The sequence below is a fragment of the Helianthus annuus genome, chromosome 9 (genome assembly GCF_002127325.2).
Source record: "Helianthus annuus cultivar XRQ/B chromosome 9, HanXRQr2.0-SUNRISE, whole genome shotgun sequence".
Classification (NCBI taxonomy): Eukaryota; Viridiplantae; Streptophyta; class Magnoliopsida; order Asterales; family Asteraceae; genus Helianthus; species Helianthus annuus.
Genome location: NC_035441.2, coordinates 150913198 through 151057376, shown reverse-complemented (window position 1 = coordinate 151057376; position 144179 = coordinate 150913198). Strand labels below are relative to the sequence as shown.

Here is a 144179-nt window from a genome sequence, read left to right as displayed (position 1 = left end):
ACCTCAAAAGTCAAATTGTACTCCATACCTGGTAAAAGTTAACAATAATATAATATGACCTGCGATTGCCTGCGGCTATCTGGCATGTGTTCAGCATGGCAATGATCAGAGCAAAGTTATCAATACACGCTCCAGTGACATTGGTATTCGTCGAAAAGTAGTTTTGAAATCAACTCATGTGGGGTTTTTTAGTGCTTAAAACAGTTTTGCAATCTATGTTGGATATTTCAGTCAAATCGGGATTGACTTAGTGACTAAAGTGGATTGTAATACACGTCAAACAAGTTAGGGGGTGTGGGGGAACACTGGTTTACGTTGTTATAATTCTAATTATTCGGGCAGAGTCCGTAATCAATGAGGGTGCCAAGGGGGTGGGGGGTTCGGGGGCAGCACTCCTTGGAGTAGGGATGGGCATGGTACCCGTTCGGTACTGTACCGAAAGTACCGGTACCGAATAACGAAGAAATTCACGCTCCAGTGACATTATTATTTTCGTCGAAAAGTAGTTTTGAAATCAACCCATGTGGGGTTTTTTAGTGCTTAAAACAGTTTTGCAATCCATGTTGGATATTTCAGTGTAATTGGGATTAACTTAGTGACTAAAGGGGATTGCAATACACATCAAACAAGTTAGGGGTGTGGTGGAACACTTGTTTACGTTGTTATAATTCTAAGTATTCGGGCAGAGCCCCTAATCAAGGAGGGTGCCAAGGGGGCAAGGGGTTCGGGGGCAGCGCTCCTTGGAGTAGGGATGAGCATGGTACCCGTTCGGTACTGTACCGAAAGTACCGGTACCGAAAAACGGAGAAATTTGGTACCGGTGTTTTACCAGTAAATACCAGTATCGTACCGGTGTTGGTACTGAAAAACGGGGAAAATAGGTACCGGTAACGAATATACCCGATACGGTTCGGTGTCGGTATCCAGTACCAAATGTTCATCCCTACTTTGGAGCGGCGTCCAAGGGGCAAAGCCCCTGAATGATCAAATGGTGGAAGACATGCATTTCTCTCGAGAGATGCAAGTTCAACTCCCACTTGGTGTAGAGTGCGGCATTGGTGGACAATGATAGGAGACCCAGGGAAACATGGGTTCGATCTTTGAGCAAAACGGGTTTTAACGGTAATTTCACCGTCGTGCCTACGGGCGAGTGGGTTACCGGGTTTTCCCCGGAATTGGTGGTGGACTCGGGTTACTCTCAGAGTACTCCGTTTGGTCCAGTGGGTGCCCCGAGAATGCTCGGGATTGATTCTGTTGGTCGTTCAAAAAAATATATGTATATTTTGGTTACACTTCCGGTTCATTAAATTACTTCATCAGGGGGGAAGGGGGCGGTCCGTTATGGACTCCCCATCACGAGTGATAGTATCACTAACATCGTCGCCTCCATGTTGGTCACGAGTGATAGGAATAACTCGTTGATTATATAACGCGTTGAACATATTGATGAATGAATGTGTATGACTTGTACATTGTGTATTAATACTTGTACATTGGAATCACATCACTAGTGATACCACCCCCACTACAATTCTATCAATAGTGATAGAATATTGGGTGATGACATGGCATGATTTGATTGGATATTGGGAGTGATAGAAATCTATCACTAGTGACCACCCCCCCCCCCTTAAAGATACCTTAGGAAAATAACTTTACGGAAATCCCTCTTATTTCGAGATGCAAAATTAAGGCAGTTTTGGCAATTTTAATTTATAAAATAATAAATGCCTAGAGGCAGTTACCGGGACTCGTCCCCAAATTCGAAATTAGTGTTTTGGTTACACTTCTGGTTCATACGCATTCCACAAAAAAATCGCATACTAGTTCTTATTCTCAATCTAAGTTGTATCCGATTAGATTTTTCGGAAGAACGACCAAAATAATTCGATCCGAAAGTGATTACACGTCCTATCATACATACTCTATTTTCCCCAACAATCTATTGGTCCGTTTATTTTTGTCTTTTTTTTTTTTGAAAAGTAAACTTCATTAGAAAACCGGGGACTCCCCCAAAACAAAACCGAAACCCAGGACAAAAATTACAACATATACATAGGATATTTACACCATTCAACCCAATCTAAACCCCTATATTTAGACCTGTTATCCAGCCATAGGAATCCTAACGACTTGATGTCTCCCATGATGTCTTCGCTTCTACCGGTGCCCTTCGAGAACACAACCGAGTTTCGGGATTTCCATACACACCAGCATCCCAACATAAACAACCCTTTGACCACTTCTCTAGCATCTTTTCTTGACTCACAGAATTTATAGTGTTCCAAAACATCCTTGACCTCAAAAGCAAAAAGTTCCGGAATCCGAGCCCATTTACAAACATTCTGCCATACTTTCTGAACTAACGGACACCCCGAGAACAAATGATCAGCATCTTCATCACTTTCCTCACAGAAAACGCAACTCAATTCGGGAATTTGAATGTTTCTTTTAGCTAACGCCTTCCTCGTCGGAATTTTATACATACCAGTTCTCCAAACGAAGATGTTTACCTTCGCCGGAAGCCATTTACACCATTCGAGCGGCTGAAGCGGACACTCCGCTCTTTCCTTGATCAAAAGCTTTCTAACCAAAGCCGCCAAGAACTTTCCGTCTTTATCCCCAAGCCACCCCCACGAATCCTCTTTGACCTCCATCTTAAGCGAAACCCCAAAATTATTACACTCCTACAGCTCAATAATCTCACTAGGCAAAGAAGGCTGATGATGCCAATTCCAATTACCGGCCAAAGAGCCATCTTGAACCACAACCCTTTCAGAAACTTTGCACTCTTTATGAATTTCCAGCTTGAAAAGCCTTGGCCATCTGAACATAAGAGGCCTGTCTCCTGTCCAAAAGTCCATCCAGAATCTAATACTGTTCCCGTTTCCCACATTTCCTTTCATAAGACAACCGGCCTTTATATCGTTAATAATAATTTTCTTTTCAGCTTTGACGATATTATTCCAGATTCCGGTAATCCTCTGATTACAAGGGATCTTCGACCATCTCTTTTTTACTACATGGCACGCCTCGATCACTATTCTCCATAAACTATTGGGTTCTGACTTGAATCTCCATATCCATTTGGAGAGGAGGGAGTCATTAATCGTTTTAAGCCTGCAAATACCCAAACCCCCCATTTTTTTAGGTAATGCCACTTTCTCCCAAGCGACCTAGTGTATTTTTTTAACCGCGTCATTACCCCCCCCCCCCCCCCCCCGCACACCCAAAGGAATTTCCTCATAAGAGCCTCCAATGTATCCACCACTTTAACAGGAACTTTAAATATGGAGAAAAAAATATATAGGAAAGCTCTCAAGAACTGCCTTTATGAGAGTCACCCTACCCCCGATCGAGAGAGTTTATTTTTGTCTAGGCTTTAAATTTTGTTCGGAAACTCTTTCTTTTGGCATGCGATATTTGAATTGAATAGACATTAAAACATGAATTTCATACTCTGAGCAACATATTTTGAAACTATGTTTTTTCTTTTCTTGATTCCGCAATGATACACTTGTGTTTAATTTCACACAAGTACGGTTTATTCAACGTACGTGGCCCTCATCAGTCATCATCCACTTGAATCAACGTATAAAGGTTTGCTTTCATTGTTCACATGGTGTGTTGTCTTGAACATAATTTGTCGTTTTAGTTTGTTTTTGTTGTCATTCTATGATAATACTACTAATTGTGGTCTATTAGTGTAATAAGATGTATGCAAGAGAGTAGAGACATCAATCTGCTATACCTATGAAACCGAGTTCTCTATTTATGTTATGTTTAAAACACAAACACAAAACAAAATCTCCAGTGGAAAACATGAATTGTTAATCTTGATGGGCTTTAAATTTTGACCCAATAAAATGTTTTGAACCTATTTGTATATAATCCCATTTTTTGGGCAAATTATATATTACTAGTATTAAGCTCCTGCGTTGCAGCGGTTGTCATAAAACTGTGTTAAATAGTAGGAATACTATATCATTGTCAGCGACTACCAACATCGGTAAAGCTCGTAAAAACAAAATAAATAAAAGCGGGAAAAAAATAACGCCGAGCGAAAAGCAGACGTAAAATCTTTGAATCACGCACGCTTGTTGCTGAGAAATTAAACCGAAACGTAAAACATATAAAAAAATAACTAAGCCCATCCAGAAACCGCGTGTTAGAAGAACTTGTGAAACACAAAAAAATAGATGTCACGCGACGGGCCAGTCAAACGGGAAAAAATATACGAAAAAATGTTGAATCCCACACGCACGTTGCGGTGCGTTAACTCACAAAATTTAGAACGAAACGAAAAACTTGGAAAATATGAAAAGTATGGTGGACCAAAATTGAAAATAAGAAAGAGTTGGGATTAAATTGTAAAAGATGAAAAACTTTGGGTTAAAAGTAAAAAAACAAAGGGTCTAAATTGCAAAATTGAAGTTATTTATTAATTTTAGATAAAGATAAGGATAAAAATAAGTGATATCTATATATTGGTTATTAATTAATATTAATATTAAAAACATTATTAAACAAATATAAATAAAATTTATGACGTTGAAGGAGAGAATGTCATGTAAGATCATTTAAAATCTTTTAGACCATGTGTAGTGGTAAGATGTTATAATGCCCCCACCATGGGGCATTATCCGACACGTGGCATCCTAGTCAGCGTTGGGCATTATAGCATAAAGTGGTGTAGTGGGGCATTATGCCAATAATGCCCATATTATTTTTAATGGAAAAAAAATTAAAAGGATGTCAGGTTGAAAAATTAAAAGGATGTCATTGGTGGAAAAAGTAATTGTCAACAAAAGTGGCATGGAAGTCAACAAAAGTGGCATGGATGTCAGAGGCCACATTGCAAATTCGGCGTTTTAATTAAAACGCGAACAACAAATTTATCCAAAAATAACGCCCTATAACGCCTACCGTAGTGGTAGGCGGGGCGTTATAGGGCGTTTTAAATGAAAAATTTTTAAAAACAACGCCCCAGTACACATGGTCTTATTATAAGTTAGATTAGATTAGATTAGATTAGATTAGATTAGATGTTTATATTTGGTCAAGGTTACATGAATGCTAAGTTTTAGATGTTTATAACGGACGTCTTAGGGGACTAGGGGTGGTTCACTAGTGATAGAATTTATCACTCACAAGCACCAATCAAGTTTCGCCATGTCATTGACCATTTTTCCATCACTCACAACCATTTTTAGTGGGGGTGGTCATCACTCACCACCACACCCAACAATTTCCCCCCAACCAACAAATACCCTCACAAAAATAAACCATAACGCGTTGAATACATCACGAAATCGGGGTTTGCGTTATAAAATAACGCGTTGAACAATATGCGGCGGCGGCCCATAACGCGTGGAAGTTTATTCCGTGATACTATCACGCATGTGCCCCGGGTCCTCTTATAGTATAGATTTTTACCTTTTATGGTTAGTGGGTTTGTTTGTAAATAATAGTATAATAAAAAGAAAAATGCCCGGATAGTCCTTGTGGTTTCGCCTTTTTTCACCTATAGTCCTCAACTTTCTAAAATTACCTGAATAGTCCCCAAGTTTTCATTTTTTGTTCCCGGATAGTCCCTGGGTCTAACTTCAGTTACTTTTCTCTGTTTAAATGATGTGAAATGACAAAAATACTCTTTCCTTAAAAGGCCAAATCATAGGGACTATCCGGGCATCTTATTCATTTTTATTTATAAAACCCCACCACCACACTTCATCTTCAACCTCCACCCACCATCACCCTCCTCCACCCTCCACTATCAACCCGAGCCGGAACCGAACCGAGTTGCACCAAGACCTAAACTGAACCGAATCACCACTCCAGCCGGAGTCACCACCACTGCAACGAATCGAACAAAAATGACTAAAATGAAACTGACCGGAGACTGAACCGAGTAAACTCAAAACTAAAACCTTAACCAAGACTAACCTGCACCGGAATCACTTGTCAGAAATTGGACCGAGACTCGAACTGGAACCGAACATTGAATCTGATCCGAGTAGAAACTGAACCTAGTATCAAACCGAGACACGAGCCGAGACTCCAAACCTGGACCGACGAGACCCTGAGTTGAGCTAGATGAAACCAAAACTTGAAGCCCGTATGAACCAAAGCCGCCGCGAGCGGCGCTGCTGTTGCCGGAACGCCACCACCGTCTACCATCATCGTCTCCATCGACCACCACTATCGACACCACCTGTAAATCACGTAAGGAACCAGAAAAGGGGTGGATCCAAAAGGATCTAATGAAAAACGAGATGAAGAAGATGACGAGTTCAGATGTTACCGGAGTGAACCTGTTGAAACGCGGCTGCCGGAGCTGAAAGTGTCATCCCCGCAACTCGAATCGGAAAACCGACGCTGGAAAAGGTCTCGGGAGGTGCGGTTTAAGGGGGGTACACCCTGGTTCCACCATGAAAAACGGCCGGAAAACCCTGGTTCCACCGTGAGTCGCCAGACTTTCGCCGGAATTGGAGAGGGAGAGAGAGAGGGTGATGGTGGAGGGTGGAGGAGGGTGATGGTGGGTGGAGGTTGAAGATGAAGCGTGGTAGTGGGGTTTTAAAAAAAAAGAGAGAAAAATGCCCGGATAGTCCTTGTGGTTTGGCCTTTTAAGAAAAGGGTATTTTTGTCATTTCACATCATTTTAACAGAGAAAAGTAACTGAAGTTAGACCCAGGGACTATCCGGGAACAAAAAATGAAAACTTGGGGACTATTCAGGTAGTTTTAGAAAGTTAGGGACTATAGGTGAAAAAAGGCGAAATAACAAAGACTATCCGGACATTTTTCTCTATAATAAAATAACAATTTTTAAGGTTTTTTTATAGATATTGTAAACACACAGAGCTCTAGCCTATAAAGAAGATATAAAATGTAGAGATGCATAGTTAGGGGACGGTGGCATGAGGGATCTGCATCGGGATTTGGTCTTCGCGTAACGAATTTAGGATTTTGATGCTCACGAATCTTCGTAACAAAAGAGAAAGATACGATATCTACTTTTTTATTCCATTCCATAGTTGAACAAAATTAAACTTATTTTTTATACAATTGAATTAATTATCTTACAAGTTTAGTAAGGGGTTGAAGAGAAACTGTATTTTCTCAAACAACTTGTTAGGAGTAATATTTGTCATTCAAAATAAATGCAAACCATCCTTCCCAACACAACTAAGACATAACAAAAATACATGGCAAATGATGTAGAATATTTTTAGTTATAGTAACGACATATGAACCATTCATGGATGAACAACTGATAAGCAAGCATATAATTTTTTTTATCTACAATATGGTTCGATTGATAAAGCGTTTAAACAACAATTGACTGAGGCATAACTGTCTTTCTTAAGTCTGCAAATTCTTGCATTTTGGCCTCGTTCGTTCTAGTCCCATCTTGGACACACGACACCCTAAAACTTACCTTGATATCACAACTTAGGCTATAGGGTGTGGTAATGACCCTTTATGACCACGAGGACCCTCCACGTTAGTGTCATGTCACCCATCTCTAATCAACAATCCAAAACCACTACCCTAAAAGTGTGATCATGACCCAAACCACTATCATCTTATTTATTTTAATTTATCTTTATCTAAAGAAAAAGGAAATGACTATTTGAAAAATAGAAAGGAGGATCATGGTTGTCATGGTTTAATCCATGCAAACCATGGAGGATTAGGGAAGGGGGTGGTATAATCTTCCATTCATGTTCCTACGTGGCGAATCATGTCCAAGCATGACCCTCACACCCTTTAACCTTATAGTCGGATATTTCTAGGAAGTATGCAAGTGTCACAAGCTCACAACTTATGGTTATTTTTAGAAATGTGCCTACATGTAAGGATGTTCAATATTTGAATCGGGTTCGGAAAACCCGAAGTTTGATTCAAACCGAAATCGAATTTGGGTTTCAAATATTCAAACCGGAATCGATGAATTTTGAACTGAACCAACCGACCCAATTATTCGAATAAATCTATTTATTTTTACCAAAAGAATACATACATTTTTATTTATTTTTTAATATATGTTATTAATTTTATTTGTTTTATATTCATAATTCAGGTTATTTGAATCAAGATTAAATCAGTTTTTCAGAGTTAAAATTCGAATTCAATTTCAAAATTTTTAAATTCAGAGAAACCAAATAAGTCGAAAGTAGACCGATGTAATCCCAAAGCAAATGATAATTAAGCATTTGTCGATTGAGTCCTTGGATACTTGTCAACCGGTTAGGATTTTCTAACTTATTAAATCAAAATAACCCAACATGAAGATGAGTACAAGAGGTGTTTTTTGGTAACCCACCCTTGAGGTTCCAAATCGACCCGTTTTGCCCCTAACATGAAAATGGTAAATCACATGAATCACAGACATATAATACGGTCTTAGGGACTGATCACTAGACCAAATCGGTTACGAGAACAATATATTGCAGTTGTAAATATTTTAAAGAAAAAAACATTTATATAATAAAAAAAAGTAAAATTTACAAGTCTAAATAATTCTAAGTTCGTTCAAACCACTCATTGTATTACCTGTCCTATTTTTATATCCATATATCGCAACATTGACCATGTCCTTTTCATAAGGTGGGGGTTCCTTTATATCATAAAAGTGGTAACACTTTTGAGAAATTTCTACATGAAATGATTAGTTTTTATTTCATTTTTAAGATAAATAAATGAAGTTATCAAAATTCCCACTACAGACTCCTGTTTGGTTTTATCTCTTATATTATATGGAGATAAAAGTTAAAAACATTTATATATGCACTTAACTTTTGCTATGTTTAGAATTACATGCATAAGTTATTAACAAACCAAACGGTACGTAGGAACATTTCATAAATTCACAAGTTTTTGGATCAAACTAACCTATCAGATTTAAATGAATATTAATATTGCGCACGAATACATGTATTGCGTCATTTTCAATCAAACGGTAAGCTAAGCAATATAATAATAATAAAAAAAATGGTCACGTCATTCCAATATAATGGTAAGTAACAATAAAATGAATGATCACGTAAATGTAAATATTTGGATAATTGATCCCGACATTTTTGTTGTTAGACACTATGACCACCATATATGCCTCAACACATTAATTAACACATATATGCATTATATGGGTGATGACGAATTCATCACTTAGGGTTGCTTCTCTAATGTTTTAAAGACAAAAGCATATGGGACATTATATTTAAAAAATAACTTGTATAAAGTCATATCTATATAATAAAAAAATAATATGAAATATATTAATTCAAAACCGTTAGAACTTTATATTTTACCTACTTTATAAATTATAAATTAGAACATGACTATAATATTCTTTCTAATTTTTACACTTCTAGTTCTAATTGTCATAACCTAAATCTCTATATAAAGGAACATATGCACACTTAAAATATGGGTTAGAATCAAATACAAAGGATAAAATAAATAAGACGGGTAAGAAAAAATTCTAGTCCATTAATCTTATATTTGAAGAGTTGAGATTAGTTGTAGGGAAAAGAATATAATAGAAGGGCATAAAGGGAATCATATATTTATGGATTTTCTCTCTCCACATGCAAGACACATGCCAATTCCCCCATCGATTTAAAACGTCCATAACTTTTTCATACGACATTTTTTTTTTTAAATTTCACCATAATAACTAGCGGTTTTTTTATCTTTAATATGAGTACCATATTATCATATAAAAATAAAATAAAAAAATTTCATTTTTACCGGGTTTTTTTTGCATTGTGTTAAAGGTTCAGGTCATTGTGTCTTTTAACTGGGTTTTGGTCAGTAGAGTTTCTATACATTGTGTTATTATCAAAACCTATAACACAATGTTAGTTTGGGTTTTATCCATTGCGTTTTTATAAGAACCTATAACACAATAAATGACACAATGAAGATGGTGTTATATCTGGGTTTTCTATAAATTGTGTTATTAGTTCAGGTCATTGTGTTTAATATGTTATTCATTGTGTTTAAATATGTTGTCCATTGTGTTTTAATAATTTGTTCAATTTTTTTATTATCTTTGTTCATTGTGTTTTAGTTTGTTGTGTATTGTGTTTTTAGTTTGTTTTCCATTGTGTCTTCATTTGCTCTCCATTGTGTCTTTTATCTGTTGTCATTAATTGTGTCTTTTATCTGTTGTCATCAATTGTGTTTTTATTTAGTCTGATACTTATTGTGTTATATGTTATCGCCATTGTGTTATACGTTATGGTCATTGTGTTTTAGTATGTTGTCCATTGTGTCTTTATCTGTTGTCATTGATTGTATTTTTGATCTACTTTACATTGTGTTTTACATCATGACCATTGTGTTATTATCAAAACCTATAACACAATGTTAATTTGGATTCTATCCATTGCGTTTTTATAAGAACCTATAACACAATAAATGACACAATGAAGATGGTGTTATATCTGGGTTTTCTATAATTTGTGTTATTAGTTCAGGTAATTGTGTTTAATATGTTATTCATTGTGCTTTAATATGTTGTCCATTGTGTTTTAATGATTTGTTCAATTTTCTTTAGTATCTTTGTTCATTGTGTATTGTATTTTTAGTTTGTTTTCCATTGTGTCTTCATCTGCTCTCCATTGTGTCTTTTATCTGCTGTCATTAATTGTGTCTTTTATCTGTTGTCATCAATTGTGTTTTTATTTAGTCTGATACTTATTGTGTTATATGTTATCGCCATTGTGTTATACGTTATGGTCATTGTGTTTTAGTATGTTGTCCATTGTGTCTTTATCCGTTGTCTTTGATTGTGTTTTTGATCTACTTTACATTGTGTTTTACATCATGTCCATTGTGTAATATGCAACTGGGTTTTGAATTTTTTTTGAAAAATATAACAATATGGTACTCATATTAAAGATAAAAAACGCTCAATTTTATGGTATAATTTTTTTTAAAAACAAATGATGTATAAAAAAGTTACGGACGCTTAAAAATTGGGGGGGGGATAACATGTGACTTGCATGTGCATATTCTCTTTCCTCTTGTAGACAAAATTATCATTTCCATTTAATTCCTTTTAGGACACTTGTCACTATCTGATGGCTTCTTACCCTTCTTATTTTTAAATATTTTGTATTATAACTCAACCCTAAAATATATATACATGCATATATATAGCACATAGTTATATATTTTTTTAAATTATAATCACAATGACAAACATAAATAGCCAATAAGGGATATAAAATGAGGGTAAGTACGATAACATGTGAAAATTAATCACCTTCTCCTAAATGATCTAAATATATGAAAATGACATGATTAATATAACCACAATGACATAATTATAAAAATTATACTTCTTCACATAATTATGGGTTGGGACAAAGTTGAACGGGACGGATTTGGGTCAGGTCTGAAATCCGAATTTTCGAACAAGCAAATTTAAACAAGAAACAATCTACTAAACAAAAATAAACTAAATTGGTAAATATAAGAGAAAACAGTTTGTCTTGGCGGAGCTAGCGGGCCACCCCTCAATATTGTCGGCGAAGTGAAAAATTAGTGCAAAAGTTTTATTTTCTTCTTCGTTTTATGTACCGTATACCACCTGAGCAAATACTTTGATACCCAAGTCTAAAAATAATTTTTATGATACCCTTGAATTTTCTTTTAGATCCGTCATTTTCATCCTATACAATAATTTAAGGGATGGGGATGATGATGGCATAGGTGTAACTATATGAGGTCGGTCGTGGTGCAAATGCAATCATACGGCATTGTTCTTGTGGTGGAGCTTCCACCATTTCTTGTTCCTTTCAATTGAACTCCACTTAATTAATTATTTATGTAGGAATAACACGTTTCTTTGTGATGTGGTAATGGTGTTATTTTTTTCGCATTAATTTCATTTCTTTGCTTAAATATGAATTACACTAACTAAAAAGATCATCAACCTTTATTAAATATTCTTTAAATATTTAGATGTGATTTTTTAAGTGGGGAGTTAATTTGTAGACCAAACTAATTAAGTTGCATGTCATGTTTAGATTATATGTGACGAAATCCATTGAAAGTACTCTCTCCACAGGCCAATTACCTTGTTTGCCACTTCCGGTCACCACCACATTTAACTCTTCTGTTTTTCCTTTCTTTTAATATCATTTAGCGGTTGTAAAACTTAATAATCATATGATTTAAAGGGTGGGAGTTTTATGATTGAAATTGTAGTGTTTTATAATTTTGTACACTTTATAAAAAGAATGGACTGTGTAGCCGAACTCATCCATGATTTAAAATATGGTTGTTTGATGAATAAAAAAATTTTGTGATTTATATGATCGTTTAAGTGGGTGTCGATTCTTTATAACTTTTGTATTTTGCCATACTTATCGTATTGTGTTTTTGAGATTTATATTTTTAAGGAAAGAGAAAGGAAAGGTAACAAAGGTATGGATTATAGGTTTTTTTCAATGAAAAAAAAAGAAAATAAATAAGAGAATTGAGTTAAAGAATTAGTGCGTTTTTCCATTATCTTTTTTTTTTTTTTTTTTTTTTTTTTTTTTTTTTTTTTTTTTGCGAAAATGGCACGAAATGAATCTAAAACTTAATTTACGAGTTGGGTTTGGGTTAGTTTTAGATCAAACCCATAATATCTAAATGGGTTAGACTTGTGTCAAGCTAATTTGTTTGTAGGATGATTGGTTTATTTTTATATTATATGACCAAACATAAACGAATTAAATATTTTATGTTAAATATTAAAAAGTTAAAAGAACGTGTGTCGTGCTTTAGGTGTAACTTTATAGACATTAATGTTTTGGTGTATACACTTAATTTTAGAGTAGCAATTAAGTAACCGAAAAAAAGAATTTAGAACGTTTCCAAGAGGTTGTGTTCATCTCAATTCGTGAATATTTAAGTTGTATTTTGATCTGCCAACCTCTGAAAACCGACATGTAGTTGAAAGAAAGTTGTGGCTATATGCAACTTGGGTTGGAGTTCTACAACAATGCTTATCTTCTAGCATAAACGTTGTCCTAGGCTTATTTACAAGCGACCAGGTTTGAAAATTGGTGTAGTGTTTTGAGAGATTGAGGAAGAAAGCAATAAACATTGAGTAACAATTGAGAACCGGATGAACTCTTACCTTTAGAAGAGATGTACTTTTTTTTATAAGGTTCGTTTAGACTGTTTTGTCACAATTGTTGTGAACGACCCATATGGTTTCCCACGATGCTAGATATGGCGCTGTCAAGCGTGACGGGATGTCCAAGGTTTATTCAACAGGCCTACATGTTAAGTGTTAGTTTTCTTTAGTTCGTGTGCTTGTATATTTCTCGACATTTAATGCTTGCTATGGGTACATCTCAATTCTCATACTCCAACCATAACGTGTTGAAGTCACAAGGCACTCACGTAGCATGCTCCAGACATTATAATGTGTCCTTTAAATGCTCCTATAGAAGATGTGGGGCAAATTTAAAAAAAAAAAGTTAAATGACATTTTAGTTCTTGTGGTTTGGGTCATTTTGCCAGTTTAGGTCAACGGTTTTATTTTTCGCCTGTGGGTCTAAAAAGGTTTCACCCTTGCCATTTTAGTCCATTGGGTTAACTTCATTTATTATTTCTTTTAACGAGAAGGGCAATTCGGTCATTTTATATAGCCGAATTATCCTTCTAGTTAACAGAATTACATATAAAATGACCGAATTGCCCTTCTCGTTAACAGAAAAATAGATGAAGTTAACCCAATGGACTAAAATGGCAACGGTGAAACCTTTTTCTGGAAACGAGTCAAGTCAAATACAATACGTTTTCGTTTAAAAATACATTTTTTATGTATGTTTCGGTATAAATTCGAGTTGGTCTATTTTTCGATATAACCTTCTTTGGAAAACGAGTCGTGTCAAATATAATATGTTTTCTTGTTGGTATAAATTCGATTAGCTCTACGTTTCGACGTAAACTTTTTCTGGAAACGAGTCAAGTCAAATATAATACGTTTTCGTTTAAAAATACATTTTTATGTACATTTCGGTATAAATTCGAGTTGGTCTATTTTTCGATGTAAACTTCTTTAGGAAACGAGTCGTGTCAAATATAATATGTTTTTTTGTTTAAATAGAAAAGGATCTAACGAAAGATATATGTTCAATAGTGGAGAGTTCAAATGAGAAGAAATTTTTTGTAAGAGAAAAAAGAAGAAAATCAACCAATAAGAATGCTTTATTTTACTTCATTTAATATAAGTATTTAATGTTACTCTAAGGGTACATTTTTAAATCTACATAGGTCACTACTTTGTAGTCTTTCTCTTTAATAGCTAACTAAATTAATTTCTTTGTAACTTATCTTCAAAATATATATTTTTCAAAAAAAACAAAATAGAATAATTTAAGGTGTATGATAAATTACGAGTTGTGTAGGATCAATTTCAACATGTAGGATGAATTTCAAAATATGTATGATAACTTTTGCTGTGTGTATGCAAAAAAAGTTAGTGTGGAGGATAATAGTCTTTATGACTAATTAATTAGTTAAAAATGATAATAAATGAGATAAGTGAAAAAACTACTTAATTTTTACAAAATTACCCTTTGTTCTTTTTATTCTCAAATGAATCTTCCTCATGTTCAATAATGTAAAGGAAACATGTAAATACTAATAATAGGTAGGGTGAGCAAATTAACCGCCATAACTGAAACCGAATCACAACCGACATGATAGGACCACTAATCGATGGTTATGATTATGAAATTTGTTTAACCGACCAATTGGTTATGGTTACGGTTATGAAGCTCTGGGTAACCGATATGACCGAAACTGAACCAAACTTGTAATGTTAAGTCTAGATTTATGTTTTGCATTAACCATATAAAGTTTTTTTTTTTTTTTTACTAAGATAGAAGTATGTTAATAACAAAATGATCTTGACGTAGATGCCCTTTATTTTGATAAAGAATTGGGGTGTTATGTTAGTAATTTTTTTTAGAATACCTTATTATACGTAATCCCACATCGGTAGTTTAACCAAAAAGTATAGTCTTGGTTATTTTATAAAAAAAAGCCCAAACTAAGTCCAAACGGTGCACGCCCTTATTTATTTCAAACTTTTCTTGGTCAATTAACCAAAATTAACCAAAACCCAGCCGTGACCGACTTCATAACTGATTAACCATAACTAAAGTTCGATTATGGTTATGGTTAATGAAATTCCATAATCGAAGCTAGTTCACTTTAATATATATCATGCGACTTCATACATATACACACATGCGATTTCCAGTTTTTTATTATATAACATGCGATTTTGCCATCGCGTACGTAATGTACGTTAAGGTCAATTGTACGATATACTTTATATAATGTACGTTAAGCTTCCTCTTCTTTAGAGATAAATCAAGGTTTTCAGGAGACGTAAATCCATGGTTATGTTGTTCTACCCATTTATATAATTCAACCTCATCTGTATCCTTCACACGTTTAAATTTTACACAGGCTTTACAGTCTGTAACTTTTATGTTTGAGCGTCTTTTAGGGGAAGTAGTATCACCCTCAGACGGTTGACCATCGGTGTCTTTAGGTTTGTTGGCTCTAGAACACAAGACATATCGCAGATTTGTTATTACTTTGTCGCCGATCTTTTCCTTCTTAGAAGTACCCAACCGTGTACAAAAACCCGCAAGTTGTGCATATTCCTCATACATTGCAATAGCAGCTTCCATCGAACTAAATCTCGCCTTGACAAAGGGTTTGAAACCAGGCGGAACAACTGGCGTCCAATACCTACTGCCGTTAGGTGTTTCGTAAACATTGCTAGCAACTGACTCTGATTATTAAGATAGAAAACAAGTATAATTAATTAAGCATCAGAAGGTGTGATATACGAATGAATATATAAAAAAAAAGCCGGCAATATCCCAGGAGTGATCAGTACATATGTGTAGAAGCAACTGTTGTTTAATCCTAAAAATATTCATTCACTCATATATATCTGTAAAGAAGTCATCCAATATCTAATGAGTGATTAGTACATATGTGTACATGCACTTTAATCTTAACAAAGTGAAAAAAATCAGTTACTACACCAAATCTGTAAACAAACATTGAAATCTGTAAAACAAATCATGCTAAAATATTCAGAGATGTTTATTACATATGTGAACATGCAACTGGGTTATTATCCTTAACTATTCAATTACTGGAATATATCTACAACAAGTCATCAACATATCTGATTCATGAATTCTATAAAAACTGAGAACACGATAACCCACAAATACAAATAAACAAAACAGAATGAGTATCATTAAAAGCCATGAAGATGAAACTGACAACAAAGAACTGGGCCAAGAAGATCACCAAACTGTAATTGACGATTCAGATGCAAAAACCGAAAAAAACATATAAAGAAACTGAACCTGGTCGATTTATGGTGGTGTAAAAAACTGGATTTAATTCATCTTGTTGGATTGGGTCTCGTCCATTGAAGCCGCTACTAGAACCACCCTCCATGATCGATGTCGTGGTTAATAAATTATCAGGGTTTGAATCGTCTAAAAAATTGGACTAGTAAATGACATAATTTGAATATGATTAAAGAAGATCACGTATAATATGCTAGAATATAGGAATTGTAACTGACATCATATTATGGAGAGGAATTTAAAAAAAAAAATAATTTATATAATTACAATCTTGCCCTATTGATCAAGGTTTGAAACCAATGGTTGAGATTAGTTCACAAGGTTCACAACCAAGGATGTTGTTCACTCATGATCCCTATCCTATGTATATATATATATATATATATATATATATATATATCCTAGTTGTAAGAATCGTGAGAACCACTTTCCACCAATCAGATAATGACAACCAAAAGGTTAATATAGTCATTTAATCAAAACCATCAAATCATTTCTCTCTCCTCGTTAAAGTCTCTATTTAATCAAAACCATCAAATCATTTCTCTCTCCTTATTAAAGTCTTTTTTTTTTTTAATATTTTCAATTTCTCTTTCTTCATATTTCTCTCCTCTTTTTGTTATTTTGTAAAAAAGTTTTTGTAAAAAAATGTAAAAAAGTTTTTGTAAAAAAAATTTAAAACCGTAAAAGATGTTTTCGTAAAAAATGAAAAAAAGTTTTTAAAATGTTTGTGTAAAGAAAGGTTTTTGTAAAAAAGGTTAAAACCGTAAAAAAGGTTTCGTATAAATTTTTGTCTTTTTTTAAAAAAAGTTTATGAAAAAAAAATTTTGTTATAAAAGTTTTTGGTAAAAAAGTTTTTTTGTAAAAAAAAGTTTAAAACTGTAAAAAATGTTTTTGTAAAAAAACGTAAAAAAGTTTAAAAAACGTGTGTGTAAAAAAAGGTTAAAACCGTAAAAAAATTTAATATAAATTTTTGTTATTTGTTAAAAAATTTTTGTAAAAAAAATTATAAAAAGGTTTTTTTTTGTAAAAAAAAAGTTTAAAAACATGTTTGTAAAAAAAGGCGCGTAAATACGGGGTGAAAAAATGGGGCGTAAACAACGGTGCGTAAAAAAACAGCACGTAAAAAACGGGGTGTAAAAAACGGCGCGTAAAAACGGTGCGTAAAAAATGGCTCGTAAAAAAACCGAGTGATAAAACGACGCGTAAATACGGGGCTTGAATACGGGGGCGTAAAACGGCGGGTAAAAAAACGGCGTGTAAAAAAAGGCGTAAAACGTTGCGTAAAAAACGGCGCGTTAAAACGGCGCATTAAAAAGCCCGGCGTAAAAACGGCACGTTAAAAACAACGCGTGAAAAAGCCGGGCGTAAAAACGGCGCGCAAAATAAAATTGCTTTGTTAAAAAGCTGAATTTAAAATGCTTTTAATAAAAGAAATTTATTTAAAAAATAAAAACTAATATAATAATAACAAAAAGTAATAAAAAATAATAATGACAAAAGACAAAAAAGAGTAATTTTACTAAAGTGCCCTTTTGCATTAAAGTATAAAAAACATAATAAAACAAAAAGTATTTAATATTAATTTTAAGAGTTAAATGCCATTTTAGTCCCTGTGGTTTGGGCCATTTTGTCACTTTAGTCCAAATGTTTCATTTTTAACCTGTGGGTCCAAAAAGGTTCCATAGTTGCCATTTTAGTCCACTGGGTTAATTTCATCCATTTTTTCTGTTAACGAGAAGGCCAATTCGGTCATTTTATATGGCTGAATTGCCCTTTTAGTTAACAGAATTACATACAAAATGACCGAATTGACCTTCTCGTTAACATAAAAAATGGATGAAGTTAACTAAGTGGACTAAAATGGCAACTGTGAAACCTTTTTGGACCCACAGGTTAAAAATGAAACCTTTGGACTAAACTGGCAAAATGACCCAAACCACAGGAACTAAAATGGCATTTAACACTAATTTTAACTACTTTTAATCTCATCCATCCATCTTGTAGATCTAGTGGCTAGAAAGTGGTTCTCTCGGTTCTTACAACAGGAGGTGGTTTTCATTTTAGCGGTCCCTTATATATATATATATATAGAGTGGGGATCCTACGGAAAGTGTGTTTTTCCTAAAAAGTGTAAAAAGTCATAAAACACAATAATTTCAGGCATAAAACACACCTAAAACTCACAAATAATAGAATGAATATTACTAAAACACCATATTCAAACTCTAATAGTCCATAAAAACTTCAAACACACCATCGTAGAACTATGAATATAAAACACACAATGCTAAACAACATAAAACACAATAATATTTGTCATTCCACAATCAGAGCTTTAACATCTAAAACACAACACAAAACCCACATACATGATGTTTTAGTAATCTTCATCATATTATTTGTGGGTTTTTGGTGTGTTTTATGGTTGACATTATGGTGTTTTATGACTTTTTACACTTTTTAGGAAATTTGGACTTTCTAGCCAACTCCTATCCTATATATATATATATATATATATATATATATATATATATATTTATATATAGGGTAGGGATATGGTAAAAAGTGTCTAAAATGTAAGAAGGGTAAGAAGTGTTTTAAACCATTGGATATTTGATCTAATGGTTGAGATCAATAGGGTATAAAAATGTAAATTGTGTTTTAATTAGAGGGACCTTATGTAAAATTCAAGGGCAATAGTGTCTTTTTCAATATTTCAAATATGGTAACCGTATTCTACACAACCAAAAACACCTACATTCACTCCTTTTTCCTTAATTATAGGAATTAATTACCAAGATCTAAATCGGAAGCCTCTTTGTTTTATATAAGATTCAATGCGTGGTGTTTTACGTTAAGAAGAACTATAATCAGATTCATGGCGTAGTGTTTTATCTGGAGACATTGTTCATGGTGTGGTGTTTTATCTGGAGACATTGTTCATGGCGTGGTGTTTTATCTGGAGACATTGTTCATGGCGTGGTGTTTTATCTGGAGACATTGTTCATGGTGTGGTGTTTTATCTAGAGACACTGTTCATGGCGTGGTGTTTTAAACATCTGGAGACATTGTTCATAGCGTGGTGTTTTATCTGGAGACATTGTTCATGGTGTGGTGTTTTATCTGGAGACATTATTCATGGCGTGGTGTTTTATCTGGAGACATTGTTCATGGCGTGGTGTTTTGTCTCCAGATAAAACACCACACCATGAACAATGTCTCCAGATAAAACACCACGCCATGATTCAAGTCATGGTGTTTTATCTGGAATCCCAAGCAACCTTCTATGAATATAACACCATACAACTTAATAGAACCCGTTTCATACCAAACATTATATAAAACAAACTTTATCAAATAACTCATGTTTTTTCATGAAAAAAAATATAGATGAAATCCATGAAAACACAGTAAGTTTTATTGTATATTTTTCCTCAACGCAATCTGTATATAAACGACACCATACAAACAATTATTTTATCCAATAAAACACCACACATGAACCTGTATCGCTTTCTTCCATTTGTGATTTTCGTAATGAAAAAATTGCTCCAAAATTGCAGAGAAAAAAAATACTTTTGAACCTGAATTAATGAACGAAGATGATATAATACTAGTTAATGATTGATTCTGATGATATAATCTCCTAAATTAACTCCAAAACAGTTACACACAATTAATTGATAAGAAAAGGTAAATTACTAATGTACCCTTTTGAATTAATTAAGAAGAGGGACACTTGTCATTCCAAGATTATTTCTTATACTTCTTACAAAAGTCCCACTTTTTACAGGATCCTCTACCTATATATATATATATATATATATATATATATATATATAAGGAACTAGGGTTTTCATGAACACATAATCAAGAATCAAGAATAAAAACAACAATCAATCATTAACAATTTACCTTGGATGATTCTAGAGAGAATGTGGAAACAAAAGTGATGAATGTCTTGCCAATGATTTGGTGATGATTGCCAGAGAATGTGAACTACGTGCTTGGATTTTTTGTGTGTGGTTTAGTGAAGGATTAGGGTTAAGTATAATTAAATTTTCACTAATTACTCTATACACCCTGAATTATTGTATTTTACACAAGCACACCATCTCACAACAATTTCACAGTTTCACCACCAAGTTCACATATTTGACAAGTCTATCACAATTAACAAACAACCATGCACAATCACACAATACGATTCATTGCATCAAAACGTATACAATTCCATAGCAATCAATTGTGCAAATAATTAACTACACAAACAATGAACGTGCAATAAATGCGAAATAGAAATCTTGGAAATTCGAGTTGTCACATTATCCCCAACTTAAAAGAAATTTCGTCCCGAAATTTGGTACGCACTCACTGAGGAAGCTAGGTAAGCTGTATTGTTCACTGGTTTTCCTGGGGTGTCACATCATCCCCCCGTTGATTTGGAATTTCGTCCCGAAATTCCGCAGTAGTAGCTTCAGTCTCAGTAGTGGTTGCATTTGTTCCGAATAACTGGGGGTACTTTTCTGTCATCTGGTCTTCGCGTTCCCAGGTGTACTCTGGGCCACGTTTGGAGTTCCAACGAACTCGAACAAGAGAGATTCTCTTGTGTTTGAGGACCTTAACATCCCGGTCCGTGATTTCTACCGGTTCCTCGACGAAGTGTAACTGCTCGTCGATAGTGAGTTCTTTCAATGGAATTAGGAGGGTCTCATCTGACAGGCACTTCTTCAGATTCGACACATGAAATACGTTGTGAACTGCACCGAGTTCAGCTGGTAGGTTTAGTCTATAGGCTACTTGGCCTATTCTTTCAGTGATTTCGAATGGTCCAACATACCGTGGATTGAGCTTGCCTCGTTTACCAAATCTAACCACACCCTTCCAGGGTGAGACTTTAAGTAAAACCCAGTCCCCGACCTGAAATTCCAATGGCTTCCTACGCTTATCCGCGTAGCTTTTCTGGCGATCACGAGCTGCCGCCATGCGTTGTCGTATCTGTGCTATTCGTTCAGTAGCGTCAACTACCATTTCTGGACCTGTAATCTGACTATCCCCCACCTCTGCCCAACAGAGAGGTGACCGGCATTTACGTCCGTACAATGCCTCGAATGGAGCGGCTTGTATGCTGGTGTGGTAACTGTTATTGTACGAAAACTCCACTAACGGGAGGTGTTTTTCCCAGCTGTTGCCGAAATCGATAACACATGCCCGAAGCATGTCTTCTAGAGTTTGCATAGTGCGCTCAGACTGCCCATCCGTCTGAGGGTGATAAGTTGTGCTCACGTCTAATCGAGTGCCAATAGCTTTGTGCATTGCTTGCCACAGTTCTGAAGTGAATCGTGCATCCCGATCCGAAATAATAGAGGTTGGCACTCCGTGCCTCGAAACAACTTCCTTCAAGTAGACGTCTGCTAACGTAGAGAACTTATCCGTTTCTTTGATAGCCAAGAAATGAGTAGACTTTGTGAGTCGATCAAAGATCACCCAAATAGTATCATTCCCGCGCTGGGATCTAGGCAGGCCTGTAACAAAATCCATGGAAATTTCTTCCCATTTCCACTGTGGTATCCTGGGTTGTTGCAGTAGGCCTGAAGGTTTCTGGTACTCTGTCTTGACTCTCGCACAAGTCAAACATTTGCCGACGTAAGTTGCAATGTGGGCCTTCATACTAGGCCACCAATATGTTGTTCTGATGTCGTGGTACATTTTATCCGACCCTGGATGTACCGAGTACCGGGACTTATGAGCTTCATCCATTACATGTTCTCGTAAACCGCCGTATAGTGGGACCCAAATGCGTCCTGTTACATAGTAGGCGTCGTTTTCCTTTTGTTCTAATCGTTGCCTTGAGCCGCGTAAGGCTTCAGCCTTTACGTTTTCTGATTTTTTAATGCTTCTACCTGAGCATCTCGTATCTGTGCAGGAAGATCAGACTGAATAGTAAGCTGCAAAGCTCGTACACGCCTAGGTAGAGTGTCTTTTCGACTGAGAGCGTCAGCCACAACATTGGCTTTACCTGGATGGTACTTGATGGCGCATTCGTAATCATTAAGTAACTCGACCCATCGTCGTTGACGCATATTCAATTCCTTCTGCTTGAAGATATGCTCGAGACTCCTGTGATCGGTGTAGATAGTGCACTTGGTACCGTACAGGTAGTGTCGCCATATCTTGAGCGCGAAAACAACAGCTCCCAGCTCTAAATCGTGCGTCGTGTAGTTCCGTTCATGAACTTTGAGTTGCCGCGAAGCGTAGGCAATGACTTTATCCCGCTGCATCAATACACAACCAAGCCCCTGTATCGATGCGTCACAATAGACCACAAAATCATCCGTGCCCTCTGGCAATGAGAGAATAGGTGCGCTGCATAGCCTATCCTTTAAGTACTGAAAAGCGGTTTCCTAAGAATCTCCCCAACGGTAGGTGACACCCTTCTGTGTCAGTAGTGTAAGCGACTGTGCGATCTTCGAGAAAATCTTTGATGAGTTGTCTGTAGTACCCCACCAAACCCAAGAATTGGCGTATTTCCGTTGGTGTACGTGGTGCAGGCCAGTTCCTGATCGAATCTACCTTGGATGGATCAACGTGAATCCCATCCCTGTTCACCACATGGCCTAAGAAGTGGACTTCACGAAGCCAGAAGTCGCATTCTGAAAATTTGGCGTACAGTTGTTCCTTTCGAAGAAGTTCCAAGATAAGACGCAAGTGCTGCTCGTATTCCTCCTGACACTTGGAGTAGATCAGAATGTCGTCGATGAAGACAATGACGAACTTGTCTAGATAGGGTTTGCACACCCTGTTCATAAGACCCATGAAAACTGCAGGCGCGTTCGTAAGCCCAAATGGCATGACTAGAAACTCGTAGTGTCCGTAGCGAGTTCTGAATGCTGTCTTGGAGACGTCCTCATTCCCGGACTCTCAGCAGGTGGTAATCCTGACCTCAGGTCTATCTTGGAGTAGTAGCTCGACCCTTGCAACTGGTCGAATAAATCATCAATTCGTGGAGGAGGATAGCGGTTCTTCACCGTCACTTTGTTGAGTTCTCGATAATCATAACATGTGCGGAAAAGCTTCTCTTCACGGTATAACGGGGGCTCCTTAAAGCGAAAACTAGATCCGACGAAACTCGAGTCCATTAATTCCTGAAGCTGCTTAGGCAGTTCCTGCGACCTTCCTGGTGTAAGGTAATAAGATGTACTAATAACAAAGGCTACTCCTAGCATGATACGGGTCTGACATCCCACTTGACAATGTGTAGATAAACCTGACAGTTCTTCTGGTAACACTTAGGGAGAAGTCACGTACAATTGAGGAATCCTCGATCCTCCTTTCCTTGGTCTTGACATCCGCGTTGAGGGTTAACATTGCAGGGTAAATCTTCCGTAGACACTCCTGGCCCTTCTTGCTGGAATGAAGTTAACCGTTGTACCACTCTGTCATGCTGCAAGAGGTAACATTTCTCGTACAAGGTTTTCTCCTCCTGAGCGTATGCATACTATATCTGGGTAGCCAGTCCACATGGCTACTGCGTCAAATCTATCAAGGGTAGCAGAAGGATGGTCGACGCTGATCACTTGTCCCACAAGGTCGAGTTTGCATTCCTACGCCCATATGAGGTTTCAATAGGCTCGCCATCTGTCGTTTCCATAGCAGGTTCGGTTTCGAGATGTACTAAAGATGAGCCGAACAGTGACGAAGTGAATTATTACTAAGAGCACGAAGACCACCATGTTGTTACAGTATTGGTGTTGTCCATACCAATCCTAATTACCCATCATGAGTACCACATCCAGTGTTGTTGCTACTGCTACTAGAGCTCCCAAAGCTGCCATTGTTCCTTGGGTTGATGATGTTTAAACTTAACCCGTACATAGGTCGGTAAGGTGCTACGCTCATCCTCCTGTCCGTCGTCGTTACGAGTGGTTCAAGTGGTTCGCTATCTGATACGAGAGTGTTGCGGAAGTGATCACACTTCGGGATTCGGAGACGTCAATCCATGAGTTTCAGAAAACGAGGAGGAGTAGGGTAAATTTCGTTCAATCATTCGACACGAGGACATCCAACTCAGGGACGTTCGTATAAGCACCTAACATTCTACACGGTTCACTAGATGTTCTAATGGGTGTTCAGGTAACACTCGACAGCATCGAGTTTCGAAAGAATCCAACGATAATGGAGAAGTTCACGTTTAAGTTTGAGTAGGGAGACAATTACTGCTATGGCCCCTATAGGTTGGTTATGTTTCATATTGATCAAATAACAGGACAGAACCCCTTTTCCACTTGTTAAGCCTTACTGGGACTCACATGCACCCCACATTATTATTATGTGTGCACCCACAATAATATTGTGATTTGCATGTTCATCTCAGCTCCTCTTAACTCATGTCAAATGGTTCCCCACACTCAAGTAGGAATCAAGAGTATCACATAGCGTAGGTTATGAAGATTTAGGGAAAGACCACCCTATCGGTCACTTATTACGTGAATGTGTTCATGAATTCATATTGGTATGCTAAACGTGCAATCCATGCAATATCGTATGTAGGTGTTCACTAGTTATGTAGTACAATGAGTATAAGAAAGACGAACCTTACAATCTGGAGCTGAGTGTCATGGTCGTATTCCCGTTTTCAGAATCTGTCTAGTTACAGTCTGGTTTTACAAAAACAATTTCCCCTTTTTAAAACCAAGTTCACTATAACCAATGGCTCTGATACCAATCTGTCACACCCCCAAAATCCACATGTGGAGTACCACCGCTTGGAGGCGTGACTGACCAGGATCTTAACCATCAATCACATTGAACTCATAAGAATAGGTGAATAATACTTTCATTTATAAACAACAAGTGTTACAATATTACAATGTATCACAGTTTACAGTGGAAGCATATTTAAATCAATGAGTGTTTATAAAACCACATGTAAGTTCTTAGTTCTTGTGTTGCGTTTCCATGTGTCTCGACCCATGACCACTCCAGCTTCCCAGATTGCAAGTTCCTTGGATATGCACCCATAAGCCTGCAAGGCATGTAATAGAGAGTCAACAACAATGTTGAGCGAGTTCACAGTTGGATGTTCGTTTTAAGTGTTTTACGAAAACATAGTTTGTCTTAAGTTGGCTTTCTTGCCGTGGGGGTTTCCCATAATTGAAAACATGATTAACCAGTTTACCCTGTTTCCCAAACATATTCATAGTTGGTGGGGGTTTCCCAAGTGAAATGTTTATTGTTTAGTTATAGTATCCGTATTGTGAGCCTTGTGTTCGTTCATTAGGTCATATATCATATTAGTTCGTATCGCAGCCCTCTAGGCATGTATGCGAAGATTAGGGAAAGTTCTCAAGTATTCTAGACTAGGTATGTTTGTATCGCGGCCACCCGGCACCTGTGCGAAGTTTTAGTGTATAGTTCGCAGCCTTCCTAGGCATGTGTGCGAAGATTAGTCATATTATCGCAGCCAACCCTGGCATGTGTGCGAAGATCAGTCATATTATCGCAGCCAACCCCGGCGTGTGTGCGAAGATCAGTTCTATAAGCATCACTAGTCTAGCAGTATCTTAACCAATCACCTTCCTCACCCGAGGATCATATCACTACGTTCCATTATCTAGAGAAGTACAAATAAATAAATCAATCCCATTCCCACCCTGGGAACCCCATGCCTTGGCTGTGTGAACTCACCTTGGTTTGCTCGGTATGCTATGCTCTAGGGTTTATCAAATGTCTAAGTCCGTTACACACGACCTAGGATATGTTGCACATGATACGATGTAAGTGTTTGCATCAAATTAGGGTTTGCGAGTCATTGGAAATCAAGCAACTGTGTTTTGTGTGCTTATTGTGTACAGGATGATATCACATTCATACACGCAAGATCATACAGTTGTATTCAATATCATACGATCATATATAGAATCATACGTCACGTAATCAGTTCATCACCAAGCATGTGATTTTGACTTGATTCTGGATAATTGTGAATATGATGATGATGATGATTAGTTGCATGCTTGATAGATTACTCTCGTGATGATTATTGTTGTTAAGCATCGATCGATGGATTATGATTCTGCCGTTTAGGTGAATGAAATTAGGGTTTTAGAAGGATGAATGAAACTGTTGATCGAAAGAAAACGTAACTGATACAATCTCATTGAACAGGAACATTCGTATGTTTAATTAGTTGTCTGAGGTTTGTGAATGAATGTAATTGTCTGAGTTTCATGAGTTGTGTTTGATCCGAGTTTCATATGATGTGTTTGTCTGAGTTTTGTACACATGAATATATTGTCTGAGTTTTAATTGTATAATGTGTCCGAGTTTTAAGCATAAGCTCTTGTCCGACCTTTTGAATGTCTAAGGGTCCGAGTTTCATAACCCTAAGTGATGTCCGAGTTTTCTACAAGGCATGGTGTCACGGCCCCCGACCCGGTTTGACCCGTTTCAGGAGCCGCGGGACAGAAATCCCATGATATTTATTTATGTGATTTTAGCAGCGGAATTCTTTAACATCAGGATCATTATAAAGCTAAAAACTTTTCCAGATTATTTTATTTCACAATTCGGGCTAAAACCCCGATAATTTACAATAATAAGATTTTTCTGATAAATCTTTATTTCAAAACATATTTCTTTATTTTATACTGAGCCACTATCTTAAGCTTGAAATGCTCCCCGACACTTTTCCTGAATTACAGTAGATCACCTGAAACATGTTTGAAAAAGGTTTTGTCAGCGGGGAAATACTGAGTGAATCATTCATTTTACTAAAACGACACAATTGTTATAATTCACAGTATTAAGATCTTTTACATATGTTTCTGATATCAACTAACTACCCACAGTATTTGTCACTCGACCGGATCTGTGACAGTGGTCATATCACCATTGGCTGCTCCAATGAATGACGTATCACTTAATTTTAGGTTCGCCCACCTAATCGTGATAAAAACAGTAGTAATGTGCACAATACCCCACATACCGGCTGTAATTTGGTGATTACATAAACTTAATCACTGTAATTATAACTCTGAAAAATAATTTGGAGTATTGTAAAACAGTTTGATAAAAAGAAGAATGACTCACATTGCAGATTTAACACGAACAGAATATGATTTAGCTTGGTTAACCTAATTTCAATAATAATGCACACAAAACTGGGTTAGTGATCAATACAGCAGTCACGATAACTCACGAAATCAAATTCTCACAATGAACGACAAAGTGCAATACTTAAACATTCATCGATTTAACGACGAACGACAAAGTATAACCCAATGTGGGCGGCACTTAAACATTCTTTGGATATATTGATCTCGGAAAATGAATCGTAATAGCGATCGAGTAATTACCCTGTTTTGCGGCAGCGATTCGAAAGCAGTGTGTGTTTAATTGTGATATTACTGATCTATCTCGACGTACACAGAGCGTATTAACGTCGTTTCAACTTCTAAAGGCTACTGCCAATGTCTGCTATTTATAGTGAAATTTGGGACTCCCTTACGGACCGTATGGCTTTTCCCTTTACGGTCCGTAAAGGGTGCAGTCTATATACCTATGCTAGTTGGTTTCGGGACTAGCTTGCATGAATCACCAAAAATTTGAATTTCAATCTGTACAACGCGATTTTAAGATAATTATCAACTAGGGTTTACCCCCCCCCCCTGAGTTTTAGGGGCCCTGATCCTGATTCCGATTGTTCCGAAAATTTTAGGGTTAGTGCGGAATTACTTGGGTGTCTCAATTAGGGTTTCCTTATTGACTAATTATTATTCTAATTATAAATTTTAATGAGAGTTGTTACATCCTCCTCACCTTAAGAAAAATCTCGTCCTCGAGATTTATTGAAATAGATGAGGGTATTTCCGCTTCATTTCTGACTCCAGTTCCCAAGTATATTCTGGTCCTCTCTTTGAATTCCATTTGACTTTCACTAGTACTAGTCGCTTGTGTTTGAGAAACTTGATTTTCTTATCTTCTATTTGTAAGGGTTTCTCTATAAATTTTAGCTTTTCATTTACCTCTATGTCTTGAAGAGGTACTACCAGGGATTCGTCTGATAGACATTTCTTAAGATTGGATACATGAAATACATCATGTACTCCAGCTAGTTCTTCTGGTAGTTGTAAGCGATAAGCAACTGGTCCGATTCGTTGAATCACTGGGAATGGTCCAACATATCTTGGACTCAGTTTTCCTTTCTTACCAAATCGTACTACTCCTTTCCAAGGAGATACTTTCAAAAGTACTTTGTCTCCTATCTGGAATTCGAGTGGCTTGCGGCGATTGTCTGCATAGCTCTTTTGGCGATCTCGAGCCGTCTTTAGTCTTTCCTTGATTTGTGTTATCTTGTCAGTGGTTTCTTGCATGATTTCTGGACCTGATAATTGACTTTCTCCTATTTCTGCCCAACATACTGGAGTTCTGCACTTGTGTCCATACAGTGCTTCGAATGGAGCGACTTCGATGCTTGAATGATAACTATTATTATAGGAGAATTCGATTAATGGTAAATGGTTATCCCAATTACCACCAAAGTCAGTTACACATGCGCGGAGCATGTCTTCTAGAGTTTGGATCGTTCTTTCACTTTGTCCGTCTGTTTGTGGATGATATGCAGTACTTAAATTGAGTCGGGTTCCCATTGATTCTTGGAAACTTGTCCAGAAACGGGAAGTGAAACGACTATCTCTATCCGATACAATGGAGAGTGGAACTCCATATAAGGATACTATTTCATCTACGTACAACTTGGCTAACCTTTCCATGCTAAAGGTTTCCTTTATTGGTAGAAAATGAGCGGATTTGGTTAATCGGTCTATGATCACCCAAATGGCATCATTACCTTTTCTGGTTTTAGGTAACTTAGTAACAAAGTCCATTGTTATGAGTTCCCATTTCCATACAGGCATTTCTAACTGTTGTAGCAGACTTGAAGGTTTCTGATGTTCGGCTTTAACTTGTGAACAAGTTAGACACTTAGATACGTATTCGGCTATATCCTTCTTCATTCCTATCCACCAGAAATTCTTTCTTAAATCTTGGTACATCTTATTGTTTCCTGGATGTACAGTATACCTAGATTTATGAGATTCGTCTAAAATCTTTGACCTTAAACTTCCCTGTTTAGGTACCCAAATTCTGCTTTTGTGGAATTCCCAAATTCCATCATTTCCTTGTTCCAATTCTTTTAGGTAACCTTTCATTCCTTCGGCATCGTTCTTGATTGCTGTTTCCTGAATTTCCTTTAATTGTTCCATTAAATCTACTTGTAGATTTATTCTAAGAGCACGGACTCGCCTTTGCTTCTCATGATACTTACGACTTAAGGCGTCTGCGACTACGTTTGCCTTTCCTTCGTGATATTGAATATCACAGTCGTAATCACTCAGGATTTCCATCCATCTTCTTTGCCTCATGTTTAACTCTTTTTGCCCAAATATATACCTTAAACTCTTATGATCTGTATAAACAGTAAACTTACTTCCATACAGATAATGTCTCCATATCTTTAGGGCAAAAACTATAGCTCCTAATTCTAAATCATGAGTTGTATAGTTTTCTTCATGCTTTTTCAATTGTCTGGAAGCATACGCAATTACCTTCTTGCGTTGCATCAACACACATCCGTATCCTAATTTTGAAGCATCACAATATACCTCAAAATCTTCTGTTCCTTCTGGTAAGGCTAAGATTGGAGCTTTGGTTAATTTCTGCTTTAAGATTCTGAAGGCTTCTTCTTGTTTAGGTCCCCACTCAAACTTAGTGGCTTTACAGGTTAGCTTAGTTAATGGTATAGCTATCTTGGAAAAATCCTTAATAAATCGTCTATAATATCCAGCTAATCCTATAAAACTTCTAATTTCCATTGCAGTTTGCGGAACCTTCCAATTGGTAATTGCTTCTATCTTAGCAGGATCTACGTGAATACCTTCGTGATTCACCATGTGTCCTAAAAATTGCACTTCTTGTAGCCAAAATTCACACTTAGAGAATTTAGCGTACAACTTTTCTTTTCTTAACAAAGTTAAGAGTGCATGCAAGTGCTGACAATGTTCGTCCTGACTTTTTGAATAAATAAGTATATCGTCTATAAAAACAATTACAAATTTATCCAAATATGGTTTACAGATCCTGTTCATCATGTCCATAAATGCTGCAGGTGCATTAGTTAATCCAAAGGGCATGACTGTAAACTCATAATGTCCATACCTAGTTCTAAAAGCAGTTTTAGGTATGTCTTCTTCTTGAACCTTTAATTGATGATATCCGGAGCGCAAGTCTATCTTAGAAAAATATTTAGCACCTTGTAATTGATCGAAAAGATCATCAATCCTAGGTAATGGGTATCGATTCTTAATTGTAACCTTATTCAGCTCTCTATAATCGATACACATTCTCATCGATCCATCTTTCTTTTTCACAAACAACACTGGTGCACCCCAAGGGGATGAACTAGGTTATATAAATCCTTTGCTTAGTAATTCATCTAATTGCTTTTTCAATTCTAGCATTTCGGTAGGAGCTAATCGATAGGGTGCCTTGGCTATCGGTGTAGTTCCTGGAATTAGATGAATCCTAAATTCTACCTCCCTGTCTGGTGGTAACCCAGGTAAATCTTCCGGAAATACATCTGGGTATTCTGAGACTACAGGAATTTCCTTAAGTTCTTTTCCTTTAGTACAAATGATTACTGAAATCATATATACTATTCCTTGTTTCCGTTCATAATTAGCAACTTTCATTACTGATATGAACTTCAGCGGCTTTCGAGGTTTATCTCCTGTAATCATGATTACTTTCCCAGTAGGTGATTGAATTTCTATAGAGTTTCTATCACAAATGATTTGAGTATGGTTGGCTATTAACCAATCCATTCCTAACACAACATCGAACTCAGCTAATTTCATAGGCAATAGGTTCGCATCAAATTTATGACCTGAGAGTTCTATTTCTACTTTTTGCAAAACCTGATTGATTTTTACTGAATTCCCATCTGCAGTTTCGACTGTAAAAGTCTGCCTAACTGTAGTTAAGGGTAACTTAAGAGCCTGACAGAATGAAGTATTTATAAAACTTTGGTTTGCACCAGAGTCAAATAATACTTTTGCATAAACGTTGTGAACTAGAAACGTACCGGCGATGACATCCGGAATGAGCTTTGCTTCTTGAGTGGTTAGCTGGAATGCTCTGGCATTCTTCTTAGTAGCTCCTTCGGTCGCTTTGGGTTTATTGTCTACTGGGTTGGCTAACTTAGGACATTCTGTTTTGAAATGTCCGGCTTCTCCACAATTGTAACAAATTATGGATTTCTTCCTGCAGTTTTCTTCACGATGTCCTATCGTTTGCAAAAATTGCAAAGTTTGTTACATTTTGCAAAATGATTCTTTTTGCAAATTTTGCAGAATGGCAAAGTTGAGGATTGCCCTGTTCCTCTTTTCTTGAAATTCCTACTATTACCCACTCTAAATCCTTGGGTAATTTTCTGAGCTAGTTCCTTCTTCCTATCTTCATCTCTTGTACGTATCAATTCATCGGTTAGGGTGTTAGCTAATTCTACTGCATCGTCAATAGTGCGAGGTCTCGCAGCCTTAACGATATTGCGAATTTCGCTAATTAATCCCCAAATATAGCGAGAAATAAGTACCGGTTCCGGCGAAGCCAGGTTAGGTACCACTCTAGCATATTCGAAGAATGTCGAAGTATAACCACGACAATCCACACCTAACATCCGATGAGTTAGGAACTTATTTGCCATTTATTCCTTTTCATGCTCAGGACAGAATTTTCTTTCTACGAGATTCTTAAATTCTTCCCAAGTCATAGCATAAGCCCTATCTCTTCCTTTAGCTTGTAACACAGTGTTCCACCATTCGAGTGCTCCTTCTTTAAACAGATTTGATGCGTACATGACCTGATCATCTTTGGCACACTTACTTATTGCAATTACTGCTTCGGTTTTCTCTAACCAACGCAGTGATGCAGTTGCCCCTTCATTGCCTGCAAATTCAGTGGGTTTACAAGCAAGGAATTCTTTGAAAGTGCAACCAGGTGTTGCAGCCTTCCGTTTCTTAGGGAGCGGCGTGTGCTGGGATTCATTATCATGATTAACATGATTATGGCCACCGTTGATACTATTACTGAAGTTATCTTCAGTAGTACGTTTACTAGGAATGATATGTTGCGGTTCGATTGGACTTTTTACAACAGCAACAAATGCTGGAATAGCATTGGCTATCCCTTGAGCAACAATATTTTCAATATCTTGTCTAGTCATATATTGATCCCCTGGATGTTGCTCCGACTGATTAACCTCATTTACTGGTTCATTACCACTATTTGCCATCTGATAATATATAATAATTTTTATTAGTATTTGATAAATAGTAATCATACATAAACAATCAGACAATTCACAATGCACGTATAGTCAAAACTATCGATTTCTCGATTCCATTTCATATCCGTTATAGTATGCATCACTACAAAACAGATATTTTACAAAGTTTTATTCGGAGTTATGTTACAGACTGATTTCACTATTTACTATACTATTACACAACTATAGTTTTACCATCCTCCTATCCCTCACCATTTTTTTTTGTTCTAAAAACGCATTTCCCTTTCATCATATTTCCAGGCAATCTGTCCCCCTATCTCCCTGATTTTATTCCCTGCATCCATCAACTCTTCACCGAAATGGCGAAGTTCAGCCATATTCTCAGTGCTCATTGGTGGATTAGGTAGGGGTTCTGGATCAAATTGCGGAAGGAAGGAATAAGGGTCGTTGACAATATTTTGAAATTGCCAATCATTCGTCCACCATTCTTCCATTTCTATAGGTTGAGCGTGGACTATTGGTTCTGGGATTGCTGGTGCAAAATTCATAGGGATTGGATTTTCACTAGGATAGGTAAAAACATTTGTATTGACAGACTGAATAGTTTCACAGTTTGCCAATAGAAAATCTATTTCATCCTGAAAAGTTATTTCCTGGTTCTGGTTTTGATTGGAGCTCTCTTCGATTTCTATCTGTGTTGGTCTAGAACCTTGTCCTACTTCCATTTCTATATCTTTAGAATATTCCTCAAACTGTATCTCCATTTGCCTAGAATCTTTCTTATCTTCAATTTCCATCGCCGGCTGTTTACCAGTTTCTTTTTCTATTTCTAAAGGATTGTTTATTTTAGGAAGTTTCGGGACTGGCTTTTTCCTACGGATACGATGTCCCCACACGTAATTCTTCTTTTTCTTTCGTTTTGGCTTTGTCAAAGGTGGAGCATGGAATTCTACAGGTTGGTCCACATCAACAAAGTATCCAGTAAATTCTTGGGAAACTTCTATATTCACCGGGTAAAGATTGAGGTTCTGAAAAGCTTCAGATATCTCGCTCATGCTGTGTAGCATATATGCAAAATGCACAGAAATGCTAAGTTAAAACTTTGGAACAAAGTTTAACAAATAAACATCGAAGTTTTATTGCACACTATTTGTACAAAATAACAGGAAAGAACACACTCAGATTTATTTATTTATTTACTGAGAAGTGTTATTACTAGACTTAGGGTATTTAAAGATTTGCATGTTCTGCTACAGTAGCTAGCATATACAAATTTGCCCATTTCTCATCTAGCTTATCTTCCCAAGGTGATTTATTGATTAACTCCTGGGTTTCCTTTTTAATCCTCTTTTCTCGGATTTGCTCTTTACTTTTCTTAATAATCATACTCCTTTTTCTAGGAGAAAGCGGTTTCTCATATTGTGCTTTTCGCACAAATATTCCTTCTTCAGGAATTGTAGGGAGCTTTGAAATTTTAGTTTTAGATGAACTTCCCTCTTCGTAGACTGACCTATCTAATTTAAGATAGATATCTTGCAACTTTTGCTTACCCATACTCTAATTAACAAATAGTCAGTTTAATAAAACACATAATCACATAATAGTAATCAGGAAAAATTAAGTATCTTTTAAATACTTAATTAGCTTAACTCAGTGGCTCTGATACCACCTTATTTCTGTCACGACCCCCGACCCGGTTTGACCCGTTTCAGGAGCCGCGGGACAGAAATCCCGTGATATTTATTTATGTGATTTTAGCAGCGGAATTCTTTAACATCAGGATCGTTACAAAGCTAAAAACTTTTCCCGATTATTTTATTTCACAATTCGGGCTAAAACCCCGATAATTTACAATAATAAGATTTTTCTGATAAATCTTTATTTCAAAACATATTTCTTTATTTTATACCGAGCCACTATCTTAAGCTTGAAATGCCCCCCGGCACTTTTCCTGAATTACAGTAGATCACCTGAAACATGTTTGAAAAAGGTTTTGTCAGCAGGGAAATACTGAGTGAATCATTCATTTTACTAAAACGACACAATTGTTATAATTCACAGTATTAAGATCTTTTACATATGTTTCTGATATCAACCAACTACCCACAGTATTTGTCACTCGACCGGATCTGTGACAGTGGTCATATCACCATTGGCTGCCCCAATGAATGACGTATCACTTAATTTTAGGTTCGCCCACCTAATCGTGATAAAAACAGTAGTAATGTGCACAATACCCCACATACCGGTTGTAATTTGGTGATTATATAAACTTAATCACTGTAATTATAACTCTGAAAAATAATTTGGAGTATTGTAAAACAGTTTGATAAAAAGAAGAATGACTCACATTGCAGATTTAACACGAACAGAATATGATTTAGCTTGGTTAACCTAATTTCAATAATAATGCACACAAAACTGGGTTAGTGATCAATACAGCAGTCACGATAACTCACGAAATCAAATTCTCACAATGAACGACAAAGTGCAATACTTAAACATTCATCGATTTAACGACGAACGACAAAGTATAACCCAATGTGGGCGGCACTTAAACATTCTTTGGATATATTGATCTCGGAAAATGAATCGTAATAGCGATCGAGTAATTACCCTGTTTTGCGGCAGCGATTCGAAAGCAGTGTGTGTTTAATTGTGATATTACTGATCTATCTCGACGTACACAGAGCGTATTAACGTCGTTTCAACTTCTAAATGCTACTGCCAATGTCTGCTATTTATAGTGAAATTTGGGACTCCCTTACGGACCGTATGGCTTTTCCCTTTACGGTCCGTAAAGGGTGCAGTCTATATACCTATGCTAGTTGGTTTCGGGACTAGCTTGCATGAATCACCAAAAATTTGAATTTCAACCTGTACAACGCGATTTTAAGATAATTATCAACTAGGGTTTACCCCCCCTGAGTTTTAGGGGCCCTGATCCTGATTCCGATTGTTCCGAAAATTTTAGGGTTAGTGCGGAATTACTTGGGTGTCTCAATTAGGGTTTCCTTATTGACTAATTATTATTCTAATTATAAATTTTAATGAGAGTTGTTACACATGGGTCTGAGTTTTGTTATCACATGTAGTCCGAATTTCTTCTAGGGATCTTGTTGTCCGATCTTTTGGTGTAGGGTGGTCCGAGTTTAGGACTTGAGGCTCTAGTCCGACTTTTTATATGGACTTGATGTCCGACCTTTGAGATAGGGAGGTAGGGTCCGAGTTTTTGGTTAAGGGGGAGGGTGGTCCAAGTTTGTGACCCCCTTGATCATGTCCGACTTTTACCCCACCCATGTGATCCTAGTTTTAATCCCTTGTTTCATGATCCGACTTTTAAACAGGGGAAGCCCCCCCAACACTTGTCCGAGCTTTTAAGAAGGGCAAGGCCCTGTCTATTTTGTGTATGATTAATATGAGGCCATTTATTGTATGTTAATTTATGATTTGATCTGCTAGATGTGTATGCTACTGTGTTTAGCCACAAACTCTGATTAAGCTTGATAACGATGTTAATATGTTAAGTATGTTAACGTTGGCAATTAGGTTAAATATCCACGATAGATTAAAACAGTGAAAATCAAAGGTGTGACGCATGAATTATGTGAATACGATGAACTGATTACGTGACGTATGATTCTATATATGATCGTATGATATTGAATACAACTGTATGATCTTGCGTGTATGAATGTGATATCATCCTGTACACAATAAGCACACAAAACACAGTTGCTTGATTTCCAATGACTCGCAAACCCTAATTTGATGCAAACACTTCGTATCATGTGCAACATACCCTAGGTCGTGTGTAACGGACTTAGACATTTGATAAACCCTAGAGCATAGCATACCGAGCAAACCAAGGTGAGTTCACACAGCCAAGGCATGGGGTTCCCAGGGTGGGAATGCGATTGATTTATTTATTTGTACTTCTCTAGATAATGGAACGTAGTGATATGATCCTCGGGTGAGGAAGGTGATTGGTTAAGATACTGCTAGACTAGTGATGCTTATAGAACTGATCTTCACACACACGCCGGGGTTGGCTGCGATAATATGACTGATCTTCGCACACATGCCAGGGTTGGCTGCGATAATATGACTAATCTTCGCACACATGCCTAGGAAGGCTGCGAACTATACACTAAAACTTCGCACAGGTGCCGGGTGGCCGCGATACAAACATACCTAGTCTAGAATACTTGAGAACTTTCCCTAATCTTCGCATACATGCCTAGAGGGCTGCGATACGAACTAATATGATATATGACCTAATGAACGAACACAAGGCTCACAATACGGATACTATAACTAAACAATAAACATTTCACTTGGGAAACCCCCCACCAACTATGAATATGTTTGGGAAACAGGGTAAACTGGTTAATCATGTTTTCAATTATGGGAAACCCCCACGGCAAGAAAGCCAACTTAAGACAAACTATGTTTTCGTAAAACACTTAAAACGAACATCCAACTGTGAACTCGCTCAACATTATTGTTGACTCTCTATTACATGCCTTGCAGGCTTATAGGTGCATATCCAAGGAACTTGCTGTCTGGGAAGCTGGAGTGGTCATGGGTCGAGACACATGGAAACGCAACACAAGAACTAAGAACTTACATGTGGTTTTATAAACACTCATTGATTTAAATATGCTTCCGCTGTAAACTGTGATACATTGTAATATTGTAACACTTGTTGTTTATAAATGAAAGTATTATTCACCTATTCTTATGAGTTCAATGTGATTGATGGTTAAGATCCTGGTCAGTCACGCCTCCAAGCGGTGGTACTCCGCATGTGGATTTTGGGGGTGTGATAGATTGGTATCAGAGCCATTGGTTATAGTGAACTTGGTTTTAAAAAGGGGAAACTGTTTTTGTAAAACCAGACTATAACCGGACAGATTCTGAAAACGGGAATACGACCATGACACTCAACTCCAGATTGTAAGGTTCGTCTTTCTTATACTCATTGTACTACATAACTAGTGAACACCTACATACGATATTGCATGGATTGCACGTTTAGCATACCAATATGAATTCATGAACACATTCACGTAATAAGTGACCGATAGGGTGGTCTTTCCCTAAATCTTCATAACCTACGCTATGTGATACTCTTGATTCCTACTTGAGTGTGGGGTACCATTTGACATGAGTTAAGAGGAGCTGAGATGAACATGCAAATCACAATATTATTGTGGGTGCACACATAATAATAATGTGGGGTGCATGTGAGTCCCAGTAAGGCTTAACAAGTGGAAAAGGGGTTCTGTCCTGTTATTTGATCAATATGAAACATAACCAACCTATAGGGGCCATAGTAGTAATTGTCTCCCTACTCAAACTTAAACGTGAACTTCTCCATTATCGTTGGATTCTTTCGAAACTCGATGCTGTCGAGTGTTACCGGAATATATATATATATATATATATATATATATATATATATATATATATATATATATATATATATATATATATATATATATATATATATATATATATATATATATATATATATATATATATATATATATTACGGGTCCTGTAAACACAAACTTGTGTTGCTCAAACCTACACCCACGACATTTTTTTTTTGAATTTTTTTTTACAAATGTTGTTTTTATACATGCATCTACGTTTCTGAAAAAAAAATTTTGGTCCGCCAAGGCCCGATCAAAAAGTTCTCGCGGTTCTTACAACTCGAGGTGGTTCTCATTTTAGCGTGATCCTATATATATATATATATATATATATATGTATATAAACACCATTTTGCATGTGAGTCCCAGTAAGGCTTAACAAGTGGAAAAGGGGTTCTGTCCTGTTATTTGATCCATATGAAACATAACCAACCTATAGGGGCCATAGTAGTAATTGTCTCCCTACTCAAACTTAAACGTGAACTTCTCCATTATCGTTGGATTCTTTCGAAACTCGATGCTGTCGAGTGTTACCGGAATATATATATATATATATATATATATATATATATATATATATATATATATATATAGGATAAGGATCATTACAGAACACTAATTATTGCGAGAACAAAAAGAACAACTCTAAATCACTAAATTTTGGGATTTAAAGTTCATATTTCTTAAATTTTATGTTTCTTACATTCATATGTGTATTATATATACAAAAAAAAAATCATATATTTTTCCCTACACATAGTCTACATACATGTAGGTAATTTAGCCTACACATAACCTACATGTGTGTAGGTTATTTAAAAACTGAAGATTTTTCATATTTTGTTTTTAAATTCTAGTGTGAGAAACAATAAATCATACATTTATAACATTTTCATTTACTTTTTAGGTTTTTAGGATTGAAAGAATGAGTGATTTATTTTGTTCTGCGTGTTCTCGCAATATTTAGTGTTCTGCATAGAACCTTCCCCTATATATATATATATATATATATATATATATATATATATATATATATATAGGGAGCCGCTAGAATGAAAACCACCTCGAGTTGTAAGAACCGCGAGAACTACACCCCACGGAGCGCCGTTCGCCATGATTTTTTATTACAAGTAGATGTGTATATTATAAACACAGCCGTAAAAAATCATGGCGAACAGCGCTCCGTGGGGTGTAGTTTTTTACACCACAAGTTTTGGTGAAAAAAAAAAGAAAAAAGAAAAAAAATTAAAAACACCAAACTTGTGGTGTAAAAAACTACACCCCACGGAGCGCCGTTCGCCATGATTTTTTACGGCTGTGTTTACAATACACACATCTACTTGTAAAAAAAAATCATGGCGAACGGCGCTCTGTGGGGTGTAGTTCTCGCGGTTCTTACAACTCGGGGTGGTTTTCATTCTATCAGCCCTCTATATATATATATATATATATATATATATATATATATATATATACTATATTATAATACATGAGGGAAGGATTCCCAAAAGTTAAGAACTTCTTCCCCCATTATTTATAATATAAATAAACCCCTAGAATGAGGGTAAAGTGGTCTTTTAAACCATAATTATTTTTTAGTCCCTCAATCTATTACATTTAAATCCTTGACATTTAACATAATTATGGGTAATTAGTTACACTTCCCCCCCCCCCCCCCCTCTTTAATTCTTTAATGTATTCCTGCGATATCTTACAACCTGTAATGTTTTAAAAAAATCCGAAGGTACCATGACGATCGGCACATTTTTTAAACGTTTCGATAGTTGTTTTTTTAGTTTCGCCGTGCGTTCATAAAGTACAAATAGCCGATGCGTAAATGTACAATTGATTAAAGCCAACATTTGTTTTTTACCCAAGCCAGCTTTGACCATTACCTAGCTACCGTACATTAACATTTGTTTTTTACCCAAGTTTTTTATTTTGAACGGCATTAATAAACTAAAATATTCCCTAATATTACTTGTACAGAGTCAGTTTGTTGTGGCATGTTTAATATAGTAAGTATAGATAAAACTCACAACAAACTTCCTATTAAACATGCCACAACAAACTAAACAGGATATGTGCATCTTATTTTAAAAACTTAAAACTCACAACAAACTTCCTAAATAAATGGATGACCAATCTAAAACTAAACCCTAATGGACTACTATAAATACATAGCAAACACTCACAATTCTACATTTCTATTGCTAAACAGATTTAAAATATGGAGCCAGTTCTGAATTCACTTGATGCGAAAAAACAAGCATGCGATATTGAAAAATCTAAGGTCGGTTCTACGATAAGTTTTGTTATATCACAATAATGAATAATTGTTTTCTTTTATTTACTTTTATGTGAATACTAACTTATTTGATTTTTCAGATTCAACACACCAATTTAAACACCTCAGTTGTCGAACAAGCTTTTGTTAGTTTTTAAGTAATATTTTCGCTTATAATCTTTCATATTAACAAGTTCGTTATGTTATTATTTGGTGTTTTATTGCAGGATGATAGTGATAATAGTGTTGAAATTATTTCTTATGGTGCAATGTTCAGTCCATACAAGTCTAAGCTTCAACGTCAATTTAGTGAAGAGGTAATTTTAAAATTTATTTAATCTTTTTTAATTTTTTTATTCAATATTTGTTCTTTTTTTAAATTTATTTAATCATTTTTTTACTTTTTTATTAAATTTTTGTTTTTTAAGGATCAGAAGTATGAGAATCAAAAGAAAAGATCTAAGAGACTCTCTGAATGGAAATGGGTCGAGGTTATAAATTTAGATGATTTTGAGGACGATGAGAAAGAAGATGAATTAGATGATACTGCTGATTCGAGCACAAACAAGGAAAACAGATCAAAAAAGTAGAGATTTTAGATGAAATATATCAAGTGTTTTTATGTTTTTTTTTTCATTTTCAGTTGTTTTTGTTTGATATAAACTATCCCATGAATAATAAAGTTTATTTTATATTTAAAGTTTATGTTTTGTGTTATTTTATTGCACTTATAATTTACATCTCGATTGAACTAATATACTTTAGTACTTAATCATGTTCGTATTATATAATTTACATGTTCGTACTTGATCATTTCCAAAGAGATAAATTCGATTACCAAGAATGGCCAAAACATGAAAACTACCTCTTGGTTTGGAGTAAATTCAAGATTGTATTTACAAAGCACACTAAACTTATTCAATTTAACAGTCATGTTTCACGAGGATTTCGTATATATCCATTAGTGCCTTCTATAAAAAAAACTGTTGGACGACACGAGATATGAAAAAATAATTATATAATATTATAGATTTTTTGAATAATTTGTATTTCTTAAATAAAAAGATAAAGTTAATAAAGATATAAACTTTTACATCCTATTTTTTTATAAAAACTGTTTTATAAAAATATGATTTTTTAAATATTTATAAAAATGAAATTTAACATTAGTTAAAGGTGTTTAAAACGTACCTACAAGTCACCTACTATTTTTTACTTTTTACTTTTTTAAAAACGAAAATTTTAAAATTAAAGTTTATTGGATGAGTATGATGTGGATATTTAAAAAAGTTATGGACTTTAAACAATAAAATTATAAACTTTATCATTTCACCAACAAAATAAACTTACTTTATAACGATAGCAATTTATTTTTTATTTTTTGTCATTTGTTTAGTATTTTTTATTAACAAACGATCTTTACATGTTTAAAACAGTTTTTCTATACTTTATTTATTATTAATTTTTATAACAAAACAAAACTTTGATATTTAGTAGATAGAAGATAAACTATGTTCCAAAATTTTAGGAATTATTTAATACTAATTTACGGATTAGTAGATAGATAGTAAACTATATCCCAAAATTTTAGGAATTATTTAATACTAATTTACGATATTTAGTAGATAAATAGTAAACTATGTCCCAAAATTTTAGGAATTATAAGTCAACTAATAAAAAAAATAATTATTGCAATTATTCTTGGATATTAATCTAATAATTTGCATTTTTTAATTAAAAAGTAATAAAGTAATAAACTTTAAAGCTAAACTAAAAAACTAAACTTACTATGATATAAAGTTAATAAAAAAATAATTATTTTATAAACATTTTTATAACAAGTAATATAAATAAAATACTCCAGAAATTTACAATCTTTACTAGATAAATTCTAAACTGGGTTCCAAACTTTTAGGAGTTATAAGTTCAACTATATTGTTATAGATAATATTAGTCAGTTCTAAAATAATTATTTACCAACTTGACTAAATACATAGTAGTAGATTGTGTTGCATATTTTTAGGAATTATTAGTTAAAAGTAGACTCATATAGATAAGATTAGTTAGGAACTAAAAATTTGAACTTACTATGATATAAAGTTAATAAAGATATAAACTCTTATCATCCTATTTTTTATAAAAACAGTTTATGAAATCTTATAAAAATATAAATTTTTTATATTTGTAAAAACCCGAAATCTAACAATTTAAGTTAAAGCTCTAAAACGTACTTACAAGTCAAATACTATTTTTTATTTTTATAAAAACAAAAATTTTAAACTTAAAGTTTATTGGATGAGTACTATGTAGATATTTATAAAAAGTTATGAACTTTAAAGAATAAAATTATACTTTATAATTTAACCAATAAAATAAACAAACTTTACAATTATAACAACTTATCTTTTATTTTTTGTCTTTTGATTATTAATTTTTATACAAAAAAAAAACAATATTTTTAGTCTTTTGGTTATTATTTTTTATAAAAGAACAAAATTTTTACATATGTGTAAACTTATGACATATATCCACCACAATAATGTTATCATAAATATTATACTGATGTGTGTAAAATGCAACATATAAAACACATCAATTAAGGCATAAAACTAACCCTTTTTAAGTACTAATGTTGGAAAAAGAGTGTTTTTGTCTTCCTTTTGTATTTTCAGGATGAAATGAGCTCAAAATCACAAAAGAAGCAAAAAGACCACTAATTCTACCATAAATACAAGAAAAGGGACAAAAGTAAACTGCCCGGACCCTCAACAGCATCTCCCAAGACAAAGAGAAGAGAACAGAAGTCTGAACACGCCCCGTGTCCAGTGAACACGGGGGCGTGCCCAGGAAGCAGCAGAAAAGACAAACCAGTAGAAGCTTCCATTGCTCACCACGGGGCCGTGCCCAGCGGACACGGGGGCGTGTTGAAAGTACAGCAGGCGCATTAATTGTAATTCGCAATTACAATTAATGAAGAGAGAGAATGTCAGACGGGCACGGGGCCGTGTCCAGCGGACACGGGGCCGTGTCCAGCGTTCTGTTCAGCCTATAAATAGAGGAGCTTGGTTCCATTCTCTCTCATCCCTTGGCACACCACCTCTCTCACACTTCATCCACCACCCATCACCACCATAACACCATCATCCACCACCATCATCCATTGTCCATCATAGAGTGTGTGAGTCGTCTCGGGATCCAAGATTGATCGTAAGAGTTCTTGACAATCAAGGCCATGTTTGCCTAAGTCTCTTACATCACTTGGTGAAGACAAGTGTTTAGTATAATACTTTTTATTTTTAATCTTTTGCACTTTTTATTTGGTTTTGTATTAATGACTTTAATAACTAGTTACTTATGTTGAAGGTGATCTTTCCTTATCGTTTGTCCGTGGTGTCTTGGCATTATTTTACTGTCTATATAAAATAAAAGATTTTCACCATTCATATCTCCACGGTCTATATGGAGGTATGTTGGCTACCCGGTCGGGGGTTAAGGGAACGGTTTGGTAAAGGTCTTGCCCTTGTTCAGCGTTTAGAGGTCCTGCTTGGGACCTGGGTCAAATTTAATAGGACCGCCTTCAATGCCCATGGGTATTGGATGGCGGGGATCCAAACTCTTTGACCCCCTCATAAGCTAACTACTATTAATACTATAACCCGGCTATTTAGGACTGTATCCCTGCTGACTCAGACTACTTAGTCGAGGGTAACGTCACCGCCGAAAACGGGGCCTACCATAATTTGCATTAATAACTTAATTCATTATCTTTCAATAATCCGACCCTTTAGGATTGTATCCTTGCTGACTCAAACTACTGGGTTGAGGGTAACGTCGCCTTCAAAAGAGGGGCCTACTACAATAACTAAGATAATCTCTTAAACAAGTGCAAAAGTGCGAAAATAATCAAAGGTTATACTAATACACGAGTCGGATCCAAGTGATTCATCTTGTCTATCTGTTTTTTTTATTTTATTTTATTTTTCAGCATTTAGTTAGTTTTTATTTTTCTTAGTTTAAAATATTTTTCTAACTTTTTGATTTGATTAGACGTTGAGGATAAACCGGTATTAAAAGCTCTTGTGTCCTTGGACGACCTCGGTATCTTACCAACACTATACTACGTCCACGATGGGTGCACTTGCCCATATGTGTGTTTAGTGTTAGTAAATATCGTGTTTTATAAATTTAAAACTTGGCTAAAAGTGTAAAAAGGGCTTAAATAAACATCTAAAAACATATACACACTTACGCACATCAAGTTTTTGGCGCCGTTGCCGGGGACACAAGGATTTTAAGAAAGTTAGGAATCAACGGCCTAATCATCTTTTTATTTTTCTTTAATTTTTAGGATTTTTTTTAGATTTTTCAGCTTCTGCAGAGCTCAGCACGGGGCCGTGCCCGCTGAACACGCCCCCGTGCCCAATCATTGGAACTGGCAATCCTGTTTTATATCAGACAGTAGGCTGAACACGGGGCCGTGTCCACTCAACACGCCCCCGTGCCCAAGATTCAGTTGCTGAAAACAGAACCGTTTGATCCCGACGGTTGGTAACTTCTGATACAAACATGAGTAATGATGATTCTTTTTACTTTCGGCACTCTTATGGTTTGTGGTGTCAAATATGTGGAGGCGAACACGAGGAATTAAAATGTTTCTTCCTCACTTATAGGCCACACTATATAGACCCACCAATTCCTTGTAGCCTTAAGAGGGGCAAAAGTAAAAATAAACATTATTTCTCCCTCGAATGCGCCCAACCGGATATTCTAGGAGATATGCTCCTTGACGAGCTATTTCAACTAGAAGAACTACTTCTAAATTGGTCAAAAGAACTTAGGAAGGATTTCTTAGATCCATCCCAAGATGATGACCATGAGGAAATGTTGGAACCGCATTCTGACAACCTCGTTGCTCCCGAAAATACCTTTCCTCCTAGACAAGACGTGGACGATAGTCGTCCCTGTGCCGATTGTGCCGTGAAGGACTCCCCATCGACCTCGTTCGGTGCATACATAGACCTGAGCGATTCGGCATACACCTTCTTTAACGAGAGCCCGGGAAAGGGTTGGACTTGTCCACCTAGAATGAAAATAGGAATTACCCTCACCGACAACCTCTTGCGTTCTCGCCTTAGTATAGGACAATTAAGGTATCTTAGGCACTTTGGGGTTGTTCCAACAAGTCAGGAGCCACCCGATATAAGTTAGCGCCTTAGAAAAGACAAAACTTCATAAGTCAGCTTTCCGACACGGGGCCGTGCTCGGCCAACACGCCCCCGTGTCCATCAAAAGATTCCCTTCTGATCATGACGTCAGAATACGGACAAACTGTGTCAGAATTTTCTCTGCACACGGGGCCGTGTCCAGCGGACACGGGGCCGTGTTCAGCGGGCTGTCATTTTCTATAAATGCAGCCAAAAATCCTGCACATTTGGACCAACTTGGGGACAGAGATTTGAAGGAATCTTCTCTCAAACAATCCTAGGTAAGTCTAAAAGAAGTTTCCAACAACTCATCTTGTCCTTTCCTCTTCTAGACATTTCCTTCTTCTTCATCTTTCTCCAAAAGCCACCATGAAAAGTTTGAATTCTCAATCTTTATGGTAGGAAACAAGGAGTTTTGGTCATGGAGTCTTGGTAAAAACATGTTATGTAACATTGTTTAGAGTTATTTACTGTCAAAAAGCTTGCATAAACTCAGAAAATAACTTAAAAAACCAAAATTCCTTGCTCCAAAATTCTGCAGAAAGATGAACACGGGGCCGTGCTCAGTGAGCACGGGGCCGTGTCCAGAAGCTGTTTCGTCTTATAAACTATTTTTGGTTTGTTTTTCGTAGAATGGCGAGTGAAAACAGCGAAACATCATCCGTTCATTCCTCAAACAGCCGAAGGGGAAGGAGGCCCTCCGTTGAAGCTACACTTGTGCACTACGTGATAGCACTAAGGGAAGCTCTCGACGAAATGACGTCCGTAGAGGAGGTCCTCATTGACCGTATCAACGATCTTACGATGGGATTGGAAAGCAGCTTCCAAGAGATTAACCTTTTGCACCAAAGGTTAAACATTTTGGTGGCACCTCCTATGGAACCAGTCCTTCCACAACAAGACTGGAACTTAGCACTCGGTATTAACAACCCTACCGGGTGGGGAGACATCCCCGCGGAACCTCCTATGGAAATCCCACAAGAAGTCCCGGCGGAAGTTGAAACTCCTCAAACAAATGCAAACGAGCCTTCCTTCCTCCTTCCAAGGGAGGTAGAGGAGTGGCTTGCCGACATATGAGGAGAAACGTGTCCGAAAGATGGAGCTCTACAAAGCCTTATCTAACCAAGATCAGTAGATTCTTGGAAATTTTGCTAACATTAAAATAAAACATAGGGCTAGAACTCCATAAGCTTACTATCTATGTAACCTTTTTATGTATTATCTCTCTATTAGCAATGTTATGATGGTTTTTATGGTTTATGGACTCATGGTGGTAATGGATGAAAAAAAGGAACGAGAAAAAAATGGAACCATGCAGAAGAACAGAACAAACCGACAAAAGTCTCCACAACAGAAGGCTCCACACGGGCCGTGCCCAACCAACACGGCCCCGTGCTGAGCCCCCTGCAGGAAATCACCCAGTTCAGGTAACTGGACACGGGCCGTGTTCAGCGAACACGCCCCCGTGTCCAGGCTTCTGTTTCACTTCTATAATTTTTGTTACTGGCACTTGACCACGGGGCCGTGCCCGGTCAACACGGGGCCGTGTCCAGAGCGCCAGTAACACAAATCTTTGTTTTAAACACACTTTTACATATTCTAATCAACCAAAAACTTTATTTTTGGACACATTGAGGACAATGTGTAATTTAAGTGTGGGGGGATGCTAAAACCTTGGAATTTTGCAAAATCCTAAAACAAGCCTTACACAAAACTCTATTGGAACCGCTAAACACCCCAAATTTTTTCAAAAACTTTTTCATTTTTATTATTTACTTGTCTTAGTTTAAGTTGGGAATAACAAGTTATAAAAGGGTTATATTTTTACAAACTTACAACCGATAGCGTCGTGATAAAAAGAACTAACATAAGAAAATTATGAACCGGTATAACAAGTCTAGCTAAAATTCGATTATATATGCTTGATCACATTAAAAAACCCATTCCCACAAAAAGTGAGTTTTGAGCCCTTATTGAGCATAAAAATACACATATTTAGATTAAATGCTCATTTTTCGTTTCTTGTGTGAATAGCCGCTCGGTCTTTACAAATCTAGAACTTGCCACGACGATACATTCCCGGTCCTTACCAACTTAAACCCAAGTAAGTAAATGATGGAGGCATTAGGACTAACTATTTTTCTTTCAAAACCATTATTTTTCAATTTTTTTTTACCTACCCAAAATCCCCCTAGAAAACCCCTTTGAGCCTAAACCTTTCATTTCATTACCCCCAAAACAATTTTTTTTTACCCACCAAAAACCTTTTTCATTTTTTTTTTTACCTTTATTTTAGTAACAAACTCGGTTTTTCATAAACATACCATTTAAGGTGATCAAAAAAAAAAAAAAAAAAATGATGAAGTCAAAAACAAACATAAGCTACAAAAAGCTTGTTTGGAGAAATACTTCAAAAATAAATGTCACCAAAAATAAGGTATTTCACGAAAACCGACACTTGTTACGATTTTCGCCCTTTTTACTAACCACTAACCAACCACCCACCTTTAAACCCAAGCCTTCACCCCAAAAGACCTCTTGATATTTACAAAGGTAAAAAGTTAAAAAGGAGGAGGATTGATCGCTTGGCAAGCATATGGAGAATGTAAATCCGTGCCGCTCTCGAGCGATTCACTTAAATATACACCTTCGGCCGAGTGATTGAGTGATCTCCCGTGAGGTATGTGAACTTGTATATAAATGGAATTTTAATAAGGCATGCTATGCCCAATTAAGTAGTTTATCTTATGAAAAGTTCAAAATAAACCATGACGAATAAGATTGTAAATAAAATAAAAATAGAACCTATACAAACCTTGGATTCCCGACACTCTAGGACAAGTTAAAAAACTTCTCTTCTACCTATTCCATTTGGGAGTGTAAAGCCACATTAAAAGAGTTTTGCTTGAGGACAAGCAAAAGTTCAAGTGTGGGGGTATTTGATGTGTGTAAAATGCAACATATAAAACACATCAATTAAGGCATAAAACTAACCCTTTTTAAGTACTAATGTTGGAAAAAGAGTGTTTTTGTCTTCCTTTTGTATTTTCAGGATGAAATGAGCTCAAAATCACAAAAGAAGCAAAAAGACCACTAATTCTACCATAAATACAAGAAAAGGGACAAAAGTAAACTGCCCGGACCCTCAACAGCATCTCCCAAGACAAAGAGAAGAGAACAGAAGTCTGAACACGCCCCGTGTCCAGTGAACACGGGGGCGTGCCCAGGAAGCAGCAGAAAAGACAAACCAGTAGAAGCTTCCATTGCTCACCACGGGGCCGTGCCCAGCGGACACGGGGGCGTGTTGAAAGTACAGCAGGCGCATTAATTGTAATTCGCAATTACAATTAATGAAGAGAGAGAATGTCAGACGGGCACGGGGCCGTGTCCAGCGGACACGGGGCCGTGTCCAGCGTTCTGTTCAGCCTATAAATAGAGGAGCTTGGTTCCATTCTCTCTCATCCCTTGGCACACCACCTCTCTCACACTTCATCCACCACCCATCACCACCATAACACCATCATCCACCACCATCATCCATTGTCCATCATAGAGTGTGTGAGTCGTCTCGGGATCCAAGATTGATCGTAAGAGTTCTTGACAATCAAGGCCATGTTTGCCTAAGTCTCTTACATCACTTGGTGAAGACAAGTGTTTAGTATAATACTTTTTATTTTTAATCTTTTGCACTTTTTATTTGGTTTTGTATTAATGACTTTAATAACTAGTTACTTATGTTGAAGGTGATCTTTCCTTATCGTTTGTCCGTGGTGTCTTGGCATTATTTTACTGTCTATATAAAATAAAAGATTTTCACCATTCATATCTCCACGGTCTATATGGAGGTATGTTGGCTACCCGGTCGGGGGTTAAGGGAACGGTTTGGTAAAGGTCTTGCCCTTGTTCAGCGTTTAGAGGTCCTGCTTGGGACCTGGGTCAAATTTAATAGGACCGCCTTCAATGCCCATGGGTATTGGATGGCGGGGATCCAAACTCTTTGACCCCCTCATAAGCTAACTACTATTAATACTATAACCCGGCTATTTAGGACTGTATCCCTGCTGACTCAGACTACTTAGTCGAGGGTAACGTCACCGCCGAAAACGGGGCCTACCATAATTTGCATTAATAACTTAATTCATTATCTTTCAATAATCCGACCCTTTAGGATTGTATCCTTGCTGACTCAAACTACTGGGTTGAGGGTAACGTCGCCTTCAAAAGAGGGGCCTACTACAATAACTAAGATAATCTCTTAAACAAGTGCAAAAGTGCGAAAATAATCAAAGGTTATACTAATACACGAGTCGGATCCAAGTGATTCATCTTGTCTATCTGTTTTTTTTATTTTATTTTATTTTTCAGCATTTAGTTAGTTTTTATTTTTCTTAGTTTAAAATATTTTTCTAACTTTTTGATTTGATTAGACGTTGAGGATAAACCGGTATTAAAAGCTCTTGTGTCCTTGGACGACCTCGGTATCTTACCAACACTATACTACGTCCACGATGGGTGCACTTGCCCATATGTGTGTTTAGTGTTAGTAAATATCGTGTTTTATAAATTTAAAACTTGGCTAAAAGTGTAAAAAGGGCTTAAATAAACATCTAAAAACATATACACACTTACGCACATCATATACGAATAAGAAAACTACCAAAAACGAGTTTTACAATGCAAAGTGTCGCCCCCGCCGCATCGCGCGGGCACCCTACTAGTATATATATATATATATATATATATATATATATATATATATATAGGGGATCGCTAAAATAAAAACCACCTCTAGTTGTAAGAACCATGGGAACCACTTTCTGGCCCTTAGATCAACTAGATTAATGGATGTGATCAGTTACAAGGGGCAAGTTATTTCTCGAAGATTGACTTAAGGTCAGGCTACCATCAACTGAAGGTCAGAGATGAAGACGTACATAAAACTGCATTTAGGACTCGTTATGGTCACTATGAGTTCCTAGTGATGCCTTTTGGGCTCACTAATGCACCGGCTGCGTTCATGGATCTCATGAATCGCGTTTGCAAGCCATACTTAGACAAATTCGTCATCGTTTTCATCGACGACATCCTTATCTACTCTAAGAACCGAGCTGACCATGAGAAATACCTTCGATGTATTCTCAAACTCCTGCATCATGAGAAACTCTATGCCAAATTCTCTAAGTGCGAATTCTGGCTTCGAGAAGTCCAATTCCTAGGACATGTTGTCAGCGAGCGTGGTATCCAAGTGGATCCCGCTAAAGTGGAAGCTGTCATGAATTGGCAAGAGCCAAAGACACCTACAGAGATTCGTAGTTTCCTGGGGTTAGCAGGATATTACAGGCGTTTCATTGAAAATTTTTCAAGGATTGTTGCGCCCCTAACTTCCTTGACCAAGAAGAAAGTAAAGTTCATTTGGGGCCCTAAGCAGCAAGAGTCCTTTGATATTCTGAAGCAAAAGTTGAGCAACGCTCCTGTACTGACATTGCCTGAAGGTACCGAAGAGTTCGTAGTTTACTGCGTTGCATCCCACACTGGCATGGGATGTGTGCTTATGCAGAAAGGCAAGGTTATTGCCTATGCTTCAAGACAGTTAAAGGTGCATGAAAAGAATTACACCACCCATGACTTGGAGTTGGGTGCCGTTGTGTTCGCACTAAAACTGTGGAGGCATTATTTTTATGGTATCAAGTTTGTGATCTATTCGGATCATAAGAGCCTTCAACATCTGTTTAATCAGAAGGAATTAAACATGAGACAGCGCCGTTGGATGGAGACTTTAAATGATTATGATTGTGAAATCAGATATCATCCCGGCAAGGCGAATGTAGTCGCTGATGCCTTAAGTCGGAAGGAAAGGGTGAAACCCATCCGAATCAATGCCAAGAGCACTGAAGTGAAGAATAATTTGATTGAAAGGTTGTTAGCTGCATAGAGGGAAGCTGTGTTGGAAGCTAACTATCCTAAAGAAAAGCTAGGAGTAACTGAGGAGCAGTTAACTCTTAGCAAGGACGGAATTTTACGATTAAATGGACGAATATGGGTTCCAATTTACGGAGGACTACGAGATGTTATCCTCCAGGAAGCCCATAGTTCCAAATATTCTGTTCATCCTGGAGCTGATAAGATGTACCAGGATCTATAGGCAAATTATTGGTGGATAGGCTTGAAAAAGTCTGTAGCCGCATATGTAGCCAAATGCTTGACTTGTGCGCAAGTCAAAGCTAAGCATCAAAAGCCGTCAGGCTTGCTACAACAGCCTGAACTTCCCGAATGGAAGTGGGAATGTGTAACTATGGATTTTATTACCAAGTTACCCAAGACGAGGAAAGGAAATGATACAATATGGGTTATAGTTGATAGACTGACTAAGTCAGCACATTTCTTACCCATCAAGGAGACTTATAGCTCCGACATGTTAGCCCAGTTATACGTTGATAAGATTGTATCCTTGCATGGCATACCTATGTCTATTATCTCTGACAGAGATACTAGATACACGTCTCATTTCTGGAAAAGCTTCCAGCAATCTTTGGGCACACGTTTGAATTTTAGTACGGCTTACCATCCTCAGACAGACGGTCAGAGTGAGCGTACTATTCAGACGTTGGAGGACATGCTACGTGCATGTGCGATCGATTTGGGTGGTAGTTGGGATAAGAACCTACCACTAATCGAATTCTCCTACAACAATAGCTACCATACCAGCATTAAGGCTGCGCCCTTTGAGGCATTATACGGTAGAAAGTGTAGATCGCCTGTGTGTTGGGCGGAAGTTGGAGATGTCCAATTATCAGGACCAGAGATAGTCTTCGAAACGACGGACAAGATTGTCCAGATTCGAGACCGTCTCAAGGCTGCCCGAGATAGGCAGAAAAGTTACGCAGATCCAAAGCGTAAAGATTTTCACTTCGAAGTAGGTGAAAAAGTGTTGCTTAAAGTATCACCCTGGAAGGGGGTGATGCGTTTCGGTAAGAAAGGCAAACTAAGCCCGAGATACATAGGACCTTTCGAGGTTATCGAACGTGTCGGGTCAGTTGCTTATAAGTTGAACTTACCGGAGGAGCTCAATGGAATTCACAATGTGTTCCACATCTGCAATCTGAAGAAGTGCTTCGCTGATGAATCACTGGTAATACCACATACAAATGTGCACATAGATGAGAGCTTAAAATTTGTGGAAAAACCTTTGTCGATTGAAGATCGACAGGTAAAGAAGCTTCGAAGGAAGCATGTACCTATTGTTAAGGTCAAATGTGATGCCCGTAGAGGTCCCGAATTCACGTGTGAGGTTGAATCCACGATGAAAGAAAAATACCCTTATTTGTTTCAGTAAATCTCGGGTCGAGATTTATTTTTAAGGGGGTGAGGATGTAACACCTAGAAATTTTGTGTCCAATAATGTGTTGACACGTGTCATGAGTTTACACGTGGTATGAAATACTAAATAAAGGACTAAAGTTAACAAACCTTGAAAGTATGTAAATTCGAGGGTTAAAAATGTCAACGAGGGGTAAATATACTGTATAGTAACCCTAAATGATGCTCGTACCTTCAAACGAATGAATCATGGATCGTACGGAGCGAAATGCAGGAGAAAGTGAGAGATTACAAGCTACAGGGGTTAATTGTGTCAACATGTTTAATTTATACCTCTGAGTGACCCTTTGACGAACCCGAGGCTTTGTAACAGTAAAATACGCTCACTAGAATATACGATATAAATTACGCTAAGTTCCGTTTTAAAATGAGAAAGTTATGATCAAATTCGTATGCGAGGGGTTAAAAGCGTCAACAATAAAAGTTAAGGCTTTTCGGATAGTAATTAAACTAACCGGGGACTTAACAATGCGGGAAAAAGTCACGAGGCCCTTAATTGTAAATAATCAAGGGCCAAATCGCAAAGTTACCCCTTCGAAACCGAAAGGTCAGGTTAATGATTACAAAAGATTTGTAAATCTTGGACATCAGACCTCAGGCGGGCCGCGTGAGTGAAACCATCAAGCTGATGCGGGCCGCGCGCCTTATGTTGATTCGTTTACTGACATGAAGATTCAGGCGGCCCGCGTCCATGTTGCCTGAATTCTAATGCGGGCCGCGTACGACATACAGATGCAGAAAGTTTGGACAGATTCAATGTTTGAGCTTGTAAACGATCATTGATGCATTAATTGAAGCATGGGCGCCCTCTACATGTCCCCTAGCACCCAGGGACACCTGCTAATCATCCATGAGCAATCCTAGAGTGAGTTGTAATGATCTTTTGCACCATAATTCACTATAAAAGGCAAGGCATTGCACCAATGTGAAACACACCTCAAACATGCCTTCTAGTTCATCTCTGGAGCTCTCAAGCATTCTTCTAACATCCCTAGTCGTGCACCAAGCTTCTGTAAGTTGCCTAACCCTTTGTGGTTTCGTTTTTCCATAGTTTTAGCTCAAAAGTCAATCCGTCGTAATTAACGATTGACTTTACGATAAATCACAAATGGTCCAGTGGTTTGTCGAATCAAAAGGTAGTTATATGTTGGTAATCATGTAGGCTCTAAACCCCTAAAAGGGCACCCTCTGATTCCCACTCTAACTAGTCCGATGTCGAGTCAAACGTGCTTAGAAAAAGTCAACAGAAATGCTATTTTGCGATTTCATGCATAATCAGTAATGTAGATGGTGTGTAACCTGTTTTAACACTCATAAAACATGATAATAAGTATATTAACTAGTCTAAGCTTGTTTGATCCGACCATTTACTGTTTTGACCTGGTTCGGAGCCGAAAGTCGCAAAACTTTGACTTTTTCTTTGACTTCAGTTCTGACCCGTTAAATTATGATATAGATATGCCTTAGGACTCTCTTAGGACCAGGTTACATGATGGTATAACCCTCTGTGACCGGTTCATTGTTTGTCCGAGTCTTTTACACCTTTCCGTTAAATGCTTAAAAGTTGACCGTAACGCCCTTTTCAATTTAAAGCGAGAATTTCGGACATGTGAAATGACCATAACCTTATTTACTGATTTCTAAGCATGTCCCTAAAATTTCACGTCAATCCGAGGTCCAGAATAGGAGTTATGCTAAATAGCGCAAATTACGGAAACTTTAGTAATTAAATAGCGCAATTAGCATAACGCCTATCTAAACCCAGATTTCGACACCAAACCTTTTACACACTAATGTAAAATAATATTTTGGAATTTTTAAAGATTTTAAATTATTTTTAACCTGCTCATAACCTGCGGTTTTGGCAACGGTTCGGTAAATACCGAATATACCCTTTTCGGCCATAACTTGAGTTCTACAAGGTCTTTTGACCCGATTCCAGTTGCTACTGATTTTAAATAATAAATAAAGTATTTTAGACTTTATAAACTGTTCCGGAAACACAGATTTCCTGTAGAACTCAGAAACCTCTTTTATAATCTTTAAAAAGACCGAAATACCCCTACGGGGCATAAAATGGATTTAAACTCGTTACGGGCATTATGGAAGGTATCCTACTGATACCACAACCTCTTTAAAGCATATTGACTTAGGAAACCAGTGTAGGACTCTTACGGTTACCCGTTGCGCCTTTTGCGCGCACGGTTCGGCTTATGTAACTAGTTTACATAAACTAGCCGAAACGGGTCAAACCATATTGTTTTGACCCCAAAATCCAGAGTGTGGTTATTATACCCATATAAAATAAGTCTTCAAACTTGTTGGGTCCAAACCACATTCCATTCACGGTTTTCGCCTTTCACGCGATTAAACCGTAATTATCCTTTGAAACTGACCGGTCTAAGCTACGGCTAAATTAAAGACCCGTTAGGATTCTAATAGGTTATTTTTAACCTTCGTTCCAGAATAGGAGACCAGTAAAAACTATTTGCAATTTATTCAATTAAGGATTTATACTTGCAAAGGTAAATACTTTTAACTTATTTTCCGTTATACGGGCTTGGGTTACGGTATATAGCATACCGCTTGATCGGGCATCAAATTCTCCACCGTTGAGTGGGTAATTGAATAAATTTGATCGGCTCGTTTAAACAGTCTTTTTTACTTAAAAGCCTTTGGGGGGTTAATGACAATGTCCCGGATATCCCTGGCAGCATTTTACGAAATGGCCACGACCTAAGCGCGGAGTGTAGGCGTACACTCGTCAGTGCATAAATAGTTGATGTGGTGTGTCTATTAATCTTTAACCCGGACAAGATCCGGGCTACTGAACGCATAAGGAACATGTAATCCGTTCACAAGATTATAAATTAAGTAATTCTCCCAAGTTATAAAAGAGTTTGTGCCTTGTGCATTCAAATCAATTTTAATAAACATTTTACAAAAGTGTCGGTTGAATGTATTTACGAGTGTAAACTGGCGTATTTTCCCAAAAAGACTAAATGCAGGTACTAAGCGTAATTGGCTTGATATTTCTCCTTAGCATCAATAAAGAGTCTCGCAAGCTTAAGATGCCTTCGTCTGTTGAACAATACTTATATTTTATTTGATCCCCTGTGGATACATTTTCGACTATTCGTAATACATTGATATTGCAAGCAATGGTTGAAATATAAATATCTTTATGCTTCCGCTGTGCATTCATATATTGTGTGGTTTGACTATATTGTTGCCAACTACGTCACGATAATCCCCCACCGGGCCCACCGGTGAGACACGTGGAAATCGGGGTGTGACAGTTATCGTCATTGACTAGGGAAAAAAATATAAAAAAACCCAACAACATCAAAACAAAGTGTATCTCGAAAAAAAAACTCGGTTTGGCTCAGATTTTCCGATTATCAAAAAGGCTGCAAAGTGGGGTTGCAGGTTCAAAAACCTACCCTCCGCCGTCCTTGTCGCGCCATCGTCATCAAAATCTACAGTTTTTTTTTTTTTTTTTTTTTTGCATCATCGCCACCCCATCGATCATATCAAAAAACCATCAGATTTAACACATCAAACCCACATAATTTACTGTTCAAAATCACCATAGAATCAAGAACACAGATCAAACACCCACCATTTTTCATAGAGAGAGAAACACATATCAACTGCCAAAAAATCAAAACCCTATCATCAAAGATTCAAAAAAGCACCAGCAAGCCATTTTTTAACAGATCAAACCCTATCAACTGCCACAAAATTTCAAAATTAGCCCAAAAAAATCAAGAACACCCACCAAAAGAACACCCACAAAATTTCAAAATCAGCCATAAAATTTCAAAATCAGCCCAAAAGACATCAACAAATCCAGCAAAAAACAAGCAGAAACCTTACCACTAGCTTATCCGTCAATCCTCACCACCACCACCATCGTCTCCGTCAATCCTCCACACCACCACCGTCGCCGTCCCCTTTCTCTCCACCACTGCCACAGTCGCCGTCGAAGTTGCAGGTGGGGTTTGTACCCACCGCCGTCTTCCGTTGCAGGTGGGGTCTGTGGGGGGCCGGAGTTGCAGGTGGGGTTTGTACCCACCACCGTACAGCTCCGGCGATTACTGTATAGACGGGGGGGGGGTGTTTGGCTGGTGGTTGTCGCCGGAAAACAGGGGGCACCGATGAGATAGATGAAAAATATGAGATGTAGTTGAATTTTAAAGAGATGAGATGTTTTGTTGACGTCGCTGACCGGATCGGAGCTCTCCGATCTCCTTCTCCGATCTTTCTCTCATCAAGATGGTGGATTTGAAGAGAGAGAATATGGAGAGATTTAAAAATGTCTGGTATTATTAATGGAGTTTTATAAGGAGATATAATAAAGTTTTGAAGAGAGAGAATATTGAGAGATTTAAAATGTCTGGTATCATTAATGGAAGAGAGAGAGGGGGATTTGATGTTTTGGGTAAATGACCAATATACCCTTTCTGTTGGCATATTCTGATTGGTTGAAAGTGGTTCTCGCGGTTCTTACAACTGAGAGTGGTTCTTATTTTAGCGGCTCCATATATATATGTATATATATATATATATATAAACTTCTATTTAACCTGGGCAAATTTGTTTTAATACTTGAAGTTACAACCATTTTAAAAGACCCAAAATTAAATTCAAACTAAATAACTAATGGTAAAACGTCCACTCAGTTTTAAAAGGCCTAAGTTTCAAACAATTAAACCCAAATTAAATATTAGAGTAAATTGTCATTTTAGTCCCTGAGGTTTGGTCTAAATTGTCATTTTAGTCCAAATAGTTTTTTTCTCCTCTGGGTCCCTGACTTTTCCATTTTCTTGCCATTTGATCACATTGCATAACTCAGTCTAAAAATCTGGTTATAACCAGGGGTATTTTTGGCATAACTGTTGTGTAGTGATAACCAGGAGTAGTTTACAACATAATTTATAAACTTCATAATAATTTAATGTCAAAAATACCCCTGATTATAACCTGTTTTTAGATTAAGTTAGGCAATGTGATCAAAATGACAAGAAAAATGAAAAGTCAGGGACCCAGAGGAGAAAAAAAAACTACTTGGACTAAAATGACAATTTGGACAAAAACTCAGGGACTAAAATGACAATTTACTCTAAATATTATAGATCAATCGATTTAGAGGGGTAGCGTAGGGTTTTTTATTTCGCCAACGGTCCAATTTTTTTAATATGTTCGAAGAGGATCCTGATGTTATTCATAATATTTATGTTACCATTACTAGGTTAGAACCCGTGTATTACATTTGCTGAGTAAAAGAAATATTAAATAGTTACTTTGTTTTTGTTTATGTAAAATTTTTAACGATTTCTTGCTAAACAATTACATTAGAGAAGCTATTGTCTCTTTGTTTTGAACTGGCTTCCATTACATTATCAAACCCAATTGTAAGGTTTGATGGTGCGATTTAACATAATAGCCCGCCACGTTAGCGTCACGTAGGTAATAAACTTTGAATAATTCATATGTTAATCATCACACTGTGGTTAGAATAATTAAAAAAAAGGAAAATTTGTGATTCGTGTATTAGGGTGGCCCCACCTCTTTCTCCCTGTCACACCCGTTAAAGGCTTAACGGAGCCCCCTTAACCGGCCTTTGGCGCCCTTCGACGAAGACGCTAGCCCACACCTTCGACCCTAATTGTTATATGATGCTATCTAATTTGTCTCCCAAAATACAGTCTAGATGATTTTCTAGGTTGTATTAGGGTTTTTTTGGCTATAGCGGGGTTATATTATTAACCTAATATAGCATTGTCCGCTATCTAAACTGACGTAGAAGAGCTTTTGACTTTTAGTGATTAGTTGTCGTAAAAAGGAGGGGTCAGAAACTTCGAAAGTGGGTAGAGGGAATGATAGCAGTAACCATGAAGTTGTACACTTAGGGTGAAGGGGGTGCTCACCTAATAGGTGAGTCCCCTCTCTTACGCCAAACCAATCCCCGTGTGCCACGTCAACTCCCCTCTTAAACTCCCCTAACACCTCAATTTGATGGCGCCACTCCCCTCTTAGGTGAATTGGTTTTTTTTTAAAAAAAAAAAAAAGAAAAGAAAAGCTGTGATTGGACAAGCCTCTCTCTCTCCTCCCTCTCTCTTCGGTGAGCCGCCACCGGGAACATCCCCTCTCTCTTGGTCACCGCCTTGATGGCGGCACCTTCACTAATCGGCAAGCAGGTCCCCGATAAGGGTCCCCGCATACGCCCCGCTCTCCCTTATTCTTTTCACTGAATTAATAATTTTTTTTTCACATTTATTAAAACGTATTTAAGGTTGACTTGTTACACACGTAAGAACAAAAGTATGGTAGCTAAACAAAGTTGAAAACAAAAGGAAAATCTGTTTCAAATTATCTATCCTAGTCAAGATTATATATTTCTTCTTTCGATTATAATATTTTTGAGGTTATAATACTTGTTGAATAAGCATATACTTTATACAACCTAACTCACAAGCATATACTGATTCAGTGATTCTTATTATAACATCTCATTTGGTTTTGAAATATACTGATTCTTATCATAACATCTCATTTGGTTTTGAACAAATCCAATTATATACTACAGGTTTAACTCTCATTTGGTGCAGATTGAGGGACTAATGAGCAATGATAGGAGACCCAAAGAAACTTGGGTTCGATCCTTGAGCCAAACGGGTTTTACCGGTAATTTCACCGTCGTACCTACGGACGGGTGAGTTACCTCGTTTTCCCCGGAATTGGTGGTGGACTCGGAGTACTCTGTTTGGTCCAGTGGAATAAGCATTTAATGCAATATTGGGCAAACATTTAAAGTGTTAATAATGACATGGCATGTTAACTAACATTGCAAACCACTCCTTTGTGTTAAATGACATTAAATGAGTTATGTGTTAACCCAATGTTAAGAGATTGAATTAATTATTCTTTTCTTTTTTAGACCAAAAACCACTAGAAGATATGATTAGATTAAGTTAATGGGATTAAACCATTTCCTTAGGCCGTCTGGTATACTCTAACACCAATAGGTGTTAATCCTAGTTGGCATCCGTTAACACTCGTTATACCGCTCCTGGAGGGTGTCAAGGGGCATTAAAAGTTTCACGTGTTAAGATGTTAACTATGAGAGATAGGGAGGGAATCAAGCATTGGAAAATTTGCACACACACAACATGCTATATATATATATATATATATATATATATGTATGTATATATATATAGAGAGAGAGAGAGAGTAAGAGTTGGGTAGAAAGTGTATTTTTCCTAGAAAGTCTAGGAAGCAATGAGAATTGGACATGTGGCATTGAGTAATTTTAACTAGAAAGGCAATTATGTAATTACATTTTAATTTTATTTTTTGAAATTATATTTCATTAACTAACATTGCATGATCTCGAAGGTAACTGATTATGTCCATGATTTTCGGAATTTCTGTTGTGTTTCGAATCCAAATCTCATTCAAATCATATGTATATACAATTCTTTCTATCGTTTTCTTCTTCACCAGCAGTATTCGTATTCAATAAATTTTTCAGAGAGAAAAATCATGGCTTCAAACACACTTGTTGACTGTGGAGATGGTTATTAACATTTAACTGCAAAACCATCAGCTTGTTCTTGGTGATGTGTTTTAACAGCAAGCAAATTCATACAGTTGTGTTTTAGCATTCAGATTCATACAGTTGTGTTTTAACAACAAGCAGATTCATACAATTGTGTTTTAGCATTCAGATTCATACAGTTGTGTTTTAACAGCAAGCAGATTCATACAGTTGTGTTCAGATCCATACAGTTGTGTTTTAACAGCAAGCAGATTCATACAGTTGTGTTTTACCATCCATGTTGGTAATGCTGGAAGATTTCTTGACATTGTGTTTTAACAGCAAGCAGATTATACGCTGTGTTTTACCATCCATGCTGGTAATGCTAGAGGATTTCTTGACGCTGTGTTTTAACAGCAAGCAGATTAGCAAATAGATTATTTCGATGTGTTTTCTTGATGTGTTTCTTCATGAAGGATAGCAGGAAGAGAAAGGGAGAGAGAGAGAAAAAAAATAATCGCAACAAATGTGGGGTGATTATGGAATGATAATTATTTCCATATTTAAGAAACACGTATTACCAAAATGCCACCAAATTGATCTCAACCATTAAACACACCCATTGGATGGCCCAGATCGCTTCCTAGACTTTCTAGGAAAAACACACTTTCCGTAGGATCCCCACTCTATATATATATATAGGGGATCGCTAAAATGAAAACCACCTCTAGTTGTAAGAACCATAGGAACCACTTTCTAGCCTTTAGATCAACAAGATTAATGGATGAGATTAAAAGTAAGAAAAATTAATATTAAATACAATTTGTCTTATTATGTCTTTAATTTTTTAATCTAAAAGGGTAGATTAGTAAATTAACACTTTTTTGTCTTTTTCTCTTTATTAGTTTTTAATTACTTTTTTTGTTTTATTATATTAATTTTTAGTTTTATTATATCACTTTTAATTTTTTTAAAAGATTTTTTTATTAAAAACAATTGTAAATTCAGATTTTTTGACAAAAACAATTAATTTTGCGCGCCGTTTTTTTACACGCCGTTTTTACGCGTCGTTTTTTTGACGCGCCGTTTTTTTCGCCCGTTTTTTTAACGCGTCGTTTTTTTTACGTTTTTCGCTTTTTTTTAACACGTCGAACTTTTTTACGTTTTACCGCGTCGTTTTTTAACGTTTTATGTTTTTACGTTAATGTTTTTTTACGTTTTACGCGCCGGTTTTTCACGTTAAAGTTTTTTTTACGTTTTACGCGCCGTTTTTTACGTTTACGCGCCGTTTTTTTACGTTTTACGCGCCATTTTTTTACGTTTTACGCGCCGTTTTTTTACGTTAACGTTTTTTTTACATTTTACACGCCGTTTTTTTACGTTAACGTTTTTAACACCGTTTTTACGTTAACGTTATTCACGTTTTACGCGCAAGTTTTTTACGTTAACATTTTTTTACGTTTTACGCGCCGGTTTTTTTATGTTTACGCGCCGGTTTTTTTACGTTAACATTTTTTACGTTTTTACGTTTTTACGTTTTACACGCCGGTTTTTTACGTTTTACGTAAAACTTTTTACGTTTTACTAAAAAAAATTTACGATTTACGTAAAACTTTTTACGTTTTACGTAAAACTTTTTATGTTTTACGTTTTACGTTAAAAAGTTTACGGTTTAACTTTTTTTACAATAACGTTTTTACGCAAAACCGAAAGCACCCAGAAAATCGCACACTCGGGGAGGTGTCTCAGATAGTTTGCTATCATCATCGACGCCTCAACAAAAACAAGAAAAAAACCCAACAAACAAAAATAAAAAAGAACGAGTGGATTCTTGAAAAAAAAAACGAATTTTCGGCTCAGATTTTCCGATAATCAGAGGCTGCAAAAGTGGGGTTGTGTCACACCCCGGTTTCCACGTGTATCACCGGTGGGGGATTATCGTGACGTAGTTGGCAACAATATAGTCAAACCACACAATTATATGAATGCACAGCGGAAGCAAAAGATAGATATATTACGTTCCGAATATGAAATAATATCAAGTGTTACAACGGAAAGTAAAGGATCCACAGGTGAATCAAATCAAAGAAATTGTTCAACAGACTTTAGACGCCTAGAACTTGCAAGATTCCTTATTAATGTCCTGAGCAGCTCCCAGCCTATTACGTACTTGTACCTGTCACTTAGACTTTTGAAAATACGTCAGTTTTCACTGGTAAATACACTCAACTGACTCATTTGAAAAGAGTTTAGGAAAATTGATTTAGATGCACCAGGCACAAATTATTTTGACACTTTGATTAAAATGCACAGAGGCAAAATTAATCTTTTATAACTTGAGACAATCATAATTATGATCTTGTATACAGATTTACATGTTCGTTGTACGTTCAGGGCCCGATATAGAAACCGAGTCAAGATTAACAGACACGTCACAAGTATAGGCCCACTGAGCGTGAGATACCATTTCCCTTATGCAGCGGTCAGGTGTATGCCTACACCCCGTGCATAAGACGTGACCATTTTATAATACAATGATGTCAAGGATATCCGGGACATGGTCATTAACCCCTAAAAGCTTTTATTTCAAACAATACAGATCAAACCGGGTTACCTCAATAACTTAATCACAATCCGATTAAATATTCAATACCCGACCAAGCGGTATTATTATACCGTATCCCAAGCCCGTATAGGGAAATAAGTTAAGAGTATTTACCTGAGCTAACTCCTGTCTTAAAATAGCAAGAATAATAACTCAGCCGTATTCACTTAAGTAAGCGTAGGTACAATTTACCGGAAGGCTCTAGTCTGGAACGATGGTATAAATAACCAATTAGAATGCTAACGGGTCTTTAATTAAGCCTAAGCTTAGACCGGTTAGTCTTAAAGAATTGTTACGGTTTAAACGCGTGAAAGGCGAAAACCGTGAATGGAGTGTGATTTTGACCCAACAAGTTTGAAGACTTGTTTCATATGGGTATAACAATCATACTCTGGATTTTGGGGTTAAAACAATATAGTTTGACCCGTTTCGGCTAAATTATGTAAACTAGTTACATAAGCCGAATCGTGCGCGCAATAGGCGCAACGGGTAACCGTGAGAGTCCTACGCTTGTTTCCTAATTCAATATGCCTTAAAGAGGTTGTGGTATCAGTAGGATACCTTCCGTGATGCCCGAAACGAGTTTAAGTTGGTGATACGCCCCGTAGGGGTTTTTCGGTCATTTTAAAGATTTTTAAAGGGTTTTTCGAGTTCTACAGGAAATCTGAGTTTCCCGAATAGTTTATAAAGTCCAAAATACTTTATTTATTACTTAAAATTAGTAGCAACTGGAATCGGGTCAAAAGACCTTATAGAACTCGATTTATGGCCGAAAAGGGCATATTCGGTATTTACCGAATCGTAGCCATAACCGCAGGTTATGAGCAAGGTAAAAATAATTAAAAATCTTTAAAAATCCCAAAATATTATTTTACATCAGCGAGTAAAAGTTTTGGTGTCGAAATCCGGGTTTAGATAGGCGTTATGCTAATTGCGCTATTTAATTACTAAAGTTTCGCAATTTGCGCTAATTGGCATAACTCTTATTCTGGACCTCGGATTGACATGAAATTTTAGGGACATGTTTAGAATTCAGTAACCAAGGTCATGATCCGTTCACATGTCCGAAAATCTCGTTTAAATTTATAAAGGGCGTTACGGTCAACTTTTAAGTAATTAGCGGAAATGCGTAAAAGACTCGGACAAACCACGAACCGGTCACAGAGGGTTATACCATCATGTAACCTGGTCCTAAGAGAGTCCTTAAGGCATATCTACACCTCACTAAAACGGGTCAGAACTGAAGTCAAAGCAAAAGTCAAACTTTTGCGACATTCGGCTCCGAACCGGGTTAATATAGCAAATGGTCGAATCAAACGAGCGTAAACAAGTTTATAAACTTATTATCAGGTTTTATGAATATCAAAACAGGTTTCATATCATTTATATCATAGATTATGCAAGAATCGCTAAGATGGAATTCTGTTGACTTTTTATGCATTCGTTTGACTCGATTTTTGACATAGTTAGAGTGGTGATCGTGGGGAACCCTTTCAGAGGTTTATTACCCACATGAATACCAACTTATAACTACTTTTGATTCGAGGTATGACTGAGCTATTTAGGAGTTATATCGAAGTCAAACCGTAGTTACGACGGTTGAATTTTTAGCTATATACTAAGCAAAAACTAAACTCCAAATGTTCTAAACAACTTACAGAAGTTTGAGCACGATTTAGATGGCTAGAAGAAGTCTTGGGAGCTTCAGAAATGATCAGAGAAGTTGTTTTGAGTTATGATTAAGTTGTGAACTTAATATGGCCTTTTATAGTAGTTTTCACCCCAACTTTTTGACACACAAGTCCCCCAACTATCCACAACCTTCCAACATGAGTTCCTAATGCTTAGGGGTTGTTTAGGGGTCAATCGGAAAGATTTAAATGCATCTCATGGCTTTTAGAAGGCTGAACAGCCAATTTAAGCATGTTTCTGCATCTGGGCGCCTGACGCGGCCCGCATGGAAGATCCCACTTTGTACGCGGGTCACCTGAGTTCAACATCAAACGCGTACAATTTAGGGGGCTCGCGGCCCGCCTCAACTTAACCCTAAACGCAACGCGGCCCGCGAGAGGGTTATTTTTCAAAGATTTTAAATCTTTTGTAATGATGACTAAATCTTGGTAATAATAACAAAATCTTTAGTAATTAATAATGAAATCTTTAGTAATCATTAACTTGCCCTTTCGGGTTTTGAAGGGGTAACTTTGCGATTTGGTCCTTGATTATTTACTGCTAAGGGCCTCGTGTTATTTACTCGCTTAGTTAAGTCCCTGGTTAGTTTATTTAATTATTCTGAAAGCCTTAACTTTCATTATTGACGCTTTTAACCCTCCTCATACGAATTCGATCATAACTTTCTCGTTTTAAAGCGGAACTTCGCAGAATTTATACAGTATTTTCTAGTGAGTGTATAATACTGTTACAAAGCCTTGGGAGCGTTAAAGGGTCACTCAGAGGTATAATTAAACATGTTGACACGGTTAACCCCTGCAGCTTGTAATCTCTCACTTTCTTCCGCGTTTCGCTTCCGTACGATCCATGATTCATTCGTTTGAAGGTATAAGCACTACTTAGGGTTACTATACAGTATATTTACCCTTCGTTGACATTTATAACCCTCGAATTTACATACTTTCAAGGTTTGTCAACTTTAGTCCTTTATTTAATATTTAATGCCACGTGTAAACTTATGACACGTGTTAACACATTATTGGACCCAAAATTTCGAGGTGTTACAGGTTGCAGGTTCAAAAACCTACCCTCCACCATCTTTGTCGCGCCATAGTCAGTTTTTTTTTTTTTTGCATCATCACCGCCGATTCAAAAAGGGACCAGATTCAACATGAACATCATTCAAAAACAGAATATCATTCAAACCCAGATTCAACAGAATCAAAAAGTTCCCAAAAACATCATTCAAACCCAGATTCAACATGAACATCATTCAAACCCAGATTCACCCATCGTTCACCCGCCCACCAACAACCACAAGATCAGAATCAAAGAATCCCAAACCAACATAATCAGAATCAAAGAAACCCCAAACCCAATCAACCCCCAACAACACAAGAAAGTTTGACCCAGTAGCCACCACCCCCAAAAAAACCTCTTCCTTCACCCCCCAAAACCGGCACCACTTCTAGCCATCACTCAATCACCGGCACCACCTCTAGCCACCACTCAAACTCCGGCACCACCGACGTCGATGGCACCGCCGGCACCACCAACATCGGCGGCACCACCGACATCATCATCGCCATTAATCTCTCAGATGAAGAACAAGGCTCATGTGTGGTTTTCCACATCATCATCGCTATTAAATCTCTCAGATAAAGAACAACCAGAAGAACAACAAAAAAAACACAGATTACGACTACCTGGCTGGCGTCGGACGGTGGCGGAGGAGACGGCGGCGGCGGCGACCAAGGTTTAATCTCCAATAAACGAGGGCAGTGATGATGGCGGTGATGATGGCGGTGGTGGTCACTACCCCCAAATCGAAGCGGTGATGATGGCGGCGGTGGTCGCCGGAGTAGGAGTGGGGGGGTCGCCGGAGTAGGAGTGGGATCGCCAGAGTATGAGGGTTCGCCGGAGGAGGCTGAGGGTTTCATCAGTGAAGATGATGAAGATTTCTTCATCATTTAGGAGAGAGATGAAAATGGGGTTTCAAAAATAAAGTTCTGTTATTTGAATATAGGATGAGAGAAGAGAGAGACAATAAAAAGAAGAATTGACATTTCTGGTGGATAATAAAAGAAGAGAGAGAGTGTGAGAGATTAGACATTTGGGGTAAAAGACCAAAACACCCTTTTAGTTGGCATGATATATATATATATAAGGAGCCGCTAAAATAGGAACCACCTCCAGTTGTAAGAACCGCGAGAACCACTCTTAGCCAATCAGAAGAAGGGGTGTTTTAGTCATTTACTCCAAATGTCAAATCTATTATCTCCCATCTCTCATCTCTCCTCTCTCCTCTTTAAAGTTGAAGAACCATCTCTCATCTCTCCTCTCTCCTTTTAGTCTTCATCTTCAACCTCACATATCCCTGCTCCCCATCTCTCTCTCTCTCGTTGACATCCAGCCCCATCTTCAAACCAACCACCACATCGCAACCACAGCCCCCCACCCCCCGTCACACGCTGAAGAACCACCGACCACAGCACCACCGTCTGGTGGTGGTGCGACGGCGGAAACGAGAAAGGAGGGTGGAGTCGAGGAGATGAGAGAGAACGATGGCGTACGGACAATCCAAATCACTTGTAAGTTTTTGAATCTTTGATCTGTTAATCTGTTATTATACTGTTCAGATCTCAATTTACACTCTAATATTTACACTCAGATTCAACTCTGTAGTTTTTTTGCGGTGATTTTCATCAATTTCTTTCAACAGTTCGTTGTATTGTTAGATTTACGCACGATAATTGTTTGAATTCCGATTATGTGTAGTGTTTTAGCGATAATTGTTCGAAATTTTATTTGATTTTTCGTAATTTTTTGTTTATATTGTAGATGCATCTGAATTCTGATGTGTGTTAGGTTAAACATGGAGAGTGATTTGGATTTATGATTTTTATATTGTAGGTGTAAGTATTCTAATATTACTGATTAATAAACTTAATTCTGATTTTTGTTAGTTTTAATATTGTGAAAGTGATTTGGATTGATGATTTTTATGCAGGCAGATGTGGTGTGTGATTTTTGAATTGTAGGTGTGATTATTGTAATAGTGTGATTACTGATTATCTATGCAGTTAATATCGGTGATATCGGTCCCATTAGTGTTTTTGAAGTTTGTACTATAACTTATAAGCATTGTGGGACTAGTTTGGGATCAAAGGTTGTTGCAAGCTTTGTGATGAATATAGACTGGTCATCATCGATATATTTGATGCGGTTCAAGTCGGGTTTCGGTTCGGTCAACAACAATCAACTAGAGGTTGGTTCAAATTACGGTTCGGATCAGTTTTGGGTGGTTCGGGTTCGCGACACGGTCAAAGTCAGTCAAGAAAGTCAACTGGTCAAATCCTAGTCAACGGCAGTCAACTGTCAGGTCAACAGGTCAAACGCTAGTCAAAGATCGTCAAAAGCAGTCCACACGCGACCCGGTAAAGTTAACGACGCGAAAATTAGTTTTAGTATGATATAGTTATTTTTAGATTTAGACTACGCGAATCGAGCTCGACCGATACCTCTAATGTTTATCTATGTTTTAGTTTGTCGAAAATTTATTATATATTGATTGAATCAATTGAAATATTGTTGAATCTTGAAAAATATATCGACACTCATTTGTCGGGATCGACAAAAAACAAAGGAACCTCTGTCCGTTTTGCGTTTTCTGGGTGTGTTCGTGTTGCGTAAAAAAGTTTTTGTAAAAAAATTGTTAAACCGTAAACTTTTTAACGTAAAAAGTTTTACGTAAAATGTAAAAAGTTTTTCGTAACACGTAAAAAGTTTTAGGTAAAATGTAAAACGTAATTTTTTTTAGTAAAACGTAAAAAGTTTTACGTAAAACGTAAAAAACCGGCGCGTAAAACGTAAAAAAACGTTAACGTAAAAAACCGGCGCGTAAAACGTAAAAAACCGGCGCGTTAAACGTAAAAACGTAAAAAACGTTAACGTAAAAAACCGGCACGTAAAACGTAAAAAACCGGCACGTTAAACGTAAAAAACGTTAACGTAAAAAACGGGCGCGTAAAACGTAAAAAAACGTTGACGTAAAAAACCGGGACGTAAAACGCAAAAAACCGGCGTGTAAAACGTAAATAACGTTAACGTAAAAAACCGGCGCGTAAAACGTAAAAAAACGTTAACGTAAAAAACCGGTGCGTAAAAGCAAAAAAACGTTGACGTAAAAAACCGGGACGTAAAACGCAAAAAACCGGCGCGTAAAACGTAAATAACGTTAACGTAAAAAACCGGGACGTAAAACGCAGAAAACTGGCGCGTAAAACGTAAATAACGTTAACGTAAAAAACCGGGGCGTAAAACGTAAAAACGGCACGTTGAAAAAACGACGCGTGAAAAAGCCGGGCGAAAAAACGGCGCGTCAAAAAACGAGGCGTGGAAAGGCCGGGCGTAAAAATCTTAAAAATTACAAAAAATTATAATAAAAATTTGATTTCAAAAAATTGTTTTAAAAAAAATCTGTTTATAAATAAAAAATAATTAAGTTAAAAAACTAATTAATGAATAGGACAAAAAAGGTAATTTAAAATTAATATATATAAAAAGACAAAATAGAGTGATTTTACTTAAATACTCTTTTGGATTATAATATTAAAGACATAATAAGACAAAAAGCTTTTAATATTAATATTAACTACTTTTAATCACATCCATCCATCTAGTTGATCTAAGGGCCAGAAAGTGGTTCTCATGGTTCTTACAACTAGAGGTGGTTTTCATTTTTGCGATCTCCTATATATATATATGATGAGGATCATTACAGACCACTAAATATTGCGAGAACAAAACGAACAACTCTAAAATACTAAATTTTGGGATTTAAAGTACATATTTTTTATATGTTTCTTACATTCATATGTGTATTATATATACATAAAAAAACCAACGATTTTAACCTACACATAGCTTACATACATGTTGGTAATGTAACCTACACATAACCTACATATGTGTAGGTTATACAAAAAGTGAAAATTTTCCATATTTTGTTTTGAATTCTAGTGTAAAAAACAATACATCCTATATTTGTAACACTTTCATTTACTTTTTAGGTTTTTTGGATAGAAAAAATGGGTGATTCATTGTGTTCTGTGTGTTCTCGCAATATTTAGTGTTCTGCATAGAACCTTCCTATATATATATATGTGTGTGTGTGTGTGTGTGTGTATGTATTTTAATTAATTTAAGGGGCGTTAATGGGGGTTAAACCATTTCCTTAGTGTGAGGTGAAGTGAAAGAGGGTCAAGTGGGTGATGTGGCGTCTACGTGCAGTTAAAGGGCGTGAAAGTATACCCCATGGCCTTAGAGTGAGACAAAGTGAAATTGGGAAAAAAGGTTGATGTGACACTTACGTGGAGTTAAGATAGTTTAAAGTATACCCAAAGATTGCCAAAGAATACGCTTGACGTAATCCATGTTTGTTAACATCTAACATAAAGAAGCTCATAAACCTTACTAAGATCATTCGTAATTGTTAATGTCCCCGAATGAGCATTTTCAGGCACATCAGCATCACAATATCCTTTCAAAAAATGTGTAATGGTTAATGACTATAATGCTCTTTCACTCATTATTTTTCATTTTTTTCTTCCTCGTCTGGCGTTATACTGGAAATGTCCATCCCGTTTCATACCCTTATAACGCCTAGAGGGGAGGCGTTGAAGACATTATCAAGCCCCTATAATACCCATTATGCATGGTTGATGAAACAGTGGTTAACCAAGAGAGGTTAATTCACTGGTCTCGTCAAGTAGGGTTAATCCCTTCTTTCCAAGGATCGGTTGCTGGATCGTCCACTGATCTGTCTCCTGCACAAAGAAAACACACAGTGACTCGTAACAAGGAGGATGGGGTGGGTTGTGCTCCTTGTTACCACTCTCCAGTGTGAGCATCAGTAATTTGCTTGAGAGCAAAGTGTGTGATAGTAGTAAGAGTGAGAGAGTTGATAAGCGGTACCTCAAACCTAGTCTGCGATGGGTATATATAGCCGAAGAGCGAAGAAGGGTAATTGAGTGGCTAGACTGACAACGCGCAACCCCTTGCAGGTATGTCAGGCGCGTTGGCCATGGAGGTGACACCACGTCCCACTGTGGCTGTCAGTCTGTGTGCCAGCGTTGCTTACATGTGGGCTGACAGACGACCATCATCAGTGCCACTTGCTGTTTTGGCCACCTGAGTCAAGGTGTCAGTCACAATTGCGTCGTCAATAGGATGTGGTGCTAGGCCGCATCGCTATCTGCGGTAACCGCGGTTGTTTCCACGTCCCTTGCTTTGACAAAGATGTGTATAGGATGCAGTGCCAAGCCGCATCGCTATGTGCGGTAACTGTTGTTGTTACCGCATCCCTTGTCGTGACGAAAACATCCGTTTTCATACACAAGGTAAGTCTTCTCATCACTTGACAGATTGGAATCACCAACTGCGTTCGTGCGTGCCCGCACGGACACAGATAAGTCCTCGCTGGTGGAAGTATTTGATATGGGTGATGATCACTCGCGACTGCTTTAATGCGAAATTTGAGACCATACCCCTTCAATGGTCTAACCGCATAATAAGATCTCTTCATCCATGAAACGATCATTAAAAACGATAAATAAGAACAAGTATGGGAGGTCCCCATGAAACTTTAAAGCTTAACACAACTTGTATTTTAACCTGGTGATGGGGTTCGGGTTAAAGTTTCATATCTACCCGTATCCCTTTGTTGGGGTTTGTAATTTTGTATGATGATTTAAAAGTTTCACAAAGAAAAGTATGATGATTTAAAAGTTTCACAAAGAAAATTTTGTATCACTTTTATTTTATTAAAATTTTATATTTACTATTACATAAAATATTAAAACTTGAAGTTTAAGAATGTTATTATTATTATTATTATTATTATTATTATTATTATTATTAAAACTTGAAGTTTAACTGTGATAAATTATATTAAACAACTTATTAATCAAACCAAAAATTTAAAATAGTATTTAACCTAATTTAAAAAATAATAAAAAAAATCCATTTTGATTTAGAAAGATTTTTTTAACAATAGATAAATCCGTGAAATACACAAGGTTTTTAAAGATATACCATTTTTTTATTATTTGCTATATGAAATTAGATTTATTCAACCCGTACATCACACAAAGTTTTTTTAAATATAATTTTTTATTATTTATATATAAAATTACATTTCTTCCACCCGTGAATACACAAGGTTTTTTCTTAAATATAGTTTTCTTATTGTTTGGTATATAAAATTACATTTATTTAAACCGCACAATAAACGAGGTTCTTAAATATATAACTTTTTTATTATTTAATATATAAAGTTATATTTATTCAACACGTGTAATAAATAAGGTTTTTAAAAATATATTATTTTTTATTTAATATATAAAATTATATTTATTCAACCCGTATAATACACAAGGTTGTAATCTAGTTATATAATAGTAATAAAGTCTTTTTGGTGTTACAACCATACCCCTAAACTAATTTCACCTTAAAACTTTTTCAGTTGCAACACAACTAATACTTCCAGCCCGTAGCACACCTAATAATAGTAACTAGGATCCTATGGCACATGAATATTCCGTGGTAAACACCAAAAATCAAGAAAGATGACAGCTTGGTGTTTAAAAAAAATAATAGAATTTAATAATCTCAACTTTCATCAGTTAGCTGGTAACAGACTCAATTTCAAAAATAACCACTAAAAGTTTTACATTTTGACATTTTGTAAAACATTGGACCTTTGCTAAGAACGTTATAACGTTGATGACGTGTAATAATTTTTTATCTGGAATGATTACATGGCAAGTTGGCTGATTATGTGGGTCTGAACTTAAATATGTGGCATTTACAATTAATAACAGTATCCAAATAATATCCACCCACTACAATCAATACTTTAACACTTCACTACTCTCACAATCATTCAAACAACATATAAATCAAGCCCTAATCCCTAATAAAGGGTGTTGTTAAATATACCCAAAAGTCAACCTTTCAGGAGAGAGAAAGGTGGATAGGAAAGAGAAAAATGTTATCATTAATTACTAAAGCATTAATTACATAGTATTTCTATTTTATTTTTTAATTATTAAATAGAATCATTAGTTTTTAGCTTTTATATTATTTTTTAAGTGAACATAAAGTATTTTTTATACAATCAAACTTTTATGTAATGAATTTTCTTAATCTTTGTTATAACACATAGACTTAGACAAATGTTTTGAATAAATTATTCAACTTTTAAACCAATCAAGTTGAATAGTACTAGAAAAGGTTTCTTTCACTTGATCGGTTCACTTTATTTCAACATGTAAAAAAGTTAATCCATTAAAAAAATTTACATGGCTAATTTAAAATGTAATTTACCTTGACACAAAAAGTTTGTTACGCCAATACATATACACACACATAGGGCTGTAAACGAACCGAACGGACACGAACGAGGCCTTGTTCGTGGTCGTTCGTTAAGGAAATAAATGTGTTCACGAACGGTTCATGGACACTTACCGAACGAGATTTTATGTTCGTGTTCGTTCATTAAGGAAATGAGCGTGCTGAAGTTGCACAAAAGCCCATTAGGCTATTCTTTTCTATGTTTTACACATATGCGCGGGTCATAGATCGACTTGGTTATTCTTTTCTATGTTTTACACATAGGCTCGTGGTCATGTAAGAAACATTTGGCTTTCATCTAATATGATATATAACTAACAGATCCCCCGTCAACGGGTGGTACTTCTAGTTTATATAGATTTAAATAAACGTTATATAAATAACAGGGGCGCGAGCCTAGTCAAGCTCGATATTTAAATCTCGAGCTTGTTTAAATTTACTGATTGAGCTTTATGCGATTTGATCTCCCCGAACGGCTCGACTCATTTACATCTACAAATTCGTTCTGATTGTAACTTTCTGATGCCGCATTTGTTCAGTGTTATTAAACCCGAACCATGATTCCCGTTTCAACTTGCCAGACCGCTTTTCAGAACATTTTCTTGAACATCTCATAAGATCATCAAATAGCCTAAATGGGCTTTTGTGCAACTTCAGCACGCTCATTTCCTTAATGAACGAACACGAACATAAAATCTCGTTCGGTAAGTGTCCATGAACCGTTCGTGAACACATTTATTTCCTTAACGAACGACCACGAACAAGGCCTCGTTCGTGTCCGTTCGGTTCGTTTACAGCCCTATGTGTGTGTATATGTATTGGCGTAACAAACTTTTTGTGTCAAGGTAAATTACATTTTAAATTAGCCATGTAAATTTTTTTAATGGATTAACTTTTTTACATGTTGAAATAAAGTGAACCGATCAAGTGAAAGAAACCTTTTCTAGTACTATTCAACTTGATTGGTTTAAAAGTTGAATAATTTATTCAAAACATTTGTCTAAGTCTGTGTGTTATAACAAAGATTAAGAAAATTCATTACATAAAAGTTTGATTGTATAAAAAATACTTTATGTTCACTTAAAAAATAATATAAAAGCTAAAAACTAATGATTCTATTTAATAATTAAAAAATAAAATAGAAATACTATGTAATTAATGCTTTAGTAATTAATGACAATATTTAATTAGATCTTTTTAGTAAATGAAGATGTTTTTTCACTATTATAAACAAAACCAAATTGTTGAAATAGTAAATTACTATTTAGCCCTGTATTTTTATCGGTTTAACTCTTTCAGTCCAAAAAAATATATTTTAACATATCAGACCCTAAGATTGCATTTTATAACGGTTTTCGCCCCTAACACTAACCATGTTACTATTTTTTGTTGTTGCATTTGATCGTTTATTTATTTTTTTATTTTTTATGATAAGTATAAAAAAGTTGGTTAAGAAAACCGAAGGATATATTTGGTCCAGGTAAAACCGACATTCAGGAACCTCAAGTTAAAAAAAAAACCTCGTGGACGACCAAGCTTGAAGAAATCGCAACAACGGAGTGCCAAAAAGGAATTTTCGCCTTATTAGAGACTCATTATTTATTTATAATTAACTTTTTCACTTTCGTATTTATAATAAAGGGTCTTGATTATTTATTTATTAATATTAATATTAATACTAATAATAGTATAAGACCATGTGTAGTGGTAACAACTTATAATGCCCCCACCATGGGGCATTATCCGACACGTGGCATCTTAGTCAGTGTTGGGGCATTATAGCAAAAGTGGCGTAGTGGGGCATTATGCCAATAACCCCATTCAATCACTAAAAAAAAGGAAAAAAAAAGGTGATTGGCTGGTCAAAGGGTTGAAGATTAAAAAAAAAATGAAAGAAAAGGCCCCTTACTTGGACCAATCTCATTGGCCACCTGCATGTTCAATTTCATCCCTTCGGCGTTTTATTAAACACGCCTGCATGCAAGATTCCAAATTATAACGCCCAAAAACGCTTGATGTAATGGGGGGAGGGGCGTTTCCGGGCGTTTTTTTTCAATTTTTTTTAAAAAAAAGCCCCACTACGGGTGCTCTAACAAAATATAAAAAAGTAACAACAGTATTTTATAAAATAAAATAAGATAAAAAACATTATCATTACTTTTGACTTTATAATAAAACATAATCATTACTTTTTACTTTATAATAAAATAATATAATAAAGTAGTTAATCATTATAAAATCATTACTTACTTTGACTTTTGGGTATATTAATCCTTGTAATGGGTATATTTATCACACCCCCTAATAAAAATCATGCCACGTCATCAATGTTATAACTTTGTTAGCAAAGGTCCAATGTTTTACAAAATGTCAAATGGTGGGACTATCAGTTGTTGTTTTTGAAGTTGGGTCCATTGCTGGCCAACTGGTGAAAGTTTTGATTATTAAATTCCATTATTCCAAAAAAGAATAGGATATTTATATTTTTTTTTTGAAATGAGACAATTTTATAAAACAACGAACATGCTTAAGCAAGATGCTCAAGCATGAATACAGTACAAGGAAGTGAAAAGAAACAGATCACAAAAACACAGCTACAAACTAAAGTCACACCAAGTCTTCCAGTCCATTTTAATCGATGTCGCCCTTGAAGTAACCCACAGAAACGCTAAGGCTTTATGTCTCTCATTCGTTTAAAGGCCTAATACACCTTATTTTTGAAAGTTGTATCGTTTCGAGCCAACCACAGAGACCAACATACAGCGGCCACAACTGAATAAATTGCCTTCTTCCTGTTTTCTGTCATCCAGAGACTCCCAAAGGATATTTATAACATGTCATTTTTCTAGTTCTCGTGTCGCTTTAAGTTTACAATGATTTTTCTCGTAGAATTTAATTCATGATTCTTTTTTTAGCACACGAAAAAGGTAAGCAACCAGGTGTTTTAAAAGATAAATATACCCTTCAGCACAAACACATTGAGATTTTTTTATAGAAACAGGTAAGTCTAAAATGCACATTTAGTTCTGAAATACTTTTTTAACATTTATGATTATAAGGTAGCCCGCCGTGCTGAGGACACTGTCAATTTTGTTTCCGTTTATATTCTCATTTAGGTTGTGAGGTGTGGGTCACTATGCCATTGTCACTTCAGCAAAAAAAGACACAATAGCGCCCGCTTACCATACCGTGGGCGTCATCAAAGGGCGCTATTGAACGAATGTGAATGTAATAGCAACATATATATGTGCGAAGGGAGGACGCCATTAATGACAAGGGAGCTTTATCCCATATCTTCGAAGTATATTTAAAACTATAAAAAAACATACGACCTGGACATATGAATTTTGAAAATACAAGTCAAAAACTAAAATCCACTTTTTAATTCTTCAAAATTCTTTATCATTCGCCCCTAAAACAACAAAGTACCGTTACACTTGCATGCATCCAGTTGAGTTCAATTCAATTTAAAAAAAAAAAAAAAAGAAATCACAAACTTCCAGGAAACTCAACTCAACACCCCTCTCCCCTTTCCTTTTATCAGATCTCCATCAAATATCCCCCCACTTTCTCTATCTACCTCAACACTTTCTCTCTCTACCCACCACCCAACACAACACAATGCTGCATCACAGCTAGAGTCTTAAGTCTTCCCTCTGTCACCATTTTCCTGTTTGGGGACTTACCAAATTACCATAATACCCCCAAATGGGTGGCTGCACCTCCAAACCCACTTCCGGTCACTACACCATAGATGATAATAATATTCCAGTAGTTAGAACCGATGATGACGATAGTAAAGTAGCCGAAACGACGTCGGATAAGAACCTGAACCCACCAAAGTCCCCATTTTTTCCGTTTTACAGCCCCAGTCCTGGCCGGAACTGGTTCTCCAAAAAATCATCTCCGGCGAAGTCTCCGGCGCCGAATGCGACGCCGAGGAGGTTTTTCCGGCGACCCTTTCCGCCGCCGTCGCCGGCGAAGCATATTAAGTCGCTGTTGGCGCGGCGGCAGGGGTCGGTGAAGCCGAACGAGGCGGCGATACCTGAAGGGGATGAAGTTGAAGGGGTTTCTGGGTTGGATAAGAGTTTTGGGTTTTTGAAGAATTTTGGGGGGAAATTTGAGGTGGGTGAGGAGGTTGGAAGAGGGCATTTTGGGTATACTTGTAAAGCTAAGTTTAAGAAAGGGGAGCTTAAGGGTCAAGATGTTGCAGTCAAAGTTATTCCAAAGTCAAAGGTTTGTGAATTTGAATTTGAATTTGAATGTGTTTTGTTATGTTATAGATTGTGTGTTATGATCTGTGTGTTGTGGTGATAGATCTAAAGTTGGTTAGATCATGTAAAGTTATAAACATTAGTCAAAGGTTTTTTAATTTGAATTTTTTAGTTAAATTGATGTCTGTATCAGGCTGTTAAAGATCGAAGATCGGTTCGTTGAAGATGTTTTTAATTTGTGTTTGAATGTGTTTATGTAGATGACAACAGCCATAGCTATTGAAGATGTGAGAAGGGAGGTGAAGATATTGAGAGCTTTGACAGGACATAATAACTTAGTGAAGTTTTACGACGCGTATGAAGATCATGAAAAAGTCTATGTTGTTATGGAGTATGTGCTGCAGTTAAAAAAAATACCTTTTTTTTATCGTTTTCTTAGTTGTTCTGCGACTTAAATTTGTCGAATTGATTTAGGTTATGTGAAGGAGGGGAGCTCTTAGATAGAATACTTTCAAGGTAATATCTTTATTGCATTTGAGTCAAAGTTTTAAGTATCGCGGTTGTGTGAAATTTTGATCAATACTAAATTGATAAATGATCTGAGTCCGGAATTTGTTTTCCAGAGGAGGGAAATACTCGGAAGATGATGCTAAATCCGTATTGACACAAATACTAAGCGTTGTTGCGTTTTGTCACCTTCAAGGTGTTGTTCACCGGGACTTGAAACCAGAGGTGACAGCTTTGCTAGTCTAAAAATTTAGATAACTCAGGTTTTATCTTTTGTACAGTTTCTTGTTTAACCGTTTTTAATAATTGCATCAGAATTTCTTGTTTACGTCCAAGGATGAAAATTCACCGCTTAAGGCCATAGATTTCGGTTTGTCAGACTTCGTGAAGCCTGGTACTCCCCCTCTCTCTCTCTCTCTACATATACATACATGTTATATATGTATTGATTTTGTGTATTAATGGTATTCAGATGAAAGGCTTAATGATATAGTGGGCAGCGCGTATTATGTGGCACCTGAAGTTCTTCATAGATCATACAGTACAGAGGCAGATGTATGGAGTATTGGTGTTATTGCATATATTCTTCTGTGTGGCAGCCGACCTTTCTGGGCTCGATCCGAATCCGGGATTTTTCGGGCTGTTTTGAAAACCGACCCGAGTTTTGATGAAGTACCCTGGCCCACGCTATCATCCGAGGCCAAAGATTTTGTCAAACGTTTATTAATTAAAGATCCAAGGAAAAGATTGACGGCTGCTCAAGCCCTCAGTAAGCGTCATTAGTTCATTTCCTTTTTCTCGCTAAAAAGACGGTGAATTTGTAAATCTTGAATTAATTATGATATGATGTGGAGCAGGTCATCCATGGATTAGAAGTAAGGCCATTGAAGTGAAAGTGCCTCTTGATATATCTATATTAAGACTCATGAAGAACTATATGCGTTCTTCTGCTCTTCGTAAAGCTGCTTTACGGGTGGGTTGTTGGGATTTGTTATTAATCCATGTTCAAGATTTTTTTTTTAGCCAACTGGTGTTCAACGTAGTTGTTTTTGTTATTAATTTGCAGGCTTTATCGAAGACGTTGACCATAGATGAGCTGTTTTATCTAAAGGAGCAGTTTTCTTTGTTGGAACCGAGCAAAAGCGGAACCATAAACATGGAAAATATAAAAGCGGTGAGTAACCAGTGCAATTGTAAGCGTTTTATTGTTACAATTAAAAATTGAAGTTTCTCATGAACCTTCTCAGGCCTTGACGAAACATGCTACAGATGCCATGAAGGAGTCACGAGTCCATGATTTCCTAGCATCGGTACGCCATTTCATATATCCCCTTAAAACTTGGTATAATATCACAGTATCAAATATACAATTTTCAGATTTATAACGTTTATACCCTTACCTTAATGCTTGCATTGAGGATACGGGAGTAAATTTGATATTAGTTTTTTTTTGATCGGGTAAATATGATATTTAGACAAGTTTTTAATCGTATATATGAAACTGCTCCTTATCAGGTTTATTTATATGTGAATTGCAGCTTAGCGCGCTTCAATACCGAAGAATGGATTTCGAGGAGTTTTGTGCAGCTTCCGTTAACATTTATCAGCTCGAGTCTCTCGATAGATGGGAACAACATGCTCGTTGTGCCTATGAACTATTTGAAAAAGATGGAAACCGAGCCATAATGATTGAAGAACTCGCTTCCGTTAGTTAACTTGCCATTTTCTAAAACCTAATTATCTCAAGATATTGCTTAAACTTATGTTTTATTAACTTGTTCAGGAACTCGGTCTCAGCTCATCGGTCCCAGTACATGCAGTCCTTAATGACTGGATCCGACACACTGACGGAAAGCTCAGTTTCCTTGGATTTGTGAAATTATTACATGGTGTCTCGAGTCGGGCCCCTGCTAATAAACCTCAATAACACATGTTTATGGGGTCGGCATGGTGTAAAGACGATCCGGTCGAATTTATGTTTGCATTTGAAGTTAAAAGTGGGAGATACATCCTTTTATACATCATTTTTCTGACTAGAAAAACAATGTATGCAATTGCCATTGTATCTGTACTGTATCAGCATCGTCGTCATCATCATTAGAAGTTGCATGTTCAAATCAACTATGGGCGCAACTTTCAACCCTCTTTGCACCAGTGACATATGATAATAGGATACGGATGGTGTTTTCACCTTTCGGTAACTTGGTGATGGCGAGTAAGTCGTTTATACTAACTTGTACTTTGTCCATTAAAGGTTGTACTTTGCTTCGGGCAATGCCGAATCTTGATTAGTTATTATATATACTGTGACATCTTGCATTCCTTCAATTGTACTCCACTTAGCCCATGAACCAACGTAAATCACACATAATAATGGACTACTGGTCCCTGGCAATCATCAACCATAGGACCAGAATTGCAGAAGGTACCTTTAATAAACATTAATAATGGATGGAGGCTAAGGGTATACGGTGTGGTAGTCGGCAAAGGGCGGCAAACGGGTTTGCCGATCGGCAAACACCGCCGCCGACCCGATGCCGATGCCGACGCCGCAAGGCAACATGATCGGGGACAGCTTGCCGAATCGGGGAAGAGAGAAAGGTGAGAGAGAGGGTATTGTGGGGTGGGGTCCATTCCAATCTCAACCAATCACACATTTTTCTTTTTTTTTTAAAAAAAAGTTTACCACTTCACCAAATGTCTAAACCATTGCCAACATTTTTCACCAAAGTTTAAACACTTTTCACTAATTGACGTGGCGCACTCTGATTGGTTGATTTTTTAGTTTGCCACTCTCAAGTGTTTAACCACTCCTTACACCCTAAGGATGTTTATTGCTGAATCTCAAACCTTAAATGACTTGAAAATCAGCAATAATATTAGTGACTGATATACAATCTCTAAAGTTTATTATTGTCAATGTAAGAGTATTTTAAATTAGAGTAAATTACAAAAATCGTCCTTTGTGTGACACTAGATTGCAAAATGTGTCTTTTATCCATAACTTAGTTATCTTTCATTGTTAAGTGGATGTGAAATGACCTAAATACCCTTACTGTTAAATAAATATAATTAATATTTAAAAATTCATGTGGGATCCACCACCCACCCCACCCTCTCCATCTTCCCCACCTTCACCTTTCACCACCACCACCACGGGCACCACCTTACTCGGCGAAACAATCGAATTATGTGTCAAAACACTTGCATGTTTCTTCTGATGTTCTTCAGATATGATCTTTTCAAGCTGAGCCACACCCATTCCTCTTTGAGGCACTTTCTTATAGTTCAACTTCTTAGAACTACTCCTATGACCACCACCGGTACCGCCAGCAGCACCGCCTCTACTATTACTACACCTAGAGGTATGCTCTTCTTGAGCCATTGACAACTGCCATCTAAATCACAATAATATTTCTTTTGAAGACAGAAACTAATATATATCAATCTAGAATATCAAACACCATTAAGGGGGTGTTTGGGGTTGAGTTTTGAAAATAGATTATGCGTTTTGAATAATCAGAATCAGAAATTAGCTGTAACAAAACGTGCTGCAGAAAGATAGTGTTTGGATTTGATTATGTTGATTGATATCACAACAATCAGATAATCAACATTGTTTGGATTTGATTATGTTGTTTGATATCACAATAATCAGATAATCAACTATTTGAGTGTTTGGCAAGTATATATATTTCAAAAAAATAAATAAGTGAAAACGTAAAAAATCAGTTTTTGGATTATCACGTTTTCCTGCAGCAAGGGGTGACCTATTTATGGATTATCACGTTTTGAACTCTACAAAACGTAAAAAATCACTTTTTATTAATTTTTTACCAAACACTCAAAATAGATTTTTTGCGATTTCAAAACACAATAATCACATAATCAGGTTGAAAACGCAATCCCAAACACCCCCTAAATTTTATGAGAATAAAGGGAAATGTGCATCTAAACGTACAGATCTTCATAAGTTACACAGAATTAAAGCAGATTACATGTATTGAAAACAAAATCATCATACTGTAAATGGGTTGATTGAATAGAAATGATGGGAAATCTAAATAGTTTGTGAAATTTAGGCATGTAATTAGTCGCCCAAATCCTCGCTCTAATTGATAGACCAACTCTGGGTCACTAAGATCTACACTCTCTCTCACATTCCGCCATCAATTTCGTATTGTTTTTGGATCTTCATTTTCCTTTTTCTGAATTCTTGTTATATGGAGCTAGGGGATGGTGAAAGGTGGAGGTGGGGAAGATCGGAGAAGATGAGGAGGGTGGGGGGGGGGGTGGTGGTACCATATGAATTTTTAAATATTAATTATATTTATTTAATAGTAAGGGTATTTAGGTCATTCACATCCATTTAACAATGAAAAATAACTAAGTTAGCGATAAAGGACATAATATGTAGGAGTTTGTAAACATCGAGTACGTTTTTTATACTTTTTGAAGATAAATGACACACTTTGCAATCTAGTGTCAACATAAAGGACGATTTTTGTAATTTACTCTTTAAATTTTTGTCTGATATTTTATGAGTGTAGAGTGGGTAAGACAGGAGAGAGAATAAATAAAGCATACGAAAGATAAAAGTGGGTTTGAGTAATGAGATTTGTTGAGATATGTTTATAAACGTTTGTCCTAAGCTCACTTTAAGCAATGTCTTCAAATGAGATATCGTGGCGGTAAGTGGTGTACTACTAAAGTTCACAACCAAAAGATTGAAGGTTAAAATCCCGTAAGGTACAAGTGTGTTGCATTTATCCAATATAATCTAATCTTATATGTTTGCTATTTTGAAAAGTCATATAAAGCTTAAAGGTAAATGTAGATGTAAAATTAATTTTATGTTTACATAGAAAAGCAAAAGATTAGGTTTAATCTAATAAAACCGCTTTTAAAGTAAAAGTAAAATTTTTCGTGAGTAAACCTCGTTGTTAACAATTTATCACAAGATAAACACATTAATATAGATTTGTAAGTGAGTGTAAAGGATTGTGACATATAGGTAGTGTTTGGTACGAAGGAATAAAAGGCGGAATGGAATAGAGCATTCTATTGGAATGAAAAGAAACATGTTTGGTTGTCAAGTGGTAGTGGTAATGGAATTGAGCATTCCACAAGGAATGTAAACCTTCCAAATATAATAATTTTCATTCCTTGGTAAGGTTGTGTTTTTTTTTTCATTCCTTCAAGGAATGGAAAGATATATTATTATTATTATTATTATTATTATTATTATTATTATTATTATTATTATTATTATTATTATTATTATCAATATTTTTATTATTATTTTTTACCATTATTATTATTATTATTATTATTATTATTCTTATTGGTTTTAATAACTCAGTCACGGGTGACACCACTACTGCCATAGCTACCGCCGTGACTACCGTCGCCGCCGTCACCCACTTCTGCCACCACCACCACCACCCACCTCCACTGTCAGCCGCCACCCACCTCCACCACGACCACCACCGTCGCCGTCACCCACCACCGTCCCCGTCACCCAACACCGTCCCCGTCACCCACCACCATTGTCGTCGCCACCACCTACCTCTGCCCCCGCCACCACCCACCGCCGCCACCCACTGCCACCACCTCCGACCATTGCTACCATTGCCACCTATCACCACCCACCACCACCGACTACCGTCACTCATCACCGATTTTATTTCTTCGTCTATTCTTTCCTACCAAACAACACAAAGTAATGATTTATTTCATTCTCATATGGTAACCAAACAAGACATGGAATGGTAATGATCCATTCCATTACATCGTCCATTCCATTACCTCGTACATTTCATTCACCCGTCTATATCATTACGCCATACCAAACAGACCCACACTATCAAACCATTTTAAACAATCAATCCAAACACCCTCTTGTTAAAAACAATTAATCACCAAACATCAATCATTCAAAATCTCAAACCCCCAATTCAACCCTCTTTAATAATCTTTCGTATGCATTAGGTAAGTCAAGACGCTGTTTATAGAAGTCTACATATTGTCTTTTTGAGGTTTGACTCACCTTGGGCAACATATCCTGTCAGTCTCATGCAACCCTCACATGTCTAGTTAATTTTATAGGGCTATATGGATTGACTTGATTGTTATTTCTAATTTATATCTTGCCTAACCATTCCCGAGTCTTGTTTAAGAGGGGAGGGGAAAGAAAATAGATGAAAATATAAAAAAACCCATGTTCCTGATGTTTTTCAAGGATAGAAGGGGAGGGGAAAGAAGGGAAAAAGGAAGAAAATTTGTACCTATATTTATCCTCCCAAATCGGAGAGATTAGAAGAGAAAATCTTATGAATTAGTAAATTACCCTCATATCTAATTAAAATGTTTTATATTTAAAGGGTATAATGGTAAAATTGTTCCTTTCTTTTCTTTTCCTCCTAACTCGAGAACGCATAAAATGCTTGATTTCTTCTCTTTTCTTGGAAACACGAAAAAAATCACATCTTTTCCTTCTTTTTCTCTCTTAATTCATTTTCCTTGCCCTCCCCCTATTAAATGAGACTTGGAAACACAGTGTAAATAGAACTTATATGCGACCATCTTTGTTATGTGAGGACTTAGTATGTTATCTTAGGCGTGGTGAATGATCATGGATGGTCTTAGGTAGCTATACCTTATATATGCCTAGATAGGTAATGACAAACATATCCGACAAGCATGTTGCGTAAGTTATGCAGAATTTTCAAGTAGTTACCCTATACCCGCTCTGGTTACACCGCTGCCCTCCCGACGGGTAGGGGTTGGGTCTTCTACAAGCCGAGAGTGTGTGTGAGGATAGGAGAGAGATAGAGAGAGTTGTGTGTATGGAGAGAGAGAATGATGTAAAATGGTGGGGTTCATGTTTTAAGGTAGTGATGTCACCAAATTGGGTAGTTTAGGGTAGTGGATGAACTGAGTGAATTCACAACCAAAAGCTTTAGAGTTTAAATCCTGCACATAGTGCATAAAGGTTGTTAAAAAATGAATACAACAAAATATAAAGACGAACAACAGAATAAATTTTATGTTTACATATAGAACAAAAAATTAGGTATGACCAAATAAAACCGATTTTAAAGTAATATAAAATTCTTTGTGTGCGAACCCCATTGTTACTTGTTAGCGATTTATCACAAGATAAACGCATTAATCATGTATAGATTTGTAAGTGAGTGTAAATGATGATGGTAGAGAGTGTGTGTGTGCAACGCACGCATTACCTTTCATGTGTATTAGGTACAATGTTTAATGATTGGAGTAAATCTATACACTATTTGTGGAAGTCGATATATTGTTTTTTAAGGTTTGACTCACCTTACGCAACATGAGCTTACCTATTTCACGTAAAGGTCTTCCTTAGTCGGCCTCATACCTTGACTTAGGTTGTTTGTTCCTTGCGACCCTAGGGCCAAATGGATTGACTTGCATGTTATGCTCTATCTCGTCTAACCATTTCCTTAAAAGAATTATATGTGACTATCTTTGTTAGGTGAAGGATGTGGTGTCACTTTGGGTGTGGTGAACGTGGATGACCTTAGGTAGCTATACCTTATATAAGCTTAGATAGATAACTACAAGCATGTCCTATAAATTAAGTGGCTGACATGTTGCATAAGTTATGCAAAAGTAAGATGCATATTATGTACATAACAATATAATAATATTATGTATGAAGAGGTAGGGTTCAAGACCTAATCCACAAAGTTAAAAAATAAATATACCTAATAGAATCTCAACACCCCTACACAATTACTGTGCAATGATGGACCTCATAAAAGTACAATTATGACAAAAGAAATGTTGTCCCTCCACAAATGGGAGAGGAGATGTCACCACCAGACGGTTAGAAGAAGGGGCCACCTTATGTAACCATAATGTTAGCCCTAAAAGGAAGATTTCTATAAATAGTAAGATGTAAATGGTTTGGTATGCTCTCTCTCGGTGTACTCTTCTTCGTATTCTCACTTCTATGAAACAAGTACTTATTCTCACGTTGGATGGTGGTCACAAGGAGATCTCTCTTCCTGCGACGAGGCTTACGATGTTCTGTTTTGTAGAAATTCAAGCCTTGATCTTTGTGAAAGAGTGAAACCTCATCGTTAATTAGAAGTGTGGCAAGATTTCCCTTTTAATTACATTTCGCGATTTACCTTTTATGCATTTACATGATTGTAAAACACAAACCAACATTTTGCTATCACATTTACACGGAGAAGAATTTTTTTGGCATAAGCCATCCATGTTATGCATAACTTTTATACAATACGTGATTATTCGCTATATTATTTTATTAAAACACATGTTAATTAGCAGAACAATTATTAATAACTTCGTACTCAATGATATATTTTTTATCAACGAACATTTTATACAATGCTTTAAAAACCAGTTCAAATCGGCCGGTTGTACCGTCAGGTAGAACCGGTTAAACCGCCTGATACATCCATTTGAACCGTCCGATACAACCGGTTAACTGTTTCTGAGTCAACGGTATAAAAACTGGATTTTAAAACATTGATTTTACTAACTAAAATTTAATATTTAAAACTCTCATTAAAGTAGGTTAGCTGTGGTCGTCAAAATACTTACAAAACCCTAAATTCCTAAAAATGTATACGGCCCGGCCCATTAGGCCCGTGCATGAGTGGTGACCCATACAATATTCAGCTATTCGCTGGCACCTTCCCCAAAATCCCCTAAATTTCTGTAGTCTTCTTTTCTTGTACGTATCTCAAATCCCAATACCCTAAATTTCTGTCTACGGTGGATTGCGATGGCGATTGGCAATTCCGACGTAATTCTAATATCTTCCGACGACGAAGACGACGGCGAAACAAACTTTGTGACGGCGGCTGTCAATCCTGACATAGTTTTAATATCTTCCGACGACGACGACGGCGAAAGAAATCTGGATGAAGGAGTAGCATCGGAACATGAGGCTGATTATATCCAATTCGATGAGTATGAGTCGGATAAAGAGGAAGATGATGATGTTGAGAAGTTGAATGTTGAAGAATGTGTTGATAATAATAATAATAATCAAGGTTTGGATCCTTGTTTGTTTATTAAATTAATTGCTTACGTATGTCCGGATTAATTGTTTTTCCATATTGATTGGTGAATTGATTCAGTTTTGCCTGTAGATTGGCAGTGTTAGTGATAGATTAATGTGATCAATGGTTGATGGTTAACTCATAAGCTTAAAGATCATAAGACTAATATTAGACTGCTCAATTCGATATACTTTTGATTCTTTTCGAAGTGTTTTTATTGATTTAGGCGATCGTTACACTTTGATTTAAGCATTAGATTTTGATTTAGGCGTTACACGTTGATTTAAGCATTAAGACTCATTTGATTTAAGCATTAAGACTTTATCTAGGAGTTACATTTAGATTTAAGCATTAAGACTTTGATTTAAGCATTGACTTCTATTTAGGCGTTACAGGTTATAATTTAAGCATTAAGATTTTGATTTAAGGCTATGCGGTATGGTGATGGTCCTCCCTTGGAGGATGATCCGCCACGTAGGCGCCACGTTGATCGGGTGTGAGGATGGGGCAAAGAGGATGGAGGTATGGAAATGGGGGATGAGCCTAAAATATATGTATATGTTGTATGTATATATGTGTGTGTGAGGGGGTTTTGTCCTCTAGTGGGACGTCTTCAACGTCTGCAGGAAGCCGTTCAGGACGACGACGGGGTGGGGGGAAATGGGGGGAGCTGCGGCGCCGCACCGGGACGGAGGGGGGACGGACCCCATACCATGCAGCCTAAGCGTTGAGACTTTCTTTTGGTGTTACACCTAGATTTAAGCATTAAGACTTTGATTTAAGTGCTGACTTCTATTTAGGCGTTACATGTTATTTTAAGCATTAAGATTCTGATTTAAGCGTCGAGTCTTTATTTAGGAGTTACACTTAGATTTAAGCATTAAGATTTTGATTTAAGCACTGACTTCTATTTAGGCGTTACGCGTTAATTTAAGCTTTAAGATTCTGATTTAAGCGTTAAGTCTTTAATTAGGAGTTACACTTAGATTTAAGCGTTGACTTCTATTTAGGCTTTACACGTTGATTTAAGCGTTGAGACTTTATTTATGCATTACTCTTAAATTTAAGCGTTGACTTCTATTTTGGCGTCACACCTTTATTTAGGCGTTACCCTTTGACTCGGGCGTTTGTGCGTTACATAAGTTTAGTCACATTTTCATGAAAGATACTGGCTCAATGTTTTAAGCAAAATTGGCAAATTCATTGATATAATTAAGAGACAGGGTAACTAGGTAGTTTGTTAGATTGCATATTTAAAGTAGTAGCTTGGACAATTAAAACCGTGAGAGTGTATGCTTGGGGTTGTGTGAAAGTATCTTTTGTAGGATATTTAAACTGTTTGCTTCGTTCTAAGGATCATCTGTGACACTTGAAATATTATATCTGCTGGTTAGTAGCCACGATGAATGAATTTTTAACCTAAGATTATAAAGCCGTACATGTATCCAGTCCATCTATATTGCATCCTCATACTTTGTTAGTGTAAGATACGGCCATACGGGGGTCGAGGGTATGTTTTAGTTGATTCAACCAAAGAAAGCGGTTACTAGGTAATGGGCATTCTTTATTCCTTTTTTGTGTCTGATCTTTTAATCGTAATCAAAAACTATGCTTCTAAGAGAAGGAAAGTGACTTATGGGAACATAACCATAAGAAAGAAAGAGAAGTGCATTTTTAGGGCACATAACATTTGTTGACGATATTCTAGCTTTTCAGGAGGTAATGATTTACATGCACTAAGTCTTAATGAGTGTAAAACATACTTGCGGAAGCATGGAATGAGGGTATCTGGAACAAAGGAAGAGTGCATACAGCGAATCGAAGAGCACAATAGGTTAGTTCAGTTTTTGTTTTAAACTGTCGGACTTATTTATGAATAGTTTTTTAATTTAAACTTATTTTAATTTCACTGTGTATCGACTCTGTTATCCTGAAACTTTGAAAGATATTTGACACTCTTTGTTCTACCCGTATAAAGAGTTGACTTTTTTGATTTTTTATATGCTAGAACGTTTTTATGAGGGGTTTTTTTTTTGGATAAAACTTCAATACTGAGTATTATAATAAATTACTGGAACCTCATAACTCTCCCGATTGCTAGCTGATCATCTGAAAGATGCTGGCCACATAACATCTGTTTTAGTGCACCTATTTGCAAATATTCTCATTTTTTGTGGTCTTATATTTTAAAGTATATTAACTTTACTATTTGTCAACTCTTCTATCCTGAATGATAGAGGGCACTCTTTCTTCTATACGTAGAAGGAGTTGGCAATTTTGAATTTTTTATGCTTTAGCGTTTTTATGAGTTTTTATTTGATAAAACTTTAATACTGATACTTATGATAAATCACTGGAACTTCATACCTCCCGGTTGCTAGCTGAGCATCTGAAAGATACTGGTCAATACTTTGTTCTGTCTCTGAAAAGAGCATGGGAGGGTTAGTGGTTTACTATCAGTTCCAGTTGCAGTGCACTTATATGCAAATATTTTTTTTGGAACTATATTTCAAAGAATATTAATTCCACTTTTTACTAACTCTGATATTCTGAATGATGATGGGCACTCTTTGTTCCAAAGGCCGACCCCAGTTGATGGCTGGGTGGGCAGGCGGGTGCACCTCTTGAAAAAAAATTAGTGTATTTTTTAGGCAAAAAACCCAATCGTACCCCTTGAAAATATGGTTGAAGTTGAACCCCTCATCCGCACCCCCAAAAATAATTCCTGGGACCGCCATTGCTTTGTTCTACTCGTATAAGGAGTTGACATTTTTGAACTTCTGATGCTTTAACATTCTTATGGTTGTTTCTTTGATAAATGTTTTAATGCTGATTTTTATGATAAAGTATAGTTTTTTTTTTTTTTTGCAAAGTCATTAATGTCCTGTATGTTGATGTCTCGTAACCCACTTGATTACTAGCTGATTCTCTGAAGATATTGTCCAGTGTCCACTTTTTGTTTTGTTTTTAAAAAGAGCATTGGGGATTACTTGGTTTTATAAATCGGGCAGTACATCGATCACATGTGGAAAAATGAACGGTTTATATAGTATCAAGTTTTTTTCTTTTTCTGGGCTGTCCACCTTTTTTTTTCTAGCTATTTTTTGTTTGTTTTTTTGTGCTTTTTTGATTGTACCTAGAGCTTAGTTGGTGTGTACAAAGAGGTTGACCACTTTTTTGTTCTGTTTTTAGATATAGCGATATTTCTAATTAAATGATAATGTACTTTATATATTTAATTTGGTGTTTTGTCACAGCAATGTTAGTGTCTTAGTGAGAACCTTTGTCATAGTGTATGAAACACTAAAGGTGTCTTAGTTTGTACTTTCTAGTTGTTATGGAACATGGATACAATATTCTTTGGAAAAATTACCATCATATGATCCAAAGACATCTAAATTTTGTAAAGCCCAAACGACACCCCAATGCACGAGGTGTCCAATCTGGTGGGGAAAATGTACCTGGGGAGGTGACGCGCAAGGAACTCATGAGGCGGATCTGAGGAGGTGATTTACGCCTCATGCGGAGCATCTGCTGCCTTAGGTTGGCTGTTATGAACGAGGGAGGAGGCTGGACTCACTTGAAGCAGTAACTTTGGGTGTATATCATTGGATCTGCTTTACTGAAGTACTGAACTCTATATAATTATATATCACCTACTAACACGAATCTTACTATGAACTATCAACTATGAGAGACAGTGTTTAGAGAATCTTTTGTATTTAACATTAGACAAGTCTTTTTTAAATCTTTTGAAATTCCAGGTTAAAAGATGGAAACGCAGAATCATTATATCCCAAATCATCATTTTCCATTAATTGCACTGGTAATATTTCTCTTCTTATTTTTCTCTATATTCTTTCTAGCTTAGTTCTAAAAACTGAACCTGTAGCACGGATGATATGGAAACGCCATATGGCTTGATGCCACATGCACATATGGGTCAAATTATGATTGGTTAACTTGATTAAAAGGTTGATATGAGAGATGCAGTTTCTAGCTGTACATAAAGCTTATATGGTTGTACATAGAACAGCACTTCGGCTTTTGAGACCTAAACGTCTCAAAGCATCTCTCACCTGTGAGAACCACAGTCTTGAGAAGTTTGTTCATCAATGTGTTTTGTGTCTAAGAAAAATGCTTCCTCCCATGCACAGGTGATGCATGCAGAGGAGATATTGTGTTGTTCAAACAAAACATGTACAACAACCAACGCGATATAATTGGGAGAAGAACTGTTGCTGGGAGGATAGTCAATGAAAGTTATAGTGCTTCAACGGAACATACGTTCTCGGTTAGTGTACTATAGTAGTACTACTATAGGCATGCTTTGGTTCTAACTTCTAACTTAGTTCATGTTACGTTTTTTTTGTTGTTCAAGGTCGAAGTGTTGTGGAGCAAATGGTTCAAAAAACTCGACCCACTTTCCATTTTGCTGGTAAAAGGTCGCAATCTTTACCAGTTTGGGACCTTCAGACAGGTAGGCTAAGATTATGGAAACACTAATCATTCTCCAGTATCATGTTTCTTATATTTTTGTATTGGTTTTAGGCTTGGGAGAGTGAAGCAGAAAGATCAGAAGTGCTTAAAGAGAAACATGAGCGAGGTAAAGAAGCTAGGCGTAAACGAAAATGGAAGGAAACAGAATTTGATGTCGGTGACAATAAAGGTATGGTTGACATTTGCAGGAATACAAGTTTAAAAAAACAATATTTAGTCTGTTCAATTATAAGCTGAGAAAAATTCTCATTCTTTTCAGGTAAAAAGCGTCATAAGGTATCCCATAAAGTATCATCTCATAGTAAACACAAGCATGCGAATAAGAATACAAAAGCTCACTATCAGGATGTACTGTTTCAAAGTTTGGATTTGAAAAGGTCAACACAATTGACTTATCACTCAGACCCGAATTGTTCCATGTATTCTGACCATCACCTTCAAGAAGCATCAGTGCCGTTAACTTATGACACAACTCTGCAGCTTAATGATCTACCACCTGGCAGTTCTGTGGGTCACAGTCATCTCAACAACGAACAACAAGGACCTAATCAGGCCTTATCTCAGCCGCCTGATCACCATCATCACGACTCTGAATCACCTGTTCACAGGTATTGTTTGGCTCACTGTTCTTAATGCTGTGTAAAGGATGCGTGTTTACTAAGGGTGACAAACCATATACTTTATTCGTGTCAATTACAGTAAACCTAACTATGTAACCAGAACACGGCCCGTGTAATTCATTTATCTAAATGCATCAAAAGGGTGGCATGTGAAAATAGTTGATGAGTTGTAAGTAAGTTGTGAATTGGTTAAATGGGGCGTAGATGGGTTGTAATAAAGTTTTAAATAGGTTGAACTTATAAGTTATATTAGTAAAACCAGAATCAACTCATCTGTAAATTATAAATGGGTTGACTTAAAACATGTAGTCTCTGATTGTTAAGCATTTCTTTTCAATTTCAGAATTGAACTTGGTAATATAGGTTTATCATTTATGGCACGTAACTTTATCTACTGAAATTGTAGGTCAATAGATGAAAAGGCTATGATACATTTTCCGGAATCATCGTTTTCCATCAACTGCACGGGTAATACTCCTTTCCTTTTATTGTCTTTATAAGCTTGCTTGTTAATGTTTTGAAGCAAAATGTTTCTTCAAATGCAGGCGATGCACGCGAAAGAGATGTTGTTTTGTTCAAACAACCGGTATACATGAGAGGAAAAGTTACGGAAAAGAAAAGAACGGTTGCTGGGAGGATAGTTAAAGTACGCCAATGTGAATCAGGAGATGAACATAAATTCCTGGTTAGTCGGGAATCAAAAAGTCTACGTATCTGAGATTTTGGGATGGCTATGTCTTATTCTAACTTAATCTATGTTATTGTTTATTTTATCTTCAAGATTAAAGTGTTGTGGACCATACCCTCTATAATCAACCGCCGACGCTTCACTATGCGAGTGAGAAGTCACAATCTCTACAAGTATGGGGCATTCAGACAGGTAAATTAATCTCATATTTCAATTTTTTGACATTTATACCCTCCCTTAAAAGGATAAAAAAGAAGGGTACAATTGTCATACTGTAAGCTGTCTAAGTATGAATTTCTGGTATTTTTAATTTAATGCGTATATTTGATATTAATTTGTTTGGTTTGTGAGTATCTTGTGTTTTTTTTGTTCTGGTTTTTAGCCTTGGAAGAATGAAGCAATGAGATCAAAAATGTTTGAAGAGAAACACGGGCCAGTTACCCGTAAACTACGACGGAAATTGAAGAAGATGGACAGTGCTTTGAATAAAAATAAAGGTATGATCCCAATTTTTTTCATACAGGTTGTAGTAATACATAATAACTGTAATGAAATGGTAAAGCATAAAAGGTTTGAAGGGTCTATAATTAGTTTTTTCGGTTGTAAGCTGGGGCGCGTATATTCTTTTTTCATTTTAAATTTTTTTATGCATGTGATCGTAATCAGGTGCGAAACGTCAAAAAGTATCCCATACCGGATCGTCTCCAAGTAAACAGCCAACTCAAAAGGCGTCTTCCAAGAGGAAGGGTGCGGGTGCAAGTCCTGTAAAAAAGACTAAAACAGGTTCCAAGATGAAGTCTGTACGGCTTGGAAAGAGAAGAGCCAAGAAGTCAAAACAACAGACCTTTCAGCCGCATACAAACCCGAACACGAATCTAGATCTCAGTCTGAGCACTAACCTGAACCAGAATGAGAACTCGAACCTGATACCGAGCACTACCTTGAATCCGAACCCGAGCCTACACCTGAACCCAAACCATAATGCAGACCAAAACCAAAACCAAAACCAGAACCAGAACCTGAACACGCGCCACACCCAGAACCCTAACAGCACTGACCCGAGTCAGAATCCAATCTCCAATCCGATATCAAGCACTACCTCGAAACCTAACCTGAGCCCACACCTGAACCCAAATCAACACACAAAACCAAACCCGAACCCACGCCAAAAACTGAACCTGAAACCACGCCATAACCCGAACCAGAAACCACGCCAAAACCCTAACGGCCCTGAACCGAACAATAATCCAAACTCGAACCCGATATCAAGCACTGCCTCGAATCCTAACCCGAGTCAGAATCCAAACTCCAATCCGATATCAAGCACTACCTCGAAACCTAACCCGAGCCCACACCTGAACCCAAATCAACACACAAAACCAAACCCGAACCCATGCCAAAAACTCATCCTGAACCCACGCAAAAACCTGAACCTGAAACCACGCCATAACCCGAACCAGAAACCACGCCAAAACCCTAATGGCCCTGAACCGAACAATAATCCAAACTCGAACCCGATATCAAGCACTGCCTCGAATCCTAACCCGAGCCCACATCTGAACCCAAACCAACACACAAACCCGAACGCACACCAAAACCAGAGCCCGAACATGCGCCAAAACCAGAACCCTAATAGCACTGACCCGGACCAAAATCCAAACTCGAACACAATATTGAGCACCACCTTGAATCCTACCCCGAGTCCACACCTGAGCCCGAACCAACACACAAAACCGAACCCTCGCCAAAACCCGAACCCGAAACCACGACAAAATCCGAAACTGAGCCCCCGCCATAACCTGAACCCGGAACCACGCCAAAACCCGAACCCAACCCCACGCCAAAACCCGAACCCGAAACCACGCCAAAACCCGAACCCAACCCCACGCCAAAACCCAAACCCGAAACCACGCCAAAACCCGAACCCGAACCCACGCCAAAACCCAAACGCGAACCCACGCCAAAACTCACACCCGAATGTCAGCCAAAATCCGCACCCTCACCCAAGCTATTACATGCCTGCTCATCAACTACAAGAGTCGTCATTGTTCTTACCTAACCAGCCACCCGTTTGGGTTCCCCCTAATCAGCCACCTTATCGGCTTCCAGGTTATGGTGGACAATGGGGACCTAATCATAACCCCATTCAGTCACCTGGTTACAACTATATGGATATTTTAGTGCTAGCGGGTCTAACGACACTTTGGTATCAGCAACAATGATGACATGATACCATTGTTACTTCCTTTTTTTTGTTGGTTTGTTTATTTGTTTACAGAGGATATGTTGTCTTGACTCATCAAGTGTTACCATAACTGTGTTTTTTTTTGTCGTTTTTTAATCATCTTTTAGACATTACTTGACAAAAGGTTTACATTTATATTTTGCTAAATTTGTGAAGTAGTTTTGTTACTTCTAATTTTCTAATTTGGAAGTCGTCCGGCACATATAAAATGTTCAGAATTTAGGTTCATTAAAACAAGTGTACAACTTGTGGGCTTTTGTACCCTTTTAACTATTAAAAGGGCTCCTATCATTTGATGAGTCAAGACTTGTGGGTTGTGACCACGTTGGAAACCATATTCTCTTCCGGCATTAGGGGCTGTATCAACTAGACAAATCTTGTGATTTTTGTTAGACTGGACGGTATTGGGGACGGCGTGACCCCGTCCAGGCCCGGCGCCGAGCCGGAATACCGCCCCCCTATGCCCCGTCGCGCCTTCTTCGTCTCCCACCAGCCGGATTCGACGGGCCCATTTTTCGAAATCTAGCCGTTGGTAAACGGCTATATTATAAAAAAAAAGTTTTTTTACTTTAATAAATACCCACCTCTTATCCATTTTTTTTTTAAAAATACTCCATCCAAAATCTACCCACTTCTCTCTTCTCTCATCCATTTTATAAATCATGAATCCCTTCAACCCAAACAATCCCAACCCGAACCAGAACCCAAACCCGAATCAGCCTAACTTTTTTTCGACGCCCGGTTACACTCCGACTACCTATCCTTCATGGGTGTCTCTGCAGTTTACCTTTTCGGGTTTCCAACAATCACCCAACGCATTCAAACAAATGTCTCAACTCCAACAAATGCAACAATTCCAAGCACTCCAACAAATGATGCTACGCAACTCGTTTGAATCTCAAGCGCAATTCGAATCCCAACCGCCAACATCGCCGGTTCGAGTTGACGATGACGAAGAAGAAGTCGTCCCCGATTTGCCACCTCAAACTATAAGACGCAAAAAAAAGAAAAAAACAAGGGGAAGGCGGTTGGAACCGATTCCTCCGGGTAAGTTTTTTTTTTTTTTGGGTGGGGGTGGGGGTTTAGGTTTTTGGGTGGTGGTGGATGTTTAAGGGTTTTTTATTTTTTTGTGTAGTGGGTTTTTTTTAGGAGCCTTTGTACCCTTCTTACAATTAGGATTCTTTGTATTTGATCCTAATCCACAACAATATATGTTTAAATTGCTTTTTATGTGTTCACACGGTGCTAATAAAACGGTTATAACTACTAACGAAACGTTTTTTTTACATTTGGGTTTGGTTATGCCATTGGTGTAAGTTGTGATTGTTAAACACAACCTTTTATAGAACCTTATGACCATTTATAATAAAGTCACGTTTGGAATCATATTGAAATGAACCGACATGATGGTTCGGTGGTGACTCTCCATTGACATACCAATAGGGCTGTAAACGAACCGAACGAACACGAACAAGGCCATGTTCGTGTTTGTTCGTTAAGGAAATTAACATGTTCGCGAACTGTTCACGAACGCATACCGAACATAAGTTTATGTTCATGTTCATTCGTTAAGGAAATTCAGTTGTTCACGAACAGTTCGTGAACACTGGTCTCGAACACAAACGAACGCAAGCAAATAAAAAAGAACGCAAACGAACATTTAACTTGAAAATAAAAATTTTATTATCATTAAACATTGGATATAAGTAGTAAATACAACCATCAAATGATAAATCAAAACACAAGAAGTCTAATACACCACCAAACGATGAATCAACTTTAACTAACTTAGACATAATTATCCCCGTCTTAGCATGTCCAAATTTTAGCTAGCTTAGAAAAAAATAGGGTTTCAAGTTTTCAATATGTTTAGATAAAAGGTTTATTATTTATTATTTTTTAATATAATCAAATGAACACAGACGAACGTAACCGAACATATTACCGAACGTTCACGAACGCAGTCGAACGAACGAGACCTATGTTTGTGTTCGTTCGCTAAGCTAACCGAACGAAATTTTTTGTTCGTGTTCGTTCGTTAAGCTAATTGAACGAACATAAACGAACTTCCCGCCGAACGGTTCACAAACTGTTCGCTGAACGTTCGGTTCATTTACAGCCCTACATACCAACATCACCTTTCATGTAACTAAATCACCCTTTATCCAGACGGTTGTGTCTTTCGATTAAAAGTAAATGGTATCCAAACCCTTAAACAAAATCATCCTTTAACCGACGCAACTTTTAAACAAAAAGGTACAAACCTCAGTGTGTGTGTATATATATATATAGCTCAAGTTGGTTCACTGCATAATATAAGTTATAATCTTGTATTTTATTATATTTATAAGTATCAAATTCAGAAAAATAATTATGTGTTCTGATTGAACCAAATTAATAGCTAAAATGACCAAGAGATACATTTTTGTTACTTGTAGAAATTCCCTCCATCAAGCAAGTTAGACCTCATGCAATAAAACCTGCTTGACCGGTTCATAAGGAAATGTCTAAATGAGTCAAAATTGCCACTTTAAAATTGTTATGTAATGAGTTAGTTATAATATGCAGGCTTCATACTCATGCTTCCATAGAGGCGTTCGTAATTGCGACAAATAGACAGCTAAGCGTTCATCCAATTCATAAGCTTTTGCATCCTCACTTTCGTGACACATTGAACATCAATGCCTTATCCCGCCAAACACTCATCAGTGCTGGTGGACTCCTTGAGAAAACAGTTTTTCCGGACAAATACTCCTTGGCCATGTCATGCAGCATGTACAAAAAGTGGGATTTCACTAAACAGACACTACCTGCTGATCTTATCGACAGGTATAATATTATTTGACTATTTTGGCGGGAATTGACCTTGATTTCTTTTTGATCTGAAATGGTATTTTATTGATCAGAGGAATGGCTGTGGAGGATTCATCCTCTCTTCATGGTGTTCGTCTCTTTATAGAAGACTACCCTTTTGCGGTCAATGGGCTTGAAATATGGTCTGCAATTAGATCATGGGTACATGATTATGTTCACATTTATTTACCTAGACGATGAAGAAATACAAAACGACAATGAACTCTAAGAATGGCGGAATGAGGTCCGAACCAAAGGGCATGGTGATTTGAAAAATGAGCCGTGGTGGCCTAAAATGTACACAGGCGAGGAACTCATACAATCATGCACCATCATCATATGAGTGGCTTCTGCACTCCATGCAGCTGTGAATTTCGGTCAGTATCATCCTTACGGTGGGTACCGGCCTGCGATGAGCCAAAGGCTCTTACCTGAACCTGGGACTCCACAAGATTATGAAGAACTTGAGAAGAACCCTGAAAAGGCGTTTCTGAAAACCGTTACCTCCCAACTTCAAAGTATTCTTGGGATCTCATTGATTGAGGTTCTGTCAAGGCATTTCTGAAAACCGTTACACCTGATTGGACCGCTGATAAGCAAGCGTTGGAAGCTTTTGAAAGATTTGGGGCTCATTTGAGGATGATCGAAAAGAAGATGGATGAGATGAATCATGATAAGAAGTTGATGAACAGGACTGGACCTGCTCAAATGCCCTACACCTTGCTGTATCCTAGCAGTAAAATTGGTCTTACTGGTTGCGGTATTCCGAATAGCGTTTCCATACGAAGCATTTTCTGATATAATATTGTGTTTGATCTGGTATTTCCTATGCATGTTGAACGTTTGTTGGTTTAAATCCTTTTTTTTCATGGTTTTTTTAAGTATAAATGATGGAGCATGATGCAACTTGTATATAGTTTTGCAGTTGTGTTCCGTGTAATAATAGTTTGTTTCAAGAAATCGGTTAAGAAAAGTGGCTATAAGGACTCAGGGTGTTAAACATTTTGATTTTGAACTCAAGTGGTTAAAAACTCTAAAATACAGGGACTCAAAAAGTAATTTACCCTAAGAAAAAAATACAAAAATCTATTAAACTTAAAATGTAAAGGAAATAATTATTATTATAACATTAGAATAATAAAATTATAAAAAAAACTATATATAATATTATAATATTATAATATTATAGTTACTATACATGCTTCTATTTTTAATATATAGATAATGTTGAGTTTTGCCGTTGTGTTCTGTCTAATAATAGTTTATTTCAAGAAACCGGTTTGTTTACGGAATAGGTTCTTGGGCTTAAAATCTATCCTAACAATTGGACAGGTCAAAATTCTGCTATGAGTCTCAGACAGAAAAGCCCAATTCTCAACAAACTAGTTCTAAGCCCATTTATGCATCACTGTTCATTTGTTAGACTTGGTCATTGTTGCTATACGTTTACACATTTATTAATAAAGTTTAATTTCATATTAAATCTCAATAATTCATTATATAACTAGTGCTAATACTAGGAACATTTAAGATTTGACAAAATAATATTTTTTATACTGGATTTTTTATGCAACAATTTTTTTTTTTTGTATTTTTGAGAAAACAAGATGAATGTTTTATTTACAAAATGTCTTTCACTACTTGGACAAAACCCACCCCCAAAACTTTTCATGGCCCATGACCCATCCAGCCGTACCTAACTAACCGTATACATCCGCGTGACAAACACGCTCCCCAATCTGCAACTCCTCTATTATTATACGAACCCCCTAAATTTGTGTAGAGCGGTTGGATTGTGGTTGCAGAAGCCAGTTATGAAACCCTCAATCGTCGTAATCTCCGATGAAGACGACGATAACGAACCAAACTCAGATGAAGAATCAGAAGAAGAAGAACTAGAATCGGAAAACGACAGCGTTTATAGCGATTCCGATGATCCGGAGTATGATGATGAAAGTGATGTTGAGAATTCGGATGAGGAAGAATGCTTTGATGATTGCACCGACAACGGAGTTCGTCTTCGTCAAGGTACGGATCCTTTTTCTTCATGTATTTGAAATGCCTGCATATGATCGGTTCAGTTTTAACAATACTCATGGTGGAATGGAATTGAGTTAGGTCTACGTGTAGATTGATCTTATTACTTACAGTGGCGTGTGATTAAGCACATTATCGTTATCTATCTGCAAACATTGTCGTTGTTACTAAGCAGTCAATAGCGGTGGGATAGCGGTTAACCGCTCTATTGATCGCTATTTGACTAATATTTGATCGATATTTACCGTTATTTTAGATGCCTTGGTTGATGTGGACTCGGAGGAAGATTTCATGGCTTAAGATTATGATTATATCATGTTTCAAATATCCACGCTTTTGAGTTTTGACTTTTGCTATTACTATTACTATTATATATTATGCATGATATAAAATTACCGATATCCCATCGATATAACCTATATCTCAAATATCGGCCTTTGACCGCTATTTGATTTTGGACCGCTATAACTGCATAGGCTGTGGATTGATGGTTGAGCTATAGAAGGATCAAAAACTCAAGACTGATATTGTTTGTGACTGCTCAGGCTATAAACGCGCTTTTTTGAAACTTTTAAAGTGTTATTTACAAGGCAAGTAAGTAGTTTGTTTATAACATTGTAGATTGCGAGGACAGAATCGGACATAAAAACTTTGAGTTTTTGTATGCGTGAAGTTGTGGGAGAGTGTAGTTTTTAGGATACTTTAAATTGATTGACATGTATTCAAGGATTATTTATGATATATGATGTTTTGTTCTGCTGCTTGCTAGTCGCTAAAGTTGAATGTGTTTAGTAGTATGCATAAAGGGTGAGCCTCGTAAGTACAGTTTGTTATAAGCGTGTGCGTGTCTGATCCATGTAGATTGCAACCAACAGTTCATAATTTGTTATATTGTTATAATACTATATGAGAGGACATTTTAATTGTTCAAGCAAAGTATATTGTAAATAGGTGATGTGCATTCTATTTTTTTTTGAACCGGCAACTAAATCACTGGATAAGCATCCTGGGATGCCCTCAATCGAGCAGATGCATCCGCTCCATAACGGTCAGAGTTGGATGCATACCCGAGCCACCAGTTCCGGGGGAAAACCCGCTCGCCCGAAGGCCCACTGCGGTAAAACCCGGTTCGGCTCAGTTTCGAACTGGTGACCTCCATAGAGGCCTAGTTCTAAACTTCATTGCCACCACCAATGTCCTTCAAAGTGATGCTAGTGGGAGTTGAACTTGGGACCTCAAGGAGAGAAACCAAGTGACTAACCACTAGACCAACTTATTAGGACGTGATGTGCATATTATTACTGACTAGAATTAGGTCTCATATGTGAAAGTGTGAAGATTCACAGATTTGAGACGGTTTCTCCTGAAACGATTAGGAAATGAAGAGAACTACAGTCACTATCAATGGCGAAGCATAGTGGGGGCGGGAGGGGGCGGCCGACCCTCGAACTTTTCGCTCAGTAGTGGAGAATATGTAGTTTTCGTATAGAAATTTTTCGGTATATACACCTGCGACCCCCCGTTTTATAGAAATTTTTCGGTATATACGTTTTCGAACCCCAGCTGGAAATCTCAAGCTTCACCACCGGTCACTATTGTTAAACCACTTACATTCTTGCCCTCCCTTTTTTTCTTGCGCGCGTGAGCTTGAATTGTACTGTGCCCATGAAAAGGAGAGAAATTTGGGAAAAGAAAATCTATAAGAAACTGAAGTATATTTAATAGGGCATAATATTCATTAACACCGTTTTAGCTTTTCAGGAAGTCACGATTTACCGGAGCTAAGTCTTAACGAGTGTAAAGAATACCTGCGGAAGCATCAGTTGCGGTTATCTGGTACCAAGGAGGAATGCATACAACGAATCAAAGAGCATGGAAGGTTAGTTATCCATTGCAACCATAACGTACTTGCACACATCTACGAAATTTCGGACTAGCCTTTCTTAATTTTGTCAATGTCAGGTTAAAAGATGGAAGGGGTGAATTACTTTATCCGAGATCATCGTTTTCCATCAACTGCACAGGTGATGCATGCAAAGGAGATGTTGTGTTGTTCAGACAAAAAGCATGCAAGAAGCGAGGAAATAAAGTGGGGAAAAGAACCGTTGCTGGGAGGATAGTTAAAGAAAGTTACGGTACATCAAAACAACAGCATACGTTCACTGTGAGGGTGATAAAAAACATTATTAATTCTGTTTGTCGGGGATTTTTCCCACTTTAGTTTTGTTACGGTTTATTTTTATCTTCAAGGTTGAAGTCTTGTGGAGTAAACCGTTTAAAAGCCTTCCCCCGCTTTCCACTTTGCTAGTGAAAGGTCGCAATCTCTACAGGTTTGGGACATACAGACAGGTAAATAATGATATTATTGTTTCTGGGATCAATTTTATATTTTTATATACGATGCTGGCTTTAGGCTTGGAAGAATGAAGCCGAAAGATTAAAAGTTCTTGGAGAGAAACACACTCGAGGGGATGCAGCTAGATATACGCGAAAACGAAGGCAGACAGAATTTGCTTCCAATAATGATAAAGGTATAGACACGTATGATGTATTTTTTATTGCTTTAATATTTTTTTTGTATATTGCAATATGTCAATAATCAGTTTATTCAGGTGGAAAGCGTCAAAAGTTATCAAATGGAGCACCATCTCAAACTAAACACCAGACTCGAACCGATAAACACAAGTCTGCCAAGAGGCGCGGTGCAGCCCCTGTAACGAAAAGTATAGCAGCTCACAATAAGGCTCAAAAGACGAAATTTAAAACTTCAAAACAACCAACATTTCACGGGGCGTCATCATCATCATCTGTCCCCTATGACAGAACACCGCTACCTAATTTGGCATCATCATCATTCGTCCCCTATGACAGAACATCGTTGCCTAATTTGCCGCATGTTGGGTTTTCAAGCTACGGTCTTTATGACGGTGAACAACCTAGACTTAGTAATGTTCTCGCTCGACCACCTGGTTACCACCATTACAACTATGGACAACCGGGTCCTAGGCATAGGTTTGGTTGACTGTTATAAGGGGATCATATCTGCACTGGTAACGGTTTTTGGTATGTGAAAGTTCAGATACAAGTGTAAGTGTACAACTGCCTTTTGAAAGACATTCTAATGTAGTGTTATCATAAGATATTTTTTTTCTTCAGATACAACAAGTACAACATCTTGTTTATAAGATATTCTTACAAAAAGTTGCTGTCTTTTGATGTTTCACAGAATAATCTTTTTGGGTCTACTTAACAAATCGATCATCAGCTCACATGGTGGTGTTCAGTCAGTTTAACTTAGCTTGAAGTTAGTTTATTTTAGTTTAAATGCCATTTTAGTCCCTATGGTTTGGGCCATTTTGCCAGTTTAGTCCAAAGGTTTCATTTTTAACCTGTGGGTCCAAAAAGGTTTCACAGTTACCATTTTAGTCCACTGGGTTAATTTCATCCATTTTTTCTGTTAACGAGAAGGCCAATTCGGTCATTTTATATGGCTGAATTGCCCTTTTAGTTAACAGAATTACATACAAAATGACCAAATTGGCCTTCTCGTTAACAGAAAAAATGGATTAAGTTAACCAAGTGGACTAAAATGGCAACTGTGAAACCTTTTTGGACCCACAGGTTAAAAATGAAACCTTTGGACTAAACTGGCAAAATAGCCTAAACCACAGGGACTAAAATGACATTTAACTCTTTATTTATTTACAAAACTCGAACAACAGATTCATTAAACGACCACAGAATTCCAACCGAAATCCGATTTATAGACAGTTTCAAAGTTTTTTTTTTTTTTTCATATCCAATTAACTTATATGGAGACATTTCATCGAACAACACCTGGAGTGTGTCTCTAATGACCCGACAAATCACAAGGATTTAGCTTCACATCACACACCACATGCTTATATCTAAAAACACATACTTGATTATCAAAACAATAATCATATCAACACATTACATGCTGAGAAACCTAATCGACAAGAAGAACAAAAAGATTATCCAGAAAATCGTTAAAGAACTCAAAATGCCTTCAAGCCCTAATGAACTGATGAGCTGCAGAAGATGAACTGATGAACGAATGTATTGAATCAATTAGGGTATCAGACTGGACCAACTGAAGAACACTGATAATATGCAATGTGGATGTTGTGTCGGTACTTGAGGGTTAATTATCTTCATGGTGGCATACCATAAAAGTATAGGAAACCTTTCCCTCTTTGATTAGTATAACTAGAATTGATTCCTCGCATTGCGGGGTCAGTTTTTTAGACCTTTTTGGCTTGAGGTCAACCGCTTTTAAAATTATGTATAATGTCGTCCAACTTAATATCCATTATGTAACACTCTCAACCATCTTGCAAAGAGTTTATCATATACGAATCAACTTTGAGAGTAATCAATTTGTTGTCACTCATAACATTATATTTTCAAGGGCCAAGGCCATTCATTACCCATGCTGCTGAAACTCACGGTGGTGAAGCATGCGGTGCCAATGGAGCTCCTCGAGTCTTTTAAAGCTGGCAGCCTACAAGTTGTTCGCTCAACTGGCTGAAAAGAAGTTCGTGTATCTCAAAGGGAATAGTTTAAGGTGTGAAATTTAGATGAACAAATATGGTTAAAACTTTATTTTAACTTTCATGAGTTAACTTTTGCTTATGGTGTAAAGAAAGATGACAAACTTTTGTTTGTCAAATTAGCTAATGACAGTGATAATTTTGCTTTGACAGTTGATAGATATCGATGTGTATGTCCTTCTGAATCCGTTGATCAAAAGTATCTCCCAGTGACCATTTTTGAAAACGGTATGGTGCCCAAAAGTGTAGCTCCCTAATGTCAATATGGTTATTTGTGGATTATGTCTTACTGATATTGTTGTTTTTAAGTGTCAATTCTCTTATGCTAATACTTAAGTGTGTTAGGTCAACTCAATTGTGTTGAATGTTGAGACTGTTTGTCAATATTGAAAAGGTTAACTGGAAAATGAAATTATGTTGAATCTCATTGTTACTAGAGGCTACTTTCAAATTCTGTTGAATTGCATTGGTGTACGTTGAATGGTCATGTTTTGAATTGGTTTTAATGAAATGGATTACAAGTTTGTAAGGCTATAATTCCAAAATTGGCATATTGGAGGAGCTACCTCTTTCTTATACACACACAACAAGGCTCATGAAAAATCAATATTTGAGTTTGTTTGTACACAGAGAAATAACAACTAAAACATACATGCATTCATCTTACTTACACACCCAGCAGCAAAACCGGCTCAAGTATATATGAAATGTAATTGACAAGTCCAGTTTTGTTCACCTGTCATGGATGTACATATGTTGGAGGGGGTGGTTTTGAAGATTTTGGTGCATATACCGAACCTGGGACGAGACAGGAACATTTGCTGACTGGGCATGAGACATGGCATAACCGCAGGTTGACTTATTGATTCCGCTGAATAATCCCTTAACAGCACAGAAGCTATTGGATATCATCGTCCCAATGACGGTCTCATCATTTGACTTGGATAAAACTCTAAGCTTGTTTGTTTGAGGTCCACACTGCTTTATCATACCATACCTTTCTTTTCTTCATATATATAAACAAATCTTCTTTCGGGAGATACATGTGGTAAAGCAATACTCACACAACATGCGTGACATTCCATCTTAGATACACTGCTTGATGAAGCACCATCTACTCTTGTAAGTAAGTGATTCGCATGTGTAATTTCTTCAGGCATAAATGCACAATTAACATCAATGTATTAATCGCAAACACGACAACCATATAACATGGTCATGAAGAACATGTATGAGGTGGCCCTTAGCATCTTTTCCTTACACATAACTCTTGCCTTCAAATATTTGTTGTGATAAGATGTGTGATTCATCATTGACTGACCGGCAGGTGAACAAGGTTGGGATGATCAACATCTTTGAATTTTTTTTCATTTTTTCCTAAGCCTGATACATAGAAACTGAGTAAACTTTAATAACACAAAATCTTTACGGATTATTCAAACTATGAATTTTTTTAGTATGTCTAAATGCATTAAATATGGGTTCATTTGTGCCAGGAGATGAAAAATAATGTATAAAACTAATGAAAAAAAAAACTTGAAATGTGGAATGTTGAAGAGGCTTACAATTACCGAAATGATCCTGTAGAGTAATTTTGATCTTGTAGAGTAATTTTGTAAAATGATATTGTAGAGTAATTTTGTTAGCATTTAGTTATGGAGTTTAGCTTTATGTTTAGTTTTTAGCTTTTAGTTTTTTTTTATGGGTTGGGGGGGGGGGGGTGGGGGGTTAGGTTTTTTTAGGTTTTTAGGGGTGGTGGTGGGGGGAGGGGGTAGTGTAATTTTGATAATTACCCTACAAGACCAAAATTACTCTATATGAACATTTTACAAAATTACTCTACAAAAGATCAAAATTATTCTACAGCTTTTGGGGGGTGAGAGGGGGAGGGGGGTTAGGGTTTTTTTTTTTTTTTTTTGGGAGGGGGGGGGGTAGTGTAATTTTGATAATTACCCTACAAGACCAAAATTACTCTACATGAACATTTTACAAAATTACTCTACAAAAGATCAAAATTACTCTACAGTATCACTTGTAGAGTAATTTTGATAATTACCCTACAAGCAGATAATTACAAAAATGTCACCGCCTCCTTTTGTCCTTTTCATGCCATTTGTATGTTTAGTACGCTAAGTTTATTTGTACAGTAACTTTCCCCTACATACTACATGTGATTATACTTCATACATTACATACATGCGTGCTTATAGTTTGTGGTTCTCTGCTTAAAATTGGTGCTTCCTTACAAACATATATATAAAAAGAAATTAAAAATATTTGTAAAGAAGTTATATTTGTAAATGAAATGATAAATATGATAAAAATCAACAATACATAATATTCTATTCAGGCTTTTAAAACTCCTAACACGAGGCAAGCTTGAAATTGAGTTCTTTTAACGAGTCAAACTTAACTTGGAACACTAAAAGGGAGAGAATGAATAAGTGTGTACCTTTGTGGGTAATTGATGGAGATTCTACAATACTTCTGACTGACTTGAATGTAATTACTACTTCGTATATATAGTGAGTAAAGTCTTACTTTATTTCAAGTATATATAGTTCCAGAAGCGAAGCAAAGCAAAGAATGAGCATAATCATTGTTTTACACAATAATGCTTTTATTTTATTATTAGATAAAGAATGGGTAAAGACAATGGCGAATCTACCTTAGGGGAAGGGGGTAGCCTCCGCTACCGCTTTGTGCTCCGGCGGTAGTGTAAATTTTGGAAAAATTTGACCTTTTTTTCGATTTCATTACCTTTTTTTTTTTATAAAACATTACCGCTACGAAGATTTTCTAGATCCGTCACTGGGTAAAGAATAATGTATTAAAAATTCAAATTAATAAAAAGAAAAACTAAATGGATTATCAATCAATGAAACCTAGTATCCAAATTTCAATGTTAACTATATGTCATCACAATTATGAGATTTTATTGCATTTCATATTTTTTTTGAATGGCAAAACCTTATATACCCCTAAATTACACCAAATAATTACTAATCTACTCCTTGCTTGGGATTGGACATAAGACCTTCTATTAAGAGGCAAGAGCCTCTACCAAGTGGGCTACTTTTCATATATATATTTATACTAGACCCATTTGCAATATAGGATTCAAACCGGTTCCATGTAAACACTTGCTCATCTGACCCACACTTTGCCTCTTTCATAACCAAACCCGCCTCCAGAAACGCCCTGAAAACACACCCAATCCCTCCTCCCTTTGCTCACAAAACACGTTCTTGAGGCACACGAGCACCCACCTTGGCCTCTCTCCTACAGCATTTCCTCTCTCCTAAAACACACTTTAAAAATGACTGTTGTGGATGTTCTATATTAAATTTTAGTGTGTCCCCCCTCACTAAAAATGTTATCAACCATGTACACTGAAATGGATTTCAAGCCAATGCATAAAATCATTCACTATTCAAATGACACTAGAACACCCACTGCCATCTTGAGTTTCGTTATGTTAATTAAGTCGACTACACCGATGTGCTTTTGAAGTGGAAAATGTAACATTTTGCGCAACAAAACCACATCTTGTTTATAACATACAACTGCTGGAAAAAAAACAGCCAGATTCACTCGATTTGATCATCAAAATATAGTTTACAGTTATTGTTCACGTAAACATGCCAGTATCAGATCCAAAGTATAAAGAACCCTAACAACAAAATCACCTCTCTTATGAAACTTGACATCAATACAATTCGAGCCAACAGTTCATAATACATCCAGACTTGTGATTGTCAAGTCTTAAAGCCCCATGAGTGCACATTACAGACTAAAGAATCGCTCGCAATAGCCATCAATTGCAAAGCAATCAACAACCCCAATCGCCTATGACTTTGGAAGAAATTTGAGAAATTGTGGAAAAAAATTGCTACCACTTATAAAAAGGCGCCCGTGAAGAACAAATATTTGGGTTTGTACAAAAATAAATCAGAAGTGGGGTCCTATGTGGATTCTTAGATTTTACACCAAAAACATACATTCATCTTACACAAAACACACCCAGCAAAACAATCAAACCGGCCCATGAATATAAGAAAAGTAGATGAAGAAAGATCAACCAAAAGGTGATGGAACAGGAGCCGGTCCAGCAAGTGCATCAGATCTCTTAATACTTCCCATACCACAAATGATGCAACCGGGTGAAGCAAGTGCAGAAAATTTGGCCCCACAAAGATCGCAAACATCATACCCGATGGTGGATAAACGGCTAAGGGTGGCAGCACAGAACTGGGAAGGGTCTTCAAACGGGTCAATGGATTTATTGGTCAAACCCCTTTGGACGCATATGTCAATCAAGCTTCTTAACTCGTCTTGCTTGCCTGGAGGTGCTTTTGACAAAAGCAACTCAAGCATCTGTTTGGCATATCCGTAATTTTGCACATCCATGTTTCTCTTTATGGCTGTTCTTATGCAGTTTATTCTGTGTTTTGCTTGAAGAGGTAATGAACCAAGATGACGTGACAATCTTGCCATCTCGTCCTTTGCACTGATGGCACTTGGACCTTGAACCTTTTGCAACCGACCGATTTCCTACCAGCATCAAAATACATATACGTACACAACAGATTATGATATCTTCAAAATTTTGGAAAGAAAAGTGCTTTTTATGTAGAAAAAATAGTTATTTAATGATTACCGCACCTGAAGTAGAGTAACCGCGATTTTGTATTGAGCACAAATGGTGGCCTGTGCCTTTATGTCTGCGCCACGAGAATTATCCTTTGCTAATGCAAGGAAAGCTTCATCAAAACAAGATAAAGCGTCTGGTAATTGATTCTGCTCAAGATGGACAAGACCAGTTTTGAAACAAACTGAAGCAGCAGCCCCACGAGGAACCTATTAAAACACATTTATTATTTTGAAAAGGAATAAAAAACAAAGTAAAAGATTTTAAATGGGAAAAAAAAAGAGGAAAGTTATTCACCTGCCCTGGACGTACAGATGTTGGAGGGGGTGGTTCAGAAGATTTTACTGCAGTTACAGAGCCTGGACCTTCAAGTGAGCTCAGGTCAAGAGGCTGGGTCGAGATAGGAACATTTGCTGACTGGGCATGAGGATGTGGCATAGCCGCAGGTTGACTTACTGATTGTGGTGGAACACCGCCATCAGGAAGCCCAAACGACTCGGTAGCAACGGGCTGCATGGATACTTGAGGAATAGGAATTCCGCTGACATTAGGCACAGATGAAGTCACTTGGTTTGGTAACACCTTATTGGTTTCCACCCCTTGAGAATTCTGATCATATCTTGAGAGATAAGTGCCCGGAGGGGGCAATGCTGCAGCCACCTGGAGAGACGGTATAGTATTCTGGAAGAAGTCTTCCGGAATGGGCCGGGGCCCAACTGCAGCTCCTGTGGGCATAGGACCAGCAGGGAATACAGGCCCGGTTTGTGTGAATGAGCTGGTTCCGAAAGGATCAACTGGGGCAGAAACAGGGGGACCAGTGGTAGCAACAGCATACTGAGGAGGGGTATTCAAGCTAAGTTCTTGGAATTGATTAGTTAGTGATTTAGTCCTATGAATAGGAGCACCCAATCCATCACCAAGTTTAAACTTTTGTGTCGCTTCCTTAATTTTATCAACATCAACGGTAGCATTAGCAGCAGGTTTATCTTTGATCCTAATTCTCAGCTTTTTAGTTTTAGAAACACCCTCCTCATCACTACTGCTACCATCTCCAACATTACCATATAAAGATTTTTTAAATTCATCCTCAGCTTTGGCCTGTTCATCCACTGCACTCGAAGACGTTGCTGATATGTTAGTAAGAGACCCAAGGTTCATTAATGAATCCCCACCACTAGCAGATGGTGGCTGGTTGGAAGTGGAAGCGACAAGAGATGTTTGACTTTGACCATCGTTTGACTTAACATTTGTACCATCAGACTTGAAAGCTTTTACCAAGCTGCTATCACTAACTTCAACAATATTACCCCTTCCTTTAATTAACCCGAGGTAGACACCAATATGATCGGTAGATAACGAGGGTATGCTGCCATCGTCAGTTCTCATATATGGCATGACCTCAGCAGCTAATTCCCATTGAGGAATACTCTTTGTAGTTGAGGGTGTTTTGATTTCCCAATTTCCACCACCCCATTCAGGTCCTTTAGGGACCATACTTTCAGCAGCAAAATTGGCAAAAATGCCTTGTGTCCATCCAGTGGAACGCACTCTTAGTATTCTTTCACAATAACGCCTTAATTCTGAGTCAGCATCCTCTTCTTCCAATCTCTGAGCAAGTCGGCGCATTGCACTAGGGTTGAGGTGGCATATAAACAAGTCCAGCAAGCTTTCATAGTCGGATATTACTTCAAAGGTCTCCTTTGCGCTGTCAAACTGACCATACCTGTAAATTTCATATTTCCATTCACACTTTAATTTTTTTTTTTTTTAACCAAAATAGCATTTATATGTATTATAAAGTATGTATGTTAGCAACATACTTGATACATGCATATCCCAGTTGTCTAAAGCGGTGGAACAAGTGTGAGGTTGGAGGGCATTGTGGATAATCTCTAGATCTCAGAAACTCGTCCTTGAGAACAGATAAAGCAGTTGAAAACCGACGAGCTTTAATAGCATAAGATCCCCGCAGCACCTAATTTAAATAACACTAAAAAAGTTAAAAAAAAAAAGTAATTGTGGTAATAAGGTTAAAACTGCTAATTAATATAATGAGAGATATAATTTAGAAGTCACCTGAGTAAACTGAGGCCCTGATTGGGATAATGATACAGCAAGATCACCACACACAGGAGCACCAGTAGCAAGGATATCAAGAGATCTTGGAGTAATCCGTAAGCTGTCAAACCTTGACGTTATTTGGTATAATATCTCCGAGAGGTCGAGCTTCTGCTCAAAATTTTGTTGCATGGTGCCATAACCAATAAGAAGAGGTTCAAGAAGCCCTACAAGGCAATGCTTTATCTCCATACCCTTCTTTTGTCTTGGGTTTATTTCGGTTGGGTTTGCAAGCAACAATCGATCATTCAAAGTCCCAACCAGCACTGCATATAATGATGTGTCATCAAACAATTCATATCAAAATATAAATTATATAAAGATCTCACCTGCATTAGGCATACTGATGGAAAGAATGGTCCTTACTTTCCCGTCCCATCCCAGCACACTGATGGCAGTGGTGGTGGAGAACATAAGTGCTGGCCCAACCCACAAAAGAGATCTAAAGTAATGCGAAGTTAAGTATCCAAATAAATTAGCTTAACAGTAACTTTTTAGATTAAATAAAATACTATAAAAATATGACAGTAACGTGACGTGACAGAGGATATTGAAGGAAGTCCTTTATCAAATTTCATAGAACTGCTTGCGAGAATATCTAGATCAGCAGAAACAATAAGTACTCTGTGTGTAGTTAATATTCCAGCAACACAGCCCCTAAGAGTTTCTTGCCAATGAACCTGAAAAGATATTATAAAATGAATAAATAAAAAAAGTTGACTAATTGTTAATACTGTGAAGCCTTTCTTAAAAAGTTAAGGTACCAACCTGCAAAACAATCTCGTTTGTTTTCAACTTGATTGACTTTTTGCCTTCACCTTTTGTTGACATGTTAGGACCATCAGAAGTAGAAATGCTGTATCCATGAACAAGCTTTGCCATGCCAATTTTGTCCCCAAAACAAGCAAACATCAAAGTTGATTCTACATTACATTAAAACTTGATCAGAAAGTGAAATGAACTACTACAAGCATCAAACACCAATAAACTATTGCTTATTGCCGCTTACCTACTGGAGTAGAAAAAATGCGATCAACTTCACTTTCAAAGGTAAATTGCAGGGGGGCCTTGATTGAGGAAACATCAAGCTCTTCATATTGTTTTTGATCATCTATCATATTCTTTTCAGCAGCAGGTTTTGAAGAACCTCCAGGCAATGTATATACAGAAAGTTCAATCTTATCCTCATCAAGAATTGCAAACTGACCGTCATTTAGACCGATAAACGCAGCATCTCGACCTAAAAAGTTTTCATTAGAATAAAAACATGATTCTAAAAGAATAACAAAATGGATTTAGGTAGAGCTAAAAAGTCAACTAACCTTTGATTGTATTGGCTTTACTGTTTGATGACTGGGAGCTGGTGTTTTCCCAGTAAAGAACCACTTCACTAGAAGCACCATTAAACTCGTAAACTATAAGAAACAAGTGTTGCTTTCTACTGTGAAGCATGTACTTCCCGTGGAACTCAACATGTCCAGGCATCTAAAAGTAGATAACTTTCACCTCAGTATAACATATGGAATCAAAAGTAAAATAAAAACGGAGAAGATATGGCATGGTACCGATGCAAAAAGCTTCTTGTAGACAGTTTCAGCTCCAGTAGATAGATTGTATGCCATTAGGTTTACACCTTCTATATAGAAAGCCCTAGTAGGATAATGAAGCACCCGATTCTCTTTACTGAAAAAGTTTAGCTCCAAATGAATTGGCTGTCCAAGTCACCAATTGCAATCAGAAACATTTTTAAAAACTTGAGTAACATGCGTTTATAAACTATAAATCCACAGTAAACAAAATTACCTGGCAAACTGGAATATCTTTGAGATAATTTTTAGCGTCTAAGATGGTGATGAGAGGTAGACGAGATATTGGGGCACTTTTCGCATGTCCTTCCATAAAGTGCTGCAAAACCAGACAAACCAACATTCTGAGTTTTATATCAGATTTAGTACTTCGAACTGCTATTGATATGATCTATGTTCAATGCTCAACGCCACAGCTTATTAATGTTAGAACTTAGAAGTAAATTAGAGGATTTATTGCAAATGTATAATAGTTTTAACTTGCTATGAAGTTTAATGTAATCAGAAATTTAGTTCTCGAATAGTTAAAGAAGTAAGCCTTTTAATCCCTAGAATAGAAGTTTTGATCTTTGTTGGGACTTGGGACAGATTAAATTCGGTGGATAGTTGATAAGTAAAGAACGTAAACATACACTGAAGAGAAAAGCCTTGCGTGCAATGTCTGAAATTGTAAGCTGACTGGGCCTGGCAAAAAACAGTTTAATAGCAAAATAAGAATTAATTTAGAATCATTAACATAATATTGGAATTTCCCATAATACGTCAAAATAAGAGCACCCAACTAACATAAAACCATCATCTTGTAGCGACTATCACAAAATTAATAATGAGGCATACCCTTTCATATGATGCTCTTGCAACTGGGCTTGAAGTTGATGCTCTGCTAAAATACCTGATGACCCGAGGGCTTGAAGTTTCTCTTTCAAAGCAGATGCTGTCAAAACCACATGAATATCAGTATGAAAAGTTACTACAGAAATCTTGCATAAAGTACGTGCTTGTAAAAGAGGCTAAAGTGTTAGCAAGAGAGTTGAGTGATGACCCTGAAAGCAGATTGCTGCTGTTCTTTTTTATTTCTGTCATTTACCGTTTTCGGACATACAAAAAACATAAAGCGCATGCTAGTAGTAGAAGAGATAAGAAAATTGGAGGACAGAAAGGGAACAGAAAAGTGTAATGTTATACAGTATAATTTGAATAATCCAAGAATTTTTTTAAGTTTTATTTTCCGTAAATGTCACTAGAACATCTTGCATGAAAAAATAACACATGTTGCATGAATCATTTCCCTCAGTCCCGCAGTCAATATTAGCTTTCTACTTAAGAGCAATGTTTTCATGACCGAACCGGATAGTGAACCGGTCGGTTTACCGGTTCACTGGTCGACCGGTTGGATCGGTCGGACCGGATTCAAGAATCGGATGATATCATAAATAATTTAATCTTCAAAAAATATAGAAAATAAACCAAAATTGTTTCTCAAACATTAAACATAAATAGACAACATCATATATAAAAGCCAATACAAAAATTAAAATCGTATTATTAATTGAATACATATGTGTGTATACCGTACGTGATAATAATTGTTAGTTACTTGGGTTTTTTTATATAGGTTCTAAAAGAAATACAAATCTAATGTTTTAAATAAACTAAAAAGAATAAAAAAGGAAGTGAAAAGCCATATGGTGAACCGGAGACAGCTGTTATATGGGAATTGGGAAAACAAATTTATTAACTTTCTTAAATTATGAAGGCTACAAGCACACAGAGAGACGAAGGCAATCAGAGAAAGCACCACCCATCCCTCACCTGCTGCCGTCTTATGTTCAACCGTTGCACGCCTCCGTCGATCTCACTTTCTCTCTCGTTTGCCTCCCTATTTTCCTACCTGTGTTATCTCTCTACCCCTCTCTACTCGAAAACCACTTGTTTTGCTCCTATTGAAGGCAGTTTGTCGTTTATTGAAGACTTAGAATTTCTGATCATTTTTTAAGTCTGGATTAGCCATTTCCGGTTGAACCTTTGATTCCGGTTAACCGGTTCGGCCGGTTCTTTGTAAAACGGCTCAACTACACATAACCGGACCGTTGCCTTGACCGATTCCCGGCCCGACCGGTCTGACCGGCCGGTCCGGTCGTGAAAACACTGCATAACAGCTAATAGCAAATTTATGCACACTAGCTTAAACTAAAGTCCTGCCTTGGTGAATATAAGATATGGGTTCACAGTTTTTTAGAGCATTAATACGTGTGTACCAAATAAATCATTTGGTTCTCAGTACAGCCTAGGGATGGGATTGGTACAGTACCCGTACCCGTACCCATACCCGTACAGGTACCGAATTTGAACAAAACTGGGTACCAGATACCGTACCAAATATATAGGTACAGTACGGGTATTTTCGGTACGGTACCCGCTTTGGTACCATTTTGTTTTTATTTAGTTTTTGAGCACTTGTACGGGTACTAAATAGGTAAAATTGACATGAGTGCCAATATAGTACGAGTACCAAATAAGTAAAATTGGTACGAGTACCAATACGATACGATACGGGTAACATATAGGTAAAATCAATACAAGTACTATAAATACCATAATACAAAATAAAACATAATACAAAAAAAACTTTTAAAGGTCTACATAAAATTTTTTACCCGTACCCGTACCAATACCGAAAGTACCGAATACCAAAATCAATAAAACTGGGTACCGATACATGTACCAAATACCTAAAATCGGTATAGTACAGGTACGGGTATTTGGGAAAAAAAAGCCCATCCCTACTACAACCTATAACTCTATAAGTAATAGTTTGCAACGAAAACCAAAGATTTTGCTAATGATGCAGTTAAAAATGGTTGGACACATCCATTGTTAACATGACTGACAATCTTCCACAATAAGAACCAAAACTAAAATCACCTGAAGATCCCCTTGCACTTTGCAGAACTGCAAAGAGTTGCTTTCTTCCTTCTCTAGTGTAGGCAGCTTTATTTCTTGCATTGTCACCACCTGTCATATTCTGCTAGAAAAAAAAAACAAGTAATTACTTTTCAACATGTAAGCAATTTATACCGATAGATGGGTATCAAAGGCAACACTTAACTGCAAACATCAAGGCTGCTAAATTTAATCTTGGATGAACTTCAAGACTTCTAATCTTTGGTAGAGGATAAACAGTTTCACCACCTTGTTGGGATAAAATGCGTGGGATATCAATTTGTTCAATTGCTACAAAACATCAAAAAAATTAAAATTTAAAACATTACCAATATATGATTAAAAACTAATTACATGAAAATAGAATATTTGAAGTGGAAATAACTATAGCCCTTACTAACCTGCAGGCTCAAAAAAGTTAGATTGCACCTGAGGCCTATTAGAACTCGCTACAACTCGTGTTTTCCAAACTTGAAGAGTTCCATCCTTGGATAGAGTAGCGAGTATTCTCAATACCGGGAGCCACGCAACCGATGTAATTGGTTGAGAGCCCACTTGTGTACTGCAAATTGCAAGTGTAAATGAAACCAAAAAGTAAAACTTTACTGAACACACACACATAAGGGGAGAGAGAGAGAGAAAGCGTGTGTGTGTGAGAGAGAGAGAGGAGAGAGAGAGATTACATTCCAATCATGATAGGTCTCTCAGTAGATACATCCCAAGCAAGAAGGGTACCACGTCTATCACCAACAAAAATCCATTCCAGAGTTGGATGGAAAGCAAATGCTCCAGCACCCATAAGCTTAATGGTATTATCAACTATAGGTACACCAAACATAATATTAATCACATGAAAATAAATGTAACCTACAGTATTGTTTAGTTCAAATCTTACGTTGTAAGGTGTAGAGAACAGCATACGTATGAATGTTGTAAGCGCGAATCAGACCATCTGCATAACCGACATACTGAAATCAAGAAGTTAAATTGATATCAATTGGTTAGACAGGCGAAGGTGATAAACAGAAAATAAGAAATACACTTTGTGAAAAAACCTGAAACAGATTTAACAAAAGAAAAGAACTTACCAGTACAGCAAGGCGGGGATGGCAAGCAAGATTGACAATGGGTTTCTTCAGATCTGTCTTTATTTTTGTTGGAGCTCTTCCCCCTTCAACAGTTCCAACAACTTCATACAGCAAAATTATAACTTATAAGTCGAATTAGATAAATTACTCTGGTTATTTTGACAAAACTATTTATTGTAGCATGGAACACAAAAAATTGTGAATATGCTGTTACTTTTTAGGAAATTTTAGAAACCAACCATCTCTTATGTATCCCTTTTCCATTGTTTAAATGAATCAACAGCAAATCAATACCGTCCTCATATCAGAAATTAAATATATAAAGATTACTGCAGGTTTTTACCCTTACAGAATATTTTCTTCGAATCAAAGTTTTCAGCCAAATCTATACCTATATAATCTAACTGATTCAACCACAAGTTGTGGCATACCCTTTCTCTTATGCTAGTAGAGAACCTACCATTTGGTTATAAACGCCTCTAGCAGGTCCTTAAAGTCATTTGGTTATCAACACTCTCTATATAATTGTTCAGTGGTTTGCTAATAAAGTTAAATCACTTAGTATACCACTTATACAAAGATAGTAAAATCACTTTATAAATACTATTAGGATTGAATAAAGAAAGTGGTAAGCAATACTTCATATTTTCAGCATTAAACAGTTAAGCACCCATTTTTTTCACATATTACAACAAATTCACCTAGCATTTGAGCAGCTGTGACTAAAACCTTGTACAGTGGTGTTTATCATTTAATCCTGCTCCCTTATGATCAAATACTATTGGTGTTTGTAATTTGGACATAGTCTATTAACTGTTGGAATCAGTACTACCAAACTTTTAATAATAATAAGATGTCTCCATTATAGGATATTATTCATGTACTTTCGAAATTGAAGGGTATGGTTGATCTTGCTAAAAAAAATCCATGAACATATTGTTCACTCCCTAAACACATAAAGACATTCTCACATACATCTGAACAGATATACAAGTTATAATTCAAATGCTATCTTTAAGAGTACTAGCTTATAATTTACATGAAAAGGAAAATCAAAATAATACTTCCAATACCATGAAAAATGACCTTACAATATGAGGAGGAAAATCTACAATACGGTCTTGTTTGCTACAAGGTGCCCTTATGCTAGTAATAGAATTAAGCTAATTCTCATGGAAACACTAGAAGTGAAATTCCTAAGGTGTTGATGTGTGTCATTTTCTTGACAACTTACAAGTATCCACCACCACCACCACCACCAATCATTGCTAGTTTCATGTATTCAGTCGGATAAAGTAGCATTTTATGTAAAATGATATACACGAAAACACATATGAGATGATACGGATTCTCTTTCCTTTACTTTCTCTTCTACCCTTTGATATGTAGAGGAAAGAGGATACAAATTATTTGTACCAGATCAAATAAATAGACGGCAGCAAAAAAATATATATAAAAATAAGTGTCAGTAAAATAAACCTGTTACGCTCATCCTGCGATGGAAACCAAAAAATACTACTGGTTGGAGAGGGGTAAGGGCCAGATAGACTTCTGTGTCGATTGTAATGCGTTCCATCTTCTTTTCAGGAGAATGCAAAACCCAAGTTTGCTCTGTATCAAAATCACATGATCTGATTGTGCAATCCTGAAATAAGTGAATAATTTTTTTAACACACAAAATAATACCAACACATTACACATGAGGAAGAAGATATCATAATGTAAACACACTGCTAATTCTCCCATTAAATAGTTGAGACATATCATCAAATCTTTAGTGCTATCCATTTTCACAAAAACGAAAAGCCAGATGCATCAACTAGGATTCAAGAGCCATTTCCAAACACTCAGAAGTTTAACTGAAACGGAAAGAACTCCTAAGCCTAAAAATCATGAACAGAGCAAAAGAAACGAACCTCAAGTATAGCAACGACCGCATGGCCACTAGTGGGACTATAAGACATCCGAACCACAGGAGCACCAATGTTGATCGAAGATATCTTGCTACCAGTATAAGCATCAAACTCTGCATATGTATACAAACATTTAACATCATAATAACTACTTTTGTACCAACACTTCAGGTGTTCACCCTCCTTACTAAATCAGTAACATACTCAACATTTCCCCTAATAAATTAGCACAGTAAACGCAACAAGTACGGAACCCTAACGAAGATCTATTTTGCTAACAAGTTGATTTCTATTCTGATTGACAACAACAATTCAAATGTTCACCCTCCTTACTAAATCAGTAACAAACTCAACATTTCCCCTAATAAATTAGCACAGTAAACACAACAATTACAGAACCCAAACGAAGATCGATTTAGCTAACAAGTTGATTTCCACTTATAATTGACAACAAACGCTTCAAACGTTCACCTTCCTCACTAAATCAATAACATACTCAACATTTCCCCTAATAAATTAGCACAGTAAACGCAACAAGTACAGAACCCTAACGAAGATCGATTTTGCTAACAAGTCGATTTCTACTTCCAATTGGCAACAATACTTCAAATGTTCACCTTCCTTACCAAACCAGTAACAAACGCTTCAAATTTTCACCTTCCTTACTAAACCAGTAACATACTCAACATTCCCCTAATAAACTAGCACAGTAAACGCAATAAGTACGTAACCCTAACGAAGATCTATTTTGCTAACAGGTTGATTTCTACTTCTAATTGACAGCAACACTTCATATGCTCACCTTCCTTACTAAATCAGTAACAAACTCAACGTTTCCTCTAATAAATTAGCACAGTAAACGCAGTAAGTAGATAACCCTACAAAGATCTATTTTGCTAACAATTTGATTTCTACTTCCAACTGACAACAACACTTCAAATGTTCACCTTCCTTACTAAATCAGTATCAAACTCAACATTTCCCCTAATAAATTAGCACAGTAATAGCAACAAGTAAGTACGAAACCCTAGCGAAGATCTATTTTGGTAACAAGTTGATTTCCACTTCTAATTGACAACAACACTTCTAATGTTCACCTTCCTTACTAAATCAGTGGCATACTCAACATTTCCCCTAATAAATCAGCACAGTAACCGCAATAAGTCCAGAACCCTAACGAAGATCCATATTGTTAACAAGTTGATTTCTACTTCTAACTGACAACAACACTTCAAATGTTCACCTTCCTCACAAAATCATCAACATACTCAACATTTCCCCTAATAAATTAGCACAATAAACACAAGTACGGAACCCTAACGAAGATCTATTTGCTAACAAGTTGATTTCTACAATTCTACTCCAAACTGACAATATAATTGACAATAGAATGGATAATATTATTTATACCGATGATGTAGGTTCCAGCAGCAACAGCCACCAAGGCTTGACTCGGATGAAACGTGGCAGCGTGAGGTTGAAACGGTTTCGAACTGCGGCCAACATGACGCAGATCCAGATGCTGCACCGTCGTCCACTCCATAGATCTTTCAATTCTCGATCCTCCGAAAGATTTGAACAGTCTAGATATGTAGAAATCAAAGGAGAGGTGAAAAACGATACGATCTGATCAATTGACGACCGATTTGAATAATTTGAAGGAAGAAAATAAAGGTGAGTACACCTAAGCTAGTGATTTTGATCGGATCGGTGAGAATTAGTCAACAGTTGTGTGCAATTTGAAGAAATGAAACTGGTTACCTGTGAACTGGCTATGGAGGATGGAAGCTCATATGATGAAGAAGACAATGAGAAACGATGAACGATGACGGAAAAAGTGGTTTGTGTGATTAAACGGAGTAAAAATTGTATGGGTCAGTCCGTTTGAGTAGTTCGACCCGATTAACAGAGATTAAATTTAAGTACTGTTTTGTGTTCTTTCATAAGTAAAGTGCAATTTTACCCCTGAGGTTTGGGGTGATTGGTATATCTACCCTCTAAGGAAATAATTGTAATTTTACCCCCTACTGTTTGGGGTTATGTCGCAACTTTACCCCCTGACCATTTCAACGTTAATGTTACCGTTAGTCTGTATGGAAATGTCCAAAGTACCCTTCATCTTCCCCATTAAAAGCTTGAACCCTCAATTCACTGCCCTAACGTTGTTCTTCTTCAATCGACCCCCAATTCAAGCTTGAATCCCTCAATTCACTGCCCTGAACATGTCTTCATCTTCATCCTCTATGCTTCGATTCAAGGGCAAAACTCAAGATTCAGACATCATATGTCCTTGTGGTGCGAAAACAGTGGTGAAACAATCAGAATCCAAAGCTAATCCTGGTCGATGGTATCTTCGATGTGTAAGTTTCTTCTGTTTTATGCTTATTGAAACTCAAGTTTGTTTGAAACTCTTGCTTATGATGTCCGATAATAGGTTGGAGGATGTGGATTCCTCAGATGGGCTGATGTTGGTGAAGAACAGGGACAGGGGTGTCCGATTTGTCGAGAGGTAATGCCTGCTTTAATTCAAAGCATTAAAGATAAGGATGAGTTGGCTAAGTGCAAAGAACAGTTGGCTTGGTACAAGAATAGCGATGTGTTCAAACTGAAGATGTACTTTGTGATTACTTGGGTCTTGATTGTTCTACTTTTTTTGCTTAAGTAGTTTAATGTGGAGAAATTGGATTTGGTTGTGTATTTTGACTGTAACTGTATTTGAGTTATGAGTTTTCAAGTTTATGCAATGGTCCTTTTCAAGTTCTTATATGTTTGTTTTGGTAGCCTGCGTGTAATTCTGTAGGTATGGCTGACAAAGAGAATGATAAAGTTGAGAATGAGAAAGATATTGCTAAGGATGAAGACGTCGTTGCAGCCGAAGAACCAAACAGTTATGTATACTTTGAGGATCAAGAGTCTAAGATACTCAGACCTTACATGGAGCAAGAAACTGATTATGAAAAGATATTTGGAGATCCGGCAAAGGATTATGACCCTGAAGAAGTGCTGGAACATGCATGGGATTACACATATTGGGATGAAGAGGATGATTGGTACTTTGACCCATATGAAGGGGAGCATGGTTCTGATTCGGATTGGTCTTGTTTGGATGATTGTCACTGGAAGTAGGCTAGATTTGTTTGGTTGTATGTTTGTATTTTGTACTAAATGTTGCAATGTAATCGAATCACTTTCCGCCAAAATTCTGTTTGAACACATTATTTGTACTAAAGCAGCCATATACGAACCAAACATAAAGATTGTAAACCAAACATTGTAAACTAAAATAAAGCAGCCATATGTAAACCAAACATTGTAAACCAAAATACAAACTTGACAAACCAAACATAAAGCTACAAACCAAACATTGTCTTGAACAAACTTGACAAACCTAACATTGTCTTGAACAAACAAACAAACAAACAAACAAACAAACATAGTCTAAAGTTACAAACCAAACATTGTCTTGAACAAACTTAACAAACAAACAAACATAGTCTAAAGTTACAAACCATCCATCACTCATCAAGATTGTAAACTGGTGCACCTTGAGTGGCAGTGTGTGATTCCTGTGAAGCAGTGGATTGTTCACCCCCTTGTCCTTTGCAACTCCTGACATTGTGACCCATGTTCCCACATTTACCACACTTCATGCTAGTTCCCTTTCTGGTCATTTTACCTCCTTTGTCGAACTCCTGCTCAAGCTCTTTTTCACCAAATGCCTTCTTTCGTTTCTTCTTTGGCCTTCCAACTTGTGTATGATGCTTTGATGGGATGAGTGTTGTTGGAAACTCTGAAGGAGTCCACATCTCGGGCCCGTTGATTGGCTCTATCACATTGTCATAGACTTCCTTCCATGTTGACAGCCAATACACATCAGAAACCCACTCTTCTGGTATGCCAGCATCAATGTTATCCCTTGACATATCCCATATGGCTGCAACTGCATGTTTGCAAGGCATCCCTGTCAAATCCCACTTCCTGCATGCACAAGTTTTATGTTTAACATTCACAACACACTGTGATCTCGGACCTGTTACTTGATACTTGTCTGAATCAACCACTAAAACAGACATTTCAGCAGCCTGTTTCTTGATCTCATCAAAGACCTCAGTGGCATGAGGTGTCAGTGGCCCCATACGCTTTGCTTGCAATTTCTTGACATTCACTATCCTCTTGGTCATGTACTCCCGAATGAATTCTAGGCATGTGATAATCGGCTTGTCCCTTGCTCCTACGATTTGTCTGTTAAAAACCTCACATGTGTTGTTCAACAATATATCACATTAAGCTCTTCCAGAAAAATATGCTCTTGACCAAGCGGTGTATGGGATCTCATTCAGCCAGTCATACATAGCTCGTTCTGTTGTCTTAATTTCTTCCATAGCTTTGTTAAAGTATGGAATAGATGTCTTCCTTCTGGCTGACCAAAGCAAATTCTTGTAAAGATCTCCACGCCACTTGGATTTCATGTTCTCATGGATATGCCTCAAACAAAATATGTGCTCACCATTAGGAAAACAGCTAGCATAGCAGGAATCAGACCCTGTGATACAAAATGCAATTAATCACAATATTTTGCTACCAAAGTTTTTTGCAATGTATTAATTAACACTTAAGAAGTTATTACCTTTTGTCTGTCACTGATGAAAGTGAAACAAGACTCAGCCGTACACCCTAGGTCATCTCTCAACAGTTGCAAAAACCATTTCCAGGTTTGTGTTGTTTCTGCCTCAACAAGGGCATAACAAACTGGATATATGTTATTGTTCCCATCAATACCAACAACACTCAAGATCTGTCCAGGAAATGGACCTTTCTAGTTGATGCTTCCGAAGCAGTTGACTTTGGATTGCATGAATTGGCATGTCTAGATTGCTTTCAATCATAGGTTGGATCTCTCTGGCAATCGAACTCATTGTGTACAAAGAAACGGCCCTTGTTGTCAAACAATTGTGTTGATTATGAATGGTCTCCACACACCACTTATCCTTGTCTGTGTTCTTTGAGATGTGCACTGCCCAAGGACAGGTGGGCTTGGTATGTCTTTTATGGTGCTTGTATTTTTGCCCTACTTTGGTGCATTTACTATTTTGCCCCACATCTCCTTTTTTTTCAGGACCAAGTAGTGGTGGATTGCTTCCAAAACATACTACCCTATACTGTTAGGATCCGAGGCTCTCTTGATTGTGTTTGTTTGTATGAATTGAACATTCAGAGTATATGAAATGATGTAAAGTGCAACGGAAATGAATACAAACTTTGTTAAACACAATCATAGAAGAGAATAGTATGTTTAAACACTTGTTTCACCTTGAGTCGAATGATTATAATGAAAATCAAAAGGTTACAATGCAAGCTTACAGACTAAAACTCCCCCTCAGCCTGATACTCCAGAGTTGGTTGCACAAGATGAAAGGATTGAATTGAGGAGAAGAACTCACTCAAAACGAATCAAATATTACAGTACATAGTACTGTTATATTTATAGGCAAACCAAACTACTGATGTACTTCAGCTGACGTCACCATGATAGTGACTTCTAACAGCCTAACAACCTATAGACACTAATCTATACAAAACTACTGATGTCTAACAACTGATAGATGATACAATACAAAACAAGTCTAACACTGTTCACGTTCCACTGTTGTAGCCTAAGCACTGATTACTTGATTCATCAGTGCTTTCTTCAAAAGGTGATCAGTCTTTGAATGAGCAGTGCTTGGATCTTCAGCAGTACTTAAGAGACATCAGTAGATAGAGCTCAGCGTTTGCCTTTTAGCAGTCTTTAGTTGTTCCATCAGTGTTTGGTTCATCAGTTGTTTTTCTGAGCAGTGTTTAGAGTGTATCAGCAGATAGATAACCACTGTCAAGGGGAGAGCTTAGTATAAACATCTGCTTATTGTGAATCCACTGTTGTGACCAGGTTTTGGCTTTACATTATCTGTTCCTCTGGTAGGGTTCAATCCCAACAATCTCCCCCTGGAACAGATAATGCCAAAACCTGTCATTATTCTGGATTTTTATTCCTCATCAAGAGTTCCTTAGCTTGTTTCTTAAATTCAGCTTCAAATTCCTTGAACTCTGGTCATCCTCATCCCTACACAATGAAAGTTCAAGGAGATCCTGTAGATCTTCAACACCAAGGCGAAATGCTTCTTTCCTTGATATGTACTTCATTTCGCCACTGGATCTGACCAAGGTCAATACGTGGGTCTTTTGATCAGACATCCACTTTAGTATTTTAAATCCAAGTGGGTTTCTTGGGAGAGATTTATTCTTTGATGAGTTAGGGGATGATGGCCTTGTAAACACTTGCAAGCTCTCAGACATTCTTTTGAAGTCTTCTTCAATGACTTTGTTTGCTGCAGCTATGTCTTCTGCAGTTTCTTGTTCAATAAGCTCTTGCCTTTCAATTTCTGACATGTCTGTTGCAGTGTTTGGTGATGCAGGCTTGTTTAACACCTTCTCAAAAAGGTTCTGAAGCTTTGTTAAGCTATCTTCTTTCAGACCCATTTTCATGATGGCGTCCTTGAAGTACTCTGCTTCCTTTTCTTTGATCTATTCTTCAGTCAGCTGTTTACCTTCTTTTTGGTCTGACACAAAAGTAGAATTGTATGCTGATTTAAACATTGTTCTGAGGTTTTCAATCTGCTGTTCAAGTTTCATCATATGTTCTTGTTTCTTTGAAGCATTTGAAGCAGTTATCTTTCTTTTCTTCAGCCTTTTATAGGCTTCATCAGTCTGCTGCCTGGACCATTTTGATATGGCTTCAGCAGTATCCATTTTTGCATCCACCAGCTCCTTTTTCTTTCCTTTATACTCAGCAGTGAGGTCAGCAATGAGCTTTTTGTATTTGCTCCAGTTTGGAGCATTTTTCTTCTTTGAAGGATCATTTTTGATTCTTTTGATCCTCTCAGCTTCATGCTTTAATGCAACTAATGGCCATTCTTCAAACTGTTGTTCTTCAGCAGGATAGAATTTCTCTTTCATAATGTAGGCTAGATACTGTTTCCTTAACTTTTTCTTTTGATCAGCCTTTTCTTTGATTAGCTCTTGTGCAAATTCTTCTATCTGCTTTACTTTTGTGAAGTAGAACTCCGGTCTTTTAGCAATGCCTTCGTCGCTTAGACCTTCACTTTCACTCTCAACCTTAGCTTTTACTTTAGCTTGCCTTGCCTTGATCTTGAGGTAATCATCCATATCCTCTGGTGGCATGTAGCCTATGAGTGAGGAGAATCTTCTTTTTGAAGGATCTTCTTCTGTATAGAATTGCCTCATCTCATTTTTGAGAGCTTCAATTTCTAGTGGATATTTTGCAGCATTAGGATCATGTATTTCCTCATTGGCAGGGATTGGCTTTCTTTTTCTACTAAGGAGCTTTGGTTGTGATATAGGAAGGGTGATAGCAGTGGTGGATGATTGACTAACAGCTGCTGAAACAACTGGTGTCTCAACTGTTGTTGTCATTACAACTACTGATGTATCAGCAGATGTCTTCTGCTTTTGAGCAGAGGTTATGATGGCAGTTGTTTGAGTGGTGATCAGTGGTAGACTAACAGTAGTTGAAACAACTGGTGTTTCAACCACTGTTGCCATTACACCAGATGTTGTAACATCTGTTGTCTTCTGCTTTTTGGCAGGGGGTGATAATGGTTTGGCTGTTTGTGATGGTAATGGTGGTGGAACAGTGGTTGTGATGGTATGTGATGGAGTGGTGTGTGTTGGAGGTGTGTGTGTTGATGATATGGCAGCTGTTTGGCTACTGACAGCAGTTTTTGTAACTACTGATGTATCAGCTGTTTGAATTGTAGTTTTGGATTTTGTGGTTTGAGATGACTGTTTTTCTTTTTCTGGTTCAATATACAGCCCATCTTCTATTCCTTTCTTTCTCAACTTGATTTTCTCCCCCTTTTTGGCATTATCTGCAAGGGGTGTATCCATGAAGAGGATGGAAGATGGAACTTTTTCACTATGAGCAGTCTTTTGTATGCTGGCCTTTATAGCCTTGATATCTGCTTGAGTGTCTTTAAACCTTGATTCCACCATGTTGGTCAGCATTTGTACTTGAATAGCATGCTTTTGATCAGCCATGTGTTGTTGTTTTTAAAGCATGGGTTGGAAAATATTCCAAAGCTCATTTGCAGCAAATGCATGTTGTGCAGGTGCTTGAGCAGGAACAGCAGTAGCTTGTGCTTTCTGAGTTTTTAAAATCTCTTGCACCATATCTTTAATTTCAGCAACTGAATCTTCAAGTTTTTCAACTCTTTTCGTCAATTACTGATATTTTGAATCATCACCTACATTAGTAGGATCATCTGAATCCCTACCAGTGGTGGTTGTACCAATGTGTGACTTAGGAACTGAGTCCCAAAAATCATCCATTGATGCCCCTTGTTCTTGGTACTGGGGACTTCTTTCTTCAGCACTCGATAAACCTTTGATGGTACCGGTGGTTAAAATCAACTCACTGGTGGTTACCGATGTTGCCATGGAAGAAATTGCCTTCAAGGGAGTCTTATTGATGAAACAACTGTCCAACTGAAGATCTGTTGATCCATCAGTTGTAGTTGCTGCTCCTCTTGAACTACCACCGAGAGTTACTTGTAACTCAGGGGGTGTAACCTCCTCAGCTGTTGCTGGGATAGCAGAGGCATAAGCATCAGACCCAGTCACTTGTGGAGGTATACTCTCAGTAATGGGTGATAGAGAGGAACTGGTTTGTGTCTGTGCAATATCAACTGCATGCAACAGGGGTATTATTGATTGTGGCATTATGATTGGTGAGGGTATGGGTGTTGAAAGAGACATGTCCTTGGGATCAGGATTGTGGAAGATAGATCCGAGTGGATCCAGAGCTTCATAATTTGGTGTCCCTGTGGTTACAACCTGATCCTTTTGTGAGGATGCAGGAGGAGTTTGAGGCTGGGGTTGAGATCTTTCTTCCAACTGCTGTGAGGAAGTAGCAGCAGTGGTTGTTTGTGACTTTTGTGCTGTCACTGGCATTGTCTCTGGGATCTCATCTTCCAGAGATGCCTTTGTTTTGGGTATGGTGGGTTTTCTGGATGTTTTTCTTTTTGTCTTTTTGGTGGCAGGTGTGGGTTTCAAAACAGTGGGTGTGCTACTTTGATCACCTGGAGCAGTGGGCTCAACAGCTGATACCTGAGGAGCAGTTTCTTCTGCTAAATTCTGCTCAGGTACCCTGCTTTTGTTTTTACAGGGGCTAACATCCTTGAGAAAGTCTCAGGTGTTAAGCCATTTATTTGAAAAGGATAACCTTGTTTTAGCAAATCTGCATCTTTCTTTTCAAATTTTTGGTCAAGATAATAACTCAGAAAATGTGGAAAGAGCAGAAATGCTTTGCTGTCAACATTCTTTACCGTATCATTAAAAATTTCCTGGGAATAATTGTAATCTTTATTATTTAAAATAGCATATCCCAGACATTGAATTTTTGATGGTATTTCATTGAAAGATGTTGTTTTATTTGAAGCACACATCAAAAGTGTGTGAAATAAAAATCTGGGTGCAGAAGGAAAATAACCTTTTTGTAAGGTATCCCTTTTAGGTTGTTCTGCATATCCCCTGTTCAGAAAATCATTTTTCAACTCGTCTTTTGAGAAAGAAATTTTACCTTTCTGATCATCGAGTTTAAAGACCTCTGAAATAGATTTCGGAGTGACTTGGATGGTTTTACCCTTTATTGAGGAGTTTATGGCTTTGATGACATCACCTTGTTTCTCAAGAGTGGCATTTTTCCAGAACTCTCTCTGGGTTTCTTGGTATATGGGAGCATTTGTTGTTAACAAAGTTTTATACTTTGATGCAGATATGGTGTCTATGATGGAATTGAAAGTGTCGTCGGTTGTGGGTTTTGTGAGTATTCCCAAATAGTTGTGAGGAGCTTTGAATGGTATTTCACCTGGTTCGACAGCCATTTGAGTGGCATCTGTTGGGGTGGAAGAAGAAGATGATTTTGGTTTTGCTTTCGATTTTGGTTTCGTCATTTTTTATGAAGAAGATCGAAGAAGATTTTTCTTTTGGAGATATGAGAGGGAAACTACTTTGTGAAGAGAACGTTTAGAATTCAATTCGACAGTAAAACCCTGTTTGGGTATAATCAGGTTTTTATTTTAGGGAAAAGGTGAATGCTGATGTGGCAGCGGTTATAATGATCTGACGGCTAAAAACTGACCACGTGCCAACCCCTGATGGAATGATAAATAATGGAGGACAGTTGTTTTGACAACCACTGATGGATCAGGCATCAGTAGTTACAACGGTAATGAAATGAAGCAGTGGGTGTATCAGTGGATGGAACAATGATTTTAAACATCAGTGTTTTTGAAGAGCAGAGGTTGACTATCAGCAGTGGACAGACTTTAGAGAGCAGATGTTGAGACACAATAGCATTTTAGGTACAACAGTGGTAGAAAATAGAATGAAGACTTTTATTGCAACAACTGATAGTGCAGCAGTGTTTTAACTTTTGACAAATAATGTTAGCATCTGCTTGTTCAGATGTAGAAATTGATTTTGTCTTGTGAAAGCACATTATCTTATCTAACATCTGTTGAGCACCAGAGATACTATTCTTAACAAAATACATTTTAGATGTACATTATCAAGATTAAATTGCCAGCAGTTGTCTACAAAAATTTTGTTCAAGGTTTTGCCAAATGTCCATTATTCCAGACAGTGGTTTAGCATCCCAGATGATGAAGACATTTCTACTAGAGCTGCTCATTTTGTGTCTAATTACTTGAACTAGAACATGAGTATCTTTGTAGTTCAAAATTAATTTGCAATCAATTTATGATCTGTGATAATCAAACTTGAGCTTAACATGACCTTGATATATGTGCCATTTCCTTTTGACCAGATTTAGGATAGAAATTTCACACAAAAACAAGTAAATTACATCCTGACCAGAGATGAACTTTTACTATCAAAAATGAGTAAAAGTACAGAATATATTATAAAAAGTAATATATATCTGGTTTTATTAAGAAGAAAAACACCTTAGAAAAATTAAAGGAAGTTTTGAAAATCAACAAAAGGATCTGACAGCTTTACAAATATGTTCATGATCATATCATTCTCAAGTTATTTTGACCATTGTTTGGGGTCATTTTCTTGTCAATTGATTGTAAATTCTTCTTTTAAGGACAATCACTGGAGATGTCGTAGTTACCTGAACAATTCCTGGATTTGATGAAAGCACTCAGTTGCATGATGACCACTGTTTACCCAATTTTGACCTCAGAAGTGTTTTATGCTTATACTCTTTTCCTTTGGATTCAAAAGTTTTTGAGATAACCACACTTCTGAGTTTTTGTGAATTTTCTTCTTCCCTTTTTACCCTTCCCAATCATAAGTATTGAAATACTTACTGAGGGGTATTTATTGAAGGAATACTTGTTCCAGAATCATTTTGCAGTAATGTTTTGAGAAATTTGGTCATTTCTGCATATGCTTATGCCAACCTCCTCATTACCTATGATCCGGACATTTTTGACTCCTAATTTTCTTAATGTATTTTAACATAGTTGATTTTGTCCTTTTGAGGAACTCAGCCTGTTTTCAACACATAAGATCTGAATGACTAAAGTTTAAATTTCCCTCTTTTATGTTAACAAAAACACTACTGTTTTAAGAACATAGGCTTTTGTTAATTTGAGGTTCATACTTTAGCATTTTAGTGAGAACATCACAAATATCAAAACGACAATTGAAATCAATCTTAAAAATATCAAACGATCCCATAATTTAACAGATATTTTTCAGATCTGAAAACTATGAGTGAATTGTGCATAATATCACTTGTTGCGTGAAATTTGTGTGTCATATGACATCTTGGTTATTTTACAGAGTTTCTAAATAACCATTTTGATCATGATTCACTTGTTACTCTGTTTTTCAACTGAATACAACCAACCTCAGTATCAATGAATTGTGAGCTGAATTGTTATGTCAAATTGATTGTTAGATCGAATTTGACTGTCCAGGCTCTGATACCAATTGTTAGGATTCGAGGCTCTCTTGATTGTGTTTGTTTGTATGAATTGAACATTCAGAGTATATGAAATGATGTAAAGTGCAGCGGAAATGAATACAAACTTTGTTAAACACAATCATAGAAGAGAATAGTATGTTTAAACACTTGTTTCACCTTGAGTCGAATGATTATAATGAAAATCAAAAGGTTACAATGCAAGCTTACAGACTAAAACTCCCCCTCAGCCTGATACTCCAGAGTTGGTTGCACAAGATGAAAGGATTGAATTGAGGAGAAGAATTCACTCAAAACGAATCAAATATTACAGTACAGAGTACTGTTATATTTATAGGCAAACCAAACTACTGATGTATTTCAGCTGACGTCACCATGATAGTGACTTCTAACAGCCTAACAACCTATAGACACTGATCTATACAAAACTACTGATGTCTAACAACTGATAGATGATACAATACAAAACAAGTCTAACACTGTTCACGTTCCACTGTTGTAGCCTAAGCACTGATTACTTGATTCATCAGTGCTTTCTTCAAAAGGTGATCAGTCTTTGAATGAGAAGTGCTTGGATCTTCAACAGTACTTAAGAGACATTAGTAGATAGAGCTCAGCGTTTGCCTTTTAGCAGTCTTTAGTTGTTCCATCAGTGTTTGGTTCATCAGTTGTTCTTCTGAGCAGTGTTTAGAGTGTATCAGCAGATAGATAACCACTGTCAAGGGGAGAGCTGTAACGCCCTGCGTTTTCATAATTTCCCTATTTAGAAACCATTGCTTGGATTTCTATTTTTGGAAACTTTGTATTCTTGTAATCGTTCCTTTCTTTGTAATCGTTATCAAACCGAGACTTGGATCATTAATGAAGCTTGTATTTTGTTACATTTATGTTATACACACTCAATGTATGCTCGTATGTTCGACTTCGTGAATCAATCAATGTCTAATTGTTATTCTTGGAAACTATGTGCGAAACTTATAATTAAACTAAACTTATGCATTGAACGTGTTTTGAACGAGGACGATACTTAATTTCGACATTCATGCACTCAATTATACTTGGTTTATGATAAACATGCTTGTCTTGCCCTTAAACAATGCTTATATAACAAGAACATCCCTAAAACTCTTAAAAACCCTAAACTATGAACTACAGGGGCCAAATTGTCATTTTTCAAACTTAATCCAGAAAGTTGGACCCCGTCGCGTAGCGCGACGGGTATGGGGCTTGATGCTCGCGCTACGCGAGCCCCTGTTTTCGGCAGATTGTGTTTCTTGAGCTGATTATGCACGAAATCCCATTAACCAACCTCACCCAATCACCTTTAATCCACCTCTAATCACCTCCAATCACCTTCTAACTCATTCATTATAAATACCCACCTTCTCCAACCCATTTGACACTTTCACAACTCTCTAATCTTCACAAATTCACTCTCAATCTGCAACAAATCTGAGTTTTGGACAGATTCTTGTAACTTCACTAAAGTGAGTGTAACTTGCTTATTTCTTAACCAAATCACTTGGTTCTTCTTCCTATTGCTTGGTTATGTCCTTGGGTTTGAATCCTTGGTTTTTCCTTGGAAGAATCATGCTTGGATTTGCCCTAAAATGGACTAAAACTTTCTGTTTGTTTTATACTATTCAAATGACATGTTATTTCTTATCCAACTTGTGTCTAACACATCTCAAACCAATGTCCTAATGCTTACAACCCCTCTTATGGTTGGTTAAGCTTAAAAACATGGTTGAGACATCTAAATCAGAGGCTAAAACCTCATAAAACTTTCTGTTTTTAATTAGGGTTTTACCCACAAGTAATGTTCAAGTGTGAAACTTGTTGAATGTGTGATGGTTGGATTAGCTTGGGCTATCCTTCATAAGAATCCACTCATTACTTGATGTTTTGCTATAGATTAGTTGTTGTTAATACCTTGATACTTGTATGTTCTTGACCCTCCTTGTTGTTTATAACAACAAGTGTAGTGGTGAACAATAGAGGTGCCTAAATGGAAGCTTGTTCTTCCTACCTCATGTATGTATTCTATGACACAAAGAGGTACCTAAATGGAGACATTAATCTCCTACCTCATGCTTGAATCATAAGACTTGTAAACTATATAATACCTAAGTTATTCTATATGTATACATCTAAGTAACTAAGACTTGATGATGACTTAATAGTTATTTGTTAAGTGGACGTTACATCATCTATGACCATGCCCTTGTTACGACTCTAATGGATCTTAGAATCCATGAAATCATACCAACTCTTTTGAGTTTCAATAGTGTCAAGAACAAGAGTTATGTGTACAAAATGATTATTTTCACCTATGCTACTTTCTATATATTTTAAAAACTCTGAATCTATAATCTTCCGTTATACGCCAAACTCACACACCTTTGCTTTCCCGTGTAGAAGGACAAGGTGCTCCGAACTAATTCATCTACAAACTTGCTCTCGGAATTTCAAGTCACCACTTGTAAACCGTGAGTATACTCGTATTTCCCCCTTTTATTTTTACCACTTTTGGGGTGTAACATGTTTACCTATTGAAACTTACACATGAACTTTTGTCTAAACACATGAACATTCCTATAACATGCTTGTATATGTGATGACTTGATACTTTAAATTTGGGTGATTCTTATGTGTTGAACTTATCATTAACTTCGTACGAGCCAAACCTTGACATATGTAGCGCTATAGGATTAACGACCCGCCTCTACTGAAACTTTGGTTATGTCATGAGCAAGTTGCATTTTCTTGGTTTGATATGTTAGACACATGCCATATTTAATGTTTTCTTGAATCGCATGCTTGCTATGAGGAATTGTTCACACTTTTTATCTTATGCTATGTATGTACCAAACTTGTATACTCGCCTTTGCTTTTGCATTGAATTGTATTTTAAACATGTTACAGGTTGATGATGATGAAATGAAAGAGGTAGCACGATGCCTAGATACACACTTTAGACGTTAGGTTTAATATGTTGTATCGAATTTTGGTTATGTTGATTTGTTATCTTGATTAAACTTGTTGTTATTTGGATCTTGTATTAATGACTACTTGAAGTTTGGAAATGAAATTTGGATTATTAAATTATTGTCACAAATAGCGTTATGATGTCTCGAGCAATCTTTACACTTCGTCTCATCCCGATGTTTCCGCCATTGGTTGGGGTGTGACAAGAGCTTAGTATAAACATCTGCTTATTGTGAATCCACTGTTGTGACCAGGTTTTGGCTTTACATTATCTGTTCCTCTGGTAGGGTTCAATCCCAACATATACCTTAACAATTCATTTTTTAGAATAAACACATCCCTCCTTGCCTTAAGAGCATAATCTTTCACCATCTGATTCATCTTTTTCTTGTCATCAATAAGCTGACCAACAAAGAATGGCGAATCATTTGGACCTTTTAAAGCACCCTTGTTTCTCCTCCTTATCTTCCTGGCAACCTTTTCTCTAAGGCTTGAATTGTCATCAGACCCACTTTCAAAGTCCTCCAGGTCTACAGGCAGATGACCTTCTTCGCTTCTCTCATCATCATGATCCTCATCACTTGAACCATCCAGTTCTTCCCTAGTAAATTCAACATTAGCCCTGAACCTCTGCATATCCACCTCTATTTCATAAACCAAATTATCTTCCTCAACATACTCATAATCAGGATCATTTCCTTCACTCTCTTCCTCATCTTCATTCAAACCATGATTCTGATTATTTATTGTAAATGATGCTGGAACAATTGCTTTACATGCCCCTACAGGACCTTCACTTATATTTTCCAAGATTGTTGACCTCCGGTGTTCAACATACATGTCTATCATGTGGACTCCTTGACGCACATGATCAAAGATAGGCTCTAAGTCAACATCACATTTTAATGTCCTAAGACCAAAATCCAACGAACAGTACGGTTCCTTGTAATGAATGCAGAAAAACAAACCATCATTGTATCCTAATTTCTTAACCATCTCCTCTAAAACATCAGTATTCAACACTCTAAAATCTACATGATCAATGTAGTTCATCTTCCCACCAAAGTATTTCCTATCTGGGTTTTCTACAAAATTACCTCCATGGTGATATTTTATGGTAAATTGAGATTGGGTTTGACCTGTAAACAAACATCAACAACAAATTAACACAGAAAAAGGTTCAAATTTTACCTAATTCAGACCCTGTGAGCTTGCATGTCACTTACGGTACATTTCAGCCGGTTCGAAATACTGATCTTCAGCTCGTACCTTCCACAATCGAAGATCCATGCTTGTAACAGAGTTCTAATCAGCTGTAATTGTTGAAGAATGCCTGATCGCCAATGAGGAGCTCTTGAATTCAGAGGTAGGTTAAATTCAGGGTTTCAAAGTGATGAAAGGGGGATTATATGAGGTTGCAGGTCAAGAGGATGGTGAATTTACCTATTTGCCCTTTGACCATTAACAGAAAACGCTGACCTCTGACGGAAACATGGCCCGGGGGGTAAACATGCGACATAAGAGCAAACGTTGGGGGGTAAAATTGCAATTATTTCCTTAGGGGGGTAGACATGCCAATCACCCCAAACCCCAGGGGGTAAAGTTGCAGTTTACTCTATAAATAAATAAACTAGTAAGGAACCCCACGCTTCGTGGCGGGTTTCGTCCGTAATAAGAACGGTTGGTATTCTCGTATAATTTTCAAACTAATACACACAAACGAATTGACATTATAATAAGTAATTTACGGTAAACAATTTAAAAAAGACATTTTAATTGTATTATCAACATAAAGAATCTGAAATATGATTTATTTTGTATTTTTTTCAAGTAAAAAGAGTTTATTAGAAATATGAATTATAAGTTAATTATATAAATTGTATCAAACTATTTTTATCAAATAACTAAATAGCTACCATATTTATATAACTAGGTTAAACCCCCGCCGCGTTGCGGCCGGGGGCTTACAAATTAAGAAGAACAACAGGTTTAACCCCCACCGCAACGGTCTCTTAGCGAACGCGACATACTCTTTTGAAAATATAAACACAAATTATTGAAATCAAACTTTCATATACATCCTTTTTATTCACACAAAACTACGACCTCCATAATTACTCAAACATTCTCATCACCACTAAGTGCCAACATGTAACGCCCGACTCTTTTGTACTTTCCATTTATAGAAAGCTTTGTTCGTATTTCTATTTTTGGAAGCTTTGTATTCTTGTAATCGTTTCTTTCTTTGTAATCTTTATCAAATCGAGACTTGGATCATTAATGAAGCTTGTATTTTGTTACATTTATGTTATACACACTCTATGTATGCTCGTATGTTCGACTTCGTGAATCAATCAATGTCTAATTGTTATTCTTGGAAACTATGTGCGAAACTTATAATTAAACTAAACTTATGCATTGAACGTGTTTTGAACGAGAACGATACTTAATTTCGACATTCATGCACTCAATTATACTTGATTTATGATAAACATGCTTGTCTTGCCCTTAAACAATGCTTATATAACAAGAACATCCCTAAAACTCTTAAAAACCCTAAACTATGAACTACAGGGGCCAAATTGTCATTTTTCAAACTTAATCCAGAAAGTTGGACCCCGTCGCGTAGCGCGACGGGTATGGGGCTTGATGCTCGCGCTACGCGAGCCCCTGTTTTCGGCAGATTGTGTTTCTTGAGCTGATTATGCACGAAATCCCATTAACCAACCTCACCCAATCACCTTTAATCCACCTCTAATCACCTCCAATCACCTTCTAACTCATTCATTATAAATACCCACCTTCTCCAACCCATCTGACACTTTCACAACTCTCTAATCTTCACAAATTCACTCTCAATCTGCAGTAAATCTGAGTTTTGGACAGATTCTTGTAACTTCACTAAAGTGAGTGTAACTTGCTTATTTCTTAACCAAATCACTTGGTTCTTCTTCCTATTGCTTTGTTATGTCCTTGGGTTTGAATCCTTGGTTTTTCCTTGGAAGAATCATGCTTGGATTTGCCCTAAAATGGACTAAAACTTTCTGTTTTGTTTACTATTAATCAACAACATGTTATTTCTTATCCAACTTGTGTCTAACACATCTCACACCAATGTCCTAATGCTTACAACCTCTCTTATGGTTGGTTAAGCTTAAAAACATGGTTGAGACACTTAAATCAGAGGTTAAAACCTCACAAACTTTCTGTTTTAATTAGGGTTTTACCCACAAGTAGTGTTCAAGTGTGAAACTTGATGTATGTGTGATGGTTGGTTTAGCCTAGGCTATCCTTCATAAGAATCCGCTCATTACTTGATGTTTTTCTATAGATTAGTTGTTGTTATTACCTTAATACTTGTATGTTCATGACCCTCCTTGTTGTTTATAACAACAAGTGTAGTGGTGAACAATAGAGGTACCTAAATGGAAGCTTGTTCTTCCTACCTCATGTATGTATTCTATGACACAAAGAGGTACCTAAATGGAGACATTAATCTCCTACCTCATGCTTGAATCATAAGACTTGTAAACTATATAATATCTAAGTTATTCTATATGTATACATCTAAGTAACTAAGACTTGATGATGACTTAATAGTTATTTGTTAAGTGGACGTTACATCATCTATGACCATGCCCTTGTTACGACTCTAATGGATCTTAGAATCCATGAAATCATACCAACTCTTTTGAGTTTCAATAGTGTCAAGAACAAGAGTTATGTGTACAAGATGATTATTTTCACCTATGCTACTTTCTATATATTTTAAAAACTCCGAATCTATAATCTTCCGTTATACGCCAAACTCACACACCTTTGCTTTCCCGTGTAGAAGGACAAGGTGCTCCGAACTAATTCATCTACAAACTTGCTCTCGGAATTTCAAGTCACCGCTTGTAAACCGTGAGTATACTCGTATTTCCCCCTTTTATTTTTACCACTTTTGGGGTGTAACATGTTTACCTATTGAAACTTACACATGAACTTTTGTCTAAACACATGAACATTCCTATAACATGCTTGTATACGTGATGACTTGATACTTTAAATTTGGGTGATTCTTATGTGTTGAACTTATCATTAACTTCGTACGAGCCAAACCTTGACATATGTAGCGCTATAGGATTAACGACCCGCCTCTACTGAAACTTTGATTATGTCATGAGCAAGTTGCGTTTTCTTGGTTTGATATGTTAGACACATGCCATATTTAATGTTTATCTTGAATCGCATGCTTGCTATGAGGGATTGTTCACACTTTTATCTTATGCTATGTATGTACCAAACTTGTATACTCGCCTTTGCTTTTGCATTGAATTGTATTTTAAACATGTTACAGGTTGATGATGATGAAATGAAAGAGGTAGCACGATGCCTAGATACACACTTTAGACGTTAGGTTTAAATATGTTGTATCGAATTTTGGTTATGTTGGTTTGTTATTTTGATTAAACTTGTTGTTATTTGGGATCTTGTATTGATGACTACTTGAAGTTTGGAAATGAAATTTGGATTATTAAATTATTGTCACAAATAGCGTTATGATGTCTCGAGCAATCTTCACACTTCGTCTCATCCCGATGTTTCCGCCATTGGTTGGGGTGTGACAGATTGGTATCAGAGCCATAACTATAGGGAATTAGGAAAATTGCTATGCTTTTGCCCTAGTCTATAGTTTTAGGAACTTTGTCTCTTATTTGTTGTTTAAAACTTTTGTACTCTACCGTGCATGCTTCCTAGCTACACTTCTTGTTATTAAATTTATGCGCCTTCCTAAGGCTAACACGAATACACTTATGCTATTTTATACTCTTGTAACATCAACGAGACAACTTTACCAAAATAGGCGTGAAACCCACAATTTGGTAAACGACTCTCACTCTACCTTTAATCTATTTTTTGCACGAAATTTCACCATTAAGCTAGGAGTGACATCCACAACTTAATGGTAATTTCCATTTCAACTCTAGTGGACCCTTGTCAAAGTGTCAAAATTTATTTTGGCCGACAAGTACCAACCACATTTAGGGTACGAAATCGTCAAGTTAGGGGTAAAACCCGCATCTTGTCGATTGAGTCCCATTCCTTGATTTTTATTCTCGCCAAAGTCCCGAATGTTCCAATCATTTAGAGATGTGTAGTAACCGGAAGGGTAAGATACCGTTAATCGCTTCTCGACGAGAGTATCTTACTTATAGGCCAAAGCACAATATCTCTAAATCGAAAGGACTTTCGACCCACTTTGGAATTGTCGACGTTTCTCTACCCGAAACAATCCTATGTTTTATTGAGCCTCTCTTTTATGTAACTCAATTTATATGTGATTTTATACTTGAACGTTCTTTCATTTCGAAATGTCGTTTTAATCATTTCGCACATTATCGCAATCACAAACAATAATAATCCCTCGTGAACAAACTAAATTTACAATGCTTTCGTTTATTCATGTTATGCTATGTGGAATTCATGACTATGCTATATAAGACGTTTAAACTTTTTATGCTATGCAAATCAACTTGAATCTTTATGCTATATGACCCTTTATGCTATGTGATCAATTTCATCTTCTTAAGCAAACATTATGACCAAGTCTCATCTACTCCCTCTTTTCGAATTCGAATTATTTTTGAAATATCACTTTTACTCATATCACGTACAAATACTTTATCATACATTTATACATTATCCACATACATGATTTCACATAATTTTATTTATACCCCATTGTAACAATAAATGGAGATATATAATCAAGATGGGAGTGATTTCCTTACCTTGACGACTAACTCCGTTTCTTTTCTCATCTTACAACGACCTCGCCAACGAATTAGGGGTGATTTCCTTACCTAGGTGATCGTTACCAGTATTTTCCTTAATAGACTATATTACGTAAACATGATCACGTTTATATCTAAATCGTTTATCATTAGGCAAATCTCTATTTATTTCAGCATGCATTGTTTATATGAACGAATTCCTTATCTGTAACACCCCAAAAACGGGTTTGGTAATCAAACCACGTTAATATTAATGACTTGGTAAAAATACCGTTAGTGGTAAAATTTAACCCGGTGAATATTAGGACTTAAATAAATAATCCTAATATTAACTAAAAGGTGAATAAAAGCTTTTAAGGAAACAAAATGGATAAAAGGCCCGAGTTAACGGGACCTGAAATAAACTTAGTCATAAATATTCCCGAACCCGCTAAGTTAACTAGAAATGTAAAACCTAGTTAATAAGTGGGAATATTATTGACAGTAATTTAGGTTGTAACCTAATTAATAACTAACCAAACACGAGGGACCAAAGCCGGGTAACTTGAAAATGGAATTATAACTTAAAAATATAACACAACACACACACTAGATGTGTGTGTGCGTGCGTGAAGTAGTCCAGGAGAAGGAGCAAGAGCTCCAAAACCCTAGCTCCAACAATCTCAACAAATTGAAGCTCAAATCAAGACCCAAATCGATGCATGAACACATATAAATGATCACCTAGTCGTGGGGATCACAAGGTATGTCGAATTTTATGATTTGGTGATACTTTGAGATTATGATGAACAATCATAATCGAAATTCTGGAATGAATGTTGAATCTGTGAGTGTTATTGTGATGAAATCCATGTTTAGGACCAACCCTAGTTAATAATTTGATAAACTAGTGTTGAAAAAAATAGAAATTTGATGATTACCCATATGTGTGCTAAGTGCGTTTTATGACAAGAAGATGAACACTTGAATTAGAGTGTTAAATTGATGAATATTGATGTTATGATACTAGTACTAAGTGTAGTTCATGAACACTAGACATGAAAGTTTGAATTTTGATGTTAATCTTGGTAAAAATAACTAGTTGTGAACTAGTTAGCAAATGTGTAGAAGTATGCCTATTAGGTGTTTGATAAAATGCCTACATGAGAAGTAAAGGGTTGAAATTCAATTAAAACATGTAATTGGCAAATTTGACTAATTACATGAGACATGGGATAAAACGGATTATAATAATAGTTTGACACTCTCTACAAGCTAGGTGGAGGCTTGGGAAAGAAGCGGTCAAACGAATCAAGCACGAGAAGAAAAAGCGTATTCGGATGCGAGGTAAGTATGGCTTACACTAGTCTTGTATGTTAGAATATCCTCTTATCGTATTAGTTACGAATAAGATAAATACATAATTGCGGTATGATGTTCCGGCATGTAGACGCACGGAACAAGTTAGACAAGCATGACAAGAAACCATGTTGATGGTTTAGAAAAGAATTAAAATCAGTAATTCGATTATTTTATGACAAAGGGGAAATGAAACGTTGGAATGGTTGCCTTTTAGGGTAAACCAAAACAAACAATAAGGGTAAAACGGTAAATTGGTCACGTGTTGACCATAACTATTGATTTCGAAAGGCACCGAATGGCGTAAGCTATGATAGGCTAAAAAGCGTTAGGGAACGATCAATAGGTGAAATGACCGCACGGTGTAAACCGGAGCGAGTCGTATAGATGAGTTGGTAATAAATGCCATCTCGTCAACCTAACCGGTCACTTAGACCAAACGGGTCAAAAGGTGAAGATATCACCTCTTGACAATAACGACTAATGATTATTGTCGAGTTATATTATTTCAGGAGTAAATGTGAAATGGGTATTAGCAACGCCATGGATTAGCGGTTATAAAAGCAAGGTATTAAAAACGGGTTGATATATTGACCCGCGCCAGGTATGTGAAACAGGGTAACACTCATTTAGAATAATTGGTTCAACGAGTGCTAATAGAAGTCAAAATAAACATTTGGTTACTTGATAAGTAAACCAAATGTTTAATATAGTGAACATTGTGTTGGGAAGCTTAATGACTTTTCAAACAAAATCATAAGTTAAAAGAGGGATTTCGGGTCGAATATACTTCCAAAAGTCCTTCATCGTAAATGATTGGCTAAACGGACTAAAACGCCCTTATAAGCTAAATTGGACAAACTACCTTTAAAGGTAGTTTTGAAACGAGTTTTACGATCAAGTAAGTAATTGAAATGAGTATTAAGTCGCAAAAGAAGTAAACCTTTGGTCAAATGACTCTATACGAGTCTTTGTCGTAAATTTAGTAATCCGACGAGAAAAACTCGGATTATTTAGATTTCCCCCTTAAGTCCACCACAAATAAGTTTGTGGTGGAAGATCACTTGATAAGAAATGTTGTATGATAATGCTAGAAATGAATGAGAGCGTTTCATGATCAAAATACGCATAAACACCCTTAACGGGTCAAAACATGCATAGGAGCGTAAATGGGTTTAAGATACGTAAGGAACCCGTGACTTGAACCTAATATGATAGGAATTATTGAAATTATGATTACCGTGAGAATAAGGATCAAACAAACATGTTTCGTTTGATAAAAAACATGAATGGGTCAAAATTGCGACAAATTGGAAAAGCTGGATACAGAGTCCACCGTAAATTACGGTGCCACCGTAATTTACGGTGGAGATGAAAGTCTTACGGTAGCCCCCTACTGGTTTACGGTAGGGGCATGTAAAACCAGTGGCCACCGTAAATTACGGTGCCACCGTAATTTACGGTGGAGGTCAGGTTGAAATTGTTGTTTTGTTATCAATTGTTTCTCGAACCCGTTTAGACACGTTTAAAACCCTGTATGACTAAGCATTTCATGTTTATGAAATGTAGGTACACCATGGGATGCCGGAAGACGATCAAACTGAAGAACCGAACACAATAAAGACTCATGCTTCCGCACATTGCCTCGTTGTAAATTTTAACGACGAACCCAATCACGTTCATAGAATAGCTTATGAATTGTAAAAGTTTTAATTTACTCGGAATTGTCTAAGGATACATAACACTAAATACATGTCTGTTTTCGTAATTTATACGAAAACCCTTAAAATAATAACTAGAGTGTTACAAGTTGGTAATCAGAGCTCAAGGTTGTTGACAAATGTGTTCGGTTCGAGGCTTGATCGCAAATCCGGTAAGTGTATGTATGTTAATCGTTTAGCGTATTAGAGTGTTGTAAACAACACATAGGGTTATCGTGAAATACACGTTACCCCAAATTAAATGATAGATATGGTTAACAACATTACGTGCGTTGACACATATAGTACAAAAGCCTTGTACTATGATACAGGCATTTAGTAAGGTTGACATTACTAACTTTGTGAATGTCTTGATTGAAGGACACTTACATTTAAAGATGGCAAAGGTTAAACAAATGCAAGATGTGATAGAGGAACAGTCCGAGGCATGACAAGAGGAACATGCCCATCAAGGACTAAATCGCGTAACGACCGCGAAAAGGCTAATGGCAAGAGAAGCCCGTTAGGGCAAGCATTATCAGGTGCACGTTTTAAATCATTGCATAAATAGTAATATGCAACAGATATGTAGAGACTGAAAGTTGCATATGTAGATTGAAAACTTGGAAAGACCTGAATAGAAAACCTATCCGGGATACTGTTTCCAAGAAAAACAGATAGAGGTATTACTTACATAGGGCGTGATGTGAAAACTGTAAAAAGGTCATGCGTGTCATGTGTTAATCGCTTACTCTGGCCAAGTAAGTAGCGGCATATGATACCATGAACTTCTTATGGCGGACACGTTTACATCCGATGTAGTAAGGGTGGGGTAAATGGGACTAACTTAAAAAGTACCCAAATGAATCAGATAAGCAAAATATTTGATAATAATGTAAACGCACAACCAAGTGACGGGAGCGTATTACATTAGGATAATGAGCCCGGGTGAAGGGACAAACAAGCATGTAAAATGATTTAGACAAGTATTGGGAGGGAGTGTACTTACACTCGAACCCAGAAAACATCAAGCATGTAAAACGATTTAGACAAATATTGGGAGGGAGTGATACTTACACTCGAACCCGGAGAATGTAAACATGTAAGATGAGTTAGACAAGTATTGGGAGGGAGTGTACTTACACTCGAACCCAGAAAACATCAAGCATGTAAAATGATTTAGACAAGTATTGGGAGGGAGTGTACTTACACTCGAACCCAGAAAACATCAAGCATGTAAAACGATTTAGACAAATATTGGGAGGGAGTGATACTTACACTCGAACCCGGAGAATGTAAACATGTAAGATGAGTTAGATATGCATTGGGAGGGGGTGTACTTACACTCGAACCCGGAAAATGCAAATATGTTCCTTAACGGGTCATTTTTGTAAAACGTCGAACTTAACGATAAAGTCAGAATATA

The 144179-nt window shown here is 36.8% G+C and overlaps 5 protein-coding genes and 1 long non-coding RNA gene across 10 annotated transcripts; 3 read left to right on the top strand and 3 right to left on the bottom strand.

The window, feature by feature from the left end:
• Positions 1-2042: 2042 nt before the first annotated feature.
• Positions 2043-2657, bottom strand: LOC110906535. Its single transcript, XM_022151653.1, has one exon. The coding sequence runs from the start codon at positions 2655-2657 to the stop codon at positions 2043-2045; it is 615 nt and encodes a 204-aa protein (XP_022007345.1).
• Positions 2658-76798: 74141 nt separating this feature from the next.
• LOC110908201 (CDPK-related protein kinase) lies at positions 76799-80369 on the top strand. Its single transcript, XM_022153108.2, has 11 exons — positions 76799-77556; positions 77795-77925; positions 78009-78050; positions 78158-78266; positions 78357-78435; positions 78514-78810; positions 78899-79014; positions 79108-79215; positions 79289-79351; positions 79580-79747; positions 79825-80369. The coding sequence occupies exons 1-11, from the start codon at positions 77029-77031 to the stop codon at positions 79966-79968; spliced, it is 1785 nt and encodes a 594-aa protein (XP_022008800.1). The 5' UTR covers positions 76799-77028; the 3' UTR covers positions 79969-80369.
• A 6374-nt stretch (positions 80370-86743) lies between these two features.
• LOC110908197 (zinc finger CCCH domain-containing protein 62) lies at positions 86744-98899 on the top strand. Of its 3 annotated transcripts, XM_022153101.2 has the most exons (14): positions 86744-87109; positions 88835-88952; positions 90883-90944; positions 91276-91412; positions 91500-91598; positions 91670-91787; positions 91878-92226; positions 92645-92706; positions 92784-92923; positions 93020-93118; positions 93309-93423; positions 93593-96218; positions 97740-98000; positions 98078-98893. In XM_022153101.2, exons 1-12 carry the CDS (start codon positions 86839-86841, stop codon positions 95146-95148), a joined length of 3126 nt encoding a protein of 1041 aa, XP_022008793.1. In that variant the 5' UTR covers positions 86744-86838; the 3' UTR covers positions 95149-96218; positions 97740-98000; positions 98078-98893. The 3 variants fall into 3 exon arrangements, with proteins under 3 accessions (XP_022008793.1, XP_022008796.1, XP_022008795.1); XM_022153104.2 differs by lacking the exon at positions 93593-96218 and having other exon boundaries at positions 86747-87109; positions 98078-98899; XM_022153103.2 differs by lacking the exon at positions 88835-88952 and having other exon boundaries at positions 86976-87109.
• Positions 98900-99672: 773 nt separating this feature from the next.
• LOC110908199 (zinc finger CCCH domain-containing protein 62) lies at positions 99673-103271 on the top strand. 2 transcript variants are annotated; one of them, XM_022153106.2, is made up of 6 exons: positions 99673-100052; positions 101823-101940; positions 102024-102225; positions 102312-102410; positions 102475-102592; positions 102674-103271. In XM_022153106.2, exons 1-6 carry the CDS (start codon positions 99839-99841, stop codon positions 103081-103083), a joined length of 1161 nt encoding a protein of 386 aa, XP_022008798.1. In that variant the 5' UTR covers positions 99673-99838; the 3' UTR covers positions 103084-103271. The 2 variants fall into 2 exon arrangements, with proteins under 2 accessions (XP_022008798.1, XP_022008797.1); XM_022153105.2 differs by having other exon boundaries at positions 102024-102231.
• Positions 99997-101955, bottom strand: LOC110908200. Its single transcript, XR_002574270.1, has 3 exons — positions 101870-101955; positions 101673-101758; positions 99997-100086 (listed from the first exon to the last, which is right to left on the bottom strand). It is a non-coding gene; the product is annotated as an uncharacterized LOC110908200 (long non-coding RNA).
• A 5240-nt stretch (positions 103272-108511) lies between the features above and the next one.
• LOC110908196 lies at positions 108512-120835 on the bottom strand. 2 transcript variants are annotated; one of them, XM_022153099.2, is made up of 24 exons: positions 120696-120835; positions 120345-120517; positions 118938-119047; positions 118501-118666; positions 117022-117122; positions 116829-116901; positions 116617-116752; positions 116335-116495; positions 116100-116224; positions 115916-116018; positions 113828-113924; positions 113623-113674; positions 113208-113309; positions 112970-113116; positions 112727-112889; positions 112414-112644; positions 112173-112327; positions 111956-112084; positions 111734-111851; positions 111363-111670; positions 111107-111261; positions 109584-111009; positions 109301-109495; positions 108512-109189 (listed from the first exon to the last, which is right to left on the bottom strand). In XM_022153099.2, exons 2-24 carry the CDS (start codon positions 120475-120477, stop codon positions 108713-108715), a joined length of 4863 nt encoding a protein of 1620 aa, XP_022008791.1. In that variant the 5' UTR covers positions 120478-120517; positions 120696-120835; the 3' UTR covers positions 108512-108712. The 2 variants fall into 2 exon arrangements, with proteins under 2 accessions (XP_022008791.1, XP_022008792.1); XM_022153100.2 differs by having other exon boundaries at positions 115916-116015.
• Positions 120836-144179: the final 23344 nt, after the last annotated feature.

What these genes read in the sequence shown, in the direction of transcription:
- LOC110906535 (XM_022151653.1), bottom strand. Translation starts at nt 2,657, where the DNA reads ATGGAGGTCAAAGAGGATTCGTGGGGGTGGCTTGGGGATAAAGACGGA.
- LOC110908201 (XM_022153108.2), top strand. Translation starts at nt 77,029, where the DNA reads ATGGGTGGCTGCACCTCCAAACCCACTTCCGGTCACTACACCATAGAT. An exon ending in TTAGATAGAATACTTTCAAG is followed by an intron (nt 78,051 to 78,157) that starts GTAATATCTTTA and finishes TTTGTTTTCCAG; the next exon opens with AGGAGGGAAATACTCGGAAG. An exon ending in TGATTGAAGAACTCGCTTCC is followed by an intron (nt 79,748 to 79,824) that starts GTTAGTTAACTT and finishes TAACTTGTTCAG; the next exon opens with GAACTCGGTCTCAGCTCATC.
- LOC110908197 (XM_022153101.2), top strand. Translation starts at nt 86,839, where the DNA reads ATGGCGATTGGCAATTCCGACGTAATTCTAATATCTTCCGACGACGAA. An exon ending in TAATAATAATAATAATCAAG is followed by an intron (nt 87,110 to 88,834) that starts GTTTGGATCCTT and finishes CTAGCTTTTCAG; the next exon opens with GAGGTAATGATTTACATGCA. An exon ending in GTTTTCCATCAACTGCACGG is followed by an intron (nt 92,707 to 92,783) that starts GTAATACTCCTT and finishes CTTCAAATGCAG; the next exon opens with GCGATGCACGCGAAAGAGAT.
- LOC110908199 (XM_022153105.2), top strand. Translation starts at nt 99,839, where the DNA reads ATGAAACCCTCAATCGTCGTAATCTCCGATGAAGACGACGATAACGAA. An exon ending in AGCATACGTTCACTGTGAGG is followed by an intron (nt 102,232 to 102,311) that starts GTGATAAAAAAC and finishes TTTATCTTCAAG; the next exon opens with GTTGAAGTCTTGTGGAGTAA. An exon ending in GGTTTGGGACATACAGACAG is followed by an intron (nt 102,411 to 102,474) that starts GTAAATAATGAT and finishes TGCTGGCTTTAG; the next exon opens with GCTTGGAAGAATGAAGCCGA.
- LOC110908196 (XM_022153099.2), bottom strand. Translation starts at nt 120,477, where the DNA reads ATGGAGTGGACGACGGTGCAGCATCTGGATCTGCGTCATGTTGGCCGC. An exon ending in CATCAGTATGCCTAATGCAG is followed by an intron (nt 111,671 to 111,733) that starts GTGAGATCTTTA and finishes CATTATATGCAG; the next exon opens with TGCTGGTTGGGACTTTGAAT. An exon ending in TCGCGGTTACTCTACTTCAG is followed by an intron (nt 109,190 to 109,300) that starts GTGCGGTAATCA and finishes TGATGCTGGTAG; the next exon opens with GAAATCGGTCGGTTGCAAAA.